The following is a 144,179-nucleotide window of genomic DNA, read 5'->3' as shown; positions in this document are numbered from 1 at the left end:
ATATAAAGGAAGGCCTATTAGATTGTCATTGGATTTCTCAGAAGAAACTCTACAAGATAGAAGAGAGTAGACCCCAATATTTAAAGTTCTGAAAGAGAAGAACTTTCAGCCAAGAATACTATGCACATCAAAGCTATCCTTCAAATACGAAGGAGAAATAAAAACATTCACAGATACAGAAAAGATGAGAAAATTTATCATCAGAAACTCCCCACTCCAGGAAATTCTAAAGGGGGATTTCCAACCAGATACAAAGAACAAAACATAAAAAAAAAAAAACACAAGTAACATCTTCACAAGAACACAATAAAACCAAATTTAAAATGTGACAACAAAAACAAAAAATGGGAGGGGGCAGAGGATGGAGATTAACAGTAGCATATGACGATAGAGTGCAGAAGAACTCATAAGATAGTGCACTACAATGAACATAGTAGGTACCCTTTTCATTACTTAATGGTAACCACCCCTGGAAAAAACCACCACAGAAGCACATGACTTAAAAAAGGTAGCAACAGAGGAAAGAAGTATGAATTACAACCAAACAAAAACAAATGATAAAAAAAGATAAGAATGAAACAAGATACAAAACTAACAGAAAGCAATTTATAAAATGGCAATAGGGAACCCACAAGTGTAAATAATTACATTAAAAGTAAATGGGTTAAATTCACCAATAAAAAGACACAGAGTAGCAGAATGAATTAAAAAAATTCCAACTTATGCTTCCTACAAAAAACACATCTAAACAACAAGAATAAAAACAAATTCAAAGTGAAAGGCTAGCAAACAATACTCCAAGCAAATAACATCCAAGAAAAGCAGGTGTAGCAATACTCATATCTAATAATGCTGACCACAAGACAGCAAAAGTATTCAGAGACAAAAGTGGTCATTTCATAATGATTAAGGAAACACTGAATCAAGAAGACATAACACTTCTTAATATATATGCACCAAACCAAGAAGCACCAAAATATATAAGACAGCTACTTATTGACCTAAAAACAAAAACTAACAAAAATACAATCATACTTGGAGACCTCAATACACTGCTGACAGCTCTAGATCATTTATCCAAACAGAAAATCAATAAAGAATATTGGCCTTAAACAAAACACTACAGCAATTGGATATGATAGACATCTATAGGACATTTCTTCCCAAAGAGACAGAGTATATATTTTTCTCTAGTGTACATGGAACATTCTCAAGAATTAACCATATGTTGGGCCACAAAAATAACATCAGCAAATTCAGAAAAATCAAAATTGTACCAAGCATATTTTCTGATCATAAAGCCTTGAAACTAGAATTCAATTGCAAAAAAGAGAAAAAAAACCCACAAAAATGTAGAAACTAAAAAACATACTTTAAAAAAAATGAATGGGTCAAAGAAGAAATAAGCTCAGAGATCAAAAGATATATACAGAAAAATGGAAATGACAATACGACATATCAGAATCTCTAGGATGTAGCAAAAGCTGTAATAAGAGGAAAGTTCATATCACTTAGGCCTATATGAACAATCAAGAGAAAGCCTAAGTAAACCACTTAACTTCACACCTTAAGGAACTAGAAAAAGAAGAAAAAAGACAACCAAAACCAGCCAAAGAAAGGAAATAATAAAAATTAGAGCAGAAATAAATGAAATGAAGAACAGAAAAACTATAAAAAAATTAATAAAACAAGGAGCTGGTTCTTTGAAAAGATCAACAAAATTGACAAACCCTTGGCAAGACTCACCAAGGAAAAAAGAGAAAGGACTTATATAAACAAAATCCAAAATGAAAGAGGAGAAATTACCACAGACATCATAGATATACAAAGAATTATTGTAGAATACTACAAAAAACTATATGCCACCAAATTCAACAATCTAGAAGAAATGGATAAATTCCTAGAATAATACAACCTTCCTAGAATGAGTCATCAATAAGCAGAAAGCCTAAATAGACCAATTAGCAGGGAGGAAATTGAAAAAACTATTAAAAACCTCCCCAAAAATAAAAGTCCAGGCCCAGACCATTATACTTGTGAATTCTATCAAACATTCAAGGAAGACTTGGTTCCTATTCCACTCAAAGTCTTCCAAAAAATTGAAGAAGAAGCAATACTTCCAAACACATTTTATGAGGCCAACATAACCCTCATACCGAAATCTGGCAAGGACGGCACACAAAAAAGAAAACTACAGATCAATATCTTTAATGAATACAGATGCTAAAATACTAAACAAAATACTAGCAAATCGAATACAACAACATATTTTAAAAAATGCTTCGAGATCAAGTGGGATTCATCCCAGAACCTCAAGGATGGTTCAACATACATAAAACTGTTAATGTAATACACCATATCAACAAAACAAAGAACAAAAACCACATGATATTATCAATAGATGCAGAAAAGGCATTCAATAAAATACAACACCATTTTATGTTTAAGACACTCAACAAAATGGGTATAAAAGGAAAATATATCAACATTATAAAGACCATATATGACAAACCATCACCTAACATTATATTAAATAGCATAAAACTGAGGCCTTTCCCCCTTAAATCAGGAACAAGAAAACGTTGTCCACTCTTATTTAACATGGTGCTAGAAGTTCTATTCTTAACAATCAGACAAGAAAAATAAATAAAAGGCATTCATATTGGAAAAGAAGAAGTAAAGGTGTCATTTTTTTGCAGATGGTATGATCCTATACATCGAAAATCCCAAAGACTCCACAAAAAAATTACTAGAAATAATAAACCAATACAGTAAGGTCGCTGGATACAAAATTAATATACAAAAGTCCATACCCTTTCTATATGCCAACAACAAAACATTAGAAAATGAACTCAAAAAAATAATCCCCTGCACTATTGCAACAATAAATATAAAATACTTAGGAATAAACATAGCAAAAAATGGAAAGGACTTATATAATGAAAACTACAAAGCATTGTTAAGGGAAATCGAAAAAGATACAATGAAATGCAAAAATAAATGTAATCAAAATGGCGATATTACCCAAAGCAGTATACAAATTCAATGCAATTCCCATCAAAATTCTAATGATTTTTTAAAGAAATGGAACAAAAAAATCATCAGATTTAATGGAACTATAAAAAACCTCAGAAGAGGCCTGACCTGTGGTGGTGCAGTGGATAAAGTGTCAACCTGGAAATGCTGAGGTCACTGGTTCAAAACCCTGGGCTTGGCTGGTCAAGGCACATATGGGAGTTGATGCTTCCAGCTTCTCCCCCCTTCTCTCTCTCTGTCTCTCCTCTCTCTCTTTCTCTCTCTCTCTCTCTCTTTCTCTCTCTCTCTGTCTCTCCCTCTCCTCTCTAAAATGAATAAGTAAAAAAAACCAAAAACAGAAGACAAGATGGCGATGGAGTAGGCGGACGTACCAACTTCTACATCCCAGAAGCAAAGTGGATTACAAACCAATTTTAAGAATCATCATTTGAAAACACTAAGTTTGGACTAAACTAAGAGGACTCTTCAACCAAGGAACACTGAATAAGCCACACTGAGACTAGTAGGGAAAGTGGAAACATGGAAAGGGCTGCCCAGCTCCCTGGAGCAAACAGCAGCTGGGAGAGACTCATGTGGTGAGAAGTAAGTTTAGCACAGAGGGGAGGGTCCTGAGTCCCAGGAACAAAGCCCCAGCCTGCAGCCCCAGAGCCTAGAAGAGGCATATGGACAGTATTTAACTGGAAACAAGACAGGATACTGTCTGTGAAAAAAGAGACTGATTTCACAGACCCAGGATTCTTCTTAAAGGGCCCACGCAGAAAACTTCTCTCACAACCACTCACCCAGGGCTCCAGGGGATGGGGATAGAGGAGAGGACCAGAGTAGCAGGAAGAGAGTATAATCTAGGAGACACAGGGAGAACCACTTTGAGAGCCAGCCACCCTAATCCCTGGGACAAGTCACTCCCCAAGCCTGAAATGAATATTTTCCCTGGAAATAGCAATACCAGTAAAGGGAAGCAGGACACTAGCCAAACAATCTCTCCCATGGCACGCAGAGCAGAGTCTCTTAGAAAGAGGGTGCTTTCAGGACTACAGTAGTGAGTCTTAGAGTCTGAGGTGCAGGACCCCCACTCACATGGCTGAGGGCTCACCCGAGGGCCGGCGGCGGTGGAACATTGAAGCGTGGTTCTGTCGGCAGGGGTGGAACCAACTGGGCACAACTGAGGCCCAGGTGTGAGCTCAGTCTTGCCCAGCTAGGAAGGAGGGGACGTGCAAAAGTGGTCAAACCCAGCTGTGGGCTGCCTGCAATCCAGCCTGTGGGGGAAGGACAGGAGACCAAGAAAAGGCAGAGACCCGCCCTTGAGCAAGTGTGCAGGGGCACAGCCTTGCCCCACCCACAGAACCCAGGCTTGTGGCTTGACTTCTGAGCTGGATCCCCCTGTGGGGGTGGAGCCAAAAGTCCAGAATAGGTGGAGTCTTGCTACTGAACATGGGCATGCAGTCCCGCCTGACCTGTGGAGCCAAAGATTGCAGTCATCCCATGTGCAAGTTCCTCCTGCAGGGGTAGGGTGAAAGCCCCAGATCAGCTGAGCAAAGGTGCTTGTCCCTGCCCTCAGGTCTGAGCATAATGCCACCTGCTGGGGTGGGGTGAAGGCCAAGGCCACCAAGGTTTGTACAAAGGAGCATGGGATCACAGCCACTCCCGTGAAGGAGAGGCAGAAACCACAGCAACAGCCCCAGTGGAAAGGCACCAGCAACACCCAGACCTGAACACCCTAGGCAGCAACAGGAGAGGGGGTGGCAGGCCTGCAAACAGACCACACCTAGTGAACACAGAGGCCACACCCAGTGGACTCCAGTGGCTAAAACCTTATTTTACACAGACAAAATGAGAAGGCAGAAAAATGCAACACAAATGAATCAAGAGAAATCCCCAGAAAAGGACCTGAATGAGTCAGATATAACCAAATTACCAGATGCAGAGTTTAAAATAATGATGTTAGGATGCTCAAAGATATTAGAATAACAATAGATGGTCATTACAAACACCTAAATAAAAAGTTAGCAAATATAAAAAAGGACATTGAAATAATAAAAAAGTATCAGTCAGAAATGACAAATACAATATCAGAAATGAAGAACACAATGGAAGGAATTAAAAGCAGAATAGATGAAGCTGAGAATCGAATCAGGGAGCTAAAGTTCAAGATAAATGAAGGCATGAAAGCAGAGCAGAGAAAAGAAAAGAGACTCTAGAGAGCTCTGTGACAATATGAAGAGAAATAACATGTGCATCATAGGAGTTCCTGAAGAAGAAGAGAAAGAACAAATAATAGAGACTTTGTTCAAACATATCATAACTGAAAATTTCCATCAATTAAGGCAGGAAAACGTCTCACAAGTTCAAGAAGCATAGAGAACTCCATAAAATAGATACTCAAAAACATCTACACCAAGACACATCATAATTAAAATACCAAAGCAAAGTGAAAAAGAGAAAATATTAAAGCTTCCAGAGAAAAAAAGACTATCACCTACAAAGGAGCCCCATAAGGATGACTTCTGACTTCTCAACAGAAACACTTAAGGCCAGAAGGAAATGGCAAGAAATATTCAAAGTAATGCAGAACAAGAGCCTACAACCAAGACTATTTTATTCAGCAAGGATATGGTTTAAAATTGAAGAAGAAATAAAAAGCTTTACAAAGAAAAAAAACTCAAGGAATTCACTACAACGAAACCAATGCTGCAAGAAATGCTAAAGGGCCTGTTTTAAACAGATCAAAGGAGATAATGTATATAGCAAAAGAAGAATACAGTTTTAAAGAATAAAATGGCAATAAACAACTATATATCAATAATAACCTTAAATGTAAATGGATTAAATGATCCAATCAAAAACATAGGGTAGCTGCGTGGATAAAAAAACAGGACCCATACATATGCTATCTACAAGAGACGCACCTTAAAACAAAAGATGCACATAGACTGAAGATAAAAAGATGGAAAAAAATATTTCATGCAAATGGAAATGAAAAAAAAAAAAAAGCTGGGGTAGCAATACTTATATCAGACAAAATGGCCTTTAAAACAAAAGGTATAGTAAGAGATAAAGAAGGTCACTACATAATGGAAAAGGGAGCAATCCAACAGAAAGATATAACCATTATATTTATCTATGCACCTAATATAGGAGCACCTAGACATATAAAACAGACTTTGATGGATTTAAAGGACAAGATCCACAGTAATACTATAATAGTAGGGGATTTCAATACTTCACTAACATCACTAGATAGATTCTCAAAAAAGAAAATTAACAAAGAAACAGCAGACTTAAAGGACATACTAGATCAACACGATTTAATAAATGTCTTCAGAACCTTTTACCCTAAAGCAGCAGAATATACATTCTTTTCAAGTGCTCATGGTACATTATCTAGGATAGACCAAAATTTAGGGCACAAAAGTGGTCTCAACAAATTTAAAAAGATTAAAATCATATTGAACACTTTCTCTGATCACAATAGCATGAAACTAGAAATCAACCACAACAGAAAAACTGAAAAATACTGAAACACTTGCAAACTAAATAGTATGTTATTAAATAACGAATGGGTTAACAATGAGATCAAAGAAGAAATTAAAAAATTCCTAGAAATCAATGGTAACGAGCATACATCAACTCAAAATTTATGTGACACAGCAAAAACAGAGCTGAGAGGGAAGTTCATAGCATTACAGGCATACATTAAGAAGCTAGAAAAAGCTCAAATAAACAACTTGACCCTGCATCTAAAAGAACTAGAAAAAGAACAGCAAGTAAAGCCTAGAGGTCATAGAAGGAAGGAAATAATAAAGATCAGAGCAGAAATAAATGACATAGAGGCTAAAAAAACAATACAGAGGATCAATAAAACCAGGAGCTGGTTCTTTAAAAAGGTAAACAAGATTGATGAACCTTCAGCAAGACTCACCAAGAAAAGAAGAGAAAGGACGCAAATAAATAAAATTAGAAATGAGAGTGGAGAAATAACAACTGACAGAACACAAATACAAAATATTGTAAGAAAATACTATGAAGAACTATACACCAAAAAACTAGACAACCTAGATGAAATGGACAAATTTCTTGAAACATATAATATTCCAAAATTTAATCTGGAAAAGTCAGAAAACCTAAACAGACCAATTACAACAAATCAGATTGAAACAGTTATCAAAAAACTCCCAAAAAATTGGCCTGACCTGTGGTGGTGCAGTGGATAAAGTGTTAACCTGGAAATGCTGAGGTTGCCGGTTTGAAACCCTAGGCTTGCCTGGTCAAGGCATGTATGGGAGTTGATGCTTCTGGCTCCTCCCCCTTCTCTCTCTCTGTCTCTCTCTCTCCTTTCTCTCTCCCTCTCTGTCTCTCTCCTCTTTAAAAATGAATAAATAAAATAAAAAATTTAAAAAAACACACCCAAAAAAGAAAAGTCCTGGGCCTGATGGCTTCACAAATGAATTCGACCAAATATTCAAAGAAGAACTAACTCCTATCCTTCGCAAGCTATTTCAAAAAATTCAAGAGGACGGAAGACTTCCAAGCTCCTTCAATGAGGCGAGTATAATTCTGATTACAAAACCAGGCAAAGACAACACAAAGAAAGAAAATTATAGGCCAATATCCCTGATAAATTTAGATGCTAAAATCCTCAACAAAATATTAGCTAACCAGATACAGCAATACATGAAAAAAATCATACACCATGATCAAGTGGGATTTATTCAGGGGAGGCAAGGCTGTTACAATATTCACAAATCAATCAATGTGATTCATCACATAAACAAAAGAAAGGAGAAAAACCACATGATAATTTCTATAGATGCAGAAAAAGCATTTGATAAAATCCTGCACAAATTTATGATCAAAACTCTCAGCAAAGTGGGAATACAGGGAACATACCTCAACATGATAAAGGCCATCTATGAGAAACCAAGAGTCAACATCATACTCAATGGGCAAAAATTAAAAGCAATCCCTTTAATATCAGGAACAAGGCAGGGTTGCCCACTTTCACCACTCTTATTCAACATAGTTCTGGAAGTCCTAGCAACAGCAATCAGATAAGAAGAAGAAATAAAAGGCATAAAAATTGGAAAAGAAGCAGTAAAACTATCATTATTTGCAGATGATATGATATTGTATATAGAAAATCCTAAAGTCTCAGTCAAAAAACTACTAGACCTGATAAATGAATTCAGCAAAGTGGCAGGATATAAAATTCATACTCAGAAATCAGAGGCATTTTTATACACTAACAATGAACTGTCAGAAAGAGAAATTAAGGAAGCAATCCCCTTTACCATTGCAACCAAAAAATAAAAAAATAAAGTACCTAGGAATAAATTTAACCAGGGAGATTAAAGACTTGTACTTGGAAAATTATAAAACATTGATAAAAGAAATCAGGGAAAATACAAACAAGTGGAAGTATATACCGTGCTCATGATTAGGAAGAATAAACATCATTAAAATGTCTATATTACCCAAAGCAATTTATAAATTCAATGCAATACTGATTAAAATACCAATGACTTACTTCAAAGATATAGAACACATATTCCAGAAATTTATACAGAACCAAAAAAGAACACGAATAGCCTCAGCAATCTTGAAAAGGAAGAATAAAGTAGGAGGTATCACACTTACGGATATCAAGTTATACTACAAGGCCATTGTACTCAAAACAGCCTGGTACTGGCATAAGAACAAGCATATAGATAAATGGAACAGAACTGAGAATCCAGAAATAAATCCACACTTTTATGGACAACTGATATTTTACAAAGGAAGTAAGAGCATACAATGGAGTAAAGACAGCCTCTTCAACAAATGGTGTTGGGAAAATTGGACAATTATATGCAAAAAAAAAAATGAAACTACACCAGCAACTTACACCATTCACAAAAATAAACTCAAAATGGATAAAAGACTTAAATGTAAGCTGAAAAACCATAAGCATCTTAGAAGAAAACATAGGTAGTAAGCTCTCTGACATTTCTCACAGCAATATATTTTCAGATTTATCTCCATGGGCAAGTGAAATAAAAGACAGAATATACAAATGGGACTATATAGACTAAAAGCTTTTGCACTGCTAAAGACAATAAGAACAGAATAAAAAGCAAAATACACAATGGGAGAATATATTTGACAATACGTCTGCTAAGGGGTTAATAATCAAAATTTATATAGAACTTGTAAAAATACCAGGAAGACAAACAATCCAATCAAACAATGGGAAAAAGAAATGAATAGACACTTCTCCAAAGAGGACATACAGGTGGCCAATAGGCATATGAAAAAATGCTCAACATCATTAATCATTAGAGAAATGCAAGTTAAAACCACAATGAGATATCATCTCACACCAGTCAGAATGGCGCTCATCAACAAAACAACACAGAATAAGTGCTGGCAAGGATGTGGAGAAAAGGGAAACCTCCTGCACTGCTGGTGGGAATGGAGACTGGTGCAGCCACTGTGGAAAACAGTAAGAGATTCCTCAAAAAATTAAAAATCAAATTGCCTTTTGACCCAGCTATACCACTGTTAGGAATATACCCCAAGAACACCATAGCACTGTTTGAAAAGAAGAAATGCACCCCCATGTTTATGACAGCATTGTTCACAATAGCAAAGATCTGGAAACAGCCCAAGTGTCCGTCAGTGGACGAGTGGATTAAAAAGCTATGGTACATATATACTATGAAGTACTACTGAGCCATAAGAAATGATGACAATGGATCGTTTACAACAACATGGATGGATCTTGATAACATTATACAGAGCAAAATAAGTAATTCAGAAAACACTAAGAACTATATGACTCCATACATAGGTGGGACATAAAAATGAGACTCAGAGACATGGACAAGAGTGTGGGGCTTATGGGGTGGGGGGAGGAGAGTGAGGGGTTTGGGGGAGGGGAGTGGCACAAAGAAAACCAGTTAGAAGGTGACGGAAGACAATTGGACTTTGGTTGATGGGAATACAGCATAATCAAATATCAAAATAACCTAGAGATATTTTCTGAACATATGTACCCTGATTTATCAATGTCACCCCTTTAAAATTAATTTAAAAAACCCCGAATAACCAAAGCAATCCTAAAGAAAAAGAACAAAGCTGGGGCATTACAATACATGACTTTAAATTATTAATATATTATAGAGCCAAGACTATCAAAACAGCATTATATGGCAGAAAAATAGACACTCAGACCAGTGTAACAGAATAGAAAGTCTAAAAATAAAACCACATATATATGGTCAAATAATTTTTGATAAAGGGGCCAACAACACACAATGGAGAAAAGAAAGCCTCTTCAACAAATGATGCTGGGAAAACTGGAAAGCCACATGCAAAAGAATGAAACTCGACTACAGCTTGTCCCCTTGTACTAAAATTAATTCAAAATGGATCAAAGACCTAAATATAAGACCTGAAACAATAAAGTACATAGAAGAAGACATAGGTACTAATCTCATGGACCTTGGTTTTAAAGAGCATTTTATGAATTTGACTCCAAAGGCAAGAGAAGTGAAGGCAAAGATAAATGAATGGGACTACATCAGACTAAGAAGTTTTTGCTCAGCAAGAGAAACTGACAACAAAATAAACAGACAGCCAACTAAATGGGAAATGTTATTTTCAAACAACAACTTAGATAAGGGCCTAATATCTAAAATATACAAAGAACTCATAAAACTCAACAACAAACAAACAATCCAATAAAAAAAAATGGGAAGAGGACATGAACAGACACTTCTCCCTGGAAAAAATACAAATATCCAACAGATATATGAAAAGATGCTCATCTTCATTAGTTATTAGAAAAATGCTAATTAAAACTACAATGAGATACCACCTCACACCTGTTAGATTAGCTATTATCAACAAGCCAGGTAATAGCAAGTGTTAGAGAGGCTGTGGAGAAAAAGGAACCTTCATTCACTGTTGGTGGGAATATAAAGTAGTACAACCATTATGGAAAAAAGTATGGTGTTAACTCAAAAAACTGAAAATAGAACTACCTTATGACCCAGCAATCCCTCTACTGAGTATATACCCCCAAAACTCAGAGACATTGATACATAAAGACACAGGTAACCCCATGTTTATTGCAGCATTGTTCACAGTGGCCAAGACATGGAAACAAAAAAAGCCCTTCAATAGATGACTGGATAAAGAAGATGTGGCACATATACACTATGGAATACTACTCAGCCATAGGAAATGATGACGTCAGGGTCATTTACAACAAAATGGTTGGATCTTGATAAAATTATATGGAGTAAAATAAGTAAATCAGAAAAAACTAAGAATTGTATGATTCCATACATAGGTGGGACATAAAAACGAGACTGAGATATATGGAGAAGAGTGTGGTTGTTACGGGGGGGGGGGCGGGAGACGGAGGGAGAGGGAAAGGGGGAGGGGAAGGGGCACAAAGAAAACCAGATAGAATGTGAAGTAGGACAATCTGACTTTGGGTGATGGTTATGCAACATAACTGAATGACAAGATAACCTGGAGATGTTTTCTTTGAACATATGTACCCTGATTTATTGATGTCACCCCATTAAAATTTATAAAAAAATAAAAGGAATTTATACACACACACACACACACACACACACATTGCTTGGTACCACAAAAGGACATGTGGGAGTTTTGTCAGAGAAGAGATGAATCTCAGAGACAGAAATACACACAGAGACTGATGGAAACAATATACACAGAGAAAGAGCATTTAGGGAAGAACAGTGACAGATCCTTGAGGCCCATCATTGATCTTGGGAGATACAAAAAGTCAGTTATCACAGAGAAACAGCTTAAGGTAGAAGACTGCCTTAATGTAATTGAACAGCTCAGAATTACAAGTCCTGTTTTATCTGGCAGGGGGAATTAAATCTATTCTTTGGTACATTTCTAGTTTCTCAAACCCTAAGTATGAATGCTGCTCCACTGCCCTTGTACTTCTGAGAGGCCTGTCTTACCCTGAAGAGCTCTATTTTTCTGAGTAAGAATACTTTTGTTGAAATATTGGCTCAGAATGTAAATGTGTCACACTTGTCTGAGCAATGGTTCAGTGTGGCTTCTCCGAGTTTTAGAACCCGGAATCTGGAGAAAGTATACCAGGGATAAAAATTTAATGTAAGGTACTTTTAATGAAAGTGTTCTTAATGAGTCTTCAAAAACCTTGAGGCTTTAGTGTTCCTTCTATTACATTTCCTCATAGGTACTGGATGGGTAACAATATTACTGAACATGGAATCCTGCTATGCAGTCTTCCCTTAGCTGGGGTGGGGGAAAATTCAACTCTGAACCTTTGTTTCTTCTTCTGCAAAACAAGGAACTGAGTTTACCTCTTAACTTTCCTCCCAGGGCTGTTGAAGATCCCAATGGTTGTGAGAGGACTTTGTTTATGGGAAGCCCCATACATGTGAGGAAGTGAAGTTGGGAGGGTAATAGTTATTAATACATTCACCCAGATTAAACATGGGGACAGAAAGAGTTCTATGTGGAATAAACATAAGAATTCCTGTGTGGTTTGAGACTAATGTGTTGTGGCCTGCATGTTTCAATGGAACTGCGATCATCTTTGAAAATGTTCTGGTCAGTGGGTGAATATGCTTTGGTAAAATAAACATTTTCTCCCCCCCCCCCAAATCTCAAGGCCTGGAAGTAAAGTAAAAGCCAAAGCAAACAAGACATAGTTTGCATATTGATTACCTGAGGCTGGCCCAGATGTCTGGAATCTATTTCATTTTTTATTTTCTCCACAACAGCCCCACCCCTTCTTTTTAATCAACATCAAGAGACCTAGAAGGCAGGAGACCAGAGTTTGGGCCCCATCCAGTCTAGGTTCACATTATGCATCTGGGAAGGCTTAAAATAATTTGTTATTTTTTGGCCTGTCTGACAAATAAACTAAACAGCTTAGTTACTGCAGGGAGTGGTAAAGAGGCGGTGATAGCCTAGATTATGGTAATATGTTTCCTTATAAACTTTAGGAATTGTGTAGAGAAAAAGGTTACAGTCCAAAGTACTCTCCTTGGCACACAAAGGCTGCCACAATCTGTATTCTAGCCTTACTTCCTCCTCCATCCCTTACCTTTTCACTGAAAATGCCATATCCTTTCCTCAAATCTGTGTCTTAATACTCACTGGTACCTTGGCCTAAAACTCTCTCCCCTTTTCCCCCTTCTTTGACTGGTAAATTACCTTATATCCTTGGTAGTCCAGCAATTTCAATATGTATCTATCAATGATCTAATAACATTGGGTCATAATTACCATATGTTTGTCTGCACTGAGAGAAAGAGACTGGAAGCACCCTCTAAGACAGGATCTATTCATCTCCATGTCTTTACACTGTCTTTGGCACAGAGTAATCATTTGGCATTGGTGGAAAGAGAGAAAGGGAAAGAGAGAGTGTAAAGAGAGGAAGGAAGAAGAGAGGCTGCTGGGAAAGAACTCAGAATTTCAATTCAATTGACTAGGTTTGAATTCCCATACAGCCACTTTGTAACTGAGTAATGTAGAACAAATTTCTTCTCCTTTCTAAGCTTCAGTTTCCTTATCTGTAATATGAAGCTAATTATCTCTAGTTCTGTCTGCTTCACTTGCTTACTCTGCCAAGGAATAAGGAAAGGAAAGAAAAGAGGAGATAGAGATTAAAGAAAAAAACAAAGAGTGACATAAAAGAAAGTCTCCATTTGTGAAGAAAGGGATCAGTTTAAGGTCCTGGTTAAATGTACCCCTGGTTGTAAGAAAAACAATGACCACTAGAGGACAGTGTTACAGCAGCAAAAAATTCCCCAGTAGCGCAGGGAATAGCCGACAGCTGGATGGGTCAAGTCATGTAGGAGCCGGTATTGCTGGAGCTCAGTTAGAACTTAAGTTCCCTCTTAAGTTTGGTACATCATGTCCCAGGTAATTGACACTACAAATATGGGTCACTACCACCTAGTGCTCATAGCTGGAAAAAATTATTCATTATTTATTTGTCAAAAATAAGGCCATCCTTCATGAGATTGTTGCTCTCTATTAATAAATTATGATATATCTGAGTTCTCACAAACATGCTAGAATGCCACTCTTCTGCCATCTCACGGTGGGATCCAGTGTTTGTCTTCCTGTCTCTAAGGCCATCTCAAGTCACTGCTCAAACACTTAGTCCCTTCTCAGCCCCACCCCTATAATTCTTCCATAAAGCACACCATAGTTTACAGTACGTATATAGTCAGAAATATCCAGCAACTTTTCTTTTTTTATTATTTTTTATTTATTCATTTTAAAGAGGGGCACAGAGAGATAAGGGGGAAAGGAGCAGGAAGCATCAACTCCCATATGTGCCTTGACCAGGCAAGCCGGGGGTTTCAAACCCGCAACCTCAGCGTTCTAGGTCGACGCTTTATCTACCATGCCGCCACAGGTCAGGTCAACCAGGAACTTTTCATTGCCTACAAAAGAAAGTTTAAAGCCTTAGACTGGCACATAATACACTCAAGAGGTACTATAATCTTCTCCCAAAGAACCTTTGCTTGTCTCCATACTCATCCTTGCATCAGTCTCCATGGAATAACCAAGCTGAACTATTCTCCAGTCTTTGAACATACCCCCTCCCTGCATAGTTCTATTGGCTTGACTTGGCTTTCTCCATTGGAATCTTCTGTAAGATAATACGCAAAAATTTTAAATGACACAGGTACATAACACTTTTTTTCCCATAAGAGCTTTTCTAATTCCACTAGCCACAAGTTACCAGAAGCTAGATAGAGACTTCTCTATGATTTATACAAACTTTTCATTTATATTACGTTTCATTTATTATATTATTCATGTATTCTTTTGCTTACCATGTATTAATTGAGCATTTATTATGTACCAGGTACTATGTAAAAAGCTTATAAATGGTCAACACTCTGTCATGCCTCTCCAGAAACTAAGTGTCTACATGGAGAAAGGAAGACATATCATACCACATTAGTTGTGTACATGTTATGTGATAATAGAAGTACAGGGGTGCACAAAAGGACTGAGAAAGTTAAGTTAGAGCCAGCCTGGATTGCCAGATAAAAGAGTTAGAATAAGAAGAGAGAAACTGTTTCTTGAGAATAATGTTCTTCAAATACTTAGCATGTCAACATGTATTTAATGAATCTTCAATCCAATATGAAATGGGTGATTTGAAGGAATTTTTGAATTGAAGAGAGGGCTGAGGATTTGTGAGTTAGGCCAAGGACTCCAGATGAAGTGAGAAGGAAAATTACAGTAAACTTTCATTTCCCATACTATTTGTAATATTGTTTGGGAACAAGAATTGTGCCTTATCCAATTATGCCTTCATAGCACTTGCAATGGGGTGTTTATTATCAGAAGTTTATGCATTTGTAGAGTTCCATTGTAGGAAGGGACCTTAGGAAGTAATTAGTCCTGTTACCACAAATATGAAAAAGGAAACTGTAAGAAATTAAATTATTTGGTCAGAGTCATCTAGCTTATTAGTATAAAAGTTAAGACTGGGAACTCAAAGTTTAGTGTTCTTTTAACTCCTCTACATCTCATATTTCAAAACATTCAACAGTCCTCATTACAGTTGAGACCCCCTCGGCAATAAAGATCTGATTATATCTATATATATAGAGAGAGAGATATATATATAGATATATATATAGATATATATATATATATCTATATATATATCCAGAATGTTAATTTCAGAGGGAATACTAAGAAAGATCCAGATCTTATTGTATACATGGGGATACTGAGACCCATAGAGAAGAATTGACTGGCTCAAGATCACAGATCTGGAGCCAGATCTGGGACCAGAACTCATTAGATATTTGTTTAGTGTAATTGAACAAATTCTTTGTAATCAAGGCATCATGTCTTACATCATGTAACAAGTAATTACCCTTCACTTTAGAGTATAAACAGGCTCCCAATTGACATCATTTATCATTTAGTCTTAATCTCAAACCTGTATACATCTGAAAAAGTCTTCTCATAGCTTGGAACATTTGCCTCAGCAACAAGTGTAAGAACCAATGAGTGGCTCTAAGATATCTAAACAATTTGTAACCACCCAGAGAAAAATTTCCTCATTCCTTATGCTTGGCTCTTCTCCTTCTTCCCTACTACTGCCAAAGGGAAAAAGAAAAGGAAAAATATATAATAATTTCCAGACAGTGGTTTTCTTTGTGGAAGTTGAAAGGCTGATTTTCACAAGTTATGGGAGCATTGAACATAAAGGCTGAGCTGGGTAGAGGGAAAACAGCTAGGCATCAGGCCTGGTTTTTCAGACACTAGGTTGGAATAGAAATTAAACTGTTTGGAAGAACAGGATTTGGAGCACCAGGTGTCATATAAGGCCCAGGAACTAGAGATACATTTTTGTTTTGTAAGCAAATCTGAACCAAAGTCTCCTCACAATTTGACATAAGCACCAGAGGCTGTTATTCCAGCCAAGGTGAGAAAAGTTCTTTATGGTCTCTAAAAGTTAATAAAACTTGAGATTTATAATCAGGATCCTTCTTATATGGTAGGTATGGTAGTTCTAAAATCACACGAAGTCCAATTTATAAAGGACCTTGGAAATCAGTTCTCTTGTCTCATTTTATAGGCATAAAGCTGAGGGTCAGCATGGTGACAAGATGTACCCAAGCTCTTACTATTGTATTGCAGAGAAGATACTAAAAATTGTGTTCTGATTCCAAGGTAAGTGCCATAACACCAAATGTTATTCAACATTCTTTTTTTTTTTTTTTTCTGAAGCTGGAAACGAGGAGAAACAGTCAGATAGACTCCCGCATGCGCCCGACCGGGATCCACCTGGCACGCCCACTAGGGGTGAAGCTCTGCCCACCAGGGGGCGATGCTCTGCCCCTTCCTGGGGGTCGCTCTGCCGCAACCAGAGCCACTCTAGCGCCTGGGGCAGAGGCCAAGGAGCCATCCCCAGCGCCCGGGCCATCTTTGCTCCAATGGAGCCTTGGCTGCGGGAGGGGAAGAGAGAGACAGAGAGGAAGAGGGGGTGGAGAAGCAAATGGGCGCTTTTCCTATGTGCCCTGGCCGGGAATCGAACCCGGGTCCCCTGCACGCCAGGCTGACGCTCTACTGCTGGGCCAACTGGCCAGGGCCTCAACATTCTTTTCTTTACCCTAAACCTTCTGGGTAGAGAGACACTTGAGCGTCTAGAAATATCTTATTCCAGCATGTCTTTTTTGTTTGTTTTCCTCCATCCTCTTCCAGATTTCTTTATTTGTCTGGTGTAGATGATATCTTTGTGACTTCCTGGACTTCATTCAAGATGCATATGCATATACATTCACACAAATATAGGTGTGGTGATCTGAAGAATAGTTTCCAGGGTCATTTTAAAAATAATGATATATCCTATGGTCCCCAGGTAAGATTTAGGTATTAAATCTATGATATTCCCTTAGTATCATAGATAAGGCTTCCTGAGTCATAGACCTCTTAGTATGTGGACTAAGGAAGGCAGAAGGAATGAACTACCATAGTTATTGCTTCATAAGATGCACCTGACCATAAGACATACCTAGGGTTATAAGGAGGAAAATAAGAAAAAAAATATTCTGAACCAAATGGTGTGTTAAAATATTTAATAAAATATACCACAATAATATTTCAACAATGTAAACTCAACAGCAGTATTACCAACCATTTGCACTGTTATTAACAAATGAGAAGATACTTTAATATTCAAATACTCTTCCAGTTGTCTGGGAACCCCAGGAACTCATCACTAGTGTCAGAATTTAAGAAGCTCAGTTACTCACAATCACTGATATCACTTTCTTCACTATTTTCATATATACCATCTTCAGTGTCATAAGGCATTACTAATGCCACATTTTTTGAATGATCGTACCACGGTTTCATTCTTCACTGGCTGTCATGATGTTTCCACGCACTAAAAAACTTGAATGATAGTAGGTCTCTTCATTCGTCCAGTTGGTGTCAGATTATGATTACCAGCAGCTATCCATTTGTCCCACTCCTCTTGAATAATTATTTTAAATGGTTTGTTGATGGAAATGTCGAGAGTTTGCAAATGGCTGGTAAGACCCCCAGGAATTACAGCTAGATAAGTCACTTCTTCTTTTAAAAAAATTATTGTGTTTACATAGATTCTAGTGTCGCCCCGAATGCATCACCCCTCCCCCGTATTCCCCTCAATATCTCCCTTGCACCCCTCCTCATAGGGCCTTCCCCCCTTCCCTTCAGGTTTATCCCATCCTATCATCCCCTTTCCCTCTGTCCTCTTTTACGATGGTCCCTTTGATCCCTCCTCTGTCTCAGTTCCATTCCTCAGTTCACTTTGTTCATTGGATTCCTCAAATGAATGAGGTCATATGATATTTTTCTTTTTCTGCCTGGTTTATTTCACTTAACATAATAGTTTCCAGGTCCATCCATGTTGTCACAAAAGGTAAGATTTCCTTCTTTTTTATGACCACATAGTATACCACTATTTTTTAATACACTCATCCACTGACAGACACTTGGGCTGTTTCCAGATCTTCGCTATTGTGAACAATGCTGCCATAAACAGGGGGTTGAATTTCTCCTTTTGAATAAGTGATATGGTGTTTTGGGATATATTCCTAAAAGTGGGATGGCAGGGGCAAAGGCAGTTTGATTTTTAATTTTTTGAGGAATTTCCACACTGTTTTCCACAGTGGCTGCAAAAGTCTGCATTCCAACCATCAGTGCAGGAGGGTTCCCTTTACTCCACATTCTCGCCAGCACTTATTCTGTGTTGTTTTGTTGATGAGTACCATTCTGACTGGTGTGAGGTGATATCTCATTGTGGTTTTAATTTGCATTTCTCTAATGATTAGTGATGTTGAGCATTTTTTCATATGCCTATTGGCCATCTGTATGTCCTCTTTGGAGAAGTGTCTATTCATTTATTTTGCCCATTTTTGGATTGAATTGTTTGTCTTCTTGGTGTTGAGTTTTAAAAGTTCATTATACATTTTGGTTATTAACCCCTTATCAGACGAACTGTCGAATATGTTCTCCCATTGTGTATTTTGTCTTTCTATTCTGTTCTTATTGTCTTTACCTGTGCAGAAGCTTTTTAGTTTGATACAGTCCCATTTGTTTATCCTGTCTTTTATTTCACTTGCCTGTGGAGATAAATCAGCAAATAAATTGCTGGGAGAGATGTCAGAGAGCTTACTGCCTACATTTTCTTCTAAGATGCTCATGCTTTCATGGCTTACATTTAAGTCTTTTATCCATTTTGAGTTTATTTTTGTGAATGGTGTAAGTTGCTGGTCTAGCTTCATCTTTTTGTAGGTAGCTGTCCGATTTCCCAACACCATTTGTTGAAGAGGCTGTCTTTACTTCACTGTATGCTCTTACCTCTTCTGTCAAATATCAGTTGACCATATAGGTGTGGGTTTATTTCTGGGTTCTCTGTTCTGTTTCATTGATCTATATGCCTGTTCTTATGCCAGTACCAAGCTGTTTGAGTACAATGAATGGCCTTGTAGTATAACTTGATATCCGGAATTGTGATACCTCCCACTTTATTCTTCCTTTTCAAGATTGCTGAGGCTATTTGTGTTCTTTTTTGGTCTCATATAAATTTTTGGAATATGTTTTCTATATCTTTGAAGTATGTCATTGGTATTTTAATTGGTATTGCATTGAATTTGTAAGTTGCTTTGGGTCATATAGACATTTTAATGATGTTTATTCTTTCTAACCATGAGCATGGTATATGCTTCCACTTGTTTGTATATTCCTTGATTTCTTTTATCAATGTTTTATAATTTTCTGAGTACAAGTCTTTAAACTCCTTGGTTAAATTTACTCCTAGGTATTTTTTTGTTGTTATTGCAATAGTGAAGTGAAGGGGATTGCTTCCTTAATTTCTCTTTCTGACCGTACATTGTTGGTATATAAAAATGCCTATAATTATGTGCCTGACCTGTGGTGGTGCAGTGGATAAAGCGTCGACCTGGAATGCTGAAGTTGCCGGTTCAAAACCTTGGGCTTGCCTGGTCAAGGCACATATGGGAGTTGATACTTCCTGCTCCTCCCTCCTCTCTCTCTCATTCTCTCTCTCTCTCTCTCTCTCTCATCTGTCTAAAATGAATAAAGTCTTTTTAAAAAATCTTTAAAAAATGCCTATAATTTCTGAGTATTAGTTTTATATCCTGCCACCTTGCTGAATTCATTTATCAGATCCAGTAGTTTTTTTACTTAGACTTGAGGGTTTTCTATGTACAGTATCATATCATCAGCAAATAAAGATAGTTTTACTTCTTCTTTACCAATTTGTGTGCCTTTTATTTCTCCTTCTTGTCTAATTGCTGTGGCTAGGACTTCCAGAACTATGTTGAATAAGACTGGTGAAAGGGGGCATCCCTGTCTTGTTCCTGATCTTAAGGGGATTGCTTTTAATTTTTGCCCATTGAGTATGATGTTGGCTGTGGGTTTGTCATAGATGGCCTTTATCATGTTGAGGTATGTTCCCTGTATTTCCACTTTGCTGAGAGTTTTGATCATGAATGGGTGCAGGATTTTATCAAATGCTTTTTCTGCATCTACTGAAATTATCATGTGGGTTTTCTCCTTCCTTTTGTTTATGTGATGAATCACATTGATTGATTTGTGAATATTGTAACAGCCTTGCCTTCCCAGAATAAATCCCACATGATCACAGTGTATGATTTTTTTCATATATTGTTAGATCCACTTTGCTAATATTTTGTTGAGCATTTTAGCACCTAAATTTATCAGGGATATTGGCCTATAATTTTCTTTCTTTGTGTTGTCTTTGCCTGGTTTTGGAATGAGAATTATGCTCGTCTCATAAAAGGAGCTTAGAAGTCTTTCTTCCTCTTGAATTTTTTGAAATAGCTTGAGAAGGATAGGAGTTAGTTCTTCTTTGAATGTTCGGTAGAATTTACCTTTGAAGCCATCTGGCCCAGGGCTATTGTTTGTTGGGAGTTTTTTGATAACTGTTTCAATCTGATTTGTTGTAATTGGTCTGTTTAGGTTTTCTGATTCTTCCAGATTGATTTTAAAAGATTATATGATTCACCTGAACAGGTGGTGGCGCAGTGGATAGAGCGTCGGACTGGGATGCGGAAGACCCAGGTTCAATACCCTGAGGTCGCCAGCTTGAGTGCAGGCTCATCTGGTTAGAGCAAAAGGTCACCAGCTTGAGCCCAAGGTTGCTGGCTCGAGCAAGGGGTTACTTGGTCTGCTGAAAGCCCACGGTCAAGGCACATATGAGAAAGCAATCAGTGCACAACTAAGGTGTTGCAACACGCAACGTAAAACTAATGATTGATGCTTCTCATCTCTCTGTTCCTGTCTGTCTGTCCCTGTCTATCCCTCTCTCTGACTCTCTCTGTGTCTGTAAAAAAAAAATAAAAAATAAAGAGATTATATGTTTCAAGGAATTTGTTCATTTCATCCAGGTTGTCTAATTTTTTGGCATACAGTTCTTCATAGTATTTTCTTACAATCCTTTGTATTTCTGTTGTGTCAGTTGTTATTTCTCCACTCTCATTTCTAACTTTATTTATTTGAGTCCTCTCTCTTTTTTTCTTTTTGAGACTGGTTAAAGATTCATTGATCTTGTTTTCCTTTCAAAGAACCAGCTCTTGGTTTCATTGATACTCTGTATTGTTTCTTTAGCCTCTATGTCATTTGTTTCCATTCTGATCTTTATTATTTCCTTCCTTCTACTAAATATGGGCTTTATTTGCTGTTATTTTTCTAGTTCTTTTAGATGCAGGGTTAAGTTGTTTATTTGAGCTTTTTCTAGCTTCTTTGGGTATGCCTGTAGTGCTATGAACTTCCCTCTCAGGACTGCTTTTGCTGTGTCCCATAAATTTTGAGTTGTTGTGTGCTCATTATTATTCATTTCTAGGAATTCTTTTATTTCTTCTTTGATCTCATTGTTAACCCATTCGTTATTTAATAACATGCTATTTAGTTTCCAAGTGTTTGAATATTTTTCAGTTTTTCTGTTGTGGTTGATTTCTAGTTTCCTGCTATTGTGATCAGAGAAAGTGCTTGATATGATTTTAGTACTCTTGAATTTGTTGATACCACTTTTGTGCCCTAACATGTGGTCTATCCTAGAGAATATACTATGAGCACTTGAAAAGAATGCATATTCTGCTGCTTTAGGATGAAAGGTTCTGAAGATATCTACTAAATCCAGTTGATGTAGTGGAGGGGTTGGAAACCTATGGCTCGTGAGCCAAATGTGGCTCTTCTGATGGCTGCATCTGGCTCACATACAAATCTTTCATTAAAAAAATAATAACTTTAAAAATGTAAAACATTCTCATGTATTACAATCCATTTATTTCCTACCGCTCATATTCATGGTTGCGGGTGGCTGGAGCCAATCACAGCTGTCCTCCAGGACAACACCAAATTTTTATTGGATAATGTGTAAAGTACACGGGTCATTGTATAGCTCTCATGGAATCACATTTTAAAATATGTGGCATTTAGGGCTCTCTCAGCCATAAAGTTTCCCGACCTCTGATCTAGTGTGTCCTTTAAGTCTGCTATTTTTTTGTTAATTTTCTTTCTTAAGGATCTATCTAGTGATGTAAGTGGGGTACTGAAATTTCCTAGTATTATAGTATTGCTGTTGATCTTGCCCTTTATATCCATCAAAGTTTGCTTTATATATTTAAGTGCTCCTATATTAGGTGTGTAGATATTTATAATGGTTATATCTTCCTGTTGAATTGTTCCCTTTATCATTATGTAGTGACCTTCTTTACCTCTTACTATAGCCTTTGTTTTAAAGTTCATTTTGTTTGATATAAGTATTGCTACCCCATCTTTTTTTTCAATTTCCATTTGCATGAAATATTTTTTCCCATTTTTTACCTTCAGTCTATGTGCATCTTTTGTTTTGAGGTGTTTCTCTTGTAGACAGCATATGTATGGGTCTTGTTTTCTTATCCACACAGCTACCCTATGTCTTTTGATTGGATCATTTAATCCATTTACATTTAAGGTTATTATTCATATGTAGTTTTTAATTGCCATTTTATTTTTTAAAGCTATATTCCTCTTTTATTATATTCTTTTCCCCCTTTGATCTGTTTACAACAGGCCACTTAACATTTCTTGCAGCCTTGGTTTGATTGTAATGAATTCCTTGAGGTTTTTTTGTCTGAAAAACTTTTTATTTCTCCTTCAATTTTAAAAGATAGCCTTGCTGGATAAAATAGTCTTGGTTGTAGGCTCTGTTCTGCATTACTTTGAATATTTCTTGCCATTCCCTTCTGGCTTCAAGTGTTTACGCTGAGAAGTAGGATGTCATCCTTATGGTGACTTCTTTGTAGGTGATAGCCTTTTCTTCTCTAACAGCTTTTACTATTTTCTCTTTATCTCTTAGCTTTGGTATTTTAAGTATGATGTGTCTTGGTATAGATTTCTTTAGGTTTCTCTTTAATGGAATTCTCCGTGCTTCTTAAAATTGTGTGACTTTTCTTGCATTAATTTAGGGAAGTTTTCAGCTAGGATTTGATTGAACAAGGTCTCTATCCCTTGTTCTTTCTCTTCTTCTTCAGGAATCCTGATGTGAATGTTATTTCTCTTCATGTTGTCACAGAGCTCTCTTAGAGTTTCCTCAGACTTTTTGAGTCTCTTCTTTTTGCTGCTCTGCTTCCTATGCCTTCGTTTATCTTGTCCTCTAAATCGCTGGTTTGATCCTCAGCTTTATCCATTCTGCTTTTAATTCCTTCCATTGTGTTCTTCATTTCTGATATTGTATTTGTCATTTCTGACTGATTCTTTTTTATTAGTTCAATGTCCTTTTTTATATTTGCTATCTCTTTATTTAGGTGTTCATTATGTCCATCTATTGTTGTTCTAAGATCTTTGAGCATTCTAGCAATCATTTTAAACTCTGCATTTGATAATTTGGTTATATCTGACTCATTCAAGTCCTTTTCTGAAGATTCATCTGGGTTGCATTTCTCTGCCTTCTCATTTTGTCTGTGTATAAGAAGGTTGTGGCCACTGGAGTCCAATGAGTGTGGCCTCTATGTTCCCTAGGTGTGGTCTGTCTTCATGCCCACCACCCCCTCTGCCACTGCCTCAGGCATTCAGGTATGGGCATTGCCAGTGCCAGCCCACTGCGGCAGTTGCTGCAGTTTCCACCTCTCTTTCATGGGTGGGGCTGTGTTCACGTGCTATGTCTACAAGCCCTGGCCGGCCTCAGCCTTCACCTCGTCCCCACAAGTGGGCTGCACTCTTCGCTGGGGTCACAAGCCTCAGCACCGCAGGTGGGGCTGCACACTTATGCTCAGTCGTGGGTCTCTGCCTGTCCCCAGCTTTCATCCCACTACCGTGGGCAAGGTTGCACTCACATGCTGGGCCACAAGCCCTGGTTCTGGGGGCAGGGATGTGTACCTGCACTCTGTTGTGGGTCTCCGCTGTTCTCTAGCTCTCGCGTCACCTCTGTGGGGCAGGCAGAACTGCAGGTGGGACCACTCTTGCTCACCTGGCCTGAAGCTAGGTCAGATCAGTTTTGTGCACCCCTTCTGCCCCCACTGGTAGAGACTGAGCTTACGCTGTGCCTCAGTAGTGGCCACCCGGCTTCCACCTCCACCCATGGGACCATGGTTCCACATCCTGCCCCTGCCACTCGCCCTCCAGCTAAGTCTCAGCAGTGTGGGTTGGGGCAATGCAGCTCAGACCCTGGTACTCAATACTTTATCTCTGATGGCTCCTTCCTTCTAAGTGACTGTGCTCTGGGTGCAGCTGGAGAGGTTCTGTTTGGCTAGTGTCCTGCTTCCCTTTGCTGGTATTGCTGGTTCCAGGGGAAATATTCACTTCAGATTTAGGGAGTGACTCAGACCAGGGGTTAGGATGGCTGTCCCTCAAAGTGTTTCTCCCTGTGCCTCCTAGATTAAACTCTCTTCCTGCTACTTTGATCTTCTGACTCTCCCCATCCCCCAGAGTCCTGGGTGAGTGGTTGTGAAAGAGGTTTTCTGTGTGGTCCCTTTAATAAGAATTCTGGGTCTGAGAAATCTGTCTCTTTCTCACAAACAGTATCCTGGCTTGTTTCACTGCTACATACTGTCTATACACTTCTTCTAGGCTCTGAGGCTGCAAGCTGGGGCTTTGTTCCTGGGGTCCAGGACCCTCCTCTCTCCACTAAACTCACTTCCCACCACACGAGTCCTTCTGAGCTGCCGTTAGCTCCCATGAGCTGGGCAGCCCTCTCCACGTTTCCACTTTTCCTACCATCTCAGTTAGCTTCTTCAGTGTTCCTTGGTTAAAGAGTCCTCTTAGTTTAGTCCAAAGTTGGTTTTTCCAGATGATGGTTCTTAAAATTAAGTTGTAATCTACTTTGGTTCTGGGAGGTGGAAGTTGTTATGTCTGCCTACTCCATCACCATCTTGCTGCCGATCAAGTCTTCACTTCTTTAAAGTTTTAATTTTTTTTTTGTGGTTTTGCTAATATGTGCTCTAAACTGGTCAACACTAATAGGGCAGCAAGTGATATCAGCACTTTACACAGAGTTCCAGCAGCTTCAATGTGCCTCTCATGTCTGCCCTCAATGATGCCAGATGAATGTGCCCACACAATGTCGCTTATCTTCCCTACTGCACTGCATGCAACTGTGGAAACCGGAACCAGGAGATTACTCAGCAGAGGCTGGGGATTCGCACACCACGTAGCAGGTATGATTACACTCCTGCTGGTGCTCATTCTACATATGTTTACCAGCGAGTTGACCCACAGCAGCTAAAAAAAAATGGACATTCACTCCATAAGATGCATGGGCATTTTCTCCTGCACTTTGGGCAGTAAAAAAAGTGTGTCTTATGGAGCAAAAAATATGGTAAATGTGACAGCATGATGTTGAAAGAAACATGGGTTTCTTTCCAAGCTCTTTTAGCCAAACAGATAATTCTCTTACCAGCAGCAAGCCACATGTTCAGGGTATCAAATTCCTGTAATTTTCTCTGTGGTGATAGACAAATCACGTAAGTCTTTAAGCTTCCATTTCCATTTCTCCAAAATGTGGCCAAAAAAATTGACTTCATGAGATTGTTAGAAGGAATAAGAACAAAATTCCAGACACCTAACAGATTCTCAAGAAATAGTAATTTACTTCCCCTTACTCATCAATTTTCTTTTTTCTAATTTTATTTAGAAAGTTAAATTTAACAAGATGCCATTGATCAATAAGAGTACATATGTTTCAAGTAAATATTTCTATAGCATTTGAACTGTTGATTATGTTTTATACCTATCACCCAAAGTCAAATCATTTTTCATCACCTTATATTTATCGCTCTTTATACCCTTCCCCAAACCCTTTCCTTTTCCCCCACATTCCCTTCCCCCCTTTTATCTATGTTCATAAGTCTCAGTTTTATATCCCACCTATGTGTGAAATCATACAGTTCTTAGTTGTTCTGATTTACCTATTTCACTCAGTGTATTGTGCTCAAGGTCCATCCATTTTGTTGTAAAGGGTACTATGTCATCATTTCTTATGGCTGAGTAGTATTCCATTGTGTATATGTACCACATTTTCTTTATCCAATCACTTATTGAGGGATACTTTGGTTGTTTTTGTGTCTTGGCCACTGTGCATAATGCTGCAATAAACATGGGGCTGCATGTGTCTTTACATGCCAGTGTTTTTGAGTTATGGGGGTATATTCCCAGAAGAGGGATTGCTGGGTCATATGGTAGTTCTATTTTTAATTTTCTGAGGAACTATCATACTTTCTTCCATAATGGTTGTACTACTTTACATTCCAACCAACAGTGGATGAGGGTTCTTTTTTCTCCACAGCCTCCCCAATACTTATTACCTGTCTTGTTGATAATGCCCAATCTAACAGGTATGAGGCAGTACCTCATTGTAGTTTTGATTTGCATTTCTCAAATAGCTAGTGAACATTTACATCTTTTAATATATCTGTTTGCCATTGGATTTTCCCAACCATGCTTAATGGTCAGTGTGATGAAACAGGCACAAAGTCCCTCACTGATCTTTACACATATTTAAAATTCAAGCAGGCCCCAAATTAGATTTACTAATTAGCTGATTATCACAGCAACAAAGGAGTATGTGTGTATATGTGTGACTAAGTATGTGTGGCACTACGGTGATGGGTCTCTACGCCTATATGTGACTAAGTCTAGGAAGGTTTATGCACTTTATTCCAGTGACCTGAGGTTTTTAAGATTTAGATCTTCCATTTTGTTAGGTTTAAGACATCCTTCAGCTACTTACAATCCAGAGTACAAATGAAAATAGTTCTCAGAGCTGGAAAGGAAAGGCAAAATGTTTGGGATATTTCTAATGGCCTGTAACTCCTGGCAAAAATAGTGGGGCCTCTCCATTCCCCTATTCTATAAGTTATCCCATTCACCCTATTATCCTTCAAGCATTTAAGAAAGAAGTAGAAAACCCTTTGAAGTAGCGGAATAAACCTTACATAGGGAAGGATCAGGAAACATATCAAAAGCTGACATTTTGCTAAACACTATAAGTACATTCTTATACTTTTATTTGAATTCTAATCCCTAAAAAAGGGTATTTTGGTTTATTATATTCTTTTAATTTTGTAGTTATTGTAAATAAAATGCATGTATTGTAAAGTGTACTAATTTCAAGTGTATATTTGATGAGTTTTGACAAAAAATATATATATGTGCCTGGCACTGGCTAGATAGATAGCTTGGTTGGTTAGAGCATCTTCCTGAAGCACAGAGGTTGCCGGTTCAATCTCTGGTCAGAGCACATAGAACACATACAAGAGCAGCTCAGTCTCTCTCTCTCTCTCTCTCTCTCTCTCTCTCTCTCTCTCCCCCCTTTCACTCTCGCTAATATAAATAAGTAAAAATAAAAAATATATACATGCCTGGTTAATCAACACCAAGATCAAGATATAGGACATTTCCAACATCCCCAGAGGCTTCCTTGGTGCACCTTTTATTTAATAACTTCCTAGAGGCAACCCTTATTCTGAGTTAAATCGCCATAGATTAGTTTTATATTGTTCATATAACATATATATAGATAGTACCTGAACTTTATATAAATGTAATTATACAACATGTATACTTTTGTATCTCATTTCTTTCACTAAGTATATTTTTAAAATCATTTAATATTGTTCCATTTTATTATTCATATATTGCTCTGTAACAATAGTACAGTAAAATTACCAGATTAAAATAAAACATATTTACCATCTCACAATTTACCTGGGTCAGGAGTCTATGCATGCCTTCTCTGGGTCCTCTGCTTCAAGGTCTCATAAAGCTGAAATCTAGATGTTGCCAAGGAGAGACAGTCTGCTAAACACACAGATACTCTCTTAAAGGGCCAATGCACAAAATTTTGTTCACAGCCACTCACACTGGGCTCTGGCAGAGGGAGGGCCGAGCAAAATAGACTTTGTGAAGAGAATCTGGCATTTATGACTCTGGGGAGAGAGCTGAAGGAACAGACACCAGACTCTTTGTGCTAAGTCATTCTCCAAGCTATTTTCTGATGTCACAGATGCCATTTTTCTTGGCTGGAGCACTTCCTTCTTTATGGCATCATTCTTAAGGGAAACTATAGCCTTACACTCTGAGTTCTTTATCACCCTACCCTGCAAAGATTATGTTCTGCTAAGGAGTAAGCTGCTTTGGTCAGGGTATAGAGTTCTGGGAAGACTCATGGGGTTCATTGAAAATTTTGTGTGGCTTTGGGTCATTTTCCCTACTTTCCCATGAACATGACTGGAACTTCTCTTTCATTAGAGATACATGAAGCCCAACCTCTGGACTCCAGTAACACTATTCATCCAACTCTTAGTGGCTCCATCCTGCTGAGGTAAAAGGGGAATAAATGGTGATAAAAGGATACTTGACTTGGGGTGATAAACACATAATACAATGCATAAATTATGTATTATAAAAATGTACACCTGGCTCTGGCTGGTTGGCTCAGCAGTAGAGCATCAGTCTGACATGTGAAAGTCCTGGATTCGATTCCCAGTCAGGACACACAGGAAAAGCGACCATCTGCTTCTCCACCACCCTCCTTCTCTCCTCTCACAGCCATGGCTCAAGTGGTTCAAGTAAGTTGGCCATGGGCACTGAGGATGGCTCCATGACCTCGCTTCAGGTGCTAAAATAGCTTGGTTGCTAAGCAACAAAACAACTGCCCCAGATAGGCAGAGTATCACCCCCTAGTGGGCTTTCTTGGTGGATCCAGGTAGAAGCACATGTGGGAGTTGTCTCTCTGCCTCCTTGCCTCTCATCCTCCCACTTAATAAAAAAATTAAAAATAAAAATTGTACACCTGACACTTATATACTGTTATTTACCAATGTCATCTCAGTAAATTCAATAAATAAATAAAGTATTAGTCTTCTACTAAAAAAAAAAAAATGCCATTTCCTGATGACCCACAAGCAGCAGCAAAGGCCTTGTTTACCAAATGAAATTATTAATTTGATAAATTGATTTGATTATACTGAGAGAAAATTTACATTCTGAACCACATACACCTACTTACTGTTTCAATACAGTTTGAGTTCCTCTATATGCATGCCTGTTGCCTCAGCCTCTGAATTGAAATATAAACAATCCAGAATTGATAGAGTTCCTACTGGATCTCCAGGCCTGTGTCAGTCTAAACCATGCAGCAGAGAAGCACAGAAAAAGAATAAAGGAGAGAAATGTCACATAAAAATATATATTCTAAGCATTAAGCTAAGTACTTTCATTTATAAATTTATTATCCCATTAATTATCCAGAGGGAATATTATTATTATCCTGCTTTTACAAACAAGGAATCTGAAAGATCATAAAAACAGTGGCAGAGCTATTTCTCTCCAGGCCTAGCCAACTTCAAAACATGATTTTTCCAACTCTAGTATACTTAGTATAAGTGTTTCTGTACTTCAGCTCTTTTCAATACAATAGAGAAAGAAAAATATATATGAAAGATATGCCTCCTAGATCAAAGACCTCCTTATTCTTGGCATTGTGCTTTAATGCTCAAATCCAGGTTACTATAAAAGGTGCAGAAGGAAAATGAATGGTAACCTGACATAAAGGAATAATCAAACTGATATTTAAAAACCAGATGAGACTTATTTAATGTATGTTAAATTGCTTAGCATGTTCCCATACATAAAGTTTTTCCACAATATGCTTTGGTTCTCCTTAATCAAAACCTGTTTTTAGCCGCTTTTTCAACATGCTCAGGGGTTCCAAAGCTTCAGGTAAGATCAACCAAGGCATACTGTTATTAGAATGTGGTTCTTTAAACAGATATACTCTACTCATTTGTCTGCTTTTATATTTTTATAATTTATGTACTTATTTACATTTTGGTTTCCTTTACAGGCATACCTTGTTATAATGCACTTTATTGCACCTTGCAGATATAATGGGTTTTTGTTTTTTGGTTTGTTTGCGATTCAAAGTTTTGTGGCAACCCTGCATTGAACAAGTTTGTTGACACCATTTTTCTAACATCACTGGCTCATTTGTGTCTTTGTGTAACATTTTGGTAAATTCACAATATTTCAAACTTATTTTATTATTATCATATTTGTTATGGTAATCTGTGATCAGTGATCTTTGATGTTACTATTGTAATTGTGTTGGAGTACCACAAACTATACCCAGATAAGATAGTGAACTTAATTGTTAAATGTTGTATGTGCTTGGACTACTCCTCTGACCAGCTGTTACTCCATCTCTATCCTTCTCTTTGTGCTTTTCCATTCCCTGAGACACAACAATATTAAAAATAGGCCAATTAATAACTCTATAATGGTCTCTAATGTTCAAGTTAAGAAAGGATACATGCAACTCTCCATTTAAGTCAAAAGGTGGAAATGATTTGTTAGTGAGGCAGACATGTCATAAACTCAGATAGGCCAAACGTTATACTTTTTGCACAAGATAGCCAATTTTTAAATACAAAGGAAAAGTATTTTAAGAAAATTAAAAGTGCTTCTCCAATGAATACACAAATGATAAGAAAACAAACCAACCTATTGCTGCAGAAAAGAAAGTTTTATTGGTCTGGTTAGAAGATCAAGTCAGCCACTACATTCCCTTAAACCAAAACCTAATCCAGAGCAAGGCCCTAACTCAGGGAGTTGAGGAAGCTGCAGATCTAGAGTTTGAAGCTATCAGAGTTTGCTTCATAAGGGAAGCCATTTTCATAACATAAAATTGTAAAATGATGCAGCAAGAGCTAATGTAGAAGCTGCAGCATGTTATCCAAAAGATCTAGGTAATTAATGAAGATTTTCAATATAGATTATTTAAAAAGCCTTATATTGCAAGAAGATGACATCTAGGCTTTTCATAGCTAGACAGAAGGTGATGCCTGGCTTCAAAGCTTCAATAAAGTGGATAAGTCTCTAGTTAGGGGCTAATGCAGCTGATGACTTAAAGTTAAAGCCAATGTTCACTTACCATTCTTGAAATCCTTGAACCCTTAAGAATTATGTTAATCCTATTGTACATGTGCTCTATAAATGGAATAATAAAGCCTAGATGACATTAACTCTGTTTACAATATGGCTTACTGAATACTTTAAGCCCACTGTTTAGACTACTGCCCCCCCCCAAAAAGATGATACATATATTTCAAAATATTAATGCTCATTCAATATATATTTATTCATCCAAGAACTATGCTATTGATGCCGATGATATTGATGTTTTCGTTACTGATAACACAACATCTATTCTGCAGCCCATGGATCAAGGAATAATTTTGATTTTCAAGTCCTATTATTTAAGAAATAAATTGTATAAGGTTATAGCTGCCATAGATAGTGATTCCTCTAATGAATCTGAACACAATAAAATTTTAAAAACCCTCTGAAAAAGATGTATTTATTTATTTATTTATTTATTCAGTCAGAAGGGGAGAAGCAGAGAGAAAGACTCCAGTATGTGCCCCACCCAGTATCCATCTGGGAAGCCCACTATAGGGTGATGTTCTGCCCATTAGGGAGCTGCTTCATTGCTCAAAAAAAAAGCTATTTTTAGTGTGTAAGGCAAAGGCCATGGAGCCATCCTCAGCGTCTGGGGCTAACTCACTCTGATGGAGCCATAGCTGTAGGAGGAGAGGGAGAGAGAGAGAGAGAAGCAAGAGAAGGAGAGGTGGAGAAGCAGATAGGTGCTTCTCCTGTGTGTTCTGAATAGGAATTAAACCTGGGACATCCACATGCTGGACTGACACTCTACCACTGAACCAACCAGCCAGGGCTGGAAAGGATTTAAAACTGAGAACATTCATGGTTCATGGAAAGAGGCAAAAATATCAACATTAACAGGAGTTTATAAGAATTTGATTTCAACCTTCATGGATGGCTTTGAGAAATTCAAGACTTTAGTAGAGGAAGTAACTGCAAATATACAGGAAACAGCAAGAAAACTGCAATTATAGATAAAGCCAGAAGATGTGACAAATTGCTGTAATCTCATAAAGCTTTAATGGATGAGGAGTTTCTTCTCATGGTTTTGCAAAAAAAAGTAGTTTGTTGAAATGGAGTATATTTCTGGTGAAGAGATGCTGTGGAAATGGTTCAGAGAGCAGCAAAATATTTAGAATATTACATAAACTTTGTTCATAAAATAAAAGCAGGATTTGAGAGGACTGACTCTAATTTTGAAAACAAAGTTTCAAATAGCATCACATGCCTACAGAGAAATCATTTGTACAATAAATGACAGTCAATGTGGCAAACTTCATTATTGTATTATTTTAAGAATTACCACAGCCACTCCAACCTTCAGCGACTTCCTCCTTGATCAATCAATAGCCAACAACTTTGAGGCAAGACCCTTTACCCCAAATGACCTTTTTTCAAAATAAAGTATTATAATTAATGTATCTATATTGTTTTTTAGATATAGTTCTATTGCATGCTTAATAGACTACAGAATAATGTAAATGTTACTTTTAAATGTAGTGGGAAAGCAAACAATTCATGTGGCTGGCTTTATTATAATATTAACTTTATTAAAGCAGTCTGGAACTGAATCCATATATCTCTGAGGTATGCCTACATTTAATTATTCTTTTTTTAACAAAATTTTCTAACAAGACTTCAACTACAACTTTCCTCTATGCTTCTATCTGATTGTTAATTCTGTTCATGTCACTTTTCTGATAAAAATTAATAATTTGCAATCATCATCAATGGGATAAAGTCAATGTCTTAGTGTGCGCCAATTTTGAAACTCCAACACCCTATCCATATATACTCCTTCTACCTACTTTCATCCTTCCACTGACACATACCCTAACCCCTGGAAATTACAAACTACTATGCATTTGCGATGTTCTTTCATTCCTCTGTGCCTTTGCACATGATGTTTGCTTAATATACTATCATGTTCTATCCCTGCTCTATACCCGACAAGCTTTGTTGAAAACAACACTGCAAATAATATTCTAAATGTGAAATCTTCTGCAACTTTTCAAAGTTAAAATTTTCTACCTTCTAAATTTAGTTCATCTGTCTTTAATAACATTAATTATATTGTATTATAATCAATTAGCATATCTGGTTCTCTCTTTGGTCCTTCTATTCTTGACTGTGGACTGTTTGAAATAAGAAACAAGTTTCCCTTATAGTTCTCTTTGTTCATATGTTTCATAAATTAATTGGACTAATTGCTGTGACAACTCAAGAGAAAAAGTACAGAGGCTAATCTGCACTTGTCTGTTTCTAACTGGAGTTACTTCTTGGGCACTCTTCTCTTATTAACCAGAGGACCATGTTCCAGGTTGTGATAGGGGGCTCATTTTTCTGTCTCTCTTCCCTTCCTGTTTAGCATGAACAGTGCTACAACAGTCACAACAAAGAAGGGACACAGAAAGCAAAGAGGACTCAGTGGTAAAGAAAAAGCAGGAACTCACATACTATGTGTAAGCCAATCCCTGCTTCAATGCACTCAGACCTGGTCATTTATGTGAAGTTCTAGTTTCTTCTGCCCACTCAACAGACAGGAAGGAGATTGTCATCCAGTGTGTAGGTCTGGCAGATCTATTCAGAAAGTGCTGCTGGGTTTGTAGGTGGAGTTACAATGCTTGGAGTAACTGTGAGAGAAACAGTCATGATGCCAACACTGCTTCATGTTGACAGAGGATGTCTCTGTGGGAAGGAGATGGGCAAAGGGCACATATAATTTATTGATGCAGCTTGTAGCTTCTGTTTGGGTACAGTCACTTTTCCCCCAGTTAGGTGTTTGGTTCCATACATTTTGTCGGCTTACAAGAAGCCAAATGATGTAGTTTTTGTTTTTTTTTTCAACTATGGGTATTGGAAGCATGAGAAAAAAAAAGCCTATTTTTGTGCATTTAAATTCTTAGAAATATCCAGATTCTAAACTGGAATGAAGTGACAGAGCTTGACTGACTATTTATGTTTATTTCAGAACATTTTAATGTGTTTTAGACAAACTAGGAGTACCCATAAGAGAGTGAGCAGGCTGGGAAAAGTTTGGAACCCAGGTCCCAAGCAAAAGGGTTTGAGGATTAGGAGTTGTTTCTCTTGATTCACAGAAGTCACAATAGCCACTGTCTTCAGATTCATGAGAGGCTACCTTGGATAAGATGAAGCAGACCAACAAAAAAGATTCCAGTTCAGTACAAAGTAGAACTTTCTTTAAGTCAGTGTCCCCCAAATGGATTCTTTGACAGAAATTGAGTTCTCCAATCCTGGTCATATTCAAGCAGGGGCAAGGTGATTGATTGGATTCAGAATAATTGAATTTAGTTGCCCTTGGAGCCCAGCCTTAATGGTGGACCTGCAATATATCTAAGGAGACAAGACTATTTCACTTTTTCCAGCTTAGATAGGGGTTTGATATCAGTGTTTGGTTAACACTAGCTCTACTCTCTTCTCTAACCTTCAGAACTTTGGACCACTGACTTTTTTATTTACCCTGACCACCCAGGAGACATAGATACTCTACTTTGGGGCTCAGGCATAGAGCTACATTCCTTAGATATCTGGTGATTTCTATGAGGTCAGCAGGTGGAATGTCCACTACCTATGCCTTATACAAACATACCTCATTTTTTTAACTTTGCTTTATTGCTCCTGTCAGATATTGCATTTTTTACAAATTGAAGGTAGAACACTTCAACAGCAAAAAAAAGATTATGACTTACTAGAGGCTTAGATGATTGTTACTTTTTAACAATAAAGTGTTTTTAAATTAAGGTATACACATTTTTAGACATAATACTATTACAAACTTAGACTAAAGTCTAGCAGGAACACAACTTTTATATTTCACTGGGAAGCCAAACAGATTATGTGACTCACTCTGAGATATTCACTTTATCGCAGTGGTTTGAAACGAAGCTCAGAATAATCTTTGAGGTGTGCTTGAGCTTAAAAAAGGCTTACTACTTTCTAGCCTGACCTGTGGTGGCGCAGTGGATAAAGCATCGACCTGGAAATGCTGAGGTCACCGGTTTGAAACACTGGGCTTGCCTGGTCAAGGCACATATGGGAGTTGATGCTTCCAGCTCCTCCCCTTCTCTCTCTCCCTCTCTGTCTCTCTCTCTCCTCCCTAAAAATGAATAAATAAAATAAAAAAATTAAAAAGAAAAGGCTCACTACTTTCTAGACAGCTTCTCAACCATTCTTAAAAAAAGATGAAGGTCACCACTCTCATTTTACAGATGGAGAAAATGCTCAGAGAGATTAGCTTTTCTAAAATAGCTATATGGAATAAGCAATGACAGATTATGCTGGCAATCCAATGTCAGCCACAGCCAGAGTAGCTTTACAGTCTTCTATCCCAGGCATCTTTTTCACTACCTATTATATGACAAGCACTATGGAACCAACTTGCAGGTTTTATTTCCACCCTAACTTTGAATTCTGAAAATTTGGAAAAAATAGTCTATTTAATATCCATATTTTATCTACATACCTACACACACACACACACACACACACATACTTTTTGCTAAACCATTTGAAAAGTCAACTGCAGACATTATGAAACTTTATCCATAAATACTTCAACCTGTATCTTTCAAGCATAAATAGTATCCTATGAAATCACTAGAGCATTATCACACTCAAGAAAATAAATGTTGATTTAGTATAAAGTAATATACATTTTAATTTCTCTGGTAATAAAAAAATGTATATTATATATTTACTACTTTGTTTTCAATCAGGGAACCCATTAAGACTTACAGATTGCAGTTATAATATCTCTTCAGTGTTCTTTAATCTAGAATACCCTCCACTACACCTTTTTTTGTCTTTTATAACATTGGTATTATTAATACTGCATATATAACATAATATAAATATGATAGAGTTCTTTCCAAAGTAAAAGTTATGCAACTGGTTTCTGTTAAAGTGGTTATCAGGGAAGAAGAAGGGCAGAAAGGGAGAAGGTGGGTGGAGGGGCATAAAGAGAAACAAATATAAGATGATGGAGGATGATTTGACTTTGGGTGATGGGTATACAACATAATCGAATGTCCAAATGATGTGGAGATGTTTTCTCTAAATCTATGTATTCTAGTTGACCAATGTCACCTTGTTAAAATTGTCTAAATAAAAAAATTAAATAAGAAGGGTATTAGACTGAGGTAAATTTAATGTTTTAATAGCCTATGTAGGCCAACCAAAACCTAAACCTAAAATTCATCATGGATAAAATAAAACCTAATAACAGCTGATCACAAATACGTAACAAGACTTTCTCAAATAAATCAAACACTTAATCTATAGCCAATCAAACAATTTTCTTGCTTAGCTTCCATCTTTCTTCTGTAAAGGTCTTTTTTCTAGTTCCGTTGGATGGAATACTCTTAACCACTTCTGATTTGGTACTTTTTAATTAAATTGATTTTCACCCAAATAAATTTAAATTTTTTAATATGCTTCAGTTTATCTTTTAACAGTTTTGGTGTGAAAAAAAGGGATCTGAAGGCAACCCCCAATGGTTCCCAGAAGCAATGACCAGTGAGCAGGTATAGATACACTCTGAGTGTACTTTGCTTACTGCTTTCTCATAACTTCTTGATGTCTCATGTAAGTCCTTCTCAGGTATCTGAACTTCAGATTGTTTGCATTATAAGAGCTCAGATTTTATTTGAACATTTCTTTTGCAAAAGTAGGTTCAGAGCTGGACTGGATCTAGGATTAAACTGGATGTCATTTAAACTGAACTGAGTTCAGTGTGAGCCCTCAGATAAAAAAGTTTGTTTAGGGGTTGTGGGAAGTGAGTTTCTCCAAGTCCAAAGTGTCTGAGCCTCCTCTATCTGGGACTCTGACTAACTGTATGAATAAAAATTACAGGCACAGAACCTATATTTGTTTTAATAAATGGGGACAGTTTTCTAAAGATTTTTTTTTGGTAGGAATTACAGTGGCCATAGTGAAAATCTTTTAATCTAGGTAAATTTATCCATTTACAAAATAACCTAAGGAAAAAGAAGTCTCAGCCAAGAACTCAAACAGTAAAGAAAAATTATTTTTCTCTCCCAGAGTTTCTGGCAACTAATATGGGGTCAGCTAAGACACTCTACTCACTCTGGAGCCTTGAGATGAAATTCTGGGAAAACTGACAGAAGCTGGTGAGAGCAAAAATTCTTACAACAGTCAGTTCTCCCAGATATGTCTGTAGTTCCCTGTCAAAAGAGGAATGTTAAATTTTATATTGACCCCTCCTTTTCAAATTTAGACTCTTTAAAATATGTTTTTGATGTATCCATTGGTTATCTTTTTCCTCCTTGGACAGATGTGGCTTTCTTGTTGGTCCTGTTTTGTGCCCTGAAAACTTGGCTTGTTTTTCTGACTCTCATGACACACAAGTTGCAAGTTCTTACATGTGCAGTAAGCTCAACTGCCAGGCAGGGATGTCACCAATATGGCTTATTAGAAATGTGGGTTGTACCTCATTTACAGTTAGCATCCTACCAACTGCTGCCAGCTCTCATATAAATTAATTCTGAATCTGGGTTGGCTGCATTTTTTGCACATTTATTGGGGGTGTCTCATAAAACCATGGTTAAGCAACAAATGTATATTGGTTTTTGTTTCAAGTCACTTCATATGTATACCTTTGCTTAAAAAATGGAAAAATAATACTGTTAAAAGAAATTCAAGAGGTCAAATGGCATTTCTTTTTCTTTTTTTTTTTTTTTTTTTTTTTTATTTTTCCGAAGCTGGAAACGGGGAGAGACAGCCAGACAGACTCCCGCATGCGCCCGCCCGGGACCCACCCAGCACGCCCACCAGGGGCCACGCTCTGCCCACCAGGGGGCGACGCTCTGCCCCTCCGGGGCGCCACTCCGCCGCGACCAGAGCCACTCCAGCGCCTGGGGCAGAGGCCAAGGAGCCATCCCCAGCGCCCGGGCCATCCCCACTCCAATGGAGCCCTGGCTGCGGGAGGGGAAGAGAGAGACAGAGAGGAAGGAGAGGGAGGGTGGAGAAGCAAATGGGCACCTCTCCCATGCGCCCTGGCGGGGAATCGAACCCGGGTCCCCCGCACGCCAGGCCGATGCCCCACCACTGAGCCAACCGGCCAGGGCCTCAAATGGCATTTCTGATCAAAAGGGCAGAGTAGGTAAATGCTGTACTTGCCACCTTCCAAAAGCACATCAAAATTACAACTAAACTTTAGAACTACAATAATTGAGAACCACCTGAAATCTAGCTTACTGGAAGTTCTATAACTAAAGATAAACAGAAGAGGCCACATCAAGACTGGTAAGAGGGGCAGAGACATAGAATGGGCTGGTTCCACACATATGTGTGATAGTTAAGAATTGAAAGAGAGCCTGACCTGTGGTGGCACAGTGGATAAAGCATCGACCTGGAAATGCTGAGGTCACCGGTTTGAAACCCTGGGCTTGCCTGGTCAAGGCACATATGGGAGTTGATGCTTCCAGCTCCTCCCCCCTTCTCTCTCCCTGTCAATCCTCTCTCTCTCTCCCTCTGTCTCCCCTCTCCTCTCTAAAATGAATAAATAAAAAAATTTTAAAAAGACAGTCTTTAAAGAATTGAAAGAGATATTTTGGCTTTGGGGCATCATCCACTGAGGAATGAGAGGTGCCAGATCTATACTAGGCTCCTCAGCCTAGGGATCCAGTGTGAGGAAGAGAAGTTCCCATAATGTATGGCTATAAAAACAAGCAAGATTTATGGCTGAGTGAGAAAGAGGGCTGCTGGAGTCCCAGGCAGTCTTCTTAAAGGGCCCATGCAAGTACTTACTTCCTTGCTTTGAACTCCAGTCCTGGCACAGCAGCTTAAAGGGTACCAGAAACATACAGGAAGGAACTGAATTGTCTGGTTTTAGGAAAAGCACTGGAGGAGCAGCTTTCTCCCAGACAGAAATGTTGGCAGAAATCAGTGCTCCTATGCTGAGCCCTTCCCCTGCAGGCATAGGCAGGCACCATATCTGAATCTCCATCAACCTGGCTAACACCATTTGCCGTACTTTGGTGATTCTATAAGACCCCACCTCACCCAACTTTCAGACCCACTCAAGCAACTTCTGATGGCATTTCCATATAAACAACTTGTCTTGGTTTATGCTGAAGACTTTCCAAAATATCTCAATGGCTCACAAACCTCAAACAAGTAGAAGTTACCGTTGTATCCTATACCTCTTCTTACTAAGCAGCCACAAGCCCAGCACTAGTGTCAGCTGACTTCAGTTCTAAAGATTAGACTCTCCCAGATAGCTCCAAGCCCTACACAAGTGGCAACAACATGTAGATCACTTTGTAGCTTATACCCGGTAACTATTGATACAAGCAAGACACAGGCAGAAGGTAACTTTGGCTTGTACCTTCCTAGAAGCCCCAGAACCAACACATTAAGTGGCCAGGCTCAGACCACATCAGAGCACCAAACAATCCACTTCCAAAAATGACACACTCAAAGAGCAGGTTCAGCAGAAACCAGAGAGAGCCCTGCTAAAGCAAACTCTTCTCTATAGGATCAGCTCTGCCAAAAGATCCTCTACTGTAACCATGGAGAGTTCTCATACCCAATCAGTGAGGGTCAATTCTTCCCACTGATGTGCCAACAGAAATCAAGGTTCAACTACAGCAGGGGTCTCAAACTCAACTCAGCATGTGGGCTGCAGAGCAAGATCACAGCTGTTCGGCGGGCCGCACTAGGTCTACAAAAGGCAACTGTTACGCAACACTTTTCTCACTGCAGTTGAAAACAACAACAAAAAAAAATCAGTACAACAAGCACAATCGTACATGCAGTTTACTCAGTGTCACAAAACGACCAGAAACTGTAGTTCGCATCACAACTGCTGTTAACTAAGCTAATATCTAGCTAGGATGCTAGAGAAATGAAAAATACAAGTAGGCCCCTAGGCTTACTTAATTTTATCCAAAATATTTTGAACTTCGTGGATTAGTCTGCAGGCTGCACAAAATTGTTCAGCGGGCCGCATGCGGCCCGCGGGCCGCGAGTTTGAGACCCCTGAACTACAGTATGAGGGTTCATACAACCCACACAAGGGACATACATGTAGCACCCAATTAACATGACCAGGGAGACTGTGTCACTGAACCTCAAAGGACATTTAGTACATAAGGCCCCTCTATCAAGACTGGAAAAAGTAGCAACTCTACCTAATACATAGAAGCAAACACAGGGATGCAGCCAAAATGGGAAGACAAAGAGACATGTCCAAAATGAAAGAACAGAACAAGACTGCAGAAGAAGAACTAAACAAAATAAAGACAAGCAATCTACCATGTGCAGAGTTCAAAACACTGGTAATAAGAGTGTTCAATAGCACTCATTTTTTCCCAGAACCAAATCAAAATTACACTGATTATGTAACAATCAACCTGAATAACTAATAGAACATTAGCTGAACAGAAATCTTATAATCAGTGTATATTCAAAAAGAAGCCACTTCAAGATTGATAGAAGTGCAGAGACATAAAACAGGCTGCCCTGCATCCATATGCAAGATTTGTGAATCCAGAGGGATATATCAGCTGCAGGAGTCCACCTTGAAGAGCATGAGCACTGAACTCCATGCCAGGCTCCCCAGTCTGGAGCACCATTACCTGGAAGATGAGCTCATATCATATTTGGCTAAGCAAATCATGAAACTCAGTGGAGATTTCATCTACCATGGTGAGACAGGAGATTGCTAGAAATCCATTTGCTTTCTTAAAAGGCAAGAGCACAAAATGTTATTCAAAGCCACTCACCCTGAGCCTCAGCAGAAGGACAATGGCTTAAAGGAAATTGGATTCATACTGGGAGAGATTGGCTTATATGGCTATAAGAGAAGAGCTGGAGGGACAGTTACCAATGTCCCTGTATTGAGACCCTCTCTCACACTACTTACAGATGCCATCTTTCTTGGGTAAAGCATTCCCTTCCAGAGCATCAACTTGGGCACCTCAGGTCCAACAGTGTTGATTAAATTAGCCTGACCAGGCGGTGGCACAGTGGATAGAGCATCGGACTGGGATGTGGAGGATCCCAAGGTCGCCAGCTTGAGCTCGGGTTCATCTAGTTTGAGCAAGGCTCACCAGTTTGAGCCCAAGGTCACTGGCTCAAGCAAGGGGTTACTCAGTCTGCTGAAGGCCCATGGTTAAGGCATATATGAGAAAGCAGTCAATGAACAACTAAGGTGTTGCAATGAAAAACTAATGATTGATGCTTCTCATCTCTCTCCATTCCTGTCTGTCTGTCCCTATCTATCCCTCTCTCTGACTCTCTCTCTGTTTCTGTAAAAAAAATAAAATAAAATAAAAAAAATTAAATTAGTATTAACCTGGTGAACAACAGTCTCCACCACATAGTAACTCACTGAGAACCTACTTCACCTAACTTGTATATTGCTAGAGGCTCTTTCACTGACAGCCTAAAAGTGAGCCATCAGGCAGAGGGACAAAGAGGCACATCTTGACTTGTTTTTGGCCTTTTGCTGACCTGCCCAAAAGCTCAGAGCTGGTGAAAGCTGACATTAGTGTACACCATGGCCCCTCTCCTGCACACTAAGGCTCACAGAGAGACAGTCACCAAACAGGTAGCCCAGTGTGAGTCACAGGTAACATTGGCATTGACCTGCACCTTAGTCCCTCCCAAGAGGCCTCAGAATAAATACCCTCAGTGCCACAATACAGAACACATCAGAGAATGACCCAATTAGTTCCAAAATTGGTGAACATTAAAAGTGATTTTAGCAGTCACCAAACAATGTTGGTATAAATTTCTCTACATGGGGTCAGTCCTTGCACAGAAGCTCACAAGTAGTGGTCAGTATCAATCCTCACAGTCAGCCAGACTGAGAGTCAAATCCACCCATGGATTGGCCAACAATTAAGAATCAAAAACAAGTAGACAAACATAACCCACACAAGAGACATTCCTGGAGCACCTAGCTAAGATGATCAGTGAGACTGTGCCACTAGACCCACAGGGCACTTACTACATAAGATCACCTTATTTTTTTATTTTTTTTTTTTTTTACAGAGGCAGAGATAGACAGGGACAGACAGACAGGAATGGAGAGAGATGAGAAGCATCAATCATCAGTTTCTCGTTGCACGTTGCGACTTCTTAGTTGTTCATTGATTGCTTTCTCACATGTGCCTTGACCGCGGGCCTTCAGCAGACCGAGTAACCCCCTGCTGGAGCCAGCGACCTTGGGTCTAAGCTGGTGAGCTCTTTGCTCAAGCCAGATGAGCCCGCGCTCAAGCTGGCGACCTCGGGGTCTCGAACCTGGGTCCTTCCACATCCCAGTCCGACGCTCTATCCACTGCGCCACCACCTGGTCAGGCCATAGATCACCTTATTGAGACTGGCAAACATAGCAGATCTACCCAAAACACATAAATAAATACAGAGAGGCAGCCAAAATGGAGAGACAAAGAAACAGGCCCTCAATTAAAGACCAAAAGAAGCCTCCTCCCCTTCCGCAAAAAAAAAAAAAAAAAAAAAAAGACCAAAATGAAATAAAAGTAAGCAAAGTAAGCAATCTACCAGAAACAGAGTTCAAAACACTCGTTATATGGATGCTTGAGGAACTTAAAGAGTGAATGGATAAATTCAGTGAGAACTTAAACAAGGAAATAGTAAGCATAAAAAGGGATATAGAAACCATAAAAAAGAACCAGTCAGGAATAAAAGATATACTAACTGAAATAAAAAAGGAAGCAGTAGGCATCAATAAAATGATAAGATTAGCCTGGCCTGTGGTGGCACAGTGGATAAAGCACTGACCTGGACCGCTGAGGTCGCCGGTTCAAACCCCTGGGCTTGCCTGGTCAAGGCATATATGGGAGTTGATTCTTCCTGTTCTTCCCCTTTTCTCTCTCTCTCTTCTCTAAAATGAATAAATAAAGTCTTTAAAAATGATAAGATTAAAGAGAGAATCAAATTACTGACATGAAAGACGAGTTAGCAGAAAACAGATGCAAAAAGGAAAAAGAATTTTAAAAGAATGAAGACAGTTAAAGGGAACTCTGGGACAATACCAAACATAACAACAACTGCATCATAGGTATACATTTAGGAGAAAAGAAAGATCAAAGGATAAAGAACCTATCTGAATGTTATAAAATGCCTTTCAACAGATTTTTATCCATGAACAATTTCATATCATGAACAATGAATATGACCATCACCAGCCACACTTTGACAGTCTCTTATAAAATTAAACATGATCTTACTATATGACCTAGCAATAACACTCCTTGGTACTTACTGAAGGTATTGAAAACTTATCTCCTCACAAAAGCATGCACGTGGAGGTTTACAGCAGCTTTATCCATAATTACCAAATCTTGGAATCAATCAAGAGGTCCTTCAGTAAGTAAATGGGTAAATAAACCATGGTATTTTCAGACAATGGAATATTATTTGGCACTAAAAAAATTAGGTACCAAGCAATGAAAAGAAATAAAGGAAGTTTAAATGCATATTACTAAATGAACCTGACCAGGTGGTGGTGCAGTGGATAGAGCATTGACCTGGGATGCTGAGTTTCCAGGTTCAAAACCCTGAGGTCACTGGTTTGAGCACAAAGTTTGCTAGCTTGAAGCCCAACGTCGCTGGTTTGAGCCCAACATCAGTGGCTTGGGCAAGAGGTTACTGGCTTAGCGGGAGCCTCCCAGTCAAGGCACATGTTACAAAGCAATCAGTGAACAACTAGAGTGCTGCAACTACAAACTGATGCCTCTTATTTCTCTCCCTTCCTACCTGTCTCTCTCTCTCTCTCGCTAAAAAAAAAAAAAAGTAATAAACGTATATTACTAAATGAAAGAAGCCAATCTGAAAAGGTTACATACTGTATAATTCCAACTATATGACATTCTGAAAAAGGCAAAACTATGGAGATAAAATTATCAGTGGTTTCCAAGAGTGGGATGAGGGTAATAATGAATGGGCAGGGGACAGAAGATTTGTAGGGCAATAAAAATGCTCTGTATGATAAAGATGGATGCATCTTGTTGTACTTTGGTCCAAAACCATAGAATGTATAACACCTAGAGTGTATTCCAAGGGAAACAAAGTACTTTGGGTTATTATGTTGTGTCAGTGTAGGTTTATCTTTGTAAATTATGTACCATTCTGGTGAATAATATTGATATTGAGGGAGGTTATGTATGTTTCAGAGAAGGGGAATATTCAAAATCTCTGTACCTTCTTGACAATTTTGTCATAAGCTATAACTGCTCTAAAAAATAAAATATTTTTAAAAAGGTGAAATAAAGATCTCACATAAACAAAAACTTAGAGAATGTGTACTAGATGGGTTTCTCTAACAAGAAATACTAACAACAGTTCTCCATGATAAAATAAAATGACTCTAGATAGTAATTTGCATCCACAAACAGAAACACAAAGCACTTGTAAAGTTAATTACATAGAAGATAGTATAAATGCATATTTCTTCTCCTTTCTCTGCTTAACTGATTTAAAAGGAAACTGTTTAAAACAATATGTATATAATTTTATTGTTGGGCCTATGATATATAGAAATGTAATATATTTAACACATTTGACAGTATATTGTCAACCCAAAGGAGGTTGGAAGGGAACAAAGTTGTACTACAGTAAAGAAAAAAAAATGGTAATTTGAATACATGTGAATAAATAAAGAATTTATGAAGCTGTCTAAATTTAAGATAATTTATCACAATCTTATTTTATTTGGGAGAAATTAAATTCTGCCATTGATAATAAGCCCTTCCCTTCCCTTCAGTAATGCAGACTTGCATTAAGTTTTTCTTTTTTTAATGTATTTTTTATTCAGAAAATTTAATTTAACAGGGTGACATTGATCAATAAGAGTACATAGGCTTCAAGTAAATATTTCCATAACATTAGAACTGTTCACTTGCTTAAGAAAGCAAGTTAAGTGGCAATTCAGCCATATTTCTACCAAGTTTTTCTTATTACATAGACCTAAAACCCACCAAAGATATCTGTGGACCAAAGAGAGTTAAGTAAGAAAGCTACGCTAGCCCTGGCCGGTTGGCTCAGCGGTAGAGCGTCGGCCTGGAGTGCGGGGGACCCGGGTTCGATTCCCGGCCAGGGCACATAGGAGAAGCGCCCCTTTGCTTCTCCACCCCCCCCTCCTTCCTCTCTGTCTCTCTCTTCCCCTCCCGCAGCCAAGGCTCCATTGGAGCAAAGATGGCCCGGGTGCTGGGGATGGCTCCTTGGCCTCTGCCCCAGGCGCTAGAGTGGCTCTGGTCACAGCAGAGCGACGCCCCGGAGGGGCAGAGGCAGAGCATCGCCCCCTGGTGGGCAGAGCGTTGCCCCTGGTGGGCGTGCCGGGTGGATCCCGGTCGGGCACATGCGGGAGTCTGTCTGACTGTTTCTCCCCGTTTCCAGCTTTAGAAAAATAAAAAAAATTAAAAAAAGAAAAAAAAAAAAAAAAGAAAGCTACGCTAACAGAGAAGGCAAGGTAAGGGTTTAGATCGGGGTCTCAAACTCGTGACCCGCAGACTAATCCACGAAGTTCAAAATATTTTGGATAAAATTAAGTAAGCCTAGGGGCCTACTTGTATTTTTCATTTCTCTAGCATCCTAGCTAGATATTAGCTTAGTTAACAGCAGTTGTGATGGGAACTACAGTTTCTGGTCGTTTTGTGACACTGAGTAAACTGCATGTACGATTGTGCTTGTTGTACTGATTTTCTTTTTTTGTTTTCAACTGCAGTGAGAAAAGTGTTGCATAACAGTTGCCTTTTGTAGACCTAGTGCGGCCCGCCGAATGGCTGTGATCTTGCTCTGCGGCCCACATGCTGAGTTGAGTTTGAGACCCCTGGTTTAGATTAAACGAAAGTTACCCTGAAGGGGTAAAGAAACATGGAAAAATACTGACAAGATCCAAACCAAGGGCTATAAGAAAAATTGTTATCCTGAGATTAGGAGATTTTCTGCTATAGATGGATAAACTGGCTCGAGACAGAAAATACAGGGTTAGAATAACAATGTCTTTTGACAGTAAATGATACCACAGTAATTACATTTAAGAACATTAGTCTATAATTTTGCATGGTTATAAATTCTCCGCAGAGTCAACTAATGCATTTATAAAGCTGAGTTGCTAATTCATACAGCAAGTATTTATATATAACCTATGTATTAAGTTTGGCCTGGCAATGGAAGGTTCCAAGATGAGAAAGGGACGGATGGATTATACAATCAGGTTGGTAGGACACAACACAGGTACACATATAACAAGGGCCACTAATTGTAACATCAGTCATGAGCTGGAATCAGAGGAGAGACAGACATTATAGTTCAGGAGTGAGGACAGGAGGGCAGGTAGGAGGTTTCTGAAGGAATGTGAAACTAAAGCTGGTCCTGGAAGATTAGATGTTGGAATTGATGTGGTTCAGCACATGCTATCCCAAAATATGGCAGTTTAACATATTAAATATATTAAACTGATTTTTTAAATGGCAGATGCAGAAATTTTACCCTGATCTCTCCCCTCTCTTCATCCCTGAAACAAGTCATAAAACTCCCAAGTAAAAAGTCCCTCCCTGTACCAGGAGGAAAGACATTCTCATCACCAGAAATAGGAAAGTTAGAGATCAGATATCTGTATAAACAAATCTTGCTAAACTAACCCTTATCTTCCTACTTACTTCTTCATCATTTACTGTTTCCAGCCAAACCCATTTGTCTTGTTAAATTTTCACAAATTTGTTGGGGGTTTTTGTCTAAAAAAATATAAAAGCTTTCTGCACTAGTCACTTCTTTTGATCTTCATTCTCTTATGAAGGCTCTAATGTACATCTAAAAAAATAATAAATTGGTATTATTTTCTCCTCTTAATCTGTCAGGTATTTTTTAGAACCATCAAGGAACCCTAATAGGGTCAGGTAAAATTTTCTTTTCCCTTAGAATTCAAAAAGAAAAAAGGGTATCTTCCCAAATAGAAAAAGCCACACATTTCCAGTGAGGAGCCATGCAGTCATTCAACAACCACTGATTACCTATTATGTGCCAGGCAATATCAGAGGATACAGCTGTGAACAAGTATATTTGCCTTTGTGAAGCTCATATTCTACTTATACAAGGCAGGTAATAAACTAATCATCAAGAGATAGATCATTTCAGTTAATATCTGTTATGAAAAAAATTGAAGCAGGATAAATGAGATAGAGAATGTGTTCAAATCATGGCTGTGTTACAATTTCTTTTATGGCTTAGATTTGCAAGGAATAAGAAAGACATCAGATGAAAGTAGTACAGGCAGAGGACTGAAACTCAGAAGTGGAATCAGCCCCAAGAAACTGCACCACTGCATATTTATAGAGTTCCAAAAGTCAAATCTCAGCAGATAAAACTATAAAGCTACAAAAGTCTTTTTTCCCAACCACACCATCCCCAATCCTGCACGTCAACTGTTTCCTTCATGATCAAGGACACGAGAAGAGTCTCAGAGTTTATCAGTCATAAAGGACATCTGGTTCTTGAAGGCATTCCTCCAAGAATCCTACGTACTTGCATTCAAGTAATCCCAGGTCAGTCGCCTGTTATGGTTAACACACTCCAAGATCTCTTGTCTCCAAGTAACCCCTGCTTTGAAGTTAACTATCGTTCATATTTGTGCAGGGTCTTTCCCTTCATGGTTCAGCCAATTATTAGCTGTGCAGCTTCAGAAAAGTTGCTTAACTTCTCTGTGCCTTACTTTCCTTTTCCATCTATAATATGGGTAATAACAGTATTTACATCATAGAAGCATAGTGAGGATGATTTAATATATCAAGGGCTAAGAACAGTATCTTGCACAGTAAAAGCCATGTTAGTTATTATAAGGTGTGTGTGTGTGTGTGTGTGTGTGTGTGTGTGTGTGTATGTGTGTGTCTTGGAAGATAGGAACTAGTTTAAATAGTGTGGTAAGGTAAGGCCTGCATGAGTTGGGACTTGAATGATGAGGAGCCAGACATTGGCATTATTCTGGGAAGACCATTCCAGACAGTAAGTGGGACAATTAAAGGTCCTAATACCAGAATAAGCATGGAATATTAATGGAACAAAAATAAGAACCAGGACTGACCTGGTAGGAAAAGCTGAGAAAAGAACAGAAGGATCATAGTGGTTAATTCTTTTGTGGACCAGCACAAAATTTCTGGCAGACCATCAGCAGTCCATAGACCAATAGTTAAAAACCACTGGTTTAGGGTTTTCTGGCAGGTGACTGGCAGCAGAGGATAGAAAGACAGATGGCAATCTAGGAAGGAGTACATGGCAATGGTCTCAGCAGCAGAGGATGAGTAAGTATATGTGACATTAAAAAGCTATTTAGGGAGGTCCTGGCCGGTTGGCTCAGTGGCAGAGCGTCTGCCTGGTGTGTGGATGTTGGCCCCTGGTACTGAGGATAGCTCTGTGGCCTTTGCCTCAAGCGCTAAAAAAAAAAAAAAAAAAAAAAAAAAAATGGCTTCCTTGCTCAGCAGTAGAGTAACGGTCCCAGATAGGCAGAGCATCACCCCCTAGTGGGCTTGCTGGGTGGATCCTGGTCAGGGTGCATGCAGGAGTCTGTCTCTACCTCCCCTCCTTTCACTAAAATAAAAAAGAAAAAGCTATTTAGGGAGTAGAATGGAAGGCAAGCAGATTGGGAATAGAGACAGGGGAAGGAGAGATGGGGAGTTGCCAAGGGAAAAAAAATCCAGGTTCTTATTTAGGGGAAAAAGAGTGCCACGAGAGAGGCAGGCATAAGAGGATGAGTCAAATAGGGTGAGAACAAAAGAATTCTCTGTTCTAATATTTGCTTATTAGACTTTATGTGTTTTAAACACCAAGAAATATTTAAATCTTGCCTCTGTCACTCCAAGCTGTGTAACCTTGGGCAAGTTACTTGTCCTTCCTGTACCTTCGTTTCTTCACCTGTAATAATTTCCCTTTCTTCAGAAATTTAGTGAAGATAATATGAGGTGATAACTGTAAAGCACACTGAATAGTGTCAGGCATAGAGTGAGCACTTAATAGATGTTAATTATAATTATTATTACAAAGGCATGTAGGCATGAGCAAATCGGAGATGCTGAGGGGCTGGAATGCAAAACATGGGGAGGAGATGCATGATGGTGAATAGTGAAAGACAGGCAAGTCAAATTGTGATGAACTATGAACGCTTTTTAGACTCAAGAAGGGAATGGATGTTCTCAGAGAGCAACAGACTTGAAGCTCTCCATTTCAGCTCTAAAAAGAGATCTAAAAGTAGTGTGGTCCATTTTCTTAGGATCACCTGCACATAGATATGTACATGGTAAAGGCGAAGCTTTCTTTAAAAAGAGGATTGAAAGCAAAGCATCTGAAACACTACGGGTGACCTATGGTAGCTGTGTACAGGTCTGGGGCAGAGGCAAGGAATAATAGTTCAAGGTCAAGTCCTGCCATTGTGACTATGAACAAGTGCCTTTTGATTCTTGGACCTCAATTTATCTATCTAAAATGAGGAGAAAGGATTAGAACTAGGAATCTCTCTGAGTCCTTCCTGTTCAGGCCTTATAATTATGCAATGTAGGAAATCAGGCAATGAAACACTAATCCAGGATAACAGAGGAGGCCCATAAAAATGTCAGGAAGGAAGTTCTAGACCCATATCTGCCTGTTTGCTTGTGTGACCTTAGACGAGTCTCTTCTTCCTCTGAAACTCCATCTGTACCAGGAAAGTGCTGGTTCACTCTATGCTCTATAGCAGTGGCTTTCCAAGTGTGGTCCATGAAATAGCAGCATCTATATCCCCTGAGAACTTGTTAGAAAGGAAAATTTGCTGGCTCCACTTCAGGCCAACTGAATCAGAGACTTTGGGGATGGAGTCCAATAATTTGTTTTAAGAAGTCCACAGTAACTCTGATACACTAAAATTTGAAAACCATTGTTCTAGATATTTTCAAACTTTTGCTGTGAGAAAGCCACCTGTATTGGTTTGTTTTTAGTTGTAATTTATATACATATGGATCATGCTTTTTTTAAACATATTTATACCCTGTAATCACCACACAAATCAATACTATTTCTATGACCCCAAATGTTTCCTTGTACCCGTTTCTAGTGAATTTCTCCTACCTCAGCTCCAGATAACCATGCCTGCTCTAGAATATTATATAATTGGAATTATACAATGTTCTCTTTTTGTGTTGGCCCTTTTTTGTACAACATAATGTCTATGAGACTCATCCATATTGTTGTTGTATGCATCAGTAAATTGTTTATTTCTATTGTTGAACAATATACCATTGTATAAATGTATTGTAGTTGTGTCCATTTTCTAGTTGATGGGTATATTGGTTGTTTCCAGATTGGAGCTATTGCAAATAGTACTTCTATTTGTTTTGGTGCACAGAAGCAGTCATTGCTCTTGGATATATACCCATGAGCACCCCCACCCCTTTTTTACATAAATATTTGTTTTAATTTTTAGATCATTATAGATTCACATGGAGTTATAAAAAACAATAGAGGGATCTCATGTACCCTTTACTCAGTTTCCCCCAATGGTAACATCTTGCAAACTATACTACAATATCATAACCAAGATAGTGAGAGTGATACAGTCAACACAGTATCACTGCAAGGATCCCTTATTTTGTACCTTAATTACTGACAACCTGTTCTGTTCTCCATTTCTATAATATTGTCATTTCAAAAATGGAGAATTTTTAAAAGTGGATAACAACATTATAATGGCTTAAAACAACATAAATTTACTTACTACAATTCTAGAAGTCAAAAATCCAAAATTGGGTTTAATTTTGGCTTAAACAAAGGTGTTGGCAGTGCTGTGTTCTTTCTGGAGATTCTATGGGAGAATCTTGTTTCCTTGCCTCTCCCAGAATGTTACCTGCATTCCTTTTCTATGGCTTCTTCCTTCATCTTCAAAGCCAGCAGCATATCATCTTCTATTCTGATTCTGACCCTCTCTCATCATGTGAAAACCCCTCTGATTCCACTGGACCCACCTGGATAATCCAGTAATACCTCCATATCTTAAAATCCTTAATCATATCTCCAAGTCCTTTTTGTCACACAAAGTAATATATTCACAGGTTCAACAAATTAGAACATGAACACTTTTGAAGGGCCATTATCCTATCACATCTAACCTTCCTAGAAGCAAAAAGTCCTTCTGTCTTCCCCTTCAAAAATAATTATATATATAATTATTTTTGCCCAACATAAAAAGTATACAAGACATCCTCTGGTTGAAGTTGGATGGGACCTAGAGCTCCTTCATTCTTCAAAGCAACAATACTTGGGACTATCATTAGCAGTAATTCCTAAGGCCCCACCCTACACTAATATTCTAGGGCCCTAGAATTCTATTTTCTACCTTAGAATTGAAGTGTATCCTCTCCCCTGTTACATGTCCATCCTCCCCTATCCTCTGGTGGGAGTGGTAGGGAGAAAACATAATGTAGTGGTTAAGAGCACAGACTTATGAATTAGATTATCTGTGTTCATCTTTTGACTCTATTACTTCTAGTCTCTGTAAACTTAAACAAATTAAATCATCTCACTGGGCCTTAGTTTCTCCACCTGTAAAATAGGATAAAATACTATGTCTTCAGAGCAATGGTTCCCAAGTTTTTGTACTCATTGTAATCCACAAATATATACAATACTGATGCCTGTGTACCACTACAAAAGATTATAATTTGATCTGAGAACATAATCTGAGCTTCATCTTTAAGATTCTAATGTGCAGACAAGTTTGGGAGCCACTGCCTCAAAGGGTTATTGTAACAATTTAAGACTCACAGAATACATAACTTACTTTTCCTCACAAGTATTGGCCCACCAAAAAGGGAGCTGGTGAGAGAGTGTGCCAGGTTCAGAACAGCCTGGAAAGCTTATCTGAGTCTGGTCTGTCTTCTCATCTGAAAAATTCGATAACCATGCCTAGGCTACAAAATTGACATGTTTTCTGAACCATAAATACTGTCCAACAGCTATGTATGTATATACATATACGACCCACCCTCATTTTACACCCCACTCTCCACTGCCTTTTGCAACAGGGCTCAAGGTAATTTATCTAGCCTTCATTGGCACTGTAATAAGTGAGGGTAGTAGGAGGTGTGCAAGCCTGGAGGCCTTGCTGACAAGGAGGTAGGACAAGACTTGATCATACCAGGAGGTGTTCAGAGATACAAACTACCTCTTAGAAGCAGCCCTAAAACCCCAATGTTAAGCGAGCACAGAAGTATAATATTGACCATGTGCAGGGCTTATCTATGCTGGAAAAGTTAGCCTGGAGCCGTGAAAAGGACATAGCCTACTAAGTCAGAAGTCCTTGTGCCCTTGGGCAGTATTTCTACCTTTTAACATTCATTCCTATCTCTATAAAATGAGGAGAGTCATATTCATTTCCCATAGGACTGAAGTGAGAATGAAATGAGACCAGGGATGGTAGTCTATAGAGTGAAAATCACAGTGAAGAATCCTACGGCCACCCACTCATGCCAAAAAAAAACAACCATCAAGTCACAGTGAGTCTTTCTAAATTTTATTGGCACTGAAATAGAACATGGGTTGAGCAAAAACCCCTCCAAAACCAAAACAAAACAAAACAATTTTCAAAAGACAAAAAATAAAAAATAAAAATACACACAAAAAAACCTGAATACAAAATCTAACTTTTCTCCCCAGCCTCCTTGGGAGTGGGTTACTGCTCTTAAGGCAGCTAGACTGTCCCACAATTTCAGGTTTGATTTCAGCCAATGTAGGGCATATCATCAAGAGGGTGTCAATATAATTCACAGCAATGCACATATAACTCCTCAAGGTCAGGCAGGGGTGAGGAAAAGCGGGGAGGGATCAAAGCCATGGGCACTGCGCTAGGGACACTGCATGCAGGGACAGTATAGCCCCTTGTGGACTAAACTCTGGGGAGAAGGAAGAAAGGAACAATAAAACAAAATACCAAGTACTTTAAGAATGGATTGTATGACCTATGGTGACAGATGATATCACTAATACTGAAAGCTTCTTATTTTAATGTTTCTGGCAAAATATTCCTTTATAATATAGTATATGATTCCCAGGTGTGGGAGTAGTAAGGGAATTTGGCCAAAATGACTCTGCTCTGAGACTAAAATCTTCTAAGGGTGCATTAGCAAGACATGCAGAAATCAATATTGAGTTAGATGCCACTAGAATATATAATACTGATAAGGGGGGAAAAAAGAACACATGTGCAACAGAGAGGAGGAAGAGACTTCTCCTGAGTTGAGAGCAAGGGGTAAGGCTATGAAAGAGACCAGGCCTGCACTTCCAACAGTTCTCTGGTTTACAGTTCCAAGGGATATCACAGCTGCTGGCAAGATCTGGGTTAGAGGTTTGTTAAACATAGGCGGGTCCCTGTCACCAGTTTGGAGGTAGGTGACAGGAGGGGGTTATTAGGTACATGATGGAGTCAAGTAAACTGTGGCATCCAGGCCATGGATTTCTCTCACCACACTCAGCTTCTTCTATCCATTCACCAATTGAGCCAACTGGCATCAAGATCCAGGACTCATCATACCAAGACCTGAATGGCTCTGAAGCGTTAACTGTGGCCCAAGTAGCTCTGATAAGTGAAATGGCCTGGGACCCACTGCAGGGAAAATACAGAAGCCAGGTGTGAACATTTCCTCCCTCTGGCAAGAGTCCTGGATGGGACTACCAGGGTTTTTGGGTAACCATCCCTACTGTTTTAACAGGAGGGGATTTGGGGATTGAAATGAGGAGGAACCCAGAATAATAAGGGATACTTCTGCCCATAGAGTTCACTTGAAACAGGTCCAGGCTTCCATAAGGCAATAAGGGAAGCATTTTCTACCCAGTGTTGCCTGAAGAGAAGAGTGAATGACCTTCTAGGATGTTGGTAAAGCCTATTGAAGGCACTGTCTTCCCATCTCAACCTGGGAAGAAACTGAGTCCCTGAAGTAGGACAAGGCTTATTCTGATTGAGTTTGTAACAGGCCCAACCTGGGAGGTAGAGAGAACAACTGAACATTTTTTTTGCCTCCAATCATTATAAAGCTTTAATAACTCTAGACGAACTGGACATTGGGAGGCCTAACCTTAAGTTAGTTCACATCCTAGAGCACATAGGCAGGGCCCTGCCTTCTTCCCTAAACCCTCTAATGCTCCAGTTCTTCAAATCACAGGACCCTGAAGAGGAAAGCAATGGTGGGGACTAGTTTTCAATCTACTCCACACTTGACACCTATATAACAACAGTAAATATGGGGATATTTCCCAAATCAAGTGGGAAGTGCCTCTAAACTGTATAAGTGGTTTGTGATAGCAAGCTAGATTAAACAGGACAGAGAGGGTCCCACTGGCACCAAAGTGAGCCATTTTTCTGGCCAGGGAAGTAAGGGCAGAGGGGCTAGGTTTGGTCCCATGGCTACAATGAATACTTGGCATGACTCCAGGGCTGCTCTAGTTAGTGGTTCCAGCACAGTGTGAGTTAGGCAAGAGTATAGGAATATGGGGGCAAGGAAGAAGGGAGGAGGGGTCCCTAGAGGCTGAGTGCCCATTACATGGACTCAAACTCATCTATGCGCTGCTTGGTGTTGCCCTGTCGGATCTGGCGCAGGGTCTTGTATTTGTCTCGGCCAAGTCGCATGTTCTCAGCATGGATCATGTCATTAGCAGTCTTCTTGGTTTCATCAAGGGCATTGGCCAGCTCTGAAGTGAGGGCCTGTGAGAATGCAAGGGAATAAGGGATCAATGGCTTCCTCACGTTTTACCTCCCCTACCAGTTTTCTTTTCCTTCTCTCTCCTCTCTACTTTCCCCGCTCCCTTCCTCTCTCTGCTTCCCTTCCTCCCCTTCCCTCATATGTTCCCTCCCTGGCCTCCTTTTTACACACACACACACACACACACACACACACACACACACACACTTTTTTTCAGTGAGAGAGACAGGAAGGGAGAGAGATAAGAAGCATCAACTCGTAGTTGTGGCAATTTAGTTGTTCATTGATTGCTTTCTCATATGTGCCTTGACTGTGGGGCTCCAGCCATGCCAGTGACCCCTTGCTCAAGCCAGTGAGCTTTGGGCTCAAGTCAGTCACCATGGGATCATGTCAATGATCCCGTGTTCAAGCCAGCAACCTCGTGCTCAAGCTGGTAACCTCAGGATTTCGAAGCCGGGACATCAGGGTCTCAGGTTGATGCTCTATCCAGTACGTCACCACCAGTCAATCCACACACACATTTTGAGACCCTTTCCCAGCCCTGTTAGGATTGCAGTGTGTCAACAATTTAAAACATAGGCCCTGCCCGGATAGCTCAGTTGGTTAGAGTATCATCCCGAAGCACAGAGATTGCCAGTTCTATCCCTCGTCAGGGCACACACAGGAACAGATTGATGTTCCTGTCTCTCTCTCACTCTCTTCCTTCCTCTCTCTCTAAAATCAATAAAATAAACGTAAAAAACCACATACACACACAAACTTAAAAGACAAATTGCAATTGATGAGCAGTATTCTCTGAGAGTAGAATAATGTACCAAAGATTCAGGTAGAAACTCTGTCAGTAACCCTAGCATGTTGGCTCAGTGGTAGAGTATGGGCCTGGCATGTGGATATCCCATGTTCAATTCCTGGTCAAGGCAAACAGAAGAAGCAACAGTCTGCTTCTCCACCCCTCTCCCTCCCATACCCCCCTCTCTCTTTTCCTCCCACAGCCATGGCTCAATTGGTTTGAGCACATTTGCCCTGTGGAGACTCTGCCTCAGGCACTATAATAGCTGGGTTGTGACCATACTCCCAGGTAGGTATAGCATCAACCCCAGATGGAGGTTGCTGGGTGGATCCCGCTGGGGGTGTATACTGGAGTCCATCTCTTTATCTCTATTCCTCTTACTTGGAAAAAGAAGAAAAACAAAAAGAAACAGTTTCGACTAAGTACTTCCTAAATATAAGAGGTAAATGGAGTATAGGTGGAGGATGAAACAAACAACAAAAAAAAAAAAAAGAAGAAAGAAAAAGGCGCTCAGGGTCTGATTAATAAATAAGAGATGCCTCTCATTCAAGTTCTCTCTTGAGAAAGGCTTAAGCTCTTATACAGCACTGAGACAGGCTCCTTCACCTATCCCCATGATAATCAAGAAAAGAACATGGGCTACTAAATCAATGTACATTGTACATGCTCTCCTTGACCCTTTGGCCCTGACTGGATACCTTCAGGTGCTTTTGCACACGTTCATTCTTCTCCGCTTCAGTGGTACGTTCCTCCTCACTGCGGTCCTTGGCCATGGCATCAGCCCGCAGGTCAGCGCTGGCCTCTGCCCCATTCTCATCCTGCTCATCCTGCTCATTTTCAGCAGGCTCTGCCACATGAGGAGTACTCATGGCAGTCTTCAGCTCAGCACGAGTCTTCTCCAAGTCTTCTTGTACCATCTGAGCCTGTCCAGTAACAGAGGGAGAGAAGGACAAGCGGTCAGAATAAGCTAACTTGCAGCATCCTACACATGCCTAGGATGGCTCAGCAGAATGCAGGCACCAGGTAGGCCAAATCACTTCATCTGCCTGATCCTTAGTTTCCTTAACTGTATAACATAAGCAATTGTACCAATTTTCCTAGAGTATTGAAGAATTCTGGAAAGTTATTTGAGGAAGCCTTGAGCTTCTTCTCCTATGATGCCTGCTGTCAAGGAAGGATCAAAAAAGTAAGGAACACAAATCTAAGGAATCTACGGAACTGGAACCTATGTATGTGGCACCCCTTCTCACAATGCTTTGCTCTGGGCACTGTAACTTACCTTCTGTTGCCACTCTACAGCCTCACTCTCTTTCTTCTGTCGAGCCATCTCCAGTTGGGAGATCCGAGCTGTCAACTCTGCCATTTCCAAGGCCTATGGATAAATTGGAAGCTTGTGAGAGCTCAGCCTCCTGGTCCTCAGGGCCCAGGTGTCTTCAACCCGTTTTACTGGGGAATCAGTGGGGAACCAGCTGCTCTCTATGCTTGCTGCCCTGGAGGCTTTTGTGTTTTTTTTTTACCACACCTTTTCCAGGAAGTCCAGAAGACCATGCCTATTCTCAATCTACTATAGTACCCTATTAACTCCAAACCATTTTCTTAGAAGTCAGAACTCCGCATTTAAACTATAGACCTCCGGAAGATAAATAGCATAACATCTCTTTCTCTTCCTCACCTCTCCAGCCTCCCCTTCCTCCCCATTTCTCAGCCCACCTTCTTCTCAGTATTGTCCACTGCACAGTGTAGGACTTTAGACATTACCGTGTCACTACCTGAAGTGGCAAACCCTTTCCTGTTATTCTAGAATGCTCAGAGCTCTACTGAGACTCTCCCCAGGACAAGTATAGGAAAGATATTCAAGTGTCGCAAGGTGATCTGAACAAGGAAAAAAAGCTTATGCATACCTTCACACCTTGAGTAAAACTCCCTGAGGAAGCTCCCCCTGAGAACTAGGCCTTAGTTACCTGCACTCCCACTGAAAATAGTATGGGGAAGAACAAATCAAGGAATTTGGGTCACAGATTCCTAACTTCTGAATCACAGAACCCCTGAAAATTATGATGAAAGCATGGAAGCTCACCACCCTTTCTTGAAAAACACATAGGCACATAATTTTACATAGGATTCTAGGGATCAAACCCTTCATAGAGGCAGAAATGGGTTCTCATTATTACTTGGTCACAACTGTGTGACCTTTGGCAAGTATCTTAAACCTCTGTGAGCCCTAATTTCCTTATATTCCAATATGGGTTAATGTCATAGGGTTCTCTGGAAGAGGAATTAAGAAAATAAGGAAAAGGGGTCAGTTGCTAGCATAGCTTGTACCACACAGGTAGTCAATCAAGTGTGAATCCCTTCACTACTTCCTCCCTCCCTTTCCTTAGTCAGGCTATATCAGCTCAGGTCCCCAAGGGCTAATAAAATAGAATAAAAGGAAGAGTTAGGAAAGACTGTTTGCAAAGGTTTCTGGTCCTCACAAGTGACTTCTCAGCTTGCTTCTGAATGAACTAGTCTGCTGGAGGCCCTGCTCAACACAGCAAGCACTGCAGGCAGAGGTAGCTGCAAACACATAGGCAGAAAAGGAAGAAAACTCAGATTTTTCAATCCCAGCCCATTTTGTGGTTTTACCAGCTGTTCCTGGGTCTTCTTCTGGTCCCAAGAAGCTTGCAGCAGAGCCTCCTTAGCTTCTTCAGCTTCTTTACGCTCTTTGGCCAGTTTTTCAGCCTCACTCTGGGCACGTTTCCGCTCCTGTTCGAGTTCCAGAGCCCTACGGGTCTGTTCTTCCAGTTCTGGAAAGAGAAGGTGGCAAAAAGGAGGTGAAGAGTGCAGAGCTAAAGAACATCTAACTTCCTTCCTAGAAATATTTCATGCCCGGGCATTGCTGGGAGACAGCTCTGGTCACTCTTCCCATTCTTTATTCTATAGCCACATTTGGATTATGTGGCCTCAGTCTGCAGCTCAGGCAGAAGAGTCTCCAGCTCAGAGTTAGGCTCTGGAAAAGCCTACTCTCTAAGGTGACACCAAGCTTCACCTTGCTGAGCCTTCTTAGTCTGTTCCTCAATCTGCTTCAGCTTTTCCATCAGTTCTTCCTTCTCTCGTTCAATCTTCTCCTTCTCTTTTTCTGCCATCTCACGCTTCTTTTTCTCATTTTCCAGCAGAGCACTAGTAAAGAAGAAAGAAGGGATTAAATAGGATAGCAAGACCACATAGAAGCATCAGGATCTCCAAGGCTCCCTGTCCCTTGACCCTGAGTCCCCACCCATATAACACAGCCAGAGCTTGTGAGTTGGGATCACTCTTCTTCATCTCCACATCCTTGTCCTTACATCGTAGCCCCACATGGGCTGGTGCACTCAAGGCCCAATTAGTTTGTCCAAGACTCAGGAAATCCAACCTGGATTTCCACCTCTGCACTAACTGAAGGGTAGCCACTGGATGACCTTACTGTGTCACATCTTTGTGCCTGTTCTTAGTATCCCTATATGTAAAATGGCCTATTAAGTTCTGCCTTGTCAACCTCATGGAGTTACAAAAAGAAAAGCTTTGGCTCTGTGCTGGGATGTTGTGTTTCAAGTCTGGCAAACTCTATGGCTAGGCCATTAGACTTCAGGCCTAACTCTGTTGGCTCTCTAAAGCCCAACTCTAGATTCTTTTCCCCAGTATTTGTTACAAAAATAGATAATTTTATTTTTCTAGAATAAGTTGGGTTTTTTTTATTTCTCTCTCTGTCTCTTCTAGGAGACATTTTTCTCCCTTGGCTAGATGTACAGTGTGTCCGTAAAGTCATGGTGCACTTTTGACCGGTCACAGGAAAGCAACAAAAGACATTAGAAATGTGTAATCTGCACCAAATAAAAAGAAAACCCTCCCAGTTTCTGTAGGATGATGTGGCAGCATGTGTGCATGCTCAGATGATGATGTAACACCGTGTATACAGCAGAGCAGCCCACGGTCATGCCAGTCGAGATGTGGACGGTACAGAGGAAAATTCAGTGTGTTCTGTGGTTTGCTAAATTCGAATCCATGACCAAAGTGCAATGTGAATATTGGGGCATTTATAACGAAGCACCACCACATAGGAATAACATTACTCAGTGGGATAAGCAGTTGAAGGAAACCGGCAGTTTGGTGGAGAAACCCCGTTCTGGTAGGCCATCAGTCAGTGATGGGTCTGTAAAGCAGGGGTCCCCAAACTGTGGCCCCCTGAGGCTATTTATCCGGCCCCTGCTGCACTTCAGGAAGGGGCACCTCTTTCATTGGTGGTCAGTGAGAGGAGCACAGGATGCTGAGCAAAGTGCGGTGTCGCTCACATACAGTACTACTTCCAGTGATGCGGGACGCATGCGTCACTGCTCTGGAAGCGCATCATACCACTTGTTACAGCTAGCAGTGACAAATATGGAACCGGACATTGACCATCTCATTAGCCAAAAGCAGGCCCATAGTTCCCATTGAAATACTCATCAGTTTGTTGATTTAAATTTACTTGTTCTTTATTTTAAATATTGTATTTGTTCCCGTTTTGTTTTTTACTTTAAAATAAGATATGTGAGTCTTAGGGGAGGGGCACAAAGAAAACCAGATAGAAGGTGACAGAAGACAATTTAACTTTGGGGGAGGGGTATACAGCACAATCAAATGTAAAAATAATCTAGAGATATTTTCTCTCAACATATGTACCCTGATTTATCAATGTCACTGCATTAAATTTAATAAAAAAAAATAAGATATGTGCAGTGTGCATACAGATTTGTTCATAGTTTTTTTTATAGTCCAGCCCTCCAACGGTCGGAACAGTGAACTGGCCCCCTGTATAAAAAGTTTGGGGACCTCTGCTGTAGAGGCTATACGGGATAGCTACCTAAGGAGCCCTAAAAAAATCTGTGTGTGAGCCCACATTGAACTGCACTGAATAGGTATGAAACTGAGTGAGTTTTCCTTTTATTTGGTGCAGATTTCACATTTCTATTGTCTTTTTTTGCTTTCCTGTGACCAGTCAAAAGAGCATCATGACTTTACGGACACACTGTATTTTATTTCTCTGAGCCCTCAGAATACTTGGACTATCTTTTTCCCCATCCCTCTTCCCTCTTATTTTTCTCCACAAAACTTCTTACTTTGAAATTTAATAAACAGAAACCTCATTCAAAATGGAGTCAGGAGGCTAGAAGAGAGAACCCTCACACACATCACTCGATGCACACTACTGACCCCAACAGGAAGAGACATACCTTGTACCTCTTACAGGAAGTGATACTGTTTTACTACCTCAGCAGAAGGAAGAAAAGTTTCTTCTAGGCCCAGTAACGCCTCAGCCAACAGGAGACAGCCACAGCTCAGTCAATGAAAAGCCATTATACTTCGAACTTTCAATCCCCCCCCCCCCATGGACTCTTTGTTTACAACAGCCTCTCCATAAAAGAGTTTTCTTTCTTTTTCTCTTTGTTTCTCTGGACTTGCATATACTTTGTCATTAGACTGCATGTTCTGAATTGCAATTCTTTGTTGTTCCAAAATAAACCCATTTTGCTGGAGAAATATCTGGCTATCTATTTAAAGTCAATATTGCCATTTCACATACTGTATAATTTTCTTATTTGTTCTGTTTCTGTCCACTGGAATGACAGCAGGGACTTTTGCCTGTTTGTTTTTTTTCCCTTCACTAATCAATATTTATCAAGTGAACGAATGACATAGCATTTGTACCTTGAATAGTTAGGAATATTCTGTTTTTCTTTTTCTCCTACTAGACTGTAAGTTCCTTAAGGGCAGATTTGTGCCAGTTCCACCTCTGAAAATTGTCCCCAATTCCAGAATATTTTTTTCTGAATAACTGTGAACCTTTGTGTTTAACGTTTCAACAATGGTGTCATTTTCTAGTCTACTGTATTAGAAGCCTCTTGAAGTTCCAAGCTTTTTATGAAATGCATGGGAAACACCTGGGATCTTATTTTTTTAAATAACTTAAGGTAAAATTATCATAACATAAAATTAACCATTTTAAAGCAAACAATTCAGTGGCATTTAGTACATTCACAGTGCTTTGTAACTACCACTTCTATCTAGCTCCAAAATATTTTCATCACTTCTAAGTAAAAACCCAACTCATCAAGCAGTTCCTCCCCATCTCCCCCCAACCAGCCCTTGACAACCACCAGTCTGCATTCTGTCTGTATAGATTTAACTATTCTGGATATTTCATATAAATGGGATCATACCACATGTGACTTCTTGTCTCTGATTTCTTCTACTTGGCATAATGTTTACAGTTCATCTACATTGTAGTATATATCAGTGCTTCTTGCCTTTTTATGGCTGAATAAAACCCCATTGTATGTATACATAATTTATTTATCTATTCACCCATTGATGGACATTTGGGCTGTTACCATCTATTGGTTATTGTAAATAACACTACTTTGAACACATGTGTACATGTAGTTGTTTGAACACCTGTTTTCAATTCTTTTGAGTATATACCTAGGAGTGGAAATGTGGGATCACATGATATTGTGTTTTAAATTATTGAGTAACCACTAAACGCTTTTTCACAGCAGCTGAACCATTTCACATTGCTACCAGCAATGTACTTGAGTTCCAATTTTTCTACATCCTTGCCAACAGCTGTTATTTTCTGTCCTTATTTATTATATCCATATTAGTGAATATGGATTGGTACCTCCTGTGCTTTTGATTTATAATTCCCTAATGACTGAAGATGTTTTCATGTGCCTACTGGCCATTTACATATCTTTGCCGGAAAAATTATTACCTAGGATCCTAACATGCATATTCTGAATCAATAGGTCTGGGATAACGTATAGATCCTGGTTTTCTAACAAGTTCCCAAGTTGATGCTGAAGCTGAACTTTGCTGCATTTTGAGTAGCCAAGGGCCTCCAATGCATAGCAGCTTTGTAGGGAAAAATCTGGTGGCTCTGCCCAATTCCGCTTAAAATACCCCTACAGAGTCCAGGTTTAAATGTACATGAAGCCTTCTACTATGGACACTATACTGCTTAGATAGCCTGGAACAACCCAGAGTCTGTCTAGAAGAGCAATGGCATGAAGACCATAGACAATGGAGAACCATGAAATGACCCTACTTCCAATAAGCCTCTGAAAACCTAAGCTTCTAATGCCTGCTTACTTGAGGAAGAGTCATCACTGTACAGCTCACTCTCATTGTCCGTCTGTCTGTCTGTCTGTCTGTCTCTCTCTCTCTCTCTTTCCTGCCCCCCCATCCCAGGATGGTTTCATGTCCAGCTTTTAGCAGACTTGGCAACTTAAAGAAGTTTCCTTGCTCTGGCCCTGGCCGTCACAACAGATCCACATCACCTACCGCTCCATCTGCTTCTGGTGTTTCTCCTCCCTGGCCTGCGCCTTCATCTGCTGCACCTCAATGGTGTCTGGCTTGCGACGACGCATGTATAGCTCATGGTTCCCCATGCACAGGGCCAAGATCCGCTTGTTAATCCGCAGCCGGGGAGCATAGAAGACAAAGTCCTGGTGGGAAGCCAGCAATGAGAAAACATTTAGAGGGAAAGATGAAGGTGAACTGCTCTAAGTTCAAAAGCACTGGAAAGATCATTTAACTGAATATTCTGTTACAGCTGGGGAGGCTAACTATCAATGTGATGAAGGTACCTGCCCAGGATCAGGTGGCAGGTTAGTGGCAAAACCAAAACTAGTACCCAGGTGTGACTCTAAAATTAGTGCTCTTTGGCTCAAACCACAGTTTCTTTCAACCTTGCACCCTAAAATACCCTCAATCCATACTGTATAGAAAATGCCTAGCAAGTACTGACTTTATCTGCTAATTAGAGATCATTTTGGATCTCAGGGTCTTCTCATTGAGGCTCAATAATCCCTACATAATACCCTGATGAGTACAGTGTGTGTGGATGGACTGTTTCTTTTCTTCTAAAAGCATTTCCTATACCCAGCCCCTTAAATCCTTTTTGTAATAACATAGGTTTTAAATACATACATGAATACATAAACCTCGTAAACATTGGTTGTCCTGGTTGTTACTGCTTTTTAAGTAAGCTCTTGATCTCAGCTAGCTTTTTTACTTACCATTCCTATATGAAAGTTTTACATAGCAGCAGTAAAAACATACATACACATAAACAAAAATCCAGTGAGTTTGAGTTTATTACCACAAATACCACTGGACCAGTTGGTGGGTTAACCACCAGGTCCTCTGTACTGAACATAAACTGCTACCATTTCATATAACTTGGTAAGCAGTGAAAGGAACATAAACTGTAGAGGTCATATGACCTAGGTATAAATCAGAGCACTACCATTTTTAGCTGTGTGATCTTGGGCAAATCACTCCATCTCTCTGAATCTCAATTTCATCATTTATAAAATGGGTATGTTACTATCTACCTGACAATGTGGTTGAGTTTTTAAGAAGACAACATACTGTAAATAAAGTGCCTATTGGGAAGGTTAGAGATCTCAAGACGAGAAGAATAGTTGAGGCCTCAAGAGTAGGGTCTGGCTCAGCATGGCCATTGGCACTTATTAAACACAAGGTACCAATGAAAGGGATACCCTCATCTCAGTTTTCCATCCTAAACCCAATCACCAGCTTTCCAGTCTGTCAGCCACAGGCAACTGAATAGGTGAGAAGTGAGACAAGCATATTAAAGAAATAACTGGACCAAAGCATTTTCTTATTCTTAAGTTGCTCTGGAGAGAACTCTTGAGTGAACAGCAGCAAAGTTATTCCAAAAAGCAAGTTTGAAGGATCATCTTTGTATATGGCCTTCTCCTGGCTCTGTCCATTTTCCAAAATTAAAAATAAATCAAGTACAGAGCAAGAATAAAAGTAGGTTTATAGTTATGAGTATGCAAAACAAAGAATTTATTCTTAAATAATTATTAATTATTGTATTATTGGATGGTAGACATACAATGTAATATGTAGATCATGTATCATGTATTATTTTCGTGTGAACAACTATTAAATCTAATTCTGCCCCACCTGTATATGAAGAGTTCTTTGAGGGACCTAGAGGCTTTAAAAGATGCACTCTCTGTCTTCACCCCAGAGCCCCAGTGCAGCAAAGACACACTTAAAACTGCCTATGGCTCTCCCTCACTCATGCTTCCCTTGAGACATAGGTAGCAGGGTGACACAAGGCAAACGGTGCTTCCTAGCCATTTATTGGCATTAACATCCCTCTCTCACAAATCTCCTTTTGTGACTCTTGTACACATATGAACACACACACACACACACACACACACACACGAAAACGGAAATAAAACTACAATTACAAAATTGCTTCTAGTGTTATCCAGGTCTTGGCAAGTACTTGTCTTGGCCAGTGGAAGGAATCACTTACCGGGGCTTTTTTGTCAATTGGCTTGATAACAAATTTCTTGTCATTGAAAGAGATGTTCCTGATTTCACTCCAAGGGAAGCCTATCTTGGGAGTCAGTCTATAGAAATGGAGACCAAAAACATCAGGATATGGGCAAAACAAGAAGGATACAGAGGGTTGATGCCTTGCTCTGGCTCTCCATCCACTTCTCCTTTCAGGAGGTAGATTCATTGAGAGCTCAGCCAGTGTCATCACATGCCACTAGGACAGTTTGACAGCATTGAGACTGCCCAAAGTACCTCCTAATACTATAACTAACAGATTACTCTTTATCTGAGATTTGTTTCATTATCTTCTTTGTGTATAGACCTCATAACAATTTCTCATTGAATATCCAGTCCTATTTAATTGGGACTCTTCCATCCAAAGTTGGAAAAGTTGAGGAAAAAGTAAATAATGAGCTCCAAAATTCAGAAGTTATGTGGAACAATATCCTACTGATCTGCATCCTCACCAAGAGCAGACCAAGGGAAGGAAATATGCAAATGAGATAAGGTTGTAGCAAGAGAGTATGGACTTAATTATCACACAGGAATGGGATTAACTACAAATCCTGACAAAGTAGGTTCTAGGCAATGTTGGAAATAAGAGACACACATATAATTTTAAATTTTTTAGTAGTTATATAAAAATAAGTAAAAAAAATAGGTGAAATTAAGTGTTATTAACAGTTCATTTAACCCAGTATATCCAAAATACTATCATTTACATATGCAGAACAATATTTCAAAAAATATTAACAAGACAGTTTACATTTTGTTTTTCATACTAAGTCTTCAATGTCTTATGTGTACTTTATACATACAGCATATCTCAGTTCCAAGTAGCCATAGTTCAAGTGCTCAGTAGCTACACAGAGGCAGTGTTACCATAGTGAATAGTGCAAGTCTGGTCAATGCAAAATTTAGAAGTGTGAGGGAGGTTGTGCAATTATTTGGGCTAGTCTAAATTAGGCAGGAAAAGAACTACCCAGGTGGGATTCAGGAGGTACAGTCTTACTCTGCAGTAAGCCCTCAGTGTCAAAGTGACCCAAATAATCTAAAAGATCTCTGAGATATACCTGTCATTCTGCTCATAGATGTTGAGACCCAGAGCATCCACTCCTAGCCACAGCTCTGAGCCTTTCTTATTTTTGATACTGAAGTAATTCACACCATACATCTCCAGGTCTTGGGCAATCTTCAGATACTCCAGGACAGCATCCTCCCTAAACAACAGAGTGGGGCATTAAAGAGGAGAACCTGTAAATCAGACCTAGGCAGAGAGAAAGCCTATCTGCTTCTCTGCTCTGCTTCTGACAAGTATCTTGCCATTGGGGGTGAGAAAGGGGATAGATGGTAAGCAGGTGATGGTAAACAGAATATAACATAAAGCCTGAGGTCTAAAGCTCCCTAGGGAAATAAGGGTGGCCTGACCCTTGCTATCCTTAGCAGGTTAGCTGCCATAGAAGACTCTTTTATAGGCACATTCTTATTGGAAACCAATTTGATAGTGATGGCAAAACAGCAAGATTTGTTCCTCAACAAGGCTGCCCCAAAATGGTTTGCCATGAGAGAGCTCATTACCTATTTCTTTCTTGGTGAGGAGCCCCTGGTGGTCTACATGCTCCCTTGGGATCCCAAGGGCCCCTTCATTTTGTTATGGTCAAAGCTGTTTGGGCTCTCACTTGCTATCATTCACAAAAAATATATATATAGCTTTAGAATGGTTCTGATTAGCCTTCTATCTCTAAATTACCCTCATTGCATTCCTGTCTCTCTACAACATCCTCCAGTGCTCTGCCTCTTATTCCCCCAGACCAACTCTTCTTCTCCATGCAAGGGCAGTGGAAGCCCACAGGTGCTAAGGCAGGCTTACCTGAGCATGCCCCGATGTTCCTCATGCCATACCTGGATCCTTTCCTCCCACTGGTCCTTGTTGAGCTTGTGTTGTTCCAGGACCCTGGAAAGACAATGGGTAGTTAGTATTTTAAAGCACAAAGCCCAAATTGTATGAGTTAAGGAAAGCCACTTATCTCTCCAAGGGGGTTGATGCAAAGAGGTTGTAGAGTCAACACACTAAGGTCTCAACTGGAAGCAGACTGAAATTTTACCAGGAGGGTATTAATTTGGCATATGGAACTGCCAGGGGGGTAGAAAAGAAAGAGTGACCTAGCAAAACAATGGGCACACCTTCCTTCATCCCTTTAACCAGAAAATCCAATAACGTTCTATGGGACTCAAGCAGAACAGGAATGTATCAAGAGCCTGTGCTACCTTTTGGGGCTAAGAGTAGACATGCCTCACAGAGGCATGCACACTCTCTTCGAGATTCTTGTGAAAAAAACAGTTTGTGAGAATATTGCTCAGGGATGAGATTACAGCCTATGGCTATAGAACAGAGAACTGAGCCTAAATGTCTTAGGAGGAAACTAACAGGCTCAACCACTCAGAGCAACTACATGTAGATCATAAACAAGGCTTGTTTCAAATATACCATCTCAGACATCATAGCAGTAACTCAGGTGGAATCCCAGGGCACAACTACTATCTCTAATACTTTCAGGTGAGTTATGCATATATCAAAGTATCAATGGGATGGAGACTCTCAGAATGATGCAAAACTTTTCCTTCCAATCTCCCCCCCCCAAAAAAAAAAGCCTATGAAAATGGCTATTGAATGCAGTGGGGGAAAAACAGGGTTAAAAATATCAAGAAACTGGGATTCCAGGTCTGACTCTGCCTCAGATGAGCTGTGAGATATCAAGCAAATCAGAGGGAGCACCTCTGCACCTTTATTTCCTTAGTCAGGAATAAGAACAACACCCTCCTTGTTCATTCTGTGTTGTTGTGACACTAAAACAGAAATAATGAGTGTTTTTAGAGCATTCAACTTTGAAGTTTACAAAGGCAGAAAGTTCTGCCTGACCAGGTGGTGGTGCAGCAGAGAGAGTGTAGGTCTGGGATGCAGAGGACCCAGGTTCAAACCCCGAGGTCACCGCCTTGAGCACAGGATCATCTAGCTTGAACATGGGCTTACCAGCTTGAGTGCAGGGTCACTGGCTTGAGTGTGGGATCATAGACATGACTCCATGGTCACTGGCAAGAGCCGAAAATTCACTGGCTTGAAGCCCAATTCACTTAGTCTTCTGTAGCCCCCCAGTCAAGGCACATACAAGAAAGCAATCAATGAACAACTAAGGTGCCACAAACAAAGAGTTGATGTTTTTCATCTCTTTTCCTTCCTGTCTGTCCCTCTCTCTGTCTCTCTCATTTAAAAAAAAAAGTAGAAAGCTATGAATACTGGTTATCAATATTAAATGAAGATTTGAGCTACCATGCCCCTGGCTTTCATCTCTCTCTCTCCTGTGAAACTCTGGTAGAAGAGGTCTAAATCAGTGAAAAGGATTGAGAAAATTGAACTAGGGAGAATAGAAAATCAATCCATTGCTGGTTCTCAATATAAGAACCTGTTTCCAGAATAATAAATTCTGTAATCAAGCAAACAGAGGGAGAAAAGGAAGCTTTTTATTTTGAGAGCCCAGGAAACAACAGGGTATGGTGCCAAATGCAAATGTGCCTCTCTGGCTACCATAGCATCATGGTCTTCAGACAGACCTTAATGGCGAGGAAAAATTTTGACAGAAATTGGTTAGCCTTGGGCCACATACTCTCTGACCGGGGCAGACAGCTAGACACAACCTTACCTCTGTGGAAGCAACTTGTCCCCTGCCAAGTAGCCAGACTTGTGGACTTCCTTATTGAAATCACCATACTTAGACTGGACAGCATAGGAGGCCAGCAGTACGGCAGTCTCAGGCGGGCAGTAAATATCATCATTGAGAATGCCCTCCTTCACTTGCAGGAAGAACAAGCGCTGTGTGATATCCTGGATCAGTTCCTCAGATACATCCTCAGGGTAGAACTTGGCCCGGAACTTGAAGAGCAAGGGGCTTTCCTTCCGCACATCCTGGGCAGTCACCTGGGAGCATCAAGGAATTATGGGCTCTCAAAAAAATAGACTTTGGGCCCTGGCCGGTTGGCTCAGTGGTAGAGCGTCGGCCTGGCGTGCAGAAGTCCCGGGTTCGATTCCCGGCCAGGGCACACAGGAGAGGCGCCCATCTGCCTCTCCACCCCTCCCCCTCTCTTTCCTCTCTGTCTCTCTCTTCCCCTCCCGCAGCGAGGCTCCACTGGAGCAAAGATGGCCGGCGCTGGGGATGGCTCCTTGGCCTCTGCCCCAGGCGCTAGAGTGGCTCTGGTCGTGGCAGAGCGATGCCCCGGAGGGGCAGAGCATCACCCCCTGGTGGGCGTGCCGGGTGGATCCCGGTCGGGCGCATGCGGGAGTCTGTCTGACTGTCTCTCCTTGTTTCCAGCTTCAGAAAAATACAAAAAAAAATAGACTTTGGGGTTGGAGAGTAGCTATAGAGTGGGAAGAAAACACTAAAAGGTATTCAATTTGGGTAATCCTAAAGAACCAGGGGGTAACTCTCTTGGTAATTCAGAAAAGAGACACATAATGTTCTTTGGGGACTCAGTGCCATGTCCATCATTGCTTTTTGCAGGGGATTTGTTCCTGAAATGAAGATGGTCATTAGCCCCAAAGTTGCCATCATCTGACAATATACCCATCTGCCCGCAAATTCTAGGGGGAGGCTTACAAGAGCTTTTCTTTTAAGGCTCCCCCAACTCCATAAATTAGCAAAGTAAAGACCAGGATGCATGATTAAGGCCTGGGAATTGGCTAGGTAAGAAAACAAACCGGATTGCCTTTTAAAGCCTGAAATTGATTTCTAACAGTTCCATGTTTATCCAGCAAAAGTATCCACTCACTGAGAAAACAAGACTCTGCTAGCAGAATGTGAGGTACCTATCCCCTAAACACATTTATGGAAACAGCCACAGGAGAGAACGGAGATCTCTGAGGACAAAGGCAGCCAGTAAGAGAATATTGAGACAAAAGACTGCCATGTTCCCACAGAGATGCTACCTGGAGTTGGAGAGCCTGATTGGATCTATATACTCAGATCATCCCATTTGGAGATCAACTGAGATAGAAAATGAGGAAAGAATGTCTGTATGGGAATCAGTCATCAGTTGATAGGTTAGGGAAAGACAAGATAAGACCTTTGAAATTCCAGTTCAAGAGTACAGGACTCTTTTAAAAAATCTCCTAAAGCCCTTGAGATTGAAAATAAAAACAGGATACCAATCTCCTCTCAAAGAACCACAAATGACTATGGTCTAAAACAAGTCAAAGTTCAAGACACAATTACCAGTAGGAAGGGAAAGATACCTTCCTCCTTGGACCCTGGCCATTCTCGCTAGGAGAAGTCAAAGTGGAAACAGAATAAGAGCTTTGCCTTAGCTGAGTCCTCTGTCCTTATTCTGATCCAGTGGTCAACAGACTGCTCAGTGAAAAACACAGCCCTAGGTGCCCTGGATTTGCCAGCTTAATGCATTACTTTCTGAGCAAGACCTAGGAGAGAAATGAATTCCAAACTTGAGTGTGGGGTAAACAATTACCTTCTTATTGAGTTTCAGCCAAGTAGAGAAACCCTTAGTGTCCTGGTATTGCAGACCGAAGAACCAAACTTCCCTCAGACCAATAGTTTTCACCACCTGGAAAAGAAAACACAAAACAACCACTGATTGAATGCTTAGCCTGTACCAGACATGCAGGACATAAAAGTGGAGCCCACTTGATCTCTAACCTTAAATGACATAAGGTACTCTGGGTCTGGAAAGAAAATACACTTGAGCAGTAGTCAAGAAGTGATGTCAGCATCTCTTTGCACAAAGTACTTCTGAGGTAGGGAATGGACCTATTACTTATGAGAACTACCACATACCAGTAACTTTATATCCATTATCTCCTTTAATTTTCACAAGAGCCCTATGATATAATTATAATTAGGCACATTTTAAAAAGTTTATTGAGTTTATTGCAGTGACATTGAGGTGAAGGGACAATTAGGCCCATTTTACAGATAGTAAAAGTAAGGTTCAGAAAAGTAAAGGTCCAGTTAGTTAAGTAGCAGAGTCAGATCTGTTTAACTTGAAACCTATTCAGATCCAGTGCTTTCTGCCACTTCCCTGCCTCTCTTATGCCATGCAGTTTCCCACTCCCAGGATGGATTAAAGGCTGAAGGTAGAGATTGTTGGCTTAACTCCTGTATCTTGTTCCCCTAGGTTGCTCTTCTATCTTTAGCAACTAGGAATAATGCCTACATCCTTCAGACTGAGTCCCATTTACAGTGCTCCAAGAAAGAATGTCTGAAGAGATAGAGCAGGGACTGTGGTATCTATACACCAAAAAGCTGTACTGTGTCTGGGGGCTGATGCTTCTTTCCAAATCATGATTTTCATTACCATTCACACAGTTTAAGAGTGGCTATGAGGTGGAAACAGGGTGAGTACCTCAGTGTAGTATCTGAGTGGCCCTCTGATGTTCTGGGCTTCTTGGCTGAGCAGTGGAAAGAGAGGACAGCCAGGAAAAGAGAGGTGGGATGTTTTCCAGTCCCTGACATTAGTATGTTAATGGTTCTGGTTGGCAGCTAAACCCCAGCATACCTACTACTGGGGATGAAGGCAGTGAACTTGAGCCACATCCTAATGAGGTCATGCTGGCATCAGTCAGTCTTCTTTATCTTTTATTTTTTGGTGCCAGTGAGGCCCAGGGAAGGGTGGAAGGCAGTAGAGGGAGGGAGGTTGAGATGAAGAAATTTACTTGGAGACAGCAACAGGGAACAAGGAAACAGTGTTGCTGATGTCCTTTCCTGTGAATAAAACACTACCTCTCCTGAAAGCGAGCACGCGCGCGCGCGCGCACACACACACACCCCTCCCTCCAAATGCATCCAAAGCCAAGTCCCATAGTCACTCTGAAAGCTTACAATCTAGGCTCTTCAGAGACCCCAAGGAAAATGTAGTTTATATGTATTAAGTACCTATTATGTGCCAGGTACTGAACATTGAAAACCCCTGAGATAGCTATTATCTCCATTTTATAAATGAGGAAGCTGAGATTTATAGAGGCAACTTTCTAAGACCATAGAGACTAGACTAGAATCCTAATGCATATGACTCCAAAACCTATACCCTTTCTTCTCTAGCATATTCCCTCCTAACACCAAAGGCTCACAGGGACTTAGGGTTCTTAAGTGACTAACTGCTTTTTCTCTCTTTTAGTCCAGACATCCCATCCAGGTAAGAAAATCTGACCACCTCTGCATCTAGATATGGATTCTGGTTTTCCCACTAGGCTCAGTCAACAACAGCTTTGGAGAGAAGCCATATTACCAGGTCATCAACCTTCACTGCCCCAGTGAGCAGTGAAGGTTGATGACTTTACTTTTTGTATTTTATAGCAGGTATCAGGAAGCCGGAAAGTCTCACTTCTGTCTCAACTTTGCTGTGTGATCTTAAGGCAACACATTTTTCTCTCTGGGCCTCAGCTCCCCCATCTGCTACAAGTGGTGTGGCTTCAATGACCTCTTTCTTATCTCGAGCTTTATCAATCTATTAATTAGGTTTTTGTAAAAGACTAAGAAATAAAATTCTATTTCCCATCTACCTCTTGCTAACTTGGATAACTAGAAACATGTTTAGAAAAGATAAATTGGGGGTGAGGGTATGAGAAAAGATCAAAAGACTTCCACGATTCAATGGCAAGGTGAGTCCTTGTGTCTATGTCAATAAGCAATAAGAACTGCCAGCAGATTTTAGATGGACAATACAAAATGTTCATGTTGAAATGTAATATTGGCTATTTTTTTAGATAGAGTAGGAGTGTGTGGACAGGAAAGATTGTTTAAAACATCTCTTATCTCATCCTAAGTATAAAATAGAGACCATTTAACAGTTCTAATGGTTTTCCACAGGGTTGCAGAAGAATAGTGTGTCCAGATTCAATCAGTAAGAATAAGTTTCAAGAAACTATTCAACCCCATGAGAGAAAGAGACCCACCAAAGATGCTGAAGATCAACAAATAGGGCCTGGATACTAGGTTGGGGGCAGGGGTAGAGCAGACTGGGAACAAAGTTAATAGAGCAGCAACTGGCCTTTGCCTCTGTGAACAGCCCCACTGTAGAGGCTCAGAGACCCCAGAACCAAAAGGTAGTGTGGCAGGCATCGACTACATAACTAATCCAAGAGATTCCAGGAGTGGGCTCTGTAGCCTCTTTTTGTACCAGGTTGTCTGATTCACTAGTGAGGTAGGCAAAAGTGGGATTAGAGGAAGAATATGGATGTCAAAATACTTCCAGAATCTAGAGTATCTCTGAGGAAAAGTTGGACAAAAAATAAAGTACTATCAAATAAAAAAGTGCAGAATCAGCAGGGAATTTTAATCTCTCTAAGCACTGTATCTTCCTTTATGAACATAGTGAAACCAGATGAATATAAATTTTCTACTTTCTGAGGTTCCAGCACTTGGAAAGAGGAATAATGTCTCTCAGCCTACTGAAGTCCCAAAGTGTGGAAATCAAGGTGTGTAGGGGGCAGGAAATATGACCTGAAATCAGAATTGCAACCAAAAAATAACAAAGGATAAAACAGATGACCCCTGAACCCCAGGCTATAAGGAATCTCAAGACTTAAAAGTGAAGCCAAGCTTTGCTTGCTTCCAGCTTTGCTTCCAGGTGAGATGTTCATTCCAGAGGAAAGAGAAACCTCATTTTCTAGTGGTAGAGCCTATCTAGATCCTGGTTCCAGAAACAACATCTGTGGCTCCAATGACTAGGATCCTACCCTTGTACTCTGAGAAATGATTACACACCCGAGAAAGAAATTCTTTCTTGGCTCCCTTTGACCCCAAACAGCCAGCTCATCTGGCCTACGCTATTATTTCTTAAAGCTGTCACAGTGTAAATGGGGGGGGGGGTGAGATAAGTAAGTAGCTGCAAGCCAGAATTTCTTTGAAGCCTCAGGTTTAGTCTTATTCATTTGTGAAAATTTTATATGCTATTCCTTAAATCACTACATTTTAATTATAAAATAGATACCATCTACAACTGAAATTGATGCCTTGAAATACTAAATCCAATTCATCCTACAGCAATGTGTGCCCCCTAGAACCTGCCACAAATGCCTAGAAGGACTAAGGCTTCAGTGTGTAAGACACTGGCAGTGGATTCTATTCAGCTCCACAAAACAAACTCCCACAATAGGCTGCAGAGGACTATAGGGTCCAAGCAGCATAATTTGGAAAACTGGGACCCAGTAAAAAGAAGAGATTTCTCGGTAAGAAAATCATCTCTAATTACCAGAAGCATGTGGATGTAAGAAAGAACCCCCTTTTTCCTCTCCCCTGCTTGTGAAGGCTGCCTATATCTGAGGTCTATAGAGGGAAGGGGAGATCGGGTCAATTCTGAAGCCCAGAGTACCCCCTCCCTATATACCCCATGTATCTATCTGAGTAAACAAACTAGTGATGTTATCACCCACTTCAGATGCCCAGAACAGAATTGGGAAGCAAGGGTGGAGCCTCAAGAGGAAGAGTGCACAAAGAATTATATGCAAAACTGCATCTATGACCAAACACCTAAGGTCTGTTGAGATCCCACTACAGCCGTGGCAGCAGCTACATCAGCCACCCACCCAAAAGCAAATCAATGCACAACTGTGAAGTTCCAGGCAAGGCTTACACCATTGCTACTTCTGCTACTCCACAGTGCCTGTGCTCAAGAGGCCACCAGCTCTATAGCACAGAACACACTCAGGTAGAGTTCTAAATTTAGGAACCAAACTTCCCTCCACTTACAATGAAAACAGGCAAAGAGAAGGGAGGTCACAATGGAAGAGCTGACAAAAGGCACTGGGAAAACTGGAAATGGTATATGGCTTGGTTCAAGGCATTATACTACGTCCCAGCTATCTGACCATAACAGGTATTTTCCCTCTCTAAAGCATCAATTCCTAATCTATAAGATGGAGACACTGTAGTAGTAGTAGTAGTAGTAGTAGTAGTAGTAGTAGTAATGATAATAATAATAATAGGTCCAATTATTTTATAAAATAAAATGCAAGCCCTAGCCAGATAGCTCAGTTGGTTAGAGAGCTGTCCCATTAATGCAAAGGTTGCAGGTTCGATCCCCAGTTAGAGCACATACAGGAACAGATCAATGTTTCTGTCTCGCTTTCCCTTCTTCTCTCTCTAAAAATCATTAAAATAAATATTAAAATAAAATGCAAGAAAAAGAAAGGGCTGCTGACTTCAATGTAGAGTCCACAAATCTTAAGGACTTTACTGAGCTAGAAAAGCTTCCTGATTTCATGGCTCCCTTATCTGAACTTTTAGGGTAATTTCCACCTACTTATTAGGCCCTTAAGTAAGAACAACTAACATTAGAATGCCCGTTATGTACCAGGTGCTTTACTTATTTGGGCATTAAATAAGACCACAAAAATCCCTGAGATTAGTGTGATTATCATTTTGCTGGGGAAAGAAAAGCCCTAGGAGGTTAAATAAGCCATCCAAATTCACACAGATAAATAGAACAGTGATTTTCAATCAGGAAACTGAAAGATTTTTTTAAAACATGCCATACCTGGCCTGTGGTGGCACAGTGGATAAAGTGTCGATCTGGAATGCTGAAGTCACTGGCTCGAAACCCTAGGCTTGCCTGGTTAAGACACATGGGAGTTGATGCTTCTTGCTCCTCCTTCCCCCCTTCTCTCTCTCTCTCTCTCTCTCTCTCTCTCTCTCTCTTCCTCTCTCTCTTTCTCTCTCTCTCTAAAATGAATAAAATATTTTTTTAAAAATCATATAATTCCTGACTATTTAATCAGGAGCACTGACCTTTTTCCTTGTCAAATAAAAAAAAAATGACAACAGTCAACACAATAGCTATCTGGTGTAAATGATTCAAAATTATACCTATTTTTTTTTTTTTTTTGCTTTTTTGTCTGATTGACAAATACATTTTTTGGTGTGCCACAGAAATTTTGTAATTAGTTTGTGTGCCAAGAGATGAAAAAGGTTGAAAATCACTGCAATAGAAAGACAAAATTTGAACCCAAGGCCAACACCAAATTCCATGCTCTATACACAACCGGAACCCCAAAAGTGTTTCTTTTATTCTATGTGGGAGTAGAATGGCATGTACTTTCCTTAAGGGCACAGATGGTGTTTGATGGGTCTAGGCATCCTCCTTGAGGCACAGTAGACCTTCAGTCAATATTGAATCAATAAAAAGATAAATGAATGGACACTTGGAGATTTCACCTCATTTCTAGGGCTCAAACCTTAAGAGAAGGGGCAGGTCATCAAGTTAGATTAGAATTAGAGCTAGAGTCCCTGGCTGGGGAGGAGCCAAGCAGAGGTTTCTCAAAGTGAAATTCATGGTGGTGACACTGCCCCCTAGTGTCATCTAGGTAATCAAGAGCCCTCTGAAGAACCTCAGGCTTTAAAAGTAGAGGTAAGTAACAGAATGTTGTTTAATGTGTGTTCTCTTCTCTCCCTATCTGTGAGCACATTCATAAGAAGAAACAAAGATAAATTGGAGGAACTATGGGCCTCAATTCCATTTCCCACCAGTCCTTGGGTCTCCTCAAGCTATGGTTTCCTATCATTGCCTGTTATTTATTGCTGGTACCAAATGAGGGTGCTTCCTCTCTGGTCATCAGCCAGATAGCTTCTTGGTTCCAAGATGGCTCCAGAGCTTTTGTAAACTCCTGCCAAGTAGTCTAGCTCCTTCCTCCTAGGCCCAGTTCCATGAGGAGGGTTTTCTTGAATGATAGGTCTCAAAGGCCAGACAGAATAAACTTCCTCCCTTATGCCTCATCAATTTAGTGGGAAGAGATTATACTTCCAACAACCTGCGAACACATACTTCTGTAGATTCCTGTCCATGCCTGCCTTGGCCCCAAAAGTGTCAGGCACTCAATTCCTTCTCTGAGTTCAAATCTTTTTCCCCATAGTTTCAACCTATGGGGTCCAGGCTTTACCCCTTCTGACCTCACAGAACAATAGCCCCTTCTTTCCTATGACAGCCACTCAGAGATCCCAACACAGAGAACACATCTTCTCCTCAGCGTTCTTCAAGTCAAACAGCTTCATTCACCTTAAGCAGAATAATGCAGTGGGGAAAAGCATAGTATTGCATCAATGCTTTACTTTTGGAACTCTATATCACATCTTACTAACTACAGAACCTAAAATGTGTTCTTTCACTCTCATAGGAAGGATCGTTGCAAGAATTAAAGTACTTAGTGCAGGGCTAAGTACTCCTACATGGTGCTCAATAAATATTTCTCAAAATAACACCGATCTGCCTGACCAGGCAGAGGTGCAGTGGATAGAGCGTCAGACTGGGATGAAGAGGACCCAGGTTCGAGATCCCGAGGTCACCAGCTTGAGTGAGGGCTCATCTGGTTTGAGCAAAAGCCCACCAGCTTGAACCCAAGGTTGCTGGCTCCAGCAAGGGGTTACTCGGTCTGCTGAAGGCCCGCGGTTAAGGCACATATGAGAAAGCAATCAATGAACAACTAAGGTGTTGCAACACACAATGAAAAACTAATGATTGATGCTTCTCATCTCTCTCCGTCCCTGTCTATCCCTCTCTCTGACTCACTCTCTGTCTCTGTAATAAATAAATAAATTTAAAATAAAAATAACACCGATCTTCTGAAAGGGAAGTCATGAACTTCCTGGGTTTCTTCCTTTCCTTTCCTCAACCAGTATGAAAAATTCAAGCCTGTTAAGGGCATTCTTTGGAAAGCAGTGGCCTTCCGAACTAGCACACCAATCTGACCAGGGCTCCCTACCATCTGGGCTGCCTTCAGAACCACACCCACAGTATGCAAACCAAATCAACACTAACAAAGAATTACTAGGCCTTGTGGCTTTTTGAAATTAATAAACTTCTTTGTTCAAGGATTTCAAAGATTTTATGTCCTAGGCTGAAAATTATGCCTTCTTCACAACCCACAGCTATCCTCCTCCAATGCAAATGAACAAAATCCCAGTGTTGAAGGCAGGAGATGGCATTATTTTGTTTGAGAGGGGTAGGGTATAAAACCTCTCCTCTCTATATCTGCTGCCCAGAATGATATTGCTTTCTGAAGCAAAGGGCCAAACAGCCTTTGTAGAATATAGATACATTCTCCCTTTTGTCCCAGAGACATTAAGAAGCCTGTCCAGGAGGAGATGATGTGCATGCCAGGTAGCTTCCCCTCCCCCACATATATGCCAACTGGTAATTATACTCGTGAGTCATTTCCCTCCTTTTTATAGAAAGGGTTCATAAGAAATCCAAACAGTGGGGTTAGAAATGGAAAGAGGCATGGAATGCAGAACTGAATGCTGGAGATACATTTTTGACAGTTACCCAGACTTGAGAGATCAGTTATACATTATACAGAGGGCTAAACTGAGGTCCAAGAAAGGAAAAGGTTTGTGTAAGGTATCAGGAGAGATTCAATAATTTTCACAAGGCCTAGCTAGGAAAATGAAGATTCTGTTTTCTCATCTGTAAAATGGAGCCAGTACTAATTTCTACGCTCAAAGGGTTCTGTGATAGTCAAATGATATATACATAAAATATCTGTCTCAGTACCTAGCATAAAGTAAGCCTTGGACAAACATTATCTCTCATCTGTATTAGCCATAAACAACAATTTTCTCAGTCTACCAGTTGACATCAGGGACTCAGAGGGGCATACCCAACCAAGCTCTCCCCAGATCTCTAACCATCCCACCCTTCCTTTTACAGGGAGATCTAGATAGAAAACAGCCCCTTACCATCTCCATCTTCTCCTTGTCTTTCCCCTCAACAGTCAGGGGTATTCATAGGAATAGAAATATCTCATTTCCATATAACCTGTTTTGTCTTTCTTCATTCCCCTTCCCAACTCTAGGGAAGTTCTCAGATTGTAGAGGGGCTCTGAGAGCAAGAGTGCCTGGAAAATCCATCAAGGTAATATGTGGTCCTAACATCCTGGACAATAATGTCAGACTCCCCCAACAAATCTCACCAGAGGCTGGTGAGGAAAAGGAATCTAGCCTATCTTGAGTAATCCCAGCCATTGGAAATGGGAACAACATTTTCATTCCTGAAAGTCTGGCACATTCCCTTGGCCTCTGGAGAGTCTTTGAATGCTGAAAGATTCCATGCCCTCTGCCTGGCTACTATATCACAATCCCTTCTGGTAATAATGATTTGCAGCAAAGGGACACCCCTTGGGTTGGAGACGGGAATAACCACATCAATATGATCTCTGTGGCATGACTGCAGGAGATGAAACACCATCCTATTGCATTCATCATCCTCAGGGGTGTCCTAAGTTCCAATATTCCTTTGAGGGAAATGTACACAAAGCACATGATCTCTGGGACAGTTTCCATGTACTACAAAACAACAACAAAATAACGTGACAGAAGCCACGTGGTGCAGTGACAAGAATGCAGGGTTTAAATCCCAGCCAGGTACCAGCTGTTTGCAAATAAGTTATTTAATTTCTGGAAAAGAGATCACATATATCTTTTAGAGGTGAGAGGAAGGCTCTGTGTGCTTAACTTTTTTTTTTCAATTATAACTTACATTCAATATTATTTTGTATTGGATTCAGGTATACATTATAGGGTTTAGACAATCATATACTTCACAAAATGCTTCCCTACCAGGCACTATGCATAGTTGCAACAATAGTATTAACTCTATTCCCTATGCTAGGGGTTGGGAACCTTTTTGGCTGAGAGAGCCATGAACGCCACATATTTTAAAATGTAATTCCATGAGAGCCATATATGGACCCGTGTATGTCACGCATTATCAAATAAAAATCTGGTGTTGTCCCAGAGGACAGCTGTGATTGGCTCCAGCCACCCACAACCATGAACATGAGTGGTAGGAAATGAATGGATTGTAATACATGAGAATGTTTTATATTTTTAACATTATTTTTTTTATTAAAGATTTGTCTACAAGCCAGATGCAGCCATCAAAAGAGCCACATCTGGCTCGCGAGCCATAGGTTCCCAACCCCTGCCCTATGCTGTACTTCATATTCCCATGACTATTTTATAACTACCAATTTCTACTTCTTCCCATCACCTTTTTCATCCAGCCTCTCAACATCACCTTCCCTCATTTTTAGAGCATTTACCATTCTGCTTGCTTCTCTTTTCTGCCATTTTCATGACCAAGGATAGAATTAATTGGAGCCATCTAAAGTACAGGTTGCCAAAGTTAAACTGCCTCCTTTGTTATTAAAGCTGGGGTAAGCCTTTGTTTTGACTTCTCTTAGAGTAGCAAGTAGAAAAATATATTCCCAAGAGGTAGGCATTATAGTGTGAACAAATGGGAGAAGTGAAAGAGACTAAGGGGTAAGGAGTCAATCCCTTACCTGGTCAAACAGCTGCTTGCCAGTGGTGTTGGGCTGGATGGCAAACTCCAGTTCTGCATCCATGGTGGTCACACGCACATTGATCTAGGATGAGGTCGAAGGAGACAAGTTATTTGTTTGGCCCTGTGTTCAGCAGAGCCTGGGACAAGTGTCTCTGCTCAACCATAGAAGAAGGAACTAGGATGCTAAGAACCTGAGCAACTTAGATATTGGTGGCAAGGCAGGGAGAATTTGGAGCAAATAACCCGGCCCCTATTTCCAACCAGCTTACTACTGAAGATTAAAAACAAACCAACCAACCAACAAACCAATAACAGAGCAGTGCTTACCAAGGGGCAAATAAATTAATGCAAATCAGCTTACTATCAAGAGGAAGCAAGTGCTGACTGTAGTTCTTCTAGGAAGCCTTCCCTACTTACTCCAGTTAGCCCCAAGCCCATGGTATTTCTTATCCACCTGTGATTTACAGCCTGGATTATTTGTAGCACTGGTCTTTGCAGAGCCACAAACAGGATAAAGAACACTGGGTTCCATGCCTAGCACTATAACTAGCTCAATATACAACCTTGGATAAGTCTTATTCACTTCCTGGACCTTAGTTCTCCTCATATGTTTTAACGGCAGGAATGGGGGTGCGGGGGTGAGTCAATTAGGTGATATCCAAGGACCATTTTGGTACTAATTTCTATGACTCTATATAATAACTTGCATTGTTAATGCTCCTTGTATTTATGACTCATTGGTCTTCTTACACACAAGAGAAGAAGCCTCAGCTGAGGTAGGTGTGGGTATCAAAGAGGTGCTACCAAAGCCATGTCAGCAAAGGGAAAAGGAACAGAGAGAGTCCCAGATTTAAAAAAAACAGCTAGCCATACAGGATTTCATAGGCACTAGAAAAAGGACCCTCCATCTTTATGAACAGATCCGCTAACTCAAGTCAAAAATAATTGAAATTTCATTTGTAGAAGTGTGTTCCTTTGGCTGAAAACTTGGTAGTTTTCAGGTGGTAATAGTGGCAATAGCAACAATCAGCAGTAGCTTTTATGTACGGAGACTCATTAGTCAGTATACACTTCATATGCACCAACTAATTCAACAATGACCCTGTGAAATAGAGAGTAGTATCATCTCCACATTGAGGGTGAAGAAGTAGATATCTGTCTAAAGGCACATAACTAGTAAGTGAGGAAAACGTGGTCTGAATTTAGATTTAAGTACAAATCTCAAATTTGAACCAATATGCTAAGTACCTCTTACATCAAAGTGTAAAATGTCTCCCATTAAAAGAAATCAGAATTTTTATACATTTTACTTAAGTAATGTATATGGTACAGCCACAAGATGGCTTGTTATAAGACTATATAAAATGTTTGTGAAGAATATTTTATGCCCAGGGAAAATATTCAGTAATATTAAATAAGGAATAGTAATCAACAAGATTACATGAGCTCAATTTTGTAAAAATTATGCCTACAGAGATAATTGGAATTATGTCCACGCACTATTTATACTATTGGGGGGAAAGACTAAATATAGAGTTGTCAAATATGCCAATCCCCACGGAATGGGTAAAACGTTAAGCCTTATCAGTCTTTGACACCTCTGGGCCTTTCCTGAGCACAGGAGTCAGTTAGCAGTGAAGACAGCCATTTTGCTAGCTAAACAATTCAGATGAGGACCAGGCCTGGGGAACAACTTTGTAAATAAATCTCACCAGGGAGCCAGGGAGGAAATCTATTTCAGGATTGACAATGGGACAGGAAAGGCCCTGAAGGCAGGAACAAGTAAGGCAAGTGCCCCAGTGGGAGGCTATGGGCAAGGTTAGCCACCTAGACTAGGTGTTACCCTAGGCTTCCTGCCAATCCAGTGACCTCCATAGAATAGGGCCTCATAAAGTGGGGAGAATGAGGTGCAATGGGCTGAAATTTGGCCACAGCATCTAGCCTCAAATCAACCTTGATCTGGGTCAGGAGATACCTCAAAGTACCAATGACTGAAGTGATAGGGAAGAGAGGGAAAGGGACAGTGGGTCTTTCAGTACATTGGAATTCATTCTTACCTCAAGCTTTCTGTCTTACTTAGAGTTGCCACTCCAATACCAAAACTCAATGGGTACATATAAGATACTGGCTAAATGAATAGTGTTAAGCAAGGGGATATAAGAGACAGATATAGCATAGCACACAGATTCATACGTGGTAACATTTTACATCTTGACCTTTTTTGTGCTATAGATCCTTCTGGGCAATCTGGTGAAGTCTGTAGATCCCTTCTCAGACTACTATATATGCATAAAATAAATTAAATATAGGGAAGCCAATTATATTGAAATAGTTATCAAATTTTAATATATGCTTCTTTATTATCATTTTAATTTTAATCTTATTATCATTTTAATTACCTAGCACTGGATCTTAATAGTTATTACTGCTGTAATTTCAACTTTGTGTTGGGCATATAAAACATTTTGCAAAATGTATAATAACTAAATTGTGATGTAAAAGTACCTTTGATTTTCATTAGTAACAAAGTCATAGATATTGCCATTACTACTTCTTTTTTCTTTTGCCTACATTCATGACTGAAAGAGGGGCTAAATTTCAACAAGAGATTAGTAAAAACCAATATGTATTTTTTCTCCAACCAAACGTATCCTTCAGAGTTCAAATTATATTCATGGATTCTATGTAGGTCCAAAAACTTCAGGTTAAGGAGCTTCCCATAAATTTTAATTCACCCAATAATAATGAAACACTATAGTTAAGGAACTATTGGTTAGAGTGAGTTGTAGGACCAGTCCCTGAACCCAAGGCACTTATTGAATAACAGCAAACTGTAATATATGAGGGACACCCTGAGAGTGCCATAGTGAAACAGAAATAAACCTTTTATGGAAATTAAAAAAACACAGTGTGGTGGTATGTGCACTGGTCTCTAAGGATAAGCTGAATTTTGATAAAGGGAGACTGGGAATGCGGGTAAGAGCACCTTAATGTCCTGGGTAAAGAGATGTGATGGCCCAGAGAAGACAGAGATGCAGATGGCCTGGTTAGAAGCAAGCATACAAGCCTAATCCAGGGTAAAGGAGGCCGTAAGAGTGAAGAGTGAGCAATAATGTGGGAGAGTAGGTGGAGGGTCTTGAGGTTATGCTAGAAAGCTTGGCCTTAATCCTGTTAGCAGTGGCTAGCCAGCCTGGAGGTCCTGAGCAGGGTGGGGCCAAATCTAAAGAGATGCTTTTTGGAAAAAAAGACACCCAGAAAGGAAACTAAGGAAAGGGGTGGGACTTCAGGGCCACATATCACAGTTGTAAAGCCAGTAGCCAGGGCCACTACCACAGCAGCCTGGCCCATGCAGGTTCACATTAGATTCGGACAGTCGGTAAAGAAACAACGGAGCCAAAAACTGGTGGGCTATAGTCTTTAATCCTAGCTTGTACCCGGCGGGCAAGCAAAAACACACACTGGGCTCCAAAACCCACTCACATTCAGTGCTCACAAAGCTACTGACTTATCCGAGTTTCCTAGAATCAAAGGTTTCTAGCTCACCAGACTTTATTCACCTCTGTTCCCCATCTCCTTCCTTCTCCCTGCACAAACTCTGCACTAACTGGCTTCTCACTCAACACTCCGCCATCTTGGCTGCTTCTTCTGGCCTCCTCCACATGGCCTTTCTCTGCTCTCTGCTGTGATCTCTCTGCTCTCTCATGCTAATCATCCCAGGAACCAAGAGAGCAAGCTCCCGTTCTGCCCCTATTTTATAGTGTAGAAATCCAAACCTTTAATCCAATATACAAAACAGGGAAGTCTCTAATACAAAGTCACTTATCTGGGGCATGATGGGATTGTACCACCCCACATCAAAAAGGGTGGAAAAGGCTTGATCCCAAAACCAAGCCCCAGGCTACAAGGATTCTGCTTGCCCCAAACACACATTAATATCACCTGGGCAACGGCCTCCAAGTGGGCAGCACCATCTTTAACAAAGTGAGCATAATATATTTCATCTGCCCAACAACAGTCTAGGAGTTCCCTTTAATTCACACTATTGAGATTTTTCAAAAAAAAATAAGCCATGACAATCACAGGTTATAAAAATTTAGCATCTTCAGGACTTAACCCATAGGCCTAAATACTGAACTCAAATATTTGTTAAGAAATTAAGGCCCTGGCTGGTTGGCTCAGTGGTAGAGCCTGGTGTGTAGATGTCTTGGATTTGATTCCTGTTCAGGGCACACAGGAGAGGGGCCCATCTGCTTCTCCACTCCACTCCTCCCCCTCTTGCTTTTCTCTCTCTCTCTCTCTCTCTCTCTCTCTCTCTCTCTCTCTCTCTTCCCTTCCTGTAGCCATATCTCAACTGGAGCAAATTGGCCCCCAGGCACCAAGGATGGCTCCATGACCTCTGCCTCAGGTGCTAAAGAAGAGTTTGGTTGCTGAGTAATGGAGTAACATCCCAGATGGGCAGAGCATCACCCCCTAGCGGGCTTGCCAGGTGGATCCCGGTCAGAGAACATGCAGGAGTCTGTCTCTCTGCCTCCCCTTCTCTCACTGAATTAAAAGAAAGTAAAAGAAAGAAAAGAAGCCTGACCAGGTGGTGGTGCAGTGAATAGAGTGTTGGACTGGGATGTAGAGGACCCAGGTTAAAAACCCCGAGGTTGCTGGCTTCAATAAGGGTTCATCTGGTTTGAGCAAGGCGAACCAACTTGAGCCCAAGATCACTGGCTTGAGAAAGGAGTCACTCAGTTTGCTGTAGCCACCCCCATTCAAAGCACATATGAGAAAGCAATCGATGAACAACTAAGGAGCCACAACAAAGAATTGATGTTTCTCACTCTCTCCCTTCCTGTCTGTCTGTCCCTATTTGTCCCTCTCTCTGTCTCTATCACAAAAAAAAAGAGAGAAGGAAGAGAAGGGAAAGGAAGGGAAGGGAAGGGAAGGGAAGGGAAGGGAAGGGAAGGGAAGGGAAGGGAAGGGAAGGGAAAAAAGAAAAGAAAAGAAGAAAAAGGAATAAGAAGTACAAATTGGCCCTAACTGGTTGGCTCAGTGGACAGAGCATTGGCCTGGCATGTGGATACCCCAGGTTCAATCCCTGGTCAGAGCACACATGAAAAGCGACCATCTGCTTCTCTTCCCCTCCCTTTCCTTCTTCTCCCCCTCTCTCCCTCTCACAGCCAGTGGCTCGATTGATTTGACCATAGTCCCCAGGTGTTGAGCATAGCTCAGTTAGTCTGAGCATCAGCCCTAGATGGGGGTTGCTGCATAGATCCTGATTGGGGTGCCTGCAGGAGTCTGTCTCTCTATCTCCCCTCCTCTCACTTAAAAAAAATACAAATTGGCAATTACAAAAAAGTCACAGGGATATAGTCAATATAGGGATAACATAGGGAATAAAGCCAACAATACTGTATTAACTGTATTAAAATAATTGTATGTATGGTACCAGGTAGGTACTAGACTTATTGGGGGTTCACCTGTAGGTTATATTACTGTCAAACCACTATGCTGTACATCTAAACTAATATAATATTTAAAGTCAATTGTAATTGAAAAGTAAATAAAAATAATAAATATTTCTTAAATAAATCAATTGATAGAAAGGATCCAGCTTAGGTTAGGAATAAACATGTCAGAGAAGCTAGTGCCATTCACAAGGCCTCCCTCAGAACAAGGGCTTTTCTAAAGTTCTCCGCAGAGAACTAAATCTGAAGATGTTGAGCTGAAACCAAACTGGAACCTACTTCCCCAAGAATTCCTGCTCAGGGTTTCTGTCATTCCACTGTGACTACTCCTCCAGGGAGAGCAGCCTGAGGTTTCCTGAATTTGATTAGAAGCACAAATAATCTTACATTAAAAAAATAGAAAACCAAACACAAAGGTACTTCTACTCCTGCCACTACTTAAGTAAGAAAATGTGAGTCATGATGACAGGGCCATGCATCTTTGCTCCCTAGTTTTCTTTGTGTCGGAGGTAGGGAGACTAAGGGTAATAACACAACTGGAGCCAAAAGGTGACAGGTAGGGCAGAAATCTCGATCAAAGGAGATTCTTGTTCTCCTTTAGCCTAATCTGGGACCAAAGTGTGTAAGATGAGCTGCAGGTCACTCAGGGCCCACTGGATGCTCACCCTAGTGAGTACCCACTAAGCTTTTGGGCTTGGCCTCTGCAATCTGAAGGAGAAAAAAGGTAGTCCAGTTTGGGAGGCAAAAACCTGGACATACAGCTTCTGGAGTCATCAGCCCCTTCGCTTGTTAAGAGTGGAAGAGCAGGACTAGGTGGAGTAGCATTTCAAGATACAGTAGTCTGCAGCAGAGAATTTAATCCCTTCCTAAGCCTGTCCCTGAAGACCTAGGCACAGATTGAGGTTAAAGACTATCTCTGGACAATATTAAGGGTTTAAAGAGTTTAAGGGGGAAAAATTTCTGGGTTTGGTAGTGGGGGAGTGTCACCTCTCAAACACACTTAGTCACTGCACCCACCAGCCCAAGAACAATAAATCCACTGTAATTTATTGAACAATTGAACAAAGAGTTCCCACACCAAGCCCTTCACTGCACTGACAAGTCCATCTCAGTGATCTGCCATCCAGAGTTCTCAACAAACTAGGATCTCTCCTGTGTCCCCAGCTGGCTGGCCTGAGAAACAAAAATAACCAGGACAGATGCTACCTCTGCCTTGGCTGCAGCAGCTGGGGTACTTTGGTCCATGGGCCTGGACAGCTTCAAATAATGGGCTCTCTTTCCCTAGAGCTAGCAACACCCAGGTGAGCAGTAGTCGGGTGACAGTGAGAATTCTGACTCACTTGTCCCATGTTACTGAACAACAGGATGGCTCTTTACTGGAGAGCAGTGTGGGCAAGACAGAGGAGAAAGCAGAGAGAGCTAAAAAATCACAAGTAACTTGCCTGAAGCATGGACCTGTAAGCCAGAGAGAAATGGCAGGACTGGTGCCACTTCGTGGGTGAGGATACTGAAGTACATAGAGGCAATTGACATGAGGATGAAAATGAACATTTACTGAATACCAAATATGTGCCAAGCAAAATCACCCACTGTCTCACTTAACATCACTGAAGCCATATTTACTTAGCCAACAAGTAGTGAAGATGGGTCTTCTGGACATTCCTGGAGCTCTTTCCATGACCCCACCCAACTCTCTAGTCATGCTAACTTCACTGCTGTCTTCAGATACCACCTTGGCAACTATTTTGGCCAAGTCCCAAACACTCTGATATAGGAAGCCAAGGCACAGCTAGGAAGCACTCCTTGGGAAGGACCCTCACCAGAGCAGAGCTTATGAGTCATCCCATTTGGATCTGAGCTTAATGACCTCACTTACCATCTGCCACCTCCCCATTCTCCCTGAGGGTTCACCCACTCTGGGCTTTCCATGCAGCTACTAGTATGGAGAAGGCAAAGTAAGTGAGGGAGGGGGTTTCAGAGGCAGGATGAACCCTACCAGAGCAATCCCAAAATTTCAGTCTCTTCACTGGAAAGAAAGTAGTAACCATATTGTCATCCAAACTGCCTATCCCAATTATTTAGGCTCTAGTACCCACCATTTCCTGCTACCAGAAATGGGGCAAAAGCAGGACAGGGCCTGGTCTGTCTTGCCTCTTGGTATGACAGCACTGCCTCAAGCAGCTGTTTTCCATAAGGGGAAAAACAACGGCTGCTTTGAATCTCTAGTCTAGGAGACATTCTCCCACTCCCCCTCCACTTCCACCACTGACTCACTCACTTCCCAGCAACTCAGTCTCTTCCTTTTGACTTGGAAGCGGTATCTGGTACAACAGTGATCTGTTCTGACCGCTTCCTACAAATTTCCACACCCTTACAACTACAAGACCTGGCTCTCTCCCTCCTGAGAGCATGCCCTTGCATGCTTCACCCCTCACCTCCCCCAGGCATGGCTATCTTTTTCCTAAGCTTCCGTTTTTTGCCTCTGTAACTTGTATCTTGAAGCCCATCTAAAGCCCATTTCCTCTACCTGTGACTTTCTTAATAAACTTTCCCTAATTAAAACAAACATACAAAACAAAAACAGCAAAACCTGTCTGGGATTGATCCTTCCTAGACTTGGGCCTTTTCCCAGTAGTTTCTAGAAAAGAGAACCATGCCTAACCCAGCGTACACCCATATCTTAATGAGTCAGCAATCTCTTCAAACCATTCCAACTGCTGCAAAGGGCATGGGAGACAAGGGTCCCCTTTCAATTGCTTTAGCCTAGTTTTGCCCACCAAAAGCTCTGCAAGAACCATTTCAACTGGGATACAAAGGCATATTAGGAACTGAGTATCACTCCGCCAGTTACCATGTATTTAAGGGAGTAACCCCGAACATAACTAACCTCTCTTAGTAATGAGATTACAACTACCTTGTCACTGTGGGAGAAGAGCTCAGAGAAGAGGCCAAAGCTACAAAGGTCAGAAACAGCAAGGTTACCTTAGCAAGCTGTAGCTTCCCCATTAACTCACCCTTAATCGCACTGCTTTTTGCTCAGTCTCAGGCCAAGGTAGGTTCCCCCTTTCTCTCTTTGGAGCTAACTCCAGGACTTACTTTCAAAATCAGCTCAGCCAAACTATACCCCAAAAGCAAACAACATCCACTCCCCCACCCCCAGACCAGCTCATGTCTTCTTCCTAGGCACAGGGGCACCCATTCACCTCCTCAGCACAGCCATTCCTGCTCTTTGCATTTCATCAAGATTTCAATCCACTGGTCCTGAAACTGGAAATATCAGTGTTCCTGCTGCCTGTCACCATTTCAGCCAAATAAGTAGAGGCAGGGATTGAATCTTTTATGGGTGCTTTATTCAGGTGGTCGGGGCAATCTGAGGAGAAGGGAGTCATGTATCTAAGGCCACATCAACCCTCTAACACAGTGGTCCCCAACCCCTGGGCCACAGGCCGCGGACCGCTACTGGTCCATGGGCCATTTGGTACTGGTCCGCAGAGAAAGAATAAATAACTTACATTATTTCCATTTTATTTATATTTAAGTCTGAACGATGTTTCATTTTTAAAAAATGACCAGATTCCCTCTGTTACATCCGTCTAAGACTCACTTTTGATGCTTGTCTCGTAAGTTCGACAATTATATTTAAAAATACCACAGTTTTTACGCCGGTCACATAATTTTATTTTGTGCATTTATCCATCCCACCCTAAAGGCTGGTCCGTGAAAATATTTTCTGACATTATGCGGTCCGTGGCCCAAAAAAGGTTGGGGACCACTGCTCTAGCACAAGCCAACCTTTTTCTAAGAGAAAGAAAAAGGTAGGTAAGGGTTTTAGAATTTCAAAGGAGAGCCCTGGCCGGTTGGCTCAGTGGTGGAGCGTCGGCCTGGCGTGCAGAAGTTCGATTCCGGGCCAGGGCACACAGGAGAAGCACCCATCTGCTTCTCCACCCCTCCCCCTCTCCTTCCTCTCTGTCTCTCTCTTCCCCTCCCTCAGCGAGGCTCCATTGGAGCAAAGATGGCCCAGGAGCTGGGGGTGGCTCCTTGGCCTCTGCCCCAGGCGCTAGAGTGGCTCTGGTCGCAACAGAGCGACGCCCCGGAGGGGCAGAGCGTCGCCCCCTGGTGGGCGTGCCGGGTGGATCCCGGTCGGGCGCATGCGGGAGTCTGTCTGACTGTCTCTCCCCATTTCCAGCTTCAGAAAAATACAAAAAAAAAAAAACCAAAACAAAGAATTTCAAAGGAGAGTTAATCAGATCATAGTCAAAGTTAATTGGATCATAGTCGGTGGCATTTGCTTGCAGTCCCCTGGGGCACAACAGTAGATTGCCTGCAGGTCTTGTGAAGTCCTGTAGTTCCCTTTAGGTATCCCAGTTCCTGGAACAAAGCTGTTACTTCCATTGACCATTAAGCCTATTGATTGAAACTAAAGCCACTATTACTCAAGCTACAATTTTAACTCTTGACTTCCTCCTATCAATCCTAGACTCTCATCTGGCTCCTCCAGAATAACACCCTTCTAAACTTAATCATCCTTATTTTTCAAGAGAATAAACAAACAGTCCAGAATGTCAGATCTGAAAAGGAACTCATAATTTGATTCAAACTGCAATATACATCAGGAGAAACTGAGGTCCAAAGCAGGATAGACATTAGCCTAAGATCACATAGTTGTCAGGCAGTGTGAGAGTAGGAAGGAAAAATTGGCTCTTGATTGGCCTATTTATAAATTATAGAATCATCCTGGCACTTAGAAAACAGTAGACATTTCAAGCTAACTACTCTTGGTCTAGAAAGACAACAAGGAAGAGGCTGGATCAGCTTGCTTCCATAAAAAAACTCTAAGCTAGCACTGCTTGGAAATCTAGCTTTTCAACAAAAAGCAGGCTTAACTTTCAGGTTCTGACACATTCACCACCACCCATTCTAGGGAGACTAAACCTTTTATAACAACATAGAAGGAAACTCAAAGTTCTTTTATTTCTAGGACAGCTTCTTTTCCCAAAACTTGGGTAGCAACTGATTGGGAAGGTTCCTGGTAGCAAGCATAGCTAAGGCCCAAGCTGGACGATGGGGAAGGTCAGGGGAAGGGGAAACAGAGAGGCAACAGTAGGGAAAGAGGAAACAAATTTTAGAGACAGATTTATATCCAGATAGCCAAGAACAACAGTTTCTTCAAGTCCCATAAAAATTTGAAGCTGTTGAAATAAAAGGGAAGAGGATCTATCATTAAAGTAAGTCTCTTAAATGGGTGAAACCTTTCAGGGGCCACACCCAGCTGGGCTTCAGTCTCTTACATTAGTTTCCTGCTTGACCCAGCTTCCTACCAGCAACTTTGACAGGAAGTATTTGTAGGCTGGAAACAAACCGTTTACAGCTGCCTGAAGATGCCAATTCGGCCTAGAGCACCAGAAGAGGGCTCTATTCTCTTTGTTCAGTAACACACCAGAGCAATCTCCAGCATCACAGTTGTGTAGCACACTGGAGTTGACCCAAGCCTCAGCTTATGTACCATCCACTCTTCATAGTATTTCTGCCCTGTCCTGTGCTCCTGGGGTATTAAAATCGCTAAAGCTATGATCAAACAAGTATGCAGGGGCAAGGAGATGCTTTCAGACCAAGTCAAGAAGCTCTGTATTCAACCCTAGAGGTAGGCTAAGGCCAGCTTCTTGCCAATCTTGCTGGTCAGCAAAAAGTCAAACTGGATATCTGAGGAACCCACAAAATTAGAGCTATCATCCCAAAAATAACAATCTCTGCTCTTTGAGGAGCAACACATAGTATAGTAGAAAGAAGCTTTGAAATCTCTTTGACCTCCCTCTTTCTGAAACTTAGTTTACTAATCTATAAAATGAGTCTAATAATATAAACTTTACAACAAGGTTATTGGGAAATTTAAGTAAAATAATAGGCATGAAGGTACTTGGCACATCATAAATAGAATGTGATGGTATCTAACCCCTCCTTTTTCACCACGTTATTACAAATTTCTCAGGAATAATTTAAAACAAAAACCTGTTCGGTTGCAGAGGGCACTTAGGGCTGCTCAGAAGGACCTCCCGAAAGCCCGTCTAGCATCCACATTGAGGGAAAACTCTAAACTGTGATTGGAATTCTAGTTGGTTAGACCATGTGAAGCCATACATGACACACACATACCTTTATAGTATTTTAAATGCATTCTCTTAAGAGGAATGGGGATTTCCCCCCAAGAAGCTGAGCCTTGAGGGGAGGCAGAACACAACAGAGCACCTATACTACCTTGTCCTTTGTCAAACTGCCTGATAATCTTTCCATATCCGCGATTCTGCCTTGCCATTTTCTCCAATCATGTCCTATCAATATACACAAGTCTCCACCCTCTCAACACAACCCACCATGACTTTCAAACTCCTTCAGCTGGTATTCAGAAAATCACAAACTGGGTCTGCAAACTGGCTCATCAGATTCCCCTGGGGAAAAATTTAACATACAAATCCCCTAGCCCAGGGGTAGTCAACCTTTCTATACCTACCACCCACTTTTGTATCTCTGTTAGTAGTAAAATTTGCTAACCGCCCACTGGTTCCATAGTAATGGTGATTTATAAAGTAGGGAAGTAACTTTACTTTATAAAATTTATAAAGCAGAGTTACAGCAAATTAAAGCATATAATAATAATTACTTACCAAGTACATTATGTCAGATTTTCGCTAACTTGGCAGAATAAATCTTTATAAAACTTACTATAGTTAAATCTATCTTTTTATTTATACTTTGGTTGCTCTGCTACCGCCCACCATGAAAGCTGGAATGCCCACTACCACTACCCTAGCCTTACCCACAGAGATTCTGATTTACTATATAAGAAGCAGAGCCCAGACATCAGAAGAGCTTCAGACAATTCTAAGACCCAGCAAGATTTGGGAACTTCTGGCACAGAATACAACTCCAGGAACCAACAAGACTCTAATGGGCTGGTATTCATAGGGCTAAGGGATGCTTATTAGAAGGGAAATACAGAAAGTAGAGAACAAGTGCGGAGAAATCTGGGCCTGGTAAAACAGTTCTCCAAAGTTAAAAGCAGTCAACCTCCACAAAAGATCAGGAATGCAATCAGTTCTGCTACTTGCTCCAAACCCCTCTGTAACCCAGTCTCCCTATTTGTAAAGTAGTCCAAAGATGAACCTTGTTCTTCCCTACCTAGTATCGTTGCTCCCACCAGCACAGATATTACTGTGCACTAAAGTAGTGTCTCTGTTGTAGAAGAAACGTAACTATGTGTTCTGAAAACCTGAACGCAAGGTCCAACCTCACCAATAACAAGCCATGAGCTCTTGACCTTTCCACCTGTAAAACGGAAGTAATGATACCAACTTGGCAGAATGTTATACAGTGCTAATGCAGTGTTCCAAAACTTAAAAATCATTTGGGACACTAGTTTAAAAATCCAGATATCTGATCCCTACTCCAAACTTACTGAAAGAAGCTTTCCATAGTAATTTGCCCCAGGTGATTCTTATTCTCTGGGGAGTTTTGAAATATATTACCATTCACGACAACATGGATGGACATTGAGAACACTATGCTAAGTAAAATAAGTAAATCAGGAAAAGCTAAGAACTTTATGATTGCTCACATATGTGGGATATAAAAATGAGACTCATGGATATAGACAAAATTGAAGTGGTTACCAGAGGGAGGAAATGGGAGAAGAGGAGTAAAGAGAAACAAATATATGTTGACAGAAAATGATTTGACTTTTGGTGATGGCCAATCAACAGTTCAAATGATATAGAGATGTTTACCTAAAACTTACGTATTCCTTTTTTAAAAATTATTTTAGAGAGAAAGAGTAGCATCAACTCATTGTTTCACTTAGTTCTATTTTGTTGTGTACTCATTAGTTGTTTCTTATGCATGCCCTGACCCAGGATCGAACCTGCAACCTCATTGTACTGGGACGATGCTTTATCCACTGAGCCATCCAGCCAGGGCAAAACCTATGCACATTTTTTTTGTATTTTTCTGAAGTGAGAAGCAAGGAGGCAGGGACAGACTCCCGTATACACCCAGCCAGGATCCATTCGGCATGCCCACCAGGGGGTGTTGCTCTGCCCATCTGAGTCGTTGCTCCTTTGCAACCTGAGCCATTCTAGCACCTGAGGTGGAGGTCATGGAGCCATCCTCAGTGCTGGGGCCAACTTTGCTGTAATGGAGCCTTGGCTATGGGAGGGGAAGAGAGAGACAAGAGAGGAAGGAGAAGAGGAAGGGTGGAGAAGCAGATGGGCACTTCTCCTGTGTGCCCTGGCCGGGAAATTAAACCCAGGACATCTGAATGCCAGGCCAATGCTCTACCACTGAGCCAACTGGCCAGGCTAAAACCTATGTATTCTTATTGACCAATACCATCCCATTAAAATTAATTTCTAAATTTAAAAAATTTAAACATTTAAAAAATAAAGAAAGATAACCAGATAACTCAATTGGTTGGAATGTCATCCCAATTCAGCAAGGTTGCAGGCTTGATTCCTGGTCCGGACACACACAAGAACTAATCAATGAATGCATAAATAAGTGGAACAACAAATCAATGTCTCTCTCTCTATCTCTCTCTCTTCTCCTTCTTCTCTCTCTAAAATCAATCAATCTATAAAATAATTTAAAAAAATCATCTAGCACAGATGCTATTGAGGTAAGTGGTAGGACCAGAGATCTGGTCCTTCAAAACTCTTTCTGGCCCAGAGATCTTCATTACAGGGACCTTGAGATTAGGACCCAGCCTGACCTATAGAGCACATCGAATAAAGCCTTGACCTAGAATGCTGAGGTCGCCAGTTCAAAACCCTGGGCTTGCCTGATCAAGGCACATATGGGAGTTGATGCTTCCTGCTCCTTCCCCTTCTATCTCTCTCTCTTCTCTCTAAAATAAATAAATAAATAAATAATCTAGAGATTAGGACCCAGCAGAGTGGGCTCTTCAAGCAGGAGAAAGAGATAGGACTTTGGAAATCCAATCATAAAGTTAAGTACTTTTAGGAATGGCCAAACTCTCACTCTGGCCATTGTTCAGAGCCTTCCACCATCCTCCCATCTAGTTAGCAATCTGACAGCTGGAGGAATCAGACAGTATAGATACCTCAGCAGACAAAACATACTGATCAATATGCTGTAATTAAGGCCTTCATCAAAGCCTTCTTAAGTTTTCTGCCCATTCAACACTTCACATTCATTCTTTTCCAAGAGAACTTTCAAACAATGAACAGAATTTAATTTTTGAGAGAGAGGAAAGGAGCAGTAGGGGAAGGGAGAGTGGAAAGGAGAGAGAGAAGCATCAACTCATTGTTCCACTTAGTTGTGCACCCATTGATTGTTTGTCTTAGGTGCCCTGACCAAGGATCAAGCTGCCAACCTCAGGGTAGAGCCGGTAACCCGGTGTTCCAGGATGACACTCCCCACTGCACCACCAGCCAGGGCAACAATGAGACTTTAAGTGACACTCTCCCTCTCCTGGATGCTCTGGTGTCTTGAGGAAAAGAGGAGACATGGTGAGAGGGTCCTACATTTGCATATGGATGTCAGAAGGTTGGGGTGGGGGGTGAGGGTAGGAATCTAAGATAGATATGATTAATACTGGTGCATTGGAACCAGATCACACTGAAACTGATCATGCACAACTCTTCACAACTCGTCCTTCAAAGATGTACTGGTAGCTTAAAATTCACCATGCTGGCAGCAGTTACACCACAGAGATCAGGAGATAGTACAAACCATGGCTTCACCAGAAAGTTTGTTGTTAAATATTTACCAGCACATGAGACAAATGTGGGGTAAGCATCCTTACGTCTATTTTACAAATGACAAAACTGAGTCTCAATAAAGGGAAGCAACTTCCATCTCCTGGCTGCATGACCTTGGCCAAGATCCAGGTCCGTCTGACTAGCAACAAATCCCTGGCTCTCCGTGTCAGCTCTCCAGGGAAGTAGGAAGCCCCTCCTGTTAAGGAAAAGTGGCTGACTCAAAGGGCTCCTCCATCAACTAAAAGTAAAACAAGGGGACCAGGTGTGTGTGCCTGGTGTATCACCAAGGAAAAGTGGGGGTAAATAATGCTGAACTGAGCCATGAAGGCACAGGACATTAAAGCAATATCCCCATCAGAACAGAAAGGCTGCAGTGGGGCAGGGAATGGTTTGGAAAGCCCCAACTGAACAACAGCACATTCTCAAAGTCTCTTCACAAATATCTGTCAGACATTGTGGGCTCCATAGGGAAACCCTAGAAAACTCCATGTCCTAGATCTCTTGAAGCCTCAATTTCCCTCGAAGTAAAATGTGAGAAACAATGCCTACCTCACTGGATTGTTGTGAGGATGACCCTAGCTTTACTTATAGAAAAGGACCTAACTTGGCACCTAGGATGTATTAGATGGTTGATAAAATTTCATTTCTTTCTCGTGCAACTTCATTATCCAATCCAGATGCTTCCAGGTACTCTGACTTATCCTTCTAATCTACAATAATAATCCTAGCCTCATGTGCACTGTTATTTACAGTTTAAAAAGGCATTTGTTCATGTGCATTCTCTCACTAAATTCAACTCTGTATGAAATGCAAGACAGAGTGAAGCACCACTTTATAGAAGAAACAAATACAGGTTCAATGAGGCAAAAAGCAAATTGTTCAAGTGTGGAGGAGTCAAACTAGAGCCTGGGTCTCCCCAGCAACCCCTACACTGTCGTTTTCCCTTCAAAGTTTCCCTTATTAAGGTTACAAGAAGGTCCTTCCAAAAGCTTACCTATTATTTATTTTATTCAAGAAATCTATTGGCCTCTGCCTTCTAGCTCTGCATCAGGGTGATACAAGAGGGTCTTTTCTTGGGATAGGAGATCAAGGAAGCACAGGGTAGGGATAGTCCTTCTTGTGGTGGAGGGGGCCAAACCATTAGTTGGGAGCAACCAACCAAGAAACAGTGGGCCAGAAATTTGTTCTGGGTCTTACCCCAGTCACATAGGTCAGTGGCCCCAACTGTGCTGTTTTGTTCAGTGGTTTTAAATTTTGTCATTTTTCCACAGCTCCCTGCCTCTTCACTCTCCCAAACATATAAATGCATGACATGTCAAAACACGGAATACATAAAAAAGTAAAACTGTTATGGTTGAAGGGGGGCTGCAGCCCCTGTGGTAACTTCACCAAATATAGTTTGGAAATCACTGGACTAGCAGCTTGGGGGAAAGGGTCTAACTTTCCAGAATTCTATTCATCTTAATTCTGCAGCTGATTCCTTATTTGACTTAAAGGACTGTGTGGGTCTCTGTTTCCACATCTGTAATCTAAGGTGGTCAGACCAGTTAGCTTCTAAAGGCCCTCTTCAGCACTGTGATTCCAGGAAAATGGAGCCTGGAAATCCCCACAGTGGAGAACAATGAAGAGACCAACAAAAGCAACACCCCATTACTAAACTCCAGAGAGCCCCTCAGCCTCTGGTGACTGAACTCAACTCTGCAGGCAGTTCCTCAAGTATTGGGTAAATGGCGTCTGGGCGGGTAGGCAGACAGGCAGGAAGGCGGGCGCCACACCCTCCCTTGCACAGGAAGCTAGCTACATCCTCTTTTCCCCACCCCCGGCAGAAGATCTCCAAAGGTCCCCAGCAGAAGTAGTGGGGGAGGGGAGAAGAAGAAGATGGCCCTAAAAGGAAACTGAACATGCAAATCACCTCAGTGTGCTAGGTAGGAAGCCATGGGGGGTATGAAAGCCCTGGCAAAAAGCAACAAGGCAGGCCCATTCTCTATGGGGGCCCAGCTCTCCTGACAAAAGCCTAGCCAAAATAGCCTATAGCTTCAAACATCACAAGGCATAGGCTAGTATAGTGGGCAACCTTGACCTACCCACCCCCTGCACTGAATTTCTCCAGCCTGAAGACTTGGGACTCATTCACAGGTAGTTACAGTTCTTTCTTGTGTAAGAACTCAGATATGTCATGGGTAGATGACTAGACACGAGTGAAGACTACAAAATACAGGGGCTCTTCTTTCCTCTTAAAGTCGAGGAGGCAGGCACCAACTCACATGGCCACACCAGCAGCCCACTTTCCCTTACCGCCCTAATACCCTGTGACTGGGACCCAGCCCTCCCCACATCCTGTTCTCAGAGAACACGTGACTGCCTGGGGAAATACACTGACATTTACCACACTTCCCCTCCTTGAAGGAAGCTTTGGTTGACTGGGGAGTGGGCTGGAGTTCTCTGCCTTGTTAAGCTGAATAATATGGAGTAAATCTCCCAGTTTCACAGACAAGGGACAGGAAGGGTGACCAATTAGCAGTAGGAACACCTTCCACAATCAGAGGATCCATGCATAGAGACAGAGGGTGATGGTCCAAAGTAGTTCTGGAAAAAATGAATTTTCTGGAAAAACACAAATTGGCAACTTCTCCTACATTTGGAAACTGAAAGACAATATGCCAATGCTCTCCCTTGATAAATGAAGCAGAAGATGCAAAAATACAATAAACTTACTATTTTAAAAAAAGGTTCCCAAACACCAAAAATCTCACTACACATGGTTTTTAGATTCCAATATCAACATTTCTGTTAAAGCAGCATGATTTGCAGTTTTAACAGGCCTAGAGTGGCTTTGGCAACTTGGAAAAAGAAAATGACTTCAGATCCATATGATCAGCTCCCCCAACAAACTCAGAGGAAAGGATGGTGAGGTGGAACCACAGTCTGAGCCCACTCATTGTTCAATTTCTCCTCACTCCTCTCTAACCAGCTGACTCCCTGGATCCCCTTTGTCTTCCTTCCCCAAACTATAAGCAGCAAAGAATGTGGCTAAACATTCATACGAGTATTCAGGGAAGGCCTCTTCAGTCATGCAGGGTGAGAAATCAGAAGACAGAAGCCACTCCAGAGCACTGCCTCACTAAGTACAGACCTTCAATATGTCATGATACCTGCCTAGGTAGAGGACCTTGGCTGATGCCAGTCCCATTCAGCCTGCTAGTCCCCCACACCTAATCTTGCAGCCTAATCTAACTCTTGCCCCATCAAGGAACAAGGTTCATTACATAGGGTTTAAGGAAAAACCAACTCTTAGTACCTGCCTCCAGTGGATGTGCAGAAGTTGAAGAGTGGCCTTATAACTGCCCTAAGTATCTCTGTTTAAAGCTATACACTCAGTCTCCATTTTTGTCATGGTCACTTTCGTGGAAACAGAGGTATAAAGAGTCCAAATAATGCCCTTGAACTCTATGGGTCTATGTGTGTTTTGGATATGTCCCAGGGTGGGGCAGTAAGACAACAGAGACATGACACCCAGCTCATTAGTTTTGGTTTCTATGTAGATTGGTATAACTTCTCTAAAAAATGCATTTGTATTTTATGAGTTGATGAAGCCACATCTTGCCCTTCCAGCCACAAGTTCAGCTACCAATTTACTAAGGCTGGCAAAAACTGTTTAACCTATCCAGCTAACAATACTGGGGTTTTTAGCACCCCTACCACCATATACACAATCTTTGCACCCCCTAATGCTAAGGTGAGTATGCATGAAACCACTTACCCCCACACACATACATATATTAGATAGAAGCAGGAAAGAGGCAAACCAAACCTCTACAGAAATTACTCAGCAGCCTCCCTAATGGCCCATGCAATAGACATTGCTCCATAATCCAAAGCAAGTCTTACAATTTTACCTACAATTCTAGTAAGACCTAGAAGAGCAAACAGAGTCATTTCCTACCTACTTCAGATATTTTAGAAAGGACTCATATCCCTGAGACAGTCACATATAAATGTACACACATGCTGTTCATAAGCCACCAAGTTATCAGAAACCCCATAGAGAGCAGGCCTTGAGATGATTTTAATACTTAAACATGTGCATGTATGTATAAAAGCCTGTCAAGTGAGCATGTAAGGATTTTGGGGGAGGGTTTAGAGGGGGCAACAAGCAGACAAATGAATATAGACTTAACCATTCTGTACAGCAAGGGCTGTGATAAGGGTAATCAAAGAAAACTGTGGAAACATAAAGAGAGACCCAGGCCATAATAGAAGAGCTGAGAACACAGAAAGTTTCTAAAGGAATAACTGACCTGTCCTGAAGAATAAATAAGACTGCCACAGGGAAAAGATATTAAAGAGAAAGGGAAGCTCATGATGTTCAGGGGAGAGAAATAGCATGTACAAACACAAAGGCAATGTGTGTGTGTGTGTGTGTGTGTGTGTGTGTGTGTGTGTGTGTGTGAGAGAGAGAGAGAGAGAGAGAGAGAAAGAGAGAGAGAGAGGAGAGAGAGAGAGAGAGAGACTTCCAAATGACACAGGGAAATATACAATACGCAAGAAAATACCCAAAGGCACAATGTTAAGGACTGCCTCCTTTGCCACCTCCCTGACCCTTTTCCCAGAATCTATCAAAAGAGAATTTGAGACCTTCTGCTACCACAGTATGAGACACTAGCTCCTCAGATATGGGGAAGAGGTGTATCATAGACAGAGACAGAAGCACCAGAACAAAAAGCCAGACAAGGTGGTCTAATGCACAAGATATAGATAGGAAGCTGGCTGTTTTGCACAGCCCTACTGAGGCACCAGCTTAACTTAATGAATACTTCCCACCTTCACTCCCAGAAACCTTGGGGGAACCACTCTCCAGACCTCAAAGGAGTCTACCACAATCTACTTTGAGTCCATATGGAAAACCTATCTATTTACAGATAGACCTGGAAGGGCGACAAGACTAAGAGGCCCCCTGCACCCACATCCCACAACACACACAAAGAGGAAGTGAAAGTTAGCAGTGCACTGAGGGCTTGGGGTGGGTCTCAGCCAGTGCTGCATGGCTTCTGCGAAGAGGCATGGGCCCACTGATTTCACAAACTGTTTTGCCCTCTTGAGTAAAAGTTCCTGTAATCATTTTCTCCTCCGCACATCCTCTATTCTTTATGCCCATAACCATCCTTTGTGTATAACCTTGGTTTCATATACCTCTTCTCCCTTTCCCCATTCCCTCATTCTGGGACTTTCAAGGCTCCCCAGGACTGGGGTTCCTCTTCAGAAAGCAATAGACACACCCACATAAATTCTCAGATTGTTTCTCCTCAACTGCAGCAGAAGGCACACTGGGGTTCACCACAAACTAAGCCAGTCATTGGCATTACTGCTTATACTATCTGTTTCCTCATCTATTAAAAACAATCACACAGAAATAGAGTATTATAAGGAGCACACTTACAAACTAGAGGTAAAGCTTAACTGGGGTCCTAAAATTCTTTGATCTCAAATACTTATAGAGAGAAAAAAAATATGATGAAAGAAATTAGAGGAATGGAGCATTTATCAAGCACCCAAAATATGTCAGGTACCCTTCTAAGTGGACTTTTACAACCATGAGCTCTTTTCTCTCACACAAATCCCAAGGAAATGAGTTTCATTTTTATCTCCATTTTAAAGATGAAAAACTAAGGTTCAGAAAAGTTAAATACCTATTCAAGGTCATGAAGCTATAAGTAATGGTTAAAATGATTCCATATAACTAGCCTACTTCATTTATCTTATGGCTACTACTCTCCTTTCTCTCAAGTCATCTTTATCAATGCTGAACAGACTCCCATCCAAAAAAGTAACAGGAAAACCTAAGGAACTTTATTTGGAATGTTCACCATTCACTGCCACCTTAAAACCATTTAAGTTAACCTTACTCACTGACCATCCACAAATATGGTTTATTCTTTGAAGGTCAGAAATATTTGTGCATATTCAACAAGTCTTCTACACTGTTGGGGGTAAAGGTTCAGAGCGTTGTGGACATTAGTGGAGGAGAAAGGAGACACAGCCCTGGTGAGTGCTGTTTGCCCCCTTGTGCCCTGGTTACTTTTAGTCAGAAAGCCTAAAGGTTGAGTCTCCCAGGTCTAATAGACTGCAATTGGGTGGCCATCTACAATCCTAGGCATATTTGGGGAAAGATAGGCATTGCAAAAAGGAAAGAGAAGGCATTACAGAGCAGATCTCATGCAACTCCTCTTGGCACAGCGCTCTCTCCAGTCCAGTATTCTCAAAGACTTGGCACAAATGGGTGTGGATGGCCGAAAAGGCATGTACCCACATAAACACACAACAGCTAACACAGTGCCCCCCTCCCAAACACTGTGTAAGGACTACAGAATAAGCTGGCAATGCCTTCCTGTCTGGGTAAGCTTATCACTAAAGCTATGCTTGTAGTATCATTCCCTCACAATTCCAAACAGTCTCAGTATCTTGCTCCTAAAGTACCCAGAATTCCTTCTGTTCAAGCATGGTTTCACAATAACACAAAGGAGGCACCCTCCCAAACAGCCAGAGATGAAGTGTGGGAGAAAGAACACGAAGAGCTAACCTGAGCTCCAGAATCCCCTAGTGAATACCGCTTTCTGCTGTTGTGTTCTTGTACTCAAATCTCCTTAATTACTGTGTGGGAAAGAACAGGAAGAGCTAACCTGAGCTCCAGAATCGCCTAGTGGGTACAGCTTTCTGCTGTTGTGTTCTTGTACTCAAATCTCCTTAATTACTATCAACAGCAGCTGCATACTTATCAGACTTGGGGCCATCTGGGAGAATTCAGCAGCAGCATCTGGGACTGAAGTTTAGGCCAGGCCAAGAATGCATAGCTCATGGAGGCAAGGCAGAGGACAAGGAGTGGATCTCCCTCAGCAAGCTGGGCTGTATGGTCAAGGACATGAGTATTAAGTCTCTAGAGGAAATCTATCTCTTCTCCCTCCCTGACCATCAGGGAATCTGAGATCATTAACTTTCTCTGGGGGTATTGAAAATTATGCACGTGTAGGCCCTGGCCAGTTGGCTCAGTGGTAGAGCATTGGCCCAGCATGTGACTGTCCTGGATTTGATTCCCGGTCAAGGCACACAGAAGAAGCAACCATCTGATTTTCCACCCCTCCCCTACACCTTCTCTCTCTCTCTCTCTCTCTCTCTCTCTCTCTCTCTCTCTCTCTTTCTCTCTCCCTTCCCCTCCCATAGCCATGACTGGTTCGGTTATAGCGCATCAGCCTCAGCACTGAAGATAGCTCTGTGGAGCCTCTGCCTCAGATGCTAAAAAAAAAAAAAAAAAAAGCTGAGTTATAAGCATGGCCCCAGATAGGCAGAGAATCAGCCCCAGATAGGCCTTGCCAGGTAGATCCCAGTCGGGGTGCATGCAAGAGTCTGTCTTTCTATCTCCCCTCCTTTCACTTAGAAAAGAAGAAAAAAATCATGCCGGTGTAAACCTGTGTTCGCCAGAGGTCCCAATTCAAGGCATTTGTCATCATCAGGAGACTACAATGGACATGTCAGTCTCGGTGATAAGTGCTCCAGTGAGGTAGCCACTGCCATCTGTGGAGCCATCATTACTGTTCAGAAAGACTATTGTAGGAACAAGATTGGCAAGCTCCACACTGTTCCTTGCAAGGTGACTTGCTGCTATGCTGGTGTGCCTCATCCCAGCACCCAGGAACAGTGGCATTGTTTCAGCCCCCTGTGCCCAAAAAGCTACTGATAATGGCTGGTATTGATGGCTGCTACACTTCAGCCAGGGGCTGCAATGCCACCCCAGGGAACTTCCCCAAGGTGACCTTTGATGCAGTCTCCATATTTAAAGCTCCTATCCCTGAACTCTGGAAAAAGACTGTTCACCAAGTCTCCCTATCAGGAAATCACTGGCCACCTTACGAAGACTCACACCAGTTTCTTTGCAGAAAACCCAGGCTCCAGCTGTGGCCACAATATAATTTTATACAAACAACAACAACAACAATAATAATAAATAATAAAGTGAATTAAGCCCATTTTAAAAAATGTAAAACATTCTTGTAATGCATACAAAAACAGGTCTAGCAAGTAAGTTTGCCAATTGCTAGACTAGACTAAATATTGGCAGGCTAGTTACTCCACTCACTATCAGCAAGGCCTCAAACCCAGACTAACAGATCTCTTCATATTCTGTTTTCCATAGAAGATGGGCAGCAAGGATCTTATCTGAAAGTTAGCCAGATAACTGGCCCAGAAAATCATACACAGTAGCCTTCTCCCTAAGTAAAGGCACTGGGGGAGGGAGTAGGTAATAAGCTTAGACCACTAGCCATCTTCCCCAAAGGTTCTTTCACATACCAGAAAGATCCTGTGCCAAGCTGATAGCCCTCAACAGCAGTCCCCAGGCCAGCCATAGAGTGGTTGGCCTCTAGGCCTCTGGCTCCAAACTCTAGCCTTGAAGTGCAAGAGGCATACATTAAGAAGAAGTAAAAAGGGAACCATCCTAGCTGGCCTATTAGGAGTTCGGGAAATACAATTTGACTTTGGGTGAGGGGTATGACATAATCAAATGTCAAAATAATCTGGAGAAGTTTTCTCTGAACATATGTACCCTGATTTATCAATGTCACCCCATTAAAATTAATTTTAAAAAAAGTTCAGGAAATAAAGGGATGGACATATGTGGCTTGCTTGCCTCCTAACTCCTTAGAAAAGGTTTGGAGGATAAAAGGAAATTAAGTTGAAGATGCCAAACTTAGTGGTAGGGAGAGCTAAAAATAAAACTAATGCCAATCACAACCTTGGTATCCACAGGCTAAAGGACTCTATTAATAGCCAACACTGCAGCCTGACAAGGCCGCGGAGCAGTGGATGGAGCATCAGACTGGGATGCAGAGGACCGAGGTTCGAAACCCCAAGATGAACAGCTTGTGCACTGGGCTCAGCTGGTTTGAGCAAGGCTCACCAGCTTGAGCTTGAGGTCACTGGCTTGAGCAGGGGGTCAATCGATTTGCTGTACCTCCCCCACCCCATACCCATCAAGGCACATATGAGAAAGCAATCAATGAACAACTAAGGTGCAACAACAAAGAATTGATGCTTCTCATCTTGCTCCCTTCCTGTGTGTCTGTCCCTCTTTCTGTCTCTCTCTATCTCTGACACACACACACACACACACACACACACACACACACACACAGCCAACACTGAACACAAGCCTTTCCTCTGAACTAGGTCTAGGATCCTCAAGGGTCCAGTTAGCACTTTTCTCACAAGGAATTGGTAAAAAAACATTCAGGAATATCCACATTCTACCCTCCCACCCACACCATGCTCCTGCTTCTTTAATTGCCCCTTTTGTAGAGAAAAGAAAAATGTAAAACATGTACATGTGAAAGTAAGTATACCCTAAAAGCCAACTACCTAAGAATATGGACTTCTGGATACTAGATGTGCCATAGATAACCAATGCTCAGATGCAGCCCTTTCCTCCCCATTAGCTTCCAGATTCTTCCCCCAAGAGATAGAGGACTTCTAGTGAATCTAGTCTGACTCAAGGGAGTCTAAAGAAAAGAAATGCCTTCAAACACATTCAGCAGCTACTGAACACCTGCAAACAATAGGGCAAGATATTGGGCACTGAGAATACAGAGATTATGACAAGTCCTTACTTCAAGAGGTTCCCTATCTAGTAGTAAAAATATGTAATTATTGGATCCCACAGAATGCAGCATGTGCTATATCTACCCTAAAACTCCCAGCCACCTTTCTCCACAAATGAAAATTTCCTCTGGAGGCTGGTGGGAGAAAGAAACCAACATGTCCTCCTGGTGCTGCTTAGTCTCCACATTAAGCAAATTCTTGTGTCTTTGGGAGGGATTAGAACAAAGTCCTCTTTCCTACCAAACAAGGAGCTTATTCTCTAATTGGAGTGCCACATATAAAACAGTGGGAACATAACCAAAGACCACACTGTGATATGTGCTAAAGCTTCTGGGAGAGCTTGGTGTACTGTGAAAAGTATAGGAGCAGCAGGGCCTGGGCCCAAGCCAGGTGTCAACACCATCCAGCTGAAACAGAAATCAGAGAATAAGCAGTCTACACTTCCGAAGCACCTTGTCTTGGATACAGGGCGCGGTCCTATCCTAGCACTTCATATAGAACTGAGGAATGCAGTCACCAGGTCCTTGAGCTCTTACCAACTCCCTGTAATGTTCCCTTGGTATCCACAGCATTACTCACTTCCCACCTGTCCAATTCACCCCTCACCACCACGGGTCTTTACATGCCCAGACAGAAAATTTGTATTCTAAAAAGAATACCTCCCTTGGGTCCAGTTAGTTACTTTGAACCCCAATGCTTCCTTCAGCCCCTAGAGTCACTAGTCATAAGTTCAAATTGGTGGGGTACATAGCTAATCTAAGACCAATTCTCAAGTTTAAAGGCTGCCCAATTGAATTGTGAGGGTCACCTTTACTTCCAGCTATGAGAGTGGGGTAGAAAGAGTCTTGGATAGAAAACCAAATGAGCTCAGATGGAACCATTCTGTGTTGCCATGGGCATAGGCTGCCTCTTTCTCGCACTCAGTTTTTTCAGATATAATATGGATAGGCTTCCATTAGGAATGTAGGTAACAGCCTTGGCCCAACATTAGAATAGCCTACGAATGCTCTTAAAAAATACTGATGCCCAAAGCCAGAACTATTAATCAGAGTCTATTCGTGCTTCCACTAGCTGGCCAAGACCAACTGCATAGGCAAGCTGGACTCCCCTAGTTGATGAGAAGGCAAGGAGGTTAGTTGGTCGGATGCAAAACTCAGTCCCCTTAGTATAAGAAAGGCAATTCTAACAGTTAAACTTGACCTTCATTCTGGCCCCTAGAGTCACTAGTCATAAGTTCAAATTTCCTCCATTTCCCAATATGGCTTCAAATCCACAAGAAAAAATATATATCAGCACTAGTAAATTCAACTTCACATGCTTTGATATCAAGCAAGCATTATGACTTTTCCTTCTTCTAAAGGACCAGGCTTATCAGCCATTAGGAACTGTGTTAATCCATTTGCCACATCTGGTCTCTATGGCCCAACTTTAAGGACATCATACCTTACAAAGAGAGGATAGTGACAAGGAATAACTGCTCTTCCTATTTCCATCACCTTTGGCTGCTCTAGTGACACATTCTCATGTGACTGTGTCACATTCCTGAGGGCTTACCAACTACTTATGACCAGAGACTATATGGCCAGGAACTACACTAAACTGTCTATCTCATGACATCATCCTATTGCCTATTTCTGGTGGGTTCCCTAAGAATTACCTTTACAGAGTGCCTCTTTCCTCCTCCCACCATCACCTACCTACCCCTCCACCCAGTTATGCTTCTGAACATTCCAAGGCCCTGTTTCCTCTTCAAAAGCCAGACATAGCTAACAACTCCCAACCACTTAGAGCTGGTGGAGTTATCATTTGGCCCAGTTCCTCACAGAATGAGAATATTTATGAGATAGATACTGCCACCGTGTACCCAAAGTGGGACACACTAGTCCACATTGTTGGGGGAATGTAACATTTCTGAATAAATCATAGACTTTCAGAGCAGAAATGACTCTCAAAGATTAGCCAAGCCAACTCCTTACAGAAGAGACCATGGCCCCAGAAGGGGCAAGGGATTGGCCAAAACTGCTCTGGGAAGCCAGCAGCAGAGCCCAGACTAAACATCAGCTCCTCCACATCAGAAGACTGATCACTCCATGGCTCACAAGTACCTCCTCTACTCAACAAGTTGGACCAATGCTCATGCTCCCCACAAAGCACAAACAAGACCCTACATTAACTAGGTCTAAGCAATCCCCAAACAACTTTCACTTCCTAACAAGCAACATTTCTTTATGTGTCCAGGAGCAAGGCAAAGATAAGTAAGTTATTGGCTCAACCAGCTGGAAAGCTCATCTAGCCTTGAAGGCAGTGGTCTGACTCTAGCAAGAAGGGTGGCACAAGAAGCCAGCTTCAAAACAAGAGTCAGCCCAGGTCTCAGATAGGCAGAACATGAACAACATGACATCTGCACACAGAGTTAACTACTAGAATTCTCTCTAAACTTTATTCTCCACTCATGATATTTTTGAAGAAGAAAACTGAAGGGAGTTGGGCAACTATTGGAACAAGGAAAGAGTTAAATGCTTAAAGCTGAAACTTCCTTTCTATCCTCAGAACCATCACCTAACTATGACTAGAGCATAAGTCCAGGCTTTATGAAACAACACGTCTCCCCTAAACACACCCCACCCTATTCAGAGTCTAAAACGAAAGTCTTCTATTTCGCACTCAAGTCCTGTCTCCCTTATTCACTAGCTGAGTTTTGCAGTCACTTAACTTCTTTGAGCCTCAGTTTCCCTATGTTAAAAAGTGGGAATAATAATTCTTAGCCTGCCAACTGTAGTTATTTAATATCAAATGACATAATAGTAGGGGTAAAAGGACTTTGACAACTATAATGAATATCACAAATGTAGACATTATCAGTGTTTTGTAGGATACTTTTTTTTTCTCTTGGTAAAGACATGGGGTGAGAAAAGCTAGAAACACAGAAAAAGCATTGCAGGGCAATGCCAGGCAACCTGTAAAGGGATTCCTTCAATTCACATTTGACAGGGCTGTTTTAAACAGGGAACTACAACTTGGATAGCAAGAAACCATTTTGTAAACTTATACCTCCCTCCTAGCTTCCTAACTCTAGTATATCCTTTTCTGGGATTTTCAACAGCTTAATGTTCCAAAGGAACTTGCCCAGAGAGGTCTCTATTAGCTATTTCAGAATTTCTTTAGTCTTGGCTCATACTGACAAAGGCTAAATCCCAGTAGAGTCAGGGGAAGAGAAAACTATTCAAACCCTCCCTAGAATAATAGTCTATATAGGGCAATCTCATACATGGTCTTTTCTGCCTTTGCTCTTTAAAGGGCTGCCTCCCTCCCAATCCCAGCCTCATAAATTTGTTACTCATAACTGAGTTCATGCCTAGAGACCAAAGTTCACCATTTTCCTTGTGGTTAAGGTAAATTATCTACATCACCTGTGGATAACTCAGCTATAGCAAACTAACCACTTTATTTGGGGATTATTTTTTAAAATATTTATCTTAACTAATTATGTCTTGTTTGGACTATCAGAAGAACCAAGGAAGTTTGCATTCCCTGCACTGACATGGCTTGGAATACGTTATCCACAGGTACCCCGGAAAAGAAAATTTTGTTATAGGTGGATGAGAGCTCCTTATATGGCAATGTAAAATTGATCCCAAATGGTCTATAAGTGACCTGTTCAACCGAAGTGAACTTTCTTGATAACTACATTTTACCCTTTTAAGAATCATAACTATCTTTAATGGAGAGGTAGAAGTCTTTCATCCACTGACACAGTCTACTGGCTTTGTCAACAGAGGCTGTTAAAACATTATTTAAGCTTCTCTGAGTGCCTAAATCTGTATGATTTTCTATAGAACTAACATTTGAGGATTTTCCAGTGTTCTCTTATTCACGTTTCCCACCAACTCTGAGGCCAGCATTATCATCCTCATTTAACTAATGAAGAATTGGAGGCTCAGAAAGGTCAACATTGAAACACAGAACTTCCTACGTGCCTGGTCTAAAATAAACACCTGGAGATACTTTGGATCCAAGCCTTCTGAATTAGCTTAATGAAAAGCAAGAACATGCCTGACCAGATGGTGGTGCAATGGATAGAGCATTGGACTGGGATGCAGAGGACCCAGGTTCGAGACCCCGAGGACTCCAGCTTGAGCGTGGGCTCATCTGGTTTGAGCAAAGCTCACCAACTTGGACCCAAGGTCGCTGGCTTGAGCAAGTGGTCACTCGCTCTGCTGTAGCCCCACGGTCAAGGCACATATAAGAAAGCAATCAATGAACAACTAAGGTGCCACAACAAAGACTTGATTCTTCTCATCTCTCTCCCTTCCTGTCTGTTTGTCCCTATCTGTCCCTCTCTCTGACTCTCTCTGTTAAAAAAGAAAAAAGAAAAGCAAGCATTATTTTACTTTACAAATATTACTTTACCCAGTAAACCTATCATTTAGAATCAAAGGACATATAAAGAGCTTCCCTGGAAGAAAAAGCTTAAGGAGTTCATCACCACCAAACCAGTTATTATATGAAATGTTCAAGGGTCTTCTTTATAAAGAAGATGAAAAAAAAAAGATAAAAACTGTGAACAATAAAATGGCAATAAATATATATCTATCAACAATTGAACCTAAAAAAAAAAAAAAAACAAAATAAACGAACAAGCAAAATAGAAACAGACTCATAGATATAGAGAACATTTGCTAGATGGGCGGGGGGATGGGGGTTTGGGTGAAAGAGGTGATGAGATTAAAAAGTACAAATTGGCAGTTACAGAGTAGTCATGGGGATGAAAAGTATAGCACAGGGAATATAGTCGATAATGTTTTAATTATGTATGGTGTCGGATACAAGATTTAGAGTGATGGTCACTTAGTAAGTTATAATGTCTAATCCCTGGGGTGTACACCTGAAACTAATTTAATATTGTATGCCAACTGTAATTAAAACATTAAAAAATTATTAAAAAGAAAAAAGAATGTCATTCCCCCTCCCTTTTTGAAGTTTGATCTCAGAGCCTTGCTCTGCCTGCCCTACAAGGATTTAGAAAGATCCAATCCTCAAAATCTGTTTGTCTAAAGGAGAAGGTAATAATACCTGCAGTGGCCCATAGTCTGGCACACTCAAGGTCAACCTCTGGTGGCTGAATGTCCAGGATTAAAGGCTGGGCAAACAGGAGCTCTGATCCACCCACTGTGAAAGTTTGAGAACTAATAAGACAAGAGAAGGGTGGAACATTCCATTAGTGAGCAAAGAGAGCCCACATTTCTGGTAATTCTATTTCTCTTGGGAAGGCCTGGCTCTTTCAACACAACCAATATCCTCAAGCTAGCAAGCTCCTAAAATCAGAAGCAGCCACTGGGGTAGATATTTTTCCTAATATATTGTATGGTTATTTGCATGTCTCAAGTTTCTATCTTCCTCAACTCTTCAAATGTATGGCTCAGCTACGGCTCAGTGTTTTGCAATATTCTACTCTCCTGACACCTGGACTAGATTCTTGGTAAGTAAGGTAGGGGGTAGAATCTAATTCAGCTTCCCTGCTCTTGTTTGGAAAAGATTGGAAAAGCATGTGCCCATCACCAGCACACACCCAGCTTCTTTAACCTCAGACAGCTATGCCATCCAGAGATCTTCTGAGGAAGAAGGTTCTCAGTCTGGTACTATTTGGAATCAAATGACCCCAAACTGGCAAAACCACAGAAAAGGGAGGAACCACATCAAGCAGAGAAAAGTGGTATACCCTACTGCCAATCACTCCACTAAGATCATTTAGGCACAATTAAAATCAAAGCAATTTCTAGGTGTGGGGCCTACTGAGTTTAGAAAGGGGAGCAGCTTTCATCCTCCCACACACCAACAGAAGGGCTATAACTCCCACCTTCTCCAGAAAGCCTTCTGTTTCAGGCAGGCAAGCCCCTACAATGTTCTATTTCCCACTCCACAAAGAATATGGGCCCTTTTCATTTGATAGATTTTAAGTGTTCTACCCATTTGATAATTTGCTTATTAATTAGCCCATACAGACATTAAAATCTGATTTGACATGATAAGATAGCTATCACATAGTAGAAAAAAGGAAGTTGCAGAACAGTATGGATTTGTCGTATATGTGTTTTTAAAGTTATATGTGCATAAATGCATTTAAAAAGAGATTCACATAACTGGTTAATGATGGTTTTCTCTGGAGAATAGAGTCACAAACAGAAGACAGGGGATTTAATATATATATATATATATATATATATATATATATATTTTTTTTTTTTTTTTTTTTTTTTTTCTTTTTGCATTTTTCTGAAGCTGGAAACAGGGAGAGACAGTCAGACAGACTCCCGCATGCGCCCGACCGGGATCCACCCGGCACGCCCACCAGGGGGCGATGCTCTGCCCATCCTGGGCGTCGCCATGTTGTGACCAGAGCCACTCTAGCGCCTGAGGCAGAGGCCACAGAGCCATTCCCAGCGCCCGGGCCATCTTTGCTCCAATGGATCCTTGGCTGCAGGAGGGGGAGAGAGAGACAGAGAGGAAGGCGCGGCGGTGGGGTGGAGAAGCAAATGGGCGCTTCTCCTGTGTGCCCTGGCCAGGAATCGAATCCGGGTCCTCCGCACGCTAGGCCGACGCTCTACCGCTGAGCCAACCGGCCAGGGCGGATTTTATATTTTTTAGTGCTGTTTCATTTCTTGTAGCAAGTATGTGTTCATTCCATAATTTACAAATCAGGCCCTGGCAGGTTAGCTCAGTTGGTTAAGAGCATCATCCCAAAATGACAAAGTTGTGAATTTGAGCCCTGGTCAGGACACACACGGGAAGCAACAAAAGAATGCACGACTGAGTGGAACAATAAATGAATGCTTCCCTTCTCTCTCCCTTCCTCTCTCTGTCTCTCTAAAAATCAATTTTAAAAAAAATAAGCCCAGTCTGGATAGCTTGGTTGGTTGGAGCATCATTCTGGAGCACAAAGGTTGCCGGTTCAATTCCCCATTCAAGGCACATATAGGAACAGCATGATGTTTCTGTCTCTCTCCCTGCCTCTTTCTCAAAAAAAAAAAAAAAATTACAAATCAAAAATTATAAAATAAATCAAGTCTATTTGTATTTAAGTCTGTCCTACCAAACAGCACAGAATATCTATTAACATTCTTTACATGGTGTCTAGCTTGGCACTGAAAGAACAGAAAATAAATTTTTTAAAGATTAGATGACTATCATGGGAATACAACATATAACATAGGGAATATTGTCAATAATACTGTAATAACTACATTTTGTGCTGGGAGGGTGCTAGACTTACCAAGGGGGTCACTTCTTAAGATATATAAATGTCTGGCCACTATGCTGTACACCTGAAACTAATATAATACTGAATGTCAACTGCAATTAAAAAGTAAAACAACATTTTAAAAATAAACTAAAATAAATAAATAAAAACAAGATAACATTCAGAGGCTTTCACTATTTTAGAGCACAGGACCCATCTAATAGGCCTAAAACCTCTCAATGCTGGTGACACCCTTTCTCAGAAATGGATGGGAGAGAGAATACCTCTTATTGCTCCCCAAATTAGCCTACTTTGACTAAAACATGTCCAAATCTGCAAAGATGTACAACTCTGGGCCCTAAGGCATCTTGGGTGATAGTGGCAACAGCAGCAACCACAGGAGAACACAGCTTCTAAGTACCCCAGCTTGAGCTCTATAGCAGTGGTCCCCAACCCCTGGGCCGCGGACCAGTACAGTCCGTGGACCATTTGGTACCGATCCACAGAGAAAGAATAAATAATTTACATTATTTCCATTTTATTTATATTTAAGTCTGAAAGATGTTTTATTTTTTAAAATGACCAGATTCCCTCGGTTACATCCGTCTAAAACTCACTCTTGATGCTTATCTCGGTCATGTGATACATTTATCCGTCCCACCCTAAAGGCCGGTCCATGAAAATATTTTCTGATATTAAACCAGTCCGTGGCCCAAAAAGGGTTGGGGACCACTGCTCTATAGGACTTCCCTGCTGTCCTCCCCTGATCTGTGCTCGGCCCTGTCCATCCTTGGGCACAGTAGCCAACTCAGTCCCTAAACCTCAGAAGCACAAAATCTCTCAGGATTAGGTTATACAATGCAGCCCGGCCTGCTGGCCATACCACAATGAGCCATGTGCACACACAAAAAAGTTTTAAACTGCGTAATGCTTCAAATATGTACGCTAGGGCCAAACTCTAGGTTGCTTCACAAAGGCAGATAGAAATGGTTTGCACGGCTGCCTGTTAGACTCCACTGAAATGTTTGATTTGAATATTGCCCCTTGACATGAATTTATTGCATAGTGTAAAGACATGGAAAAAGGGGCTGGAAATTGGCTGTGAACAAGCTGGCCACTTACAGGTATATAGGCTCTCCAAGGTGCACAAAAGGGATGACTCCTCCCCATTCCGTGGCACTACTCAGCTGGATCCACATTACATAATTTCCAGCAGGCCACTAGAATTGTTGTTTGGCAAAGGAATCTTAAAGACAATTCTAACTTAACAACAGTAGCTATTAATCTATGTATTCAACAAGTATTTGTTGTATACCTCTTCTATGCTAGGTACTATGCTCAATACTCGGGATACAGTGGGTAGTGGGAATCCAGCACTCTTCTCATGAAGCTTACATTCTTAGTATGCTAGCCCTGATAAAATGAAACAAATAAACAAAACAAAACAAAAAAAAAAACACCTGAGCACCTTGAAACCAAGACCTGCTTCTACCTCTGACTTATTAAGTGACTTTGAGCAAGTCCCTTCCCCTGGTTGTATCTTATAGTTAACTAGCAGATCTTCCATAGAGTCAGTTATTTGTTTTCTTTATAAAAAATAAAACCCTGACGTGGAATGCGGGTTTTCAAATGGCCAGGAGAGCAGCAAGAAGCCACAGGTCCCATGTGGAGAACAAAGCACCCTTGGTGGAGGAGAAGCTACATCATAAGACCTTAAATCTGGCTAGGATGTTCCCATAGAGCTTTTTGCACAACACAGGTGGGATAGGCAAGCCTTTGAAGAGCACACAGTCTGTGACAGACACAGGGACTCATAACAGTGCATGGTAGGGTTGGGGCCAGAGGCCTAAAATGTGCTTAGTTTTACTTCAGCTTCTATAAATACTTACACTTCCACTAGAAGGAATGTTAGAAAATCCTCTACTCTAGTACCACTCATCTGATGCAAAAGAATGGAGGAAAGGGTGGCACCTCTGTCGCCAGATGCTTGTGGCCGTTCTTGAGTAGGGCTGTGCTAGAGCAAGTTGGAGCTATGCTGCTCAGGTGAGTAGGGAGATGGGATTTCCCTGCATATCTTCCAAATGCACCAGGCTGTCAGGTACCTATAAAAATACTTGCTACAGGAAACTGTAGCATCTGGCATTCTGGGCTCAAGGCTTGATGGGAAACAAACATAGAACAGAACTTTAAAAGGCCAAGTGAAGCAAAAATTCTGGGGTATACTAGGCCTACCTTTCCTTATGCCCCACACCTGACAGAGCACATTCAGATGTATTAGTGTATAAACGTTCACCATAATCCTAAGAAACAGGTTGCTATTACTCTTTCCATTTCACAGATTGAAAACTAATATCTGTAATGTTTTAAATTTTCTCTGGTGGGTAAAGTCCAGAGAGACTCACTCTCAGACCACTCTTTGCTCTAGATGCTAATATATCTTTCCCTTCTCCAAAATGTGTTTTCTATATTACTAGTGGCTAGTAAGTCCTACCAAGTGTTCATCCAACACTGTTGAATCCCTTGTATACATTACTGCTGCTTCTCTCTCTCCGTATCTGTCACTGATTATGTGTTCTTCAAAGGCCTGACATCCCTAAACACTTCCACCTGGACAAAATCCCCTACTTGAGATGGGAGGTTAGAAACTTTCAAATACATAAGTTTACTGAAGGTGAAATCCTGAGAGACCAGATGGCTGCAATATTACTTGGTATGATAGATAACATAAATTCTTACAAAGTACAGCAGGCACACAGAAAATGGTGTAAGTAAGGTATTAAAGTGCAGGTGATATAGAGTGGAAGGAAGTAAAGAAGAGACATTTGACATTTCAAGCTGAAAGAAAAAGCATATGCTAGAGCTAAAAGATATAAGAGGTATGGCTTACTTGGGGAAATGTTATCCATAATGCTACAGAAGCATAGCATATATGTATGGAGAAGTGGGAGCTGAGTCTGGAGAAGGAGCTAGGCTAGAGCCAGGTATAAAAGGGTTCTTCCTATATACCATACTAAGGGCCTTAGATTTTCTTTTGTTCATATTCACTGCAGAGTTACAAATACTGGCAAAAGCTAGGCATAATATAAATGCCCCCCTAAAGGGGGCAGCCATTGGACAGAATTATGACAGCTGTTGGACAGAATTTTGTGAGGCCAAATGACATTCACCTACGTTTCTATTGATATATTAAGTAGGGATAAACAAGTCGGATTTATTTATGTACACTGCGATTGCACTACAGAAAATTAAGGTACATATATGAAATGAGACAAAAGTACTTGCTGTGTTAAAATGGTAGGCTTATAGAAGAGTTCCTTCTCTATAGGTAAACTTTGTCATATGCCATATTGGGTTTTATATAAAGGGAAAATATAAAAAGAAAGAATAACTCTCCTCCCATTTGACTCCTCTTTCTTTCTCCCTTCCTCCCCCCTCCACCTGCTTGCCTACCCTCCTTTGCTAGCAGTCATTCTAATCTAGCACCTGTAACTGAAATCCTTAACCCATGTGAGGCCTCTTGGAATGAAAAGCTGCCAGAAAAGTAGCTGTTCCCAGCAGCAAAGTTCCCGCATGGCCCAGAAACCATTCCAGCTCAATGCCAGGGAAAAATCTTCCATGCAAAAGCATTACCCAGCTCTACCCAACTAAGCCTTCTCTGTAAACTGCCCTAGGAACTTTTCCCTAAGGAAGGAAGACAGGTTCCAAGAAAACTTCTATCTGGCTCTCTCTCTCCAGGGGCTCAGGGGGAATAAAGAACATGTTCATGGCCAAGTCCTAAGTGGCTGAAAACAGTGAGCGATCCTTGATTCACAAGCAAGCACTCTACAACATGTCACTACGAAGGAAGAAGAAGGGTAAAAATAGATCCAGCGAAGGGTACACCATGTCCAGAAACATATTTATGCCCCATCAGTTCATCAGGCCCTCACAAGAAATTCAGAAATTTCTTTCCTTTGACTACAAGTCTAACATCAAAATAAGTCATATTCACAAACTACAGGATTATTATGAAGGCTGAAATAGGCATGTGGCAGTTTCTCTCACTACACATCCCTCCCCTTGCCTCCACCCAAGCGCACATGACCTAGCTCTCCATATCCAAGGGCAACACATACATTAGTGACTCACAGGAAGGGAAATGAAGCTGAGCAATTTAAGACTTGGCCAAAAGCAATTTCATAACCCTAAAGAGAGGGATGCTGTGGGGGAAGGAGGTAGAGGAAGTATAATATCATTTGCATTCAGCTTGGGTTTGTTTCTTGGTCTTCCCCTTCCCTGCTAGAACAGTAATGACCAATCCAAGGGTCTTCTATTCTTCCTCGAGTCACCAATGACCTAAAATAGACAGCAACTGCAGTTTGCAGGCTGGACTAGAAGGCCCCACCCAAAAGAGTCAACAGTTGTCTCTCCAAGCCAGGATTGCTCACATCAAGCTCTGTAGTAGGTGGATCCAATATCTCTCTGCAAGCTCACTTTAATAGAGAGGGATACTTACACATTGATAACTGGGGGAGGGGGAGAATGACACTCTCAGTGCCATTCTAAAGTGGAGAGGGAAATTTCTCGAAATTGTCACTGCTCTCTGTTCAGTTACACTCTTTCCAAGAATCCCTTATTTCTTAAAGACTGGGCACAAATAATCAGGAAGTCAGAAAAAGCCAATGTTCTCATTTTAAAGATAAGAAAACAAAGGCCAATAAAAGTGACTTACCCAAGGTCACAAAGACAGAAACTAAAAACCAAGTATCCTGATTTGATGGTCTACTCTTCTTTTCATTGTAATATTTCTACTAAACATCATTTGTTAAAATCCAGACAAGTGTCCCAAACTGTGTCAAAAGCTCAGCTTTTCCAACCTAGGGCTAGACAATTCAAGATTGGGGATGGGAGGCAGAGGGACTTTGAATAGGCATACTGAAAGCACATACAAAGAACTTACCAACTAGAAGGCTTTACCTACTCTAAAGGAACTATTTCAGCTGCTGAGAACCCCTGCCTTACCCCACCCTGCCCCAACCCCACAGTCTGAGCCTTTTCAGGCCAAGCAATACTACTCCTACCCTATCAGAGATCTAGGTAAGGAGCTAGAGTAGGGTAACTGGGCAGGGTCAAGAGGACAAGGAGAAATAAGAAATCAGGGTAAAAAAAATCACTCATCCCATAGCTCTCCCATCTTCTTCTCCTCTCCCACTCATCCCTAATCCCATCAAAATGTCTCACGTCTGGTTCTAACAAGGCCCTAAACAAGTAGGAAAATTTGCAGGTGACAGACACTATATAAACTTGAGGAATGTGTTCCCTGTACCAAAAGAGAAGGGAGGACTAGTTGAGGTGGCAAAGGGTATTTGAGGGGGGAGAAAATAGCCAAATAAGGCATACTTGACTCGTAGAAAATCATCAGGAAAGGTTCCAGAAGCTGACTTCACGGGGAGGAAGCCTTTAGTCATTGGTTTCCTCTGGCAACTGGCCTAAGGCCAGGAGGCAAACTCCCAACCTTAGGAAAATGCCCAGGCCATGACAGAGAGAAAGGTAACAGCCAGGCTAGATTTCTTACAGGCCCACCATAGGCCCTGCTGGAACAGCTCTGCAAGGACCAGCAGAGAGGTATGGTGTAACCCGGAAGCAAAATGGCCAATATTCTCACCAAACATGTTAGAATAACTAGGACCCAGCTGCCAAGAGGAGAAAGGAACCTCAAGATGGGGATTTTTCTCTATTGTGAATACATGTTTCTAATACTGTTGATATTTTCATGTTAGAGAAAAAATCCAAAGACAAAGAGGTTAAGTAAATTGGTTCTCAAGAAAACTGCTATAGGTTCGTTAATCTCCCAGGAGTATATGCAAGGAGGTTTGGAGAGGAATTTAGCTCACTTAAAACCCTTGAAGATAGCAAAGATATGTACAACTTAACAACTGACACCCAAATTGGCTGTCGCCTTGACCCCCTCCAACTCCATACCACAGATTAGAAAATCCCAGTTAAAGATTACAACAGGTAAAAGCCTCTGGTTGTACTTCATCTAACATTCAGGCTAATTTCTAAAAAAGGATGGGGGGTAGGAGGAAGATTAGACCAAGAGAGTAAGGTCAGGGAGCTTATCTAAACATACTTCACTGTAGAAAAACAAGCCTTAATCCTTCCCAGGTATTTAAGGGAGGTCAGGACTAAAGAGAGGGAAGGAAATGCTGAACAAGCCTAATAGGCATGCTTTGCTCCCTCCTCCCAGGGCCTGACCCCTGTGACCTCTCAAATATATCTTCAGGAAAGGATTCCTCAGGATTTTACTTTCTTTCCTATCACAACAAATGCCTACATCTCAACTTTTCTTTTATTAGGCCCTGATTGATACCCTGGCCACACAAGCATCTATCAAATTCTTACAAAGTAGAAGAATCACCAGGGATAAAAATAAACTTCAATTTTCAAAGTCATCAATCACAGAAGCTACCTGGCAAAAACATTACTACGAAGCAAGCACAGTAGTAGGTCACCATACTAGGGGCCTAGAAGCTATGTAAAAACTTACCTTATGCCACAAAAAGCCCATTGAAAAGAGAATCAAATCTAGTTCTGTCATCACACACAGCCAAATAACTGTGCCTTGAAAGTAATCCAAAGGACCCTTTCTCTAAGTTTAAGGTCCAGATGCTTCAGAAAGACCCTGGCCAGAAAATGCCACACTCCTTATCCTATCACAATCACAGACAAAGAAATCCTCCTTTCATTTCCATCCTAACCCAAATACCTATCTTATAGCAAAGGCATTAAAAGAACTGAAAGCTGTTTTTAGAAGAGAGTAATCAGTATGTTTTATTGCTTGGTTTAGCTCATATGGAAACATGAAGAAAGGAGCCTCTCAAATAACCTATGGGGGCAACAAAGATAACAAAATCTGTTTTACTTAATTCACCCAATTCTGGAAAACCCAAGTGCAGTCTTCCTCAACGAACCCTTTCAGAAGGTTCACCAATTGAGACAAGATTGTTGGCTCCACCCGACCACAGCACCAGCAACTTGGTCTATGCTCACATGTACTCTGTTGTTCCCCTTGAAACAGTCAGTACCGCATGCCCTCCTTCATTTCAGACAAAATCACTTTCAAGAGAGCGCTGGCCCAGGGCCAACCAGTTTGTGCCCACATACCAAAATCACATACCTCTCCCATCCAGAATGGCCACTTCCCCCAAGTGTACACATCCTTTAAGGCCCTGTAAATGTCCCAGTCAACCCCTTTCTTCTCAAGATCTCTAGAAAATGACATTTAACTATATTTTTACAACTGTTTTTAAGTGAGTGAACCCTAAATCTCCAATTAAATAGGAGAACTACAAAAGGAGTAATTAGAACCTCCATTTATTATTTGTATATACTAGGTAAATAATACCTAGTAACCACCGCCTATCTTCTTTCTTACTCATCCTACCTAGAAAAAGGGTCGGGCATATAGGAGTTTCATAAATAATTGTAATTGGGGGAAGGGAGTAAAGAGGGACAAATATAAGGTGACGGAAAATGATTTGACTTTGCATGATGGATAGACAATATAATCAACAGTTCAAATACTATAGAAATGTTTACCTGAAACCTATGTACTCTTTTTGACCAAAGTCACCCCTTTAAATCTAATTTTCTAAATAAAATGTATAAATAAATAGCTAACATCTGCATAGCACTTATTAGACGGTAGGTACAGTTCTAAGCACCTTATTTGAATTGCCTCATTTAATATTCACAACAAGCCTATGAGATAAGTACTATTATCTTCACTCTACAGTTGAGGAAAATGAGGCACAGAAGTTAAGAAACTTGCCCAAAGCTACACACCTCATTGGTCATAGAGCTGGGATTTGAGCCCAAGCAGTCTGTTTCTAGAGTCTGTGCGTTCCATCACTATTTTATGCTCCCTTTCTATAAAGGCTTGAAAACAATTCTTTTTGGCTAGCTACCTACACTAGGTAGCCTACAACACTTAAAGGTGACTAGTGAATGTTCAGGTCAGGAGACTGCCATCTAAGTTCAAATGGCTGCTACAGCAGCAGATATTGGCACAAAAGTAGAAAGGACAGTACTATAACATCCTCCTAACTCAAGGGAACAGCTCAAGTTGGAGTACTAAGTGAGAATACAAAGAAGTCAGAGTTCAAATTTTTAAATGGTGAAAATAAAGTGGGGAATTTGGGTGAGGGGCAGGAAGGAAGAAGAAAAAAAGTCATTCTGAGTCCCCAGAAGAACTGAGTCACCCACTGACTGAAACCTGCTACTGCAGAAGCTATTTAGGGAAACTCCATTGCAGCCATCTTGTTAATATAATCACCACAGAGCAAATTCTCTGGAAGTCTGTGTTCCCTGAGTGAAAAGAGTCATCCCTCTAAGACTGGCTTGGGAATCAAAAAAGCCAAGTTCTCCTACTCAAATTGTTACCAACTTGACGTGATCCCAAACAAGCTGGGTGGCCCCTCTAGATATGAATATGGAAAATAAATAACTGTACTCTATAAGAACTCTTAAGACAGTGAGGCCTAGTCTCAAGCAGAAAAATGTGGCTAGTCTCCCCTCCTTACATCCTTTTCAGTGCACACATCCGCCTTCCAACACACTTTACAGTCAAAGCAGAACACTTACCTTTCTGGGAAGTGCTACAAAGAGTCCCAAAAGCACAGTGGAGCCTGAACCATCTCCATATAAAGTAACCTTTGATGTCAGCTCTATACACTCAGAAGGACTTACTCTTCCCATGACCATAGTAATGACCATAGGAACACTATGGTCAGGTCACCCTCAAAACAGAGGAAGAAAGCACTGAGCATCCTACAATGAGTGCCATTTAGAAGTCAAACATGTGAAGTTCCTCCCTTATACCATAGGCCAGGCAAGTTTGATTTTAGTCCAAGCCCTATTACCAACCACTTCACTGAAATCACTTCCCTTTTCTGGGCTTTGGTAACCCCATCTAAAACATAAAGGTTGAACTCAAATGTTTAACACCAGCTCGGTTGCTATGTGGCTCAAACCACTACTATGAGACACCTAGACTATCCAGGACAATCAGTTAAAAAGAAGCTTAAGGCTAAGAACCATATGATTTCACTCAGATGTGGGATATAAAACTGAAAGCAACAAATGAACAAACAAGAAAAAGAAAACAGACACAGACAACAGTATGGTGGCTACCAGAGTAAAAGGGGTTGGGAGGATAGCAAAGGGCAAAGAGGGTCAAATATAAGATGATATAAGATGATTTGACTTTGGGTGGTGTGCATACAATGCAATATACAGATCATGTATCAGAATTGTATACTTGAAACCTAATGATTCTATTAACCAGTCTCTCCAATAAATTTAATTGATAATAAATAGGCTGAGGAAGTTTGGGGTCATCCTAAACACAGATGCATTGGAAATGCTGTACCCCAGAACAGCTGGCACTCAGCTCACTAGCGGCGATACCTTAGGAGATCAATTTATACCCACCTGCTTATTAATATCTACCAATATATATAACTACCACATTAATGAGTTTTATTTTTTTAATTTAATTTTTTTTATTTATTTATTTATTTTACAGAGACAGAGAGTGAGTCAGAGAGAGGGATAGACAGGAACAGACAGACAGGAACAGAGAGAGATGAGAAGCATCAATCATTAGTTTTCATTGCGCGTTGCAACACCTTAGTTGTTCATTGATTGCTTTCTCATATGTGCCTTGACCGCGGGCCTTCAGCAGACTGAGTAACCCCTTGCTGGAGCCAGCGACCTTGGGTTCAAGCTGGTGAGCTTTTCCTCAAACCAGATGAGCCCGCACTCAAGCTGGCGACCTCGGGGTCTCGAACCCAGGTCCTCTGTATCCCAGTCCGACGCTCTATCCACTGCGCCACCGCCTGGTCAGGCCACATTAATGAGTTTTAAGTGAACTTAAAATATAACCTAATAGTTTTCTGACCTGTCAGCAGAACTATAAGGAGTCTATGCTACCTACCTACAGGCCATGAGAAAAAAGGGAGAGAAACTCATGAAGTTTTCAGTGTTTGTCTGCGACTCTTCAGTCAACCCACAGCTTTCATAATATAGTCTCATTGGTTTCTTTCTTGTTCTTCAGTGTTCCTGTCAGAGTTACTAATGAAATAAACCAATTCCCAAGCTAGAAACTCTCTATCCTGAATTCAGTACCCAGGAAGAAACAGCATTCCAGAGGTATAAGGAAATAAGAATATATATTTTAGCAGGTGTTGTTCAACTATGTATTGTGAGCATATACTGCCTAGTACATGGAAGGCACTCAAATTTTGAGAAATAAATTTTGTGGAAAGAATGTCTCAAGAACATCAGTATCAGAAGGGTGCCCAGAGCATACCAATTACTAGTACAGTTCCCTTATGATAAACTGAAAAGACTTTGAGTGCTTGGAGCAGGGTCTTGCCTAAAGACCCATTGATTTTGGATCAGTTGACTGAGGACAGGGAAGATGTTCTTACATGAAAAAAAGAAAATTTATCATGTCACTGTTACTTGCGATTTCCCAACACCCACCTTTGAAATCAATGGGGTCTTGAGCTAATCCTCCAAGTACCACAAATCAGAACCTAGAATTAAAGTTTTCAGCTCTACCAAGCATGAAATGGGAGGAGGGATGAACAGCAAAGGCAGTCAATCATGACAACAGCAACTCCTTCATTTAGCCAATAGATTGCTCTAAAAGAGACTGCCCTTGTATTCTGGGTTTGTTTGGGTTTTTTTGTGTGTTTTTTTATGGGGGCATGTAAGGCCAGTAGGCACGGCCGCCATCACAGCAGCCTAGCCCATGCATGTTTTCATTGGATTAGGACAGTCAGTAAAGAAACAACGAAGCCAAAAGCTGGTGGGCCATCATCTTTAATCCTAGCTTGCACCTGGCGGGCAAGTAAAAACACACACTGGGCTCCAAAACCCACTCATTCAGTGCTCACAAAGCCACTGACTTATCCAAGTTTTCTAGAATCAAAGGTTTCTACCTCACCAATCTCATTCACCTCTGTTCCCCATCTCCTTCCTTCTCCCCGAACAAACTCTGCACAAACTGGCTTCTCACTCAGCACTCCACCATCTTGGCTGCTTCTCCTGGCCTCCTTCGTGTGGCCTTTCTCTGCTCTCCTCTCTAATGCTAATCTCAGAAATCAAGAGAGAGCAAGCTTCTGATCTGTCCCACTTTATAGTGTAGAAATCCAAACCTTTAATCGAATTTACAAATAGGGAAGTCTCTAATACAAAGGCACTTATCTGAGGCATGATGGGATTGCACCACCCAACATCAAAAAGGGTGGGAAAGGCTTAGTCCTAAAACCAAGCCCCAGGCTACAAGGATCCTGCCTGCCCACAGCCGGCCCCAACACACATTAATATAATCACACCCATGCCAAGCAATCACCTGGGTGACGGGCTTCCATGTGGGCAGCACCATCTTTAACAAAGTGAGCATAATATATTTTATCTGCCCGACAGGGCAGAACAGTGATATGGAGTAGCAGGGAAAAAAGATGGTGAGTTAAGAAAGATATACATGATAAATTCAGCTGTATCTCTGAAAGATCAGAAACATACTGTTTCAAACCAGTAATGATGCCACTTTTCATTGACTAGCCATAAAAAATCCAACCCTAGTAATGTTGGTATACCAGATCATCTCCTCTATGGAGACCTTGAAGTTAGAAATTCTAGTGAAAGGGACTTCTAGAAAATACAAAGGGACCTAGACAAACTGTTGTCAAGCAAAACTATTTAGAACATAGTTCAGAATATACGTAAGCTGTCATCTTATCACATCCAGAGAGAATTGGATTTGGAGTCAGGAAAATAGACCAGATGACCTCTAAATGTCCTTTTCAGCTCCACTATTCATTAAAGAAGTTTCATGAAAAAGGAAGAGCGAGAAAAGCAAGAACACCCTTAAACAACCTATTATTACAAGCAACTAGAGAATAATGTAGAGTTAGCAGACTAGTGGTCAACACTACCTCTGTCACCCACTCAAAGATCAACTTTCCCCTCTCCAAGGCTAACATGAAAGCCTATAGATTAGTTGGTGCCTTCAAGGGTTCCATGAAGACCCTCTGCCCCACCCTCCCCTCTATTCCCAGAGGACTATACAAGAAGCCTAAAGGAAATCTCCAGGATGATTCCTGTTGTCTCTATCATCTATGCTTTCACAAAGGCCAAGTAAACCAGAAAACCAAGGAAGTGAAGAGATGCAGGATCCAAAGAGCCACTCTTCTCTCACAAAATCACCATTCCTTATCCACTGCCCCACACTGAAGCCTGCAGGCAGGGCTATTTCAAGGGTTAAAAAACTGAGATTTTGCCTGACCAGGCAGTGGCACAGTGGATAGAGCGTTGGACTGGGATCCGGAGGACTCAGGTTCGAGACCCCGAGGTCACCAGCTTGAGCGCAGGCTCATCTGGTTTGAGCAAAGCTCACCAGCTTGGACCCAAGGTTGCTGGCTTGAGCAAGGGGTTACTTGGTCTGCTGAAGGCCCGTGGTCAAGGCACATATGAGAAAGCAATCAATGAACAACTAAGGTGTCGCAACAAAAAATTAATGATTGATGCTTCTCATCTCTCTCCGCTCCTGTCTGTCCCTATCTACCCCTCTCTCTGACTCTCTCTCTCTCTCTCTCTCTCTCTCTCTCTCTCTCTCTGTAAAAAAAAGCACAACAACAGATTTTTCCTCCCATTCACCAAGTACCACTTTAGTGCCACTCGAGTGGCTCAAGCAATGCTAGGAATGGCAAGAGAATAAATAGTCCACATAGACCCTGTTAAAGTTTAGCTGAACGCAGAATCCTTCAAATACTTCAAGAAACTGGGTGGGCTCTATGGCTGCTGAGGTGGATGGCCCCATCAATGACTACTGGATCACCTTTCCCCTGACCTTTTAAGCTAGGGCTAAAAATCCAGCAAACAAGAGGTTTAACAAAACTGACCCTGTAAGACCTATTCACGTCCTAGCTTTGCTACTGACATGGTGCATCATTCTAGGTTAGTCTCTCCCTATCTGAAGGTCTCAGTTTCCCTATGTATACAATAAAAAGTGTTAGACTTGATAGTTGTGAAGAACCTTTTGAAATCCAACAAACCCAAAACTCAAGAACACCTTAAAAATTCCAAACAGTCTCTTTTTAGGGAATCCAAGAGTGTCTCAGAGACTGTGTGATCTAAAAACAGTTAAAGGTAGGAAGAGAGAAAAACGTCTTTGTGTGTGTATTTGATTTTTTTTTGTTTTTTTTTTTTTTTGCAACTTCCTTATCATCACCAGAAAATGTAGACATCAATTAATAAATTATCCAATCTGGCTACTGAAACAGACCCAGGAAACTGGCAACTAGAAGCAGACTCTAAGAATTGGCAGGGAGGGTGTTAAGAGGGGCATGTTTTAACAGATTTAGGGGAAGCTGGGCTGACTGTGGGAGACAGTTGGCTGCAAAAGTGAAACTGTCCCTGGATAGACTATAGACATGGTTCATATGAATGAATGGATTTGATTTTTCCACTACCCTTCCATACCTACAATATTCCAGAAATAGCCTAAAACAGACTAGTGAAGATGGAGCAGAGAACAGGGGAATTTTGCCCCCTTCATTAAAGCTACTAGTATCACTTCTCAGCGTTTTGGCCAAGATCAAGTGTAGATGTCTGTTCTTTACGGTTTAACATTAAAGCTAATAGCTGGTATGCAGTGAACTAGGGTGTGCCCCTGGATACCTCAACACTGAGGTGAAAAATAAAAAAAACAGGAGGCACCTCGTGACACCCCCAACTCTCACCAGTATACCACATAAATGACAACATTGGTTACTTTGCCCACTTCTTTTTACCTGAGGACCAGGAAGACCTGAAAAGAAATGTGGCAACTTGCTTTGAGCAAGAGAGGGGACTCAAATTTAAGAACCAAATAACCAAGTCAGAATACAGGGTCAATGTGATTAGCATTAAAAAGCTTGGACCCCAATCTTGATTCTGTCACCATATGGCCTTTGGTAGGTCTTTCCTATAGTCCTAAATAACCTCATTAGCTGACAGGGAAAGAGATAAGGAGAGAGAAGAGAGTTGTTAGATTGCTAGTCTTGATGCAGAATAGTAAGAAGCTAGAAAAACTCCTTGGCAAGTAGAATGCGGAAACTGAGGCAAATAGCTGAACAAACTAGCTGAGCAATTTACAGATACTGAAGGTCACTTCCTTAAAGATGACATCTAGGCTTCAGTTGTATTTCGGCTTCAGGCCCAGAAAGGCAGCAAAACCCCAGGTGTGTGACCCCAGGACCGGCTGCAATGATTAATGACCCCCCTGTCCTGGCAGTGACCAATCAGTAGAGACCACGACCTGATAAATACTCTATTGAAATCCTCCCTCAGACTCCCAGTCTCTAAAAACCCTCTACTCTATTGAAATCCTCCCTCAGACTCCCAGTCTCTAAAAACCCTCAAAACAAAGGACCTAATGCTCCCTCCTGGGAGCACGCCCAGCATGCCACCTAGCATGCCAGTGCCTTTCCCTTCCCCCTCTCCTTCCCCCACAGGCATGCATTTCCTAAACTCTAAGCATCCCCACAAGACTTGCAACCAGGAGTGCAATAGGCAGTGGCAGCTCATTCAGTCTAACCACCTGAATTTGTCTCCGAAACCCCCTTTTCTCTGACTTTCCAGTGTAGGCTCATTTCTTTCCCATAAGGTTTCTAGAAAACCAAGGCAGCCCCACCTAACCACTGTCCTGTTGCTTCATCTGTTCTAAGCCCTTTCTTTTCTCACTGTCCCTAGCTTTAACAAACAGACTCTCAAAATCACTTGGACTCATGCTGTGAATTTTTTTCTGCACAAATTCAGAAACCCACACAATACCAGCTTGCCCTAGGCAGACCTAAAAGGCCAGATCCCCTTTCCAGTTACAGTCTCTGAGATCCTTCTCAAGTTAAGGCATGATATACTTGTTTCTCCCAGAAGTTGATCATCCCTTGAGCCAAACAGCATGGAAAATTATCCAAATCCTCCAACCCATCAAAATTCAGCCCTCTCTTCCAACCTGATTCAAGTTTCAGTCAATCTGCATAAAAATACCATCAGTGTGTAGGTACATACAGTACCCTAAGGTTGACCTCAAACAGGTCATAATCATCTCTCTCTACACCCAGGAAAAGGGTCACCATGCCATCTTCTTTACCACTTTTGACTGAGGATGAAATGGTTAAGGTCACTTTGAGACAATTTCCAGACCCATCATTTTGTGTTTAAATATGAGATATCACAGAATTGAGAATAAGAAATGCCACTATAAAAAAGAGGTCACGGGGAAAGTCTAGTCCTAGAGATTCACCCACCTATCTAGGCAAAGCCACACCTTAGGAGGAGTCAAGGAATCAACTACAGAGAGATAAACCCAAGGAGAACATCCTGGAAGGTCCTTTATAATCCTCTGTGTTGGCAGAGACAGTGTGGTCTTTTCCTCTCTTTTCAGAACCATTCTCACTTTGTGTGTAGTATGTATGTTGGGGGAAAGGAGGCAAGTGTGGAAAAACCTCATGCCATAAAGCCACAAGCAATTTATGAGAGATGATAGAACCACATGCTTGTTGAAAACTTAGTGTTTCTGAAGGACAGTATTCGACAAGGGCAAGAATGACTTGGCAGTAAGGCTAGAACACAGCAACGTGGCAATCAAAGCTCAACACACACCCAAAGAACTGTGTCCCCGCTCCTCTCATGCCGATACCCTCAGCCCTTAAGGATACTAGTCACTGTCTCAGCTCTACAAGGATCAGGCAGTCCTAGGAAGCGGCATCCAAGTGAACCATTAAGCCGAGGCCAGCCCAACAAGCTGCTTGGCCTAAGCGACTCAAAGCAGGGTGGTCATCAGGCCTTCCTGGGCAAGGGAAGGGCCCCAGCAGCCATTTGGCATGACTTGCACAAAAGCAAGCAGGGCTCATTATTCAGGCACACTCCTCCCCGTCCCCTCCCTCCTGGGCATCCGGCCCCCCTAGGCCCCACTCCCAAGAGGCTGCAGCTCTTCTCATAACAGCCAGTGGGGTGGAGACCAGATCCTAGAAGCTACCACCACTCTAGAAAGGTGTAGCCCACAGGAGAAATACACTTCATAGAACAGTCCAGAGGGGAAAAGATGAGATAGGGAGCTATTAAATAATAGGAAGGGCAGAGATTTGGCAAGCGGAGAGGAGGAAGAAACCAGTCTTCTCCCCTAAAATTGGGCAGACCTCCTCCTCAAACTGATGCCTAGTGAAGTGTTATCGCTCCTGGGTAAAAGCAAGCAGCCTGGATGAGTCCCTCCACAACTCTCTCCTCCTCTCCTAGTGGAAAACAGCTGAGGCCGCCTGAGGAGTCTGTGGGAAAGATGAGTGGGGGTGCGGGATCCGCCCTTAACATCTCCTCCTCCTAGCTTCTCAAGGCCCCTCCCGGACAGTGGCAGCCGTGCCCCAGAAGGCGCCAATTCCTGGACTGGGGCATGTGTTCTCCTCTGGACCAGAGTCTTCTTCCCCGCGCCCATGGCCTGTCAGGGACAAAAGGAGAACTTGGGCCCCCAAGGAAGCTTTCCCTACTGTCTCATCCCAGACGCAGGAACTGGAATCTGAGAAACAGACCAGCCCCTCCTAGTCCACACTTCAAGTCCGGGACCACCTCACCCTCCCCTCGGAGGGGCGCACCATACTAGGACTCCACTCCCGCCCTCCCCACCCCAGGCCTTGGCGCAGGGCGCGGCATCCCGCGAGGGCGGGTGGCTGGCCAAGCCCCCAGCCATCACCAAGGGGCTACAAGGGCCAGCTAGAGCCTCCAGGACCAGCAGCGCCCACCCCCTGCACTCACCGTCTTGGGCATGGTGACGGCAAAGGCGGCGGAGTTGGCAAAGTTTGGCTGGGAACTGTCGGGCAGCGTTGAACGCGCAGTACACACGGCTCTGACTCCGGGAGCTAGGGACTAGGATTGGGTCTTTCACTAGCGTCCCGGGGACTGCTCGGCTTCCTGCTAACGGGCCACGACTTCACAAACCCCACCCAGGAAAGAACCGCCCCCGTCGCACTGCCCGCGTCTTTATGTGGCCGGGCTTCCGCGCCGCTCCCTGCCCTCACGCCCGCCTTCTTGCCGGCCGCCTGCCTCGCCCCGCCCAGCCCTGCCCTGCCCAGGCCGGCCACACCAACCACGTGGGGTGCTGGACTGGGCCTAAGCGCCCCAAGTAGGGTACCCACCCGCCTACCGAGATCCACCCTACTCCTCTCCCACCCGTTTCACAGCCCCTAGCCCTCCGTATCCGGGCCATGCGGCCCCACCCCAAAGGAGGGCTGGACACTGGGCCGCACCCTGGCAGAGACTTAAGCAGCACTTGGCTCCAACTTTCCAATGATGGGGTTCTTGCTACCTATTAAAACTGTCTGATCCCTCTCAAGACAGCTCCGACTCTTAGAAAGTTCTTCCTTTCTAAACTCCTTTTCACTGTGGCTCTGCCTGTTGATCTCACATCTGCTCTTTGGGGCCACACAAATCCCCTGCTGTCCCTAACAACTCCTCAGAGATCTGAAGATCCCATGTCTCTGAAATGTTTCTTTTCTTGGCTAAACTCCCTCATCTCCAACACTTCATCCATTCTCTTATGTAGTACTCCATATCCCTTTTCCCTCATATTTCCTCCCCATCTTTATTCAATCCTCATTTTCATCAGAATGGGGCTTCTCCTAATATCTGCCCTCTAGTACTTGCTTTCCTTCAAATCCCAGTTTCCACCTTCTTCAAATCAACATCCTGATCCTATAGCCCTTCCCCCAACATATTGGCTGATTTACTAAATTCACTTTCTGATAAGGCTATAATTCCCTAAGGTTAGAGGTTCCCCCTGTCCACTGCCTGAGATGTGTCTGCCAGTACTCTATCCACTTCTTTTCAAGGTCGCAGAATCCCAACACAGCAGTGTTCTAGACTGCAGCAGTTAACTAGTTGTCTGAATTTCTTTGAACATATGTACCCTGATTTATTGATGTCACCCCATTAAAATTAATAAAAATTAAAAAAAAAGTGGCTGGCCATAGTCCTACCCCCCCCCCCCCCCCCCGTCCACTGGCAGCTATTCTGAATATCTTACATGAAGTAGAGCATCTCATACCTCAGAGATGATAAGCCAACTTGGGACAATGGAAAGGATATTTGAGGGGGATAAACAGGACACCTGGCTTCTAGTGGTAGCTTTGCCACTCACTTTGTGACCACTGTGTGGCCTTGGGTAAGTCCCTTCCCTTCTCTAGTCTTGAGTTTTCTATAACAAGAAACAGCTAGACTGCTGGGCTTCCGAGGTCCTTTCTCCCACCCTGACATCATAAAATGATGAAGAAAGGAGTAGATTCCCTAGGAAAATAGTTGGGTCTAGTGGGGTTGCATAAAGATTGGCCTTACATTTGAATTCTCGAATCAGTAGTCTTGTTCCCAGCTTCTCTGATTCCCAGTTTAAAAATGTCCATGAGTCAACATGCCTCAGTTTCTCTCATGACTGCCAAGATTCATTGATGTGTGCTAGAGTAAACGAAGTACCCTGCCCAAACCATTTTTTTGAGCTGATCGGCTGACCTGAGGAAGAGTAGCATTCTCCAGAAAGACTCAGCAGCAAGGGTAGCAATGGCAGCCAATCACATTCCTTGGCATTGTCATGACCCTTTCTCCCAGAAGTTCAGAGAACTGACTCATTCCCTCATTTATATTCTCCTAGAGCACACAAGGGCCTGGAACAAGGCTAAGCACTTAAAGGGGCTGGGAAAGTTGATTGGAGACTCCAACTTTCATTATCCATTCCAAAAGTGGAAACCCCCTGCATGTCATTCCCCATGACCCATGCCAACACCTTCATACACACACACACACACACACACACACACACACACACACACACACACACGGGCATGCACGCAAAAGAGAGAGAGAGAGTCAAACAGCTGAACACACTACTAAAAGGGAGAGGGGACAGTGGAGTCCAAGTGGGGAAAGAGAGGTCAGAAGGTGGGGAAGCGAAGGAAAATGATGTAAAGAGGGCCTGAGAGAGAAGGATGGGATTAGCCCTCTGAGGAGGAGAAGGATGGGAAATGGAAGGAAATCATACACTATCAAGAGACTGTTTAGTCCAGCCTCCACTGAGATTAAGGGAACTGAGGATCAGAAAGAGGAAAGGACTTACCCAAGATTGACCTACCAACGTACAGAATGGATTCAGGGGGTAACAGAGAAGATAAAAAGTTCAGTTAACCTGGTGCAATAATACAAGCAAGAAAATTTGAAGGCTAGAACCAGAGAACAGTGTTTCTCTTCTCATGTCACCAGACAGAAGCTGGTTATGGTAATTATAGTCAAGTAGCTGGATATGGCTTGAAGTTTACACTTGAAAATATCTGGCTAGGAGATCATCTCAGAGCAGAGGCAGCTGAGGTACTTGCTCTCTCGTGCTTCATTAAAAAAGTTTGGATCCCCATGAAGCCCTACTACACCCAGGTTTACCAAAAAAATTGGGTAGGAATGGGACTGATGGGCTTCATTATTTACAAAATCAGGAGTGCTGATAAAAGAAGTAAGGCTCTGAAAGCTTTGAGTCACACACCTGCTCATGGTCATCGCTAACCAGCTGAACCTGGAGTACACAGTGGGGGGAGCGTTCGTCTGGCTGAAGATCTGAGCTCTCTTAGATAGGAGGATGCGACATGCTGTATATTGTAGAAGTACCATTTTCTTGCTAGTATAAATAAATGTACCTGTAAGAAAAAATAAATAAATAAAAAGAAGATGGCCAAGGAAACACATCTTTGTTTCCTGCCTCTTTGTAAAACACCTCATACTTATATGGCCAGAACTTCTGATCTCTCCCCACCTCACTCCTTACCATGATTCGATGTGAACTGAGAGTTTGTTAAATCTTCCTAGGACCAGAGTAAGTCCCACAATTAAGATTTAGATATGATGAGATTTATGACAGAGTTTGTAAAGACAAGACATGGGAATAAGAGCTAAACATCTCCAAATATGTTAGTGAGGGACATAAGAGGTACAAGGACACCTGGGTTTTTAGAAGAGCTAAATTCAGAAAGTTCAAGGAGCAACAGGAAAATAGTTTTCAAGCAGTAAAGCTGGATAAGGGCCAGTATGAGCAGAGAGTGGCACAGAGACATGCTGGAGCTGGATTACAAGGAAGCTGGAGACATCTGAATAAGGGCCTAGAAGATGCAAAAGAAGATTTGACATGAGCTTTAGGATCGAAGAAGAAAGCTCAAAATTCCTAGGAAGCTGGAACTGCTCTGGAGCTACAGCCAGTCTGAGTGTCAAAGTCAATGGAATAGCAAACAGGAATAGCATAAGGCAGATTTATGTGAAAACCTACGCCAAACTCAAGAGAGAGATGAGATTGAATTTGTAATCACCTCCTACCCAAGATCTAACCTCACTGCAATAAAGAAGCTTCTGTAGTCCTGGCCAGATAGCTTGATGGGTTAGAGCATCATCCCAAACTGCAACGGTTACCAGTTCAGTGCCCAGTTGGGGCACATACAGAACCAGATCGATGTCTCTCTCTCTCTGTCTCTCTCCCCCTCCCTCTCTCCTTCCCTTTCTCTCTCAAAAAGATGAATAAATAAAATTCTTATTTTTTTATTTTTTAGAAGAGAGCAAGAAACAAGCAGAGAGGAGCAGGAAGCATCAACTCACATGTGTGCCTTGACCAGGCAAGCCTAGGGTTTTGAACCAGCGACCTCAGAGTTCCAGGTCAACACTTTATCCACTGCACCACCACAGGTCAGGCATAAATAAAAATTTTTAAAAAGAGGAAGCTTCTGCCTGACCAGGTGGTGGTGCAGTGGATAGAGCATCGGACTGGGACACAGAGGACCCAGGTTCAAAACCCCAAGGTCTTCAGCTTGAGCACAGGCTTATCCGGCTTGAGTAGATGCTCACCAGCTTGAGCACAGGGTCGCTGGCTTGAGCATGGGATCATAGACATGACCCCATAGTCACTGGCTTGAGCCCAAAGGTCACCAGCTTGAGCCCAAAATTGCTGGCTTGAGCAAGCGGTCACTCACTCTGCTGTAGCCCCTCCCCATCAAGGCACTTATGAGAAAGCAATCAGTGAACAACTATGGTGATGCAACAAAGATTTAATGCTTCTCATCTCTCTCCCTTACTGTCTGTCTGTCCCTATCTGTCTCTCTCTCTCTGTCTCTGTCACACACACACACACACACACACACACACAAACTTCTGCATTCTAAATGGCATTTCTCCTTCAGAAGACGCAATAGTTGGCAGTGCCTGAGATATAATGGGTAGGAAACAGTCCTGAATCCCAGAGATACTATGGATAAGGAAGCACCTGCCCCCAATCCCTTGGGTAGTAAGTTTTGTTAAAACATTTTCTTTATTTTTCTTTCTTTTTTTTTTTTTTTTTTTTGGTTACAGAGAGAGAGAGACAGGAACAGACAGACAGGCAGACAAGAAGGGAGAGAGATGAGAAGCATCAAGTCTTCATTGCAGCACCTTATTTGTTCATTGATTGCTTTCTCATATGTGCCTTGACAGGGTGGGGGGGCTACAGTAGACCAACTGACCCCTTTCTCAAGCCAGTGACCTTGGGTTCAAGCTGGTGAGCTGTGCTCAAACCAGATGAACCCATGCTCAAGTCAGCAACCTCAGGGCTTCAAATTTGGGTCCACTATGTCCCAGCCCGACGCTCTATCTACTGCGCTACTGCCAAGTCAGGCCACACAGAGCATTCTTAAGATTATAGTAAAATGCTAACAGACAATTTGAATTAAAGTTAACAGAAAATTGTGGCTTCAAAGATTAATTAATTGCTGCACAAATAAGCTTAATATATAATCATTTGATTTTAAACTTTCTATAACAAAAGTAAATTAGAAGTTAAACCACTCTTTTCTTTAAAGATCTAATAGGACAGAATATTTTTTTATTATCTTAAGAATAGCACACTTGCTTCAAGTCAGATTGTTATTGTGTTTTCTCACCACCAATAACCAAAATTTTTCTTATAAAAACATATTTTTTTATTTTTCAATTATAGTTGACATACAATATTATATTAATTTCAGGTGTGCACCCCAGTGATCAGACATTATGTAACTTACTAAGTGATCATCCCTATAAATTTCATATCCATCTGACAAAATATATAGTTATTATAATATTATTGACTACACTCCCTATGCTATACTTTACATCCCCATGACTATTCTGTAACAACCATCAATTTTTACTTTTTAATTCCTTCACCCCTTTCACAGAACTCCCCGATACCTCTCCTCTCTGGCAACCATCAAAATCCTGGACTTCTATGTTTATTTCCTTCACCAGGTTAGGAAAATTTTTCATCATCATATTTTAAAATAGGTTTTGAATTTATTGCTCTCTTTCTCTCTTCTCCTTCCGGGCCCCTGATGATGTGAATGTTGGTACCTTTGAAGTTGTCTCAGACACTTTTTACATTATGCTCACATTTTTTTGTAATCTGTTGTTGTTGTTGTTGGACTGATTGGGGGGATTTTGAATTCTTATATTCCAAATTGCTGTTTTATTTTTTGGCTTCATCTACTCTGCTGTTAATTCCCTGTAAATTATTCTTCATTTCATTAAGGGTGGCCTTCATTTCTGACTCATTCTTTTTTATAGTTTCCATGGGTCCACATAATGAGAGGTACGGGCACACCAAGGCCAGCTGCTGCCTGTTTGAGAAATTTTAGGAAAGTCTGAAGCATGAGCCAACACAGGCCATTAGTATAGAAAGGCCACTGAAAATAGCTTGGGTGAGCCCACAAGTTGGTGAGCTGGGGTCTCAGGGAATCACCAAGGTGGGTTGAACAGTGATAGCCAGGTTGATGGTGATTCAGACACAGTACTTTCCTGCTGGTTCTGTGGGGGGAAATGATCAGAAAAGGAACAATGGCCTCTTCTAGCACTTCTCTCTGGGTTAAAACTGCCCCTTCCAGCCCTAGCTCTGATGCCAGACACTTTAGTTCCTCCCCTTATGGCCCTGGTGCCTTTCAACCTGCTACCCCAGAACTGGAGCTGAGAGGGAGTGAGTCTGAATAAGTCTGTGTGCAGGCCTTTTAAGAGGAACTGCCTGGGACTCCAGCAGCTGCCCATCCCACTCAGCCAGTCTCCCACTGGTTTTCACAGCCAGGACTTATGGAGACTTCTCTTCCTAGCACTGGAACCATGGGCTGGGGGGCCTGGTGTGGACCTGGGTCCCTTTGCTTCTTAGGAAAGACCTCATGAATGGTAACAGTTGAAAGTTTTCATCACTCAGAACTTCCTGAAGGCTGTTTTTCATTTTCATCACTGTTGGAAAATACTTCTTTACTTCTAAATTAGACCTCTTCTGCTTCACTCAATACAACTGCTCTTCACTGATGATTGAGGAAGGAATTAACTAGGCCTCTGATGTTACTCTTCTCCGCCATTCTTATAAAAGAAATATGGCAGAGACATTAGGCTACACATGTTGAGACCTTTTCTCTTTCTTTTTTCCCTGGGTCAGTAGCCCAAGTAGTAGGCTAGCTGTGCCCTTTACACAAACAAGAGAATAGGCAGAAGAATAAACTACTATCTTTCACAGATGAAGAGTTGGTCTTGGTACAATATGGCTGAGAATGCAAAAGGCAGCAGTGGGGAAATCTTGCCTTTAACCATCATCAATACACCCACTTCTTGGAAACAAAAGCTAGTTTTAAGGAAAGGTCAGAAGATAACATCAGCACCTATCATGTGCTGAGCAGTGGTGATGTCCTTTAAAAATTTAACAAGAAGTTTTAGAGGTAGAAATGAAAATTGCGGCTCTGAAGAGTAAAGGGACTTAACCCAGAATCACACGGTTTGTTGATGGCAGGGCAAGGATGTGAGCACAGGTCTTGTGAGGCCAGAGGCCACCTTATTTCAACCACCTGACCTGTGACTGGAAAACCCAAGGACAGAGATACATTCTAAGATCCATGTCAGCCCTGTGCCTCCGTGGTCAGACTAGACAGGTAGAGAGAGCGGGTGGGTAATAATAAACAGCGTGACATGGCACCTTGCCGGTTTCAAGTGCCCGGGAATATTATTTATTAATCATAGTAATTGACCGCAGTGAGAGGGAAGAGAATGTCTCTCTGGCTTTTCCTCTAATCAGGCTGGAAGCTTTTCACAAGCTTCTCCCCTGGCCAGCCAGCCGCAGCCATTCAGGTTGACCCAGCGTGCTCTCAGAATAGGAAATGAGCCCTGCGGAGAAAGTCCCCAGTCTCCCACGAGTCACTACCCCCAGCCCTGCACCCGGCGAGCAGTGACCGGAGACCACTCGTGTGACGAGTCTGCCGTCGGGGCTCAGAGAGAAAACAGCCAGCACAGCACGCGTGGCGTGTCCAAGAACAGCCCACAGTTCAGACTCGGTAGGCCGAGAAGAGGCTGCTGCCCTGTCCAAGCAGCCATGCGTCCATCAGCGAGCAGGTGCCTGGTCCTATGTGAGCTGCTGCCAGGGCTGCCCGCCCTTTTCCTCCCCAGCGGCTCTGTATCTGTTGGTGGTTGTGCTGTGGGTGCCGTCCTCTGTGTGTACTGTGTCGTCATCTTTAACTCTTCTTTGCCTGAGTCCTGCCATCTGGTCATCAAGCCCTGCTCCTGTCCTTCGTCCTTCCCAGCTTCTCTCCCTCCCATCTCCACTGCCCGAGCCCCAGGTCAGCCCTCACCGCCTCTCCCTGCTCTCCCTCCCTCTGGGCGGCCACGTCTGGGCCGTCCGCCACACGGACATGGCACCGTGCTGATCTTCAGAAAGGCAGCCTTCCCCTGGACTCAGTCATCAGGTGACCCCTCCGCCCAACACACACTTCACCTTTGCAGCCTGTTCTTCCCCCACAGCTCCTCAGCACAGCCCCTCCCCACAAGCCAGGCTTGTCCCACCAGACGCACAAGCACTGTTGCTCACGCTCGTCTCTGCACGGAGTCTTCCCTTGATCTCTCCTGCCCTCCTTGTGCTCTCTTCTGCCCCTGAGCTCCAGTAGTGCCCGAGGTCCTCAGTGCTCATTTGACATCCCTTCCACATCCTGCTTTGTCTTGTCAACTGCTACATTTTTTTCCTTTTTATCCATTCCAAGCTAGTTTGTAGTTGTTCCCAGAAAGGGATCATACCTATGCTCCATTCATAAGGAGCCCAGCACACTTCCAGGCATATCTTTGGAGCTCAGGACATGTTGCTCAGTTAGCCCAGAGGATCTGCCATTCTCATGCCCAACCTGCAGGTCTATCAACTTGCATTTTATCCAGATTCTTCAGGGCCCATGTTCCCATTTATACTGCCTCAATTTTCCTGTTAGAGGACAAAAGCAACAAATGGAACAGAGTCTCTTATTCATATCTCATTATTTCTTCTCCCCCCAGGGTCCTCTAGGGCCAGATGTGCCTACCCTTGACAATAGGTATATTTTCTGTAGGCTTCCATGCTTGCCTGTTTATGAGTCCATTTCCATATATGTGTGTGCATGGGCCTAATATTTATTAAGTCACTGATATGTAGATTCCTCTACCTGAAATACTTTTTCACACTTCTTAACACCTAATCTCTGACCAGAAAATATTAGAAAATTATTTTATCTAACACATTCAGCACTGGAATATTCCAAAATATATTATGAGTTTTTTCCCTTCTTCCCACTCCTCAAAGACACTTTTCTTACATTCAGCCCAGCCATACATGAATTTACAGATGAGAAGCCATGTGCAGATTTGTATCAGTGGGGAAAATTCAGGGCCATTCACTGAATTTTATATGCCCTGCAGTTCTAGCCACATCATGTGTTCCTGGACCTCCCCAATGGCTCCAGAGGATATGCTGATGGGTGGTGTAATGCCTTGAGGGAAGAGGAACCATTCTTCACTTTCCCTCACACACTTTACTCCCAAACACCTCAGCCTCCATTTCTCCAAGGCTTTGGAATGAGGGACCAAGAGGGATGGTTCTCCTTTCTTCAGATAAACAAAGCAAAACATCGAATGTACTGCCAAATGACTGGGTCCAAAGTCATCCAGCCAATTATTCTGAGTATCAGAATGTTTTGGAGAAGAAAGAGAGCCCCATGTTTAACTCATAGAAACACCCAGTCTTAGAGCTATTTCTTCATCACTACCTAAGAATGATCCTATAGAAATGTTGCTTTGAAGACATATCCCAAAAATAGGAGCCAAGTGGTTCTGAAGGAGGAGAATAAAGGTCAAGAGCCTGGCTTGTGAGTCTCTCTGTCAAGAGCAAACCTGGACAGAGTACCTATGATTGCTCAGGGCAGGATCTGAGACCAAGATAAAATACTGACTTCTCTTGTCCAGTGGCTTATCTGGACAACAGGGATGTCTTGTTTCTCTTATCACATGAGTTCCAGATCTTCAACAAAAGCTCCTAGAGTTAAGGGCTGTAACTTACATTCTCCCTTCATTTCCCAGAAACTTTCCCAGCTTCAGACCTCCTGATTGATGATCCTTGCCATAAGGATGACATCATCCTGGTTTCCTGGGCAAAGGCTTTTGTCTGTATCCACCCACTGGCTGGCTGTGTCCCTGAGTTACAAGTACAACAACCTTCTGGTGCTCCACATTCTGGTTGTTTCCATCTCTAAGGAGCTGGATCAGAGTTGTATACCCCAGGGGTCATGGGAGGGGGGTTCCTGCTGTTTGGGTAAGGTACTACTTCTCATTCCCTAAAGCTCTGACTTCATAGATCATATGGGGAATGGAGGTGGAGATAATAAAACCTCTTCCCCTTATCGCATTTACTCATTTATTGTCTCATTTACCTTTTCAAAGTGTTCTGCTTCTACCTGAGCTCTTCTATTCCCTAGGCAAGGCTTGATTTGGGCTATTTCTACTTCCTATTCTGTGCCATACTTTTTCTAAACATTTTTTATTATTGATTTTAGAGAGGGAGGGAGAGAGAAAGAGAGGTGAAAGGGAGAATTAGAAACATCAATTTATTGTTCTGTTTATTTATGTATTCATTGGTTGACTGTTGTATGTGCTCTGACCAGGGATTGAGCCCACAACTTTGGCATCTGAGATGACATTATAATGAACTGAGTTATCTAGCCACAGCATACTTTTTCTCACTTTAAGCTCTTTGCAGATGCTGTTCCTTCACCTGGTACACTCTTCCTGGCACACTCTTTCTTTGATTATTTGCATAGCTGGCTCCTTCCCTTCCTTGAGTTTCAGCTTAAATAACTCTTCCTTGTCCATTCTTTCTAAAAGAGGATTCTCTTTCTCCTTCCTTCTTAAAAAATCATTTATTCTCAGTCTCAGAGATTTTTCCCTCTGCAGCACTTAACTATAGTTTGCAATAATGCATTCAATAACACTGGGGAAAAAATTTTTGTTTCATCCACAAAAACACTTGTTCTTACCTAATTCAAGTGTGCTGATCTCAAATCTGACATTAGGTTTTTCACTGTAAGCTACAGTTTTTTTGCAATTCAAGATTTTAGGTTTTAATCTTATAGTAAAATTTTCAACATTTAGTTTAATATAATGAAATAAAATGTCTTCTTGGGCATCATCTTTGTGAAAATATAATAATTTGCATAATGCAGTAAATACACTAGTACACTAAAATATATGATTGCTTCAGAATTTGTCTACAGCCCTGGCTGGTTGGCTCAGCGGTAGAGCGTCGGCCTGGCATGCAGGGGACCCGGGTTCGATTCCAGGCCAGGGCACATAGGAGAGGCGCCCATTTGCTTCTCTACCACCCCCTTCCTCTCTGTCTCTCTCTTCCCCTCCCACAGCCAAGGCTCCATTGGAGCGGAGATGGCCCGGGCGCTGGGGATGGCTCCTTAGCCTCTGCCCCAGGCGCTAGAGTGGCTCTGGTCACGGCAGAGCGACGCCCTGGAGGGGCAGAGCATTGCCCCCTGGTTGGCAGAGCGTCACCCCTGGTGGGCGTGCCAGGTGGATCCCGGTCGGGCACATGCGGGAGTCTGTCTGACTGTCTCTCCCCGTTTCCAGCTTCAGAAAAATACAAAAAAAAAAAGAATTTGTCTACAATTTTGAAATAGAACATATTAAAACACTTATTTTAATCATAAAATTTGCACAAAACTTATTTAAATTCTATTCAGACAAAAATTTGCATTTGTAGCTCTTGCATTTGTGTACTTGTTGAGGACAATCTCGTTTGATGCCCCAGCAGTAGTCTGCTCATCACTAACAGCTCCAATATTTTTGGGAAACTTATCAAGGTGACTGTTCAGAAAATGCTCATGTTACATCCAATGTCGCGGAAAGCCAACAGCATCCTTTGAACCAGAAGTTCGTAGTTTTCTGCTTTTTTATTGCCAAGGAAGCTCTTTGTAACTACCACAAAAGACTGCCATGCTGCTTTCTCCTCCTTACTCATCTTCCTGGCAAATTCTTCATCACATATGAGGGTTAGAATTGGAGGTCCATCAAATATACCTGCTTTTATCTTTTTGAAAGACAAGGCAGGAAAAGCAGAAATAATATGTTGAAAGCATTCACTTTCTCTATTCAAAGCCTGAATAAACTGCTTCATTAAGCCAAGTTTGATGTGAAGTGGGGAAAAAATGATCCTGTCTTGATTAACTACAGGTTCATTCACAATATTTTGCATCCCTACTTCCAGAGCTTCATGTTTCAGCCACTCCTTCTGTGTCCAGTGTTTCTCCCAAACTCGGTTGTCCTACAAACACAAAAAGCAAGGTTACTTCGTGAAACCTCTCTGTTGTCCTATCAGGAAACTTACCATTTTAAGATCCACACAAATGATCCAGTTATGCTCCTCATACTTCAGAAAGTCGAGGACAATTTTTATGTCATTATAATCTTCTCGCAGATGACTTGAAACTCCAATTGGAACTGCTGCATAAACATTTTTGTTGTGTAGGAGAACACATTTCAGACTCCATATAGAGTGGTCGAGAAATAGCCACCATTCTGTTGGACTGTAAGTGGTAAAACCTAGCTGGTGAGAAGACTACTGATATCATGACAGTAAACAAAGTGTTTTTCTTCAGAAAAAAAGTCCACAAAAATTTGTTCACACTTCCTGAAATGGGATACTTTAGCTGACTGGTGAAGTACATTCTTTTCTTGAAGCCTGGAGGCTAGTAATTTGGCTGCTTTCTTTGATAGGCCCAAATCTCTTACTAAGTCATTCAATTCGAGTTGAGAAAACTGCTGAAGGGTTAATGACTGCTTGGTATCAGAAGAAGACCCTTCAGATTCTACAGCCATTTCCTCATGCATCTTATCAAAATACACTTGATCACCATGTTCGCTTTCTTCGTCCTTAGAAGAAATAAAACCATTGAAAACTGGAACTGGGAGTGTCTCAGAGTGCGAGATAGGTCATTGCTGAAGGAATATTAGGATATGCGATCATATGCCATTTTTTCTTGCCGATGCTCTTTGTATGGATCAGACAGAAATAACAGTCACTGCTGTGGTCCTTAGGTTCACAGAACCATGGGAATACCAAAAGGTATTCCTTTGCATTTTTCTTTTGTCCAGTCACAAAGCATTTACTCACAATTATGACACACAATATGAGGAGCCCAATTCTTGTCTTGATTGCCAAGGGGAACTTGAAAATAGGTAGTATATGCACGTGTCACAAATGATGAAATATTTCACCTTTGACATTGAAGTGTGTAACAGCCACACATATAACAGTAGGTGTCAGGACTATTCTGACATTTATGCCCACTCGAAGAAGCCATGATTCAATCTTAAAACAAAATAAGAGGGTGTTTTTATCAGATAATATTTTTTTACATTTAAAAACAATTACAATTATGTAAAAGTGATGTGATGTTTGTAAAACATTAATTGCCTTGTGGTTATGTTCAATCCAAGAGTCGTTGCCCTTTAACTCCAATTTAAAAACCAATGCATGACATTAACTGTAACAAAAAGAAATTAAAATTGCATAAAAACTGGAATATGCACCAAAAAAAAAAAAAAACGGATTTCAGATTTGGAATCAGCGATGCAGAAATATATCAAAACAGTTCTAAAACTCTTGCAACAACAAATTAAAAAAAAAAAGTATTCCCCAGTGATAATTTATCTGTGTACCTATTCAATGTCTACCTCCCTATGTTAGGCAGAATAACAGAATAATGCCCCCCAAATATATCTACATCAGAATCCCGAGAACCTATGACTATGTTATATATTCAAAAAGAACTAAGGTTGTAGATGGAATTAAAGTTGCTAGTCAGCTGACCTTAAAATGAAGAAATTATCTTGGACTATCCATATGGCCTCAATGTCATCCCAAGAGTCCTCATAAGTGAAATAGGAGGGAATGAGAGGAGGCCAGAATTATGTGATGAGGATTCACATAATTTGGATATAAAGGAAAGGACCACAAACAAAGGAATGAAAATAGTCTTAAGAAACTAAAAGAGGGCAGGAAATAAATTATCCATAAAATAGAAAATTTATTTGCAGCCCATTTCAGACTGCAAATATCCAAAACTGTAGAATAAATTAGTGTTGATTTAAGCCACTAAACTTGTAGTAATTTCCTACAATAGTCATTGAAAACTGTTACATTCTCCATTAGATTATGATTTTGATAAACACAGAAACTATGTTTGGCTCATCATTACAACCTCAGGGTGCTGTACAGTGCCTGACACAAAATAGGATCTCAATTAATATTGATTTAGAGAAATAAATGAAATGGAGATGTCTTAAACATCATCGCTCCATAGTGCCTCTCATTATGAAGTGGTCTTCTATCCAAGTGGCTGAGCCCAAAGGTAACCAATACCTTCCCAGTTAGTAATTGTTAGTAGAGAACAGCTCGGAAGCCTGGGAATACCTACATTTTTTTTCCTCAGGAAAGGAAGTCTATGACTCTATATCAGCCACCTGCCAGTCCACACAGGAATATACAAATTTTACTTCATGTTTTAAGAATACAGATGCTGATTTTAATCTTAGAACTTTTCCGGAAGTAGCTGTCATGTGCCATGTGCAATGTTATAAGTTTGCTCATATGCTATTTGTGGATGGTGGTGTGATGGCCAGTTTTCCAACATGTTATGTCGTCTTATTTCATTTACTTCTTGCTTTGGCAAGGTGAAGATTCCTAGCCCAGATATTAAAAGGTTCAAAGAAGGTGTGAGTCCTGCTCAAGGCCACACAGCCAGTGATTATAAGAGCTGTAACGACAATCCAGCTCTCCAGACACCACACCCACCAATAATCTTATTTTTAAATTTTTATTTTATCTATTTTAGAGAGAGAGAGAGGGAGAAAGAG

General features: G+C 41.4%; 1 protein-coding gene and 1 pseudogene across 1 annotated transcript; one reads left to right on the top strand and one right to left on the bottom strand.

Annotated features, from left to right (window-relative positions):
* Window positions 1-53,055: 53,055 nt before the first annotated feature.
* Window positions 53,056-129,970, bottom strand: MSN (moesin). The gene is made up of 13 exons (XM_066248933.1): window positions 129,714-129,970; window positions 80,765-80,848; window positions 70,942-71,037; window positions 69,126-69,400; window positions 67,298-67,381; window positions 66,501-66,647; window positions 65,402-65,498; window positions 63,382-63,545; window positions 59,072-59,202; window positions 58,669-58,829; window positions 57,323-57,415; window positions 56,742-56,966; window positions 53,056-55,255 (listed from the first exon to the last, which is right to left on the bottom strand). Exons 1-13 carry the CDS (start codon window positions 129,723-129,725, stop codon window positions 55,091-55,093), a joined length of 1,734 nt encoding a protein of 577 aa, XP_066105030.1. The 5' UTR covers window positions 129,726-129,970; the 3' UTR covers window positions 53,056-55,090.
* Window positions 100,554-103,950, top strand: LOC136317274 (small ribosomal subunit protein uS5-like; annotated as a pseudogene).
* Window positions 129,971-144,179: the final 14,209 nt, after the last annotated feature.

Source organism: Saccopteryx bilineata, chromosome X (assembly GCF_036850765.1).
Source record: "Saccopteryx bilineata isolate mSacBil1 chromosome X, mSacBil1_pri_phased_curated, whole genome shotgun sequence".
Lineage (NCBI taxonomy): Eukaryota > Metazoa > Chordata > Mammalia > Chiroptera > Emballonuridae > Saccopteryx > Saccopteryx bilineata.
This window is presented reverse-complemented; position numbering and strand designations above follow the sequence as displayed.

What these genes read in the sequence shown, in the direction of transcription:
- MSN (XM_066248933.1), bottom strand. An exon ending in AGAAGACCCAGGAACAGCTG is followed by an intron (nt 57,416 to 58,668) that starts GTAAAACCACAA and finishes ATTTATCCATAG; the next exon opens with GCCTTGGAAATGGCAGAGTT. An exon ending in CTGTAGAGTGGCAACAGAAG is followed by an intron (nt 56,967 to 57,322) that starts GTAAGTTACAGT and finishes GTTACTGGACAG; the next exon opens with GCTCAGATGGTACAAGAAGA.